At 34.0% G+C, this 144179-nt stretch overlaps 10 protein-coding genes, 1 long non-coding RNA gene and 1 pseudogene across 15 annotated transcripts; 8 read left to right on the top strand and 4 right to left on the bottom strand.

Annotated features, from left to right (window-relative positions):
- Positions 1-18165: 18165 nt before the first annotated feature.
- Positions 18166-20149, top strand: LOC132623194 (monolignol oxidoreductase AtBBE-like 13). Its single transcript, XM_060337921.1, has one exon. It carries the CDS (start codon positions 18225-18227, stop codon positions 19872-19874), a length of 1650 nt encoding a protein of 549 aa, XP_060193904.1. The 5' UTR covers positions 18166-18224; the 3' UTR covers positions 19875-20149.
- An 18289-nt stretch (positions 20150-38438) lies between these two features.
- Positions 38439-42248, top strand: LOC132624475 (berberine bridge enzyme-like 22; annotated as a pseudogene).
- Positions 42249-50635: 8387 nt separating this feature from the next.
- On the top strand, positions 50636-56128 carry LOC132621470 (dihydroceramide fatty acyl 2-hydroxylase FAH2-like). The gene is made up of 7 exons (XM_060335747.1): positions 50636-50791; positions 52579-52650; positions 53850-53942; positions 54139-54335; positions 54468-54573; positions 55147-55293; positions 55741-56128. Exons 2-7 carry the CDS (start codon positions 52600-52602, stop codon positions 55855-55857), a joined length of 711 nt encoding a protein of 236 aa, XP_060191730.1. The 5' UTR covers positions 50636-50791; positions 52579-52599; the 3' UTR covers positions 55858-56128.
- A 149-nt stretch (positions 56129-56277) lies between these two features.
- Positions 56278-58400, top strand: LOC132621469 (uncharacterized). The gene has a single exon (XM_060335746.1). The coding sequence runs from the start codon at positions 57066-57068 to the stop codon at positions 58182-58184; it is 1119 nt and encodes a 372-aa protein (XP_060191729.1). The 5' UTR covers positions 56278-57065; the 3' UTR covers positions 58185-58400.
- Positions 58401-62924: 4524 nt separating this feature from the next.
- LOC132621324 (small RNA 2'-O-methyltransferase-like) lies at positions 62925-71473 on the top strand. 2 transcript variants are annotated; one of them, XM_060335547.1, is made up of 10 exons: positions 62925-63078; positions 63805-64118; positions 64869-64958; positions 65096-65556; positions 66183-66425; positions 67010-67926; positions 68101-68252; positions 68330-68446; positions 69434-69571; positions 70895-71473. In XM_060335547.1, the coding sequence occupies exons 2-10, from the start codon at positions 63846-63848 to the stop codon at positions 71324-71326; spliced, it is 2823 nt and encodes a 940-aa protein (XP_060191530.1). In that variant the 5' UTR covers positions 62925-63078; positions 63805-63845; the 3' UTR covers positions 71327-71473. The 2 variants fall into 2 exon arrangements, with proteins under 2 accessions (XP_060191530.1, XP_060191531.1); XM_060335548.1 differs by lacking the exon at positions 62925-63078 and adding an exon at positions 63302-63447.
- A 91-nt stretch (positions 71474-71564) lies between these two features.
- Positions 71565-76278, bottom strand: LOC132624474 (protein NRT1/ PTR FAMILY 4.5-like). The gene is made up of 6 exons (XM_060339250.1): positions 76143-76278; positions 75150-75237; positions 74504-74721; positions 73171-73596; positions 72565-72695; positions 71565-72483 (listed from the first exon to the last, which is right to left on the bottom strand). The coding sequence occupies exons 1-6, from the start codon at positions 76143-76145 to the stop codon at positions 71565-71567; spliced, it is 1785 nt and encodes a 594-aa protein (XP_060195233.1). The 5' UTR covers positions 76146-76278.
- Positions 76279-80478: 4200 nt separating this feature from the next.
- Positions 80479-82252, top strand: LOC132625183 (UDP-glycosyltransferase 91C1). Its single transcript, XM_060340001.1, has one exon. The coding sequence runs from the start codon at positions 80734-80736 to the stop codon at positions 82153-82155; it is 1422 nt and encodes a 473-aa protein (XP_060195984.1). The 5' UTR covers positions 80479-80733; the 3' UTR covers positions 82156-82252.
- Positions 82253-82781: 529 nt separating this feature from the next.
- On the top strand, positions 82782-85083 carry LOC132625181 (pentatricopeptide repeat-containing protein At2g01860). The gene has a single exon (XM_060340000.1). It carries the CDS (start codon positions 83357-83359, stop codon positions 84893-84895), a length of 1539 nt encoding a protein of 512 aa, XP_060195983.1. The 5' UTR covers positions 82782-83356; the 3' UTR covers positions 84896-85083.
- A 317-nt stretch (positions 85084-85400) lies between these two features.
- Positions 85401-90596, bottom strand: LOC132625180 (LRR receptor-like serine/threonine-protein kinase GHR1). The gene is made up of 3 exons (XM_060339999.1): positions 88645-90596; positions 86956-88491; positions 85401-86193 (listed from the first exon to the last, which is right to left on the bottom strand). The coding sequence occupies exons 1-3, from the start codon at positions 89705-89707 to the stop codon at positions 85610-85612; spliced, it is 3183 nt and encodes a 1060-aa protein (XP_060195982.1). The 5' UTR covers positions 89708-90596; the 3' UTR covers positions 85401-85609.
- Positions 90597-99427: 8831 nt separating this feature from the next.
- Positions 99428-113244, bottom strand: LOC132623244 (uncharacterized). Its single transcript, XR_009576171.1, has 3 exons — positions 112732-113244; positions 100744-100836; positions 99428-100333 (listed from the first exon to the last, which is right to left on the bottom strand). It is a non-coding gene; the product is annotated as an uncharacterized LOC132623244 (long non-coding RNA).
- A 6448-nt stretch (positions 113245-119692) lies between these two features.
- On the top strand, positions 119693-130242 carry LOC132621684 (uncharacterized). Of its 4 annotated transcripts, none has more exons than XM_060336034.1 (7): positions 119696-119936; positions 122023-123294; positions 126039-126099; positions 126191-126309; positions 126840-126934; positions 127873-127920; positions 128952-129042. In XM_060336034.1, coding segments are annotated over exons 2-6 (1419 nt in total). In that variant the 5' UTR covers positions 119696-119936; positions 122023-122152; the 3' UTR covers positions 127875-127920; positions 128952-129042. The 4 variants fall into 4 exon arrangements, with proteins under 4 accessions (XP_060192016.1, XP_060192017.1, XP_060192015.1 ...); XM_060336032.1 differs by having other exon boundaries at positions 119701-119936; positions 122075-123294; positions 126840-126930; positions 128952-129391; XM_060336031.1 differs by having other exon boundaries at positions 119702-119936; positions 126840-126930; positions 128952-129391.
- A 1273-nt stretch (positions 130243-131515) lies between these two features.
- Positions 131516-135276, bottom strand: LOC132621067 (probable receptor-like protein kinase At1g30570). Its single transcript, XM_060335199.1, has 2 exons — positions 135004-135276; positions 131516-134833 (listed from the first exon to the last, which is right to left on the bottom strand). Exon 2 carries the CDS (start codon positions 134495-134497, stop codon positions 131900-131902), a length of 2598 nt encoding a protein of 865 aa, XP_060191182.1. The 5' UTR covers positions 134498-134833; positions 135004-135276; the 3' UTR covers positions 131516-131899.
- Positions 135277-144179: the final 8903 nt, after the last annotated feature.

Genomic DNA, 144179 nt, shown 5'->3' with positions numbered 1-144179 from the left:
TGTAAATATGGTTTCATGAAATAACTTGTATTTAGTATGTATGTATCTTGTATCATAGCATGAAAGTAATTATATAATATAGTTGCATGAAAACTTGTAGACATGTAGGGTATTCATGAAACAATCATTCTTAGTCAAAAACATGCATGCAAGAACCCATGGAATACAAGATATGAGTTTTCATGGATTACGGACGGATTCTCAATAATCATAAAGAAATATTAAGAACTCAATGATGAAATTATAACAATTCGTACATAATATAATCATGGACATGGACCTAGGATTATCATGAGCATGGTATAGAAACCCTAGTTTTAGTAGAGAATCATAATTTATGGATTATGAGGCGTGGGGAAGAGCAATGATGTTCCCACACGTCGATAGTAACTCTACATACCTTAGTCGCTCCAAAACTTGAATTAAAGACTTGAGCTTTGAAGAAGATTTCCAAAATCTTGAATTCTTGAACCTTGAGATGGGTTTTCTTGAAAACCCTAGTTTTAGAATGATAATTTCTTGTTTAGATTACAAGGATAGGTATTAGAATTGAGTTGGAATAATTAGAGTAGGCTTACCTTGGTGTTCTTGATGATGGAAGAGGGTAGGAAGTCGTTCTAGGGCTTGAAGGAATGAAAAATAATGATTTGAACTGATATGGACGAATATATATTGTTCTGGAAAAATTAAATTTTTGGCCCAGTTAAATCCTGGCCATATTTCAAAATTCGGGCCGTATTTTGAAATACTGGTCGTATTTTGAAATACGGACAGCACTGCCTCTCTTCAGTAAAATGGTCATAACTCTTTGCACAGATGTCCGTTTGACCCCCATAATATACCGTTGGAAAGGTATTTCAAATATCTACAACTTTCCTGAAGGACGTTTTTCCAAATTCCGAATATGTTTTGAAATACGGGCCGTATTTTGAAATACGGTCCGTATTTAACCATTTGACATCAAATTGCCAAATTCCAGAATGCTCAGAAATCCTTGGTTTCAGTTTACGATTTGATTTACGGCCCGTATAGTGAAATACGATCACTGTTCATGGGCGTAAACTCCCATCCTACAACGGAACAGGGAAATTCCAATTCGCACATTCTTTATCTGATTTATAAGATTAGGATCATAGTTAAAGCTTAGGTTAAAGATACGAGGTGTTACATGTGAAGAGATTGAGTATTATGGACTATGGTGCTAGTGAGCATATTTGTGTTAACTAAATTAATTTTGTGTCGTACACCCAATTAGTTGAAGAAGAAGAATGATTTATTTAGCTTAGTGATTCAAGAACTACTTAGGTTTTTGCAAGTGGAAAAGTTCTTCTTAAACTCATATTTGAAAAATATATATATTTATGGAGTGAAGGTTATTTGAATATGATAATGTTGTGTAAACCAAAATAATATTTTTGTGAGCAATGAATATTGTAATTATAATTTATTTGTGCCTGCTATTTTTTAAAATAAATGACGAAAATATTAGTATAGATACTTACTTTTTTCATATTGCTTTCTTAAAATATTTGTTGGTGATGACATAGTCTGAGTAAATTTTACATAATTATTTGAGTGAAGTTATATTATTAGATTGTTATTTATAAGATGAAATGTTTTATGAGAAATTGGTTCTTATGAGTTATGAAAATATTATCCTCCTATCTTAAAATTTTTGAAATTGTGAGGGTCATGGTATATTATTAGAGTTATGTTGAAAGAATTGTTTTTAAAAAGTGATAATATTTTATGTGATCTTATTGTTCAAAATGCTTTTGAGAAATAATGATAAAGCTCTATTATATAACGATTTTGAATCTATAGAAGTACTAGTTCGTACAAAAGTTGTTAATTGTGGCTGAGTGATTATATGCCTTCTTTGTGGATAACATGCTTATATTTGGTTCTAGTTTTAGTGTGGTACATGAAACTAATTCTAACTTTGAGACGAAAGACATGGGAAAAGCTAATGTTATAATGATGACATGATTTTACCCCAGACATTTTGTCGAGAAAACTCTTATGAATTTTGAATATTTTGATGTGGTACGCCCACTAAAAATTATGTCTTCAACTTTTGTAGGGGTTGAAATAACATATAAATCAACCAAGCAAGGCATAATTACTATTGTGTATGGGTGTGTTCGGTATGGAAGAAAATGTTTTCCAAGGAAAATGTGACTTTGGAAAATAAGTGAATTTCTACTCATTTTTTCATGTTCGTTTGGGTAGTGAAAAATAAGTGAATTTCTAATTTATTTTCCTCGTGTTCGTTTAGTTGGTAGAAAACAGTTTTCGGAAAATACACACCCAAGCCCCACCAACTCCACCCCAACCCCACTACCCCACTACCCCATACCACACCAACACCCACACCCATCCCTCCCCCCCCCCCCCCCCTTAATTTTTTTATAGAATTTCTACACCACCGCATTCACCCCCCACCCCGCGCATGGACCCATACCACACCAACCTCCACCCCCTCCCACCCCTGCCCCCATATTTTATTTTTTGGATTTGCTACACCATTGTAACACCTCGTACCTTTAACGTAAGCTTTAACCATGATCCTAGACTTGGAAAATCAGATAAAGAATGTGGGAATTGGAATTTTCCTGTTCAGTTGTGAGATAGTGGTTTACGCCCATGAACAGTGGACGTATTTCAGTTTACGGGCCGTAAACCAAGTCGTAAACGGGTACCAAGGATTTCTGAGCATTCTGGAATTTGGCAGTTGAATGTCATATGGTTAAATACGGACCGTATTTCACTATACGGGCGTATTTCAAATCGTAAACTGAAACCAAGAATTTCTGAACATTCTGGAATTTGGCATTTTGATGTCACATGGTTAAATATGGACCGTATTTCGATTTACGGCCCGTATTTCAAAACGTATTTGGAATTTGGAAAAACTTCCTTGATGAAAGTTGTATAGCTTTGAAATACCTTTCCAACGGTATATTATGGGGGTCAAACGGACATCTGTGCAAAGAGTTATGGCCATTTTACTGAAGAGACGCAGTGCAGTCCGTATTGCAAAATACGGCCAACACTGTGCTGGACGTAAACTGCAATTTCCCAGGACAATATATATTCGTCCATACCAGTTCAACTCACTATTTTTCATTCCTTCAAGCCCTAGAACGACTTCCTACACCCTTCCATCATCAAGAACACCAAGGTAAGCCTACCCTAATTATTCCAACTCAATTCTAATACCTATCCTTGTAATCTAAACAAGAAATTATCATTCTAGAATTAGGGTTTTCAAGAAAACCCATCTCAAGGTTCAAGAATTCAAGATTTTGGAAATCTTCTTCAAAACTCAAGTCTTTAATTCAAGTTTTGAAGCGACTAAGGTATGTAGAGTTACTATCTACGTGTGGGAACATCATTGTTCTTCCCCACGCCTCATAATCCATAAAATTATGATTCTCTACTAAAACTAGGGTTTCAATACCATGCTCATGATAACCCTAGGTCCATGTCCATGATTATATTATGTATGTATTGTTATAATTCCATCATTGAGTTCTTAATATTTCTTTATGATTATTGAGAATCCATCCGTAATCTATGAAAACCCATATCTTGTATTCCATGGGTTCTTGCATGCATGTTTTTGACTAAGAATGATTGTTTCATGAATACCCTACATGTCTACAAGTTTTCATGCAACTGTATTATATAATTACTTTCAGGCTATGATACAAGATACATACATACTAAATACAAGTTATTTCATGAAACCATATTTGCAAGTTATTTCATGAAACCATGCTTACACGTTATTTCATGAAACCATGTTTACAAGTTATTTCATGAAATCATGATTACAAGTACAAGTTAATTCACGAAAATCATGGGCTTCTTAGCCAACTATATTATGTTCATGTTTCTGGGAGTTGTACGAATTACCGAGAAGGCTCAGATAGCCTGAAACTATGTAGCCACCATAGGACAAGGATCGCTCCGCCCAGTTAGGACGATACCTTAATTTTACACTGAATGGATCCATCAGGCACGATACTATCTTATACCCTGGCATGGTATGAGGGCTCTGCTGGTCGCGACGAGGACCAGACTCCACGTACCCACGTGGTGATATCACATGTCGATTTATGAAATGCTCTCCCTACTTATCATGTTTTACTTACATTATATATATATATATATATATATGTGTGTGTGTGTGTGTGTGTGTGTGTGTGTGTGTGTGTGTGTGTACTCATGCTCATGTTCATGTCCAGGTTTTCAGTTTCAGTTCTTATCATGTTATTCCATGTCCCATGTTGTTTCTTTCAGTTGCTTTACATACCAGTACATTCAATGTGCTGACGTCCCCTTTTATTGCCCGGGGGCCTGCATTTCACGATACAGGTACGGATTTACAGGACGACGCTTCTGCTCATTAGGATCTGCACGTACCAGCTTATTGGTGAGCCCCATCTCATTCGGGGTTTAGGCATTATCTTTCTTTTTCTAGTTTTGCATCTAACGGTATGCTGGGGGCCTTGTCCCAGCAAGTATGTTACGTGTTTTTTAGACTCATGTTAGAGGTTTCATAGACAAGACAGGTGTCATGTTAGACTTCCAAAGTTGGTTAGCCGGTTTGGCTCATTTATGATATTGTCCGCATTCATGACTTAATCAGGTATTTATGTTTAATATTATGACTTACTATGTTTTATAAAAGCTCATCATGCACTTCACGTTATATTTCCGCTCATGTATGCCTCATGATGGTTCAGCAAGCCATGTGGTTCGCTCGGTCACATGCAGTCAGGCATCGAGTGTCGTGTTATGCCCAGGCCATGGTTCGGGGCGTGACAACCATCACCCCCCCCCCCCCCCGACGTGGACCCATACCACACCAACCCCCACACCCACCCCCTACAAAAAAAAATTGAAGTTTTTAATTTTTTTTTCTGGATTTTCTACACCACTACATCCCTCCCTCCTACCCCCCCCCCCCCAAAAAAAAATTACACCACCCACCCCCAATGATCCCTACCCCCCCCCCCCCCCCCGCCCACCAACACCCCACCAGACCCTCTAAAATTTTTAATTTTTAACCATGCAAACTTTCAATTTTTATAATTTTTTTTATAAAGGTAAAATTAAATATGAAGTAGAAAATTCGGGAGGGGGTGGGTGTAGAGAATCAAAAAAGAAAACTTTTCAATTTAAAAAAAATGGGGGGGTGGGGGGTGGGGTTGGGGGTTGGGTGGGGCATGGGTTGTGGGAGTAGTTGGGGTTTGGTAGTTGGGGGGTTGGGTGGTTGGTGAAATGTCACTTGTGGACTTGTTTTCCCTACTTTGATTAGGAAAGTCATTTTTCCCATTTTTAAGAACTTGTTTTCCTAATGAAAATGTTTTCCAAAATTTTTGACCAAATGAACATGAGAAAATTTGAAAACATTTTCCGAAAAATGTTTTCCTCCATACCGAACACACCCTATATGGATAATGATAACTAAATTGAGGCCTTAGAGTTGGCTGGTTATAAGGCCGAGTGGTTAATAAACTACTTAGTGAGTATTTGAGTTAAAACAAAAGCAATATTTTATTTTTTTATGTTTCGAAATATTGTGATAAGAGCAATTGTTGTGAGATGTGATAATTTTTATATATAATTATGTGAAGTCTGAGGGGAATTTGGCCGATTCACAAGACTAAAAGAAACATCGAGGGGACTGAGACTTTTGTCAATTGAGAAGATCAACCATGATGGTAACCCAACCTATGTGATTGGAGATCCCATGAATTAGGTTCATATGGGTAATAACAAGTCATTAGTTGATCAAATGTGTTAAATTATGTCTCCTCCTATGGTGTGTGAATATAGTGCAATACTGCAAGGCAAAGTAAGTTTGAGTTAAACTCTTAATCCAATTCATATCCTTTATATATAAGTGATGTATTGCTTTGCATAGTACAATTGATGATTGGAACTATATGAGTGTGGACTGTGGAGTGGTGCCGCTCTTATGAAATTCTAACAGATTTCTAGAGCACTCATGAATACCAAGACACGTGCATGACCACTTAGCGTAAAATCGCGATAACGACAAAGATTGTGTGAGTATAATGTGATAAAATAAGACTCTAGGCTTACAAAAGAATTATTGATTCATAGAAAATTTAAACTTCACTAACTATTCTGTAAGTTTAATCTTATTTTGTCTACGTCTAGTTCATAGTCTACGAGACACCAGATTCGATGCATTTGTACTCATATGTGGAAACCCAGCAAAATGTTCTTTATTCTTTTTTTCCTTTGAGATATGTGAAAACTCATCGAAACTTCTTATTTCATTCTATTCTTTATTACTCTTTTGAGATATGTGGAAAATTGTTGAACAAATAATCATTTTAATATCTCAAAAAGAATTTTCTAATGTCCACATTTACAATTCCAATAGACAAACTTTGAATTGCGTTTATGCCATTCATTACGAGAATAATGTTGCCTAACGTTTTTTTCCTTGCAATTGAATATTGCTTGTTAATGAGCAATGTTATATTGCCACGCTTTAATGGTCTTTATTGCATTTACTTCTAGACCGTTTGAGTCCTTAAATTGGAAGAGATCTGATATATTTTCTTTCTTGTGCTTAGTTCTAATGACAATGAAATCCCATATATAGAAACTTCTTCACCATTTTGGTATTGCTGAGTTTTATTTAAGATAAATTTTTGTTAGTTTTTGGATCCTAGTTTTATACTAGAAGAGTTTATTGAATCTTGGGGGATACACCTATGTCGGGTGAAATATTCTTAAGGCCATCGTCTTCGGACATGCCTTAAGCTTTCAAGAATTCCGTACAGTGTTCGTGATCAAGTATTTTCCGTAAGATTTCCAACATCCTTTTATTAATATGAGGATCATATAATATAATCATTATCTTAATCACACTCCTTGAGTGCGGTCCTTTCCCGGACCCTGCTAATGCTGGATGCTTTGTGTATCGGGCTGCCCATAGCGTAAAAACTAGTATTAAATAGTTGAACACAGACAAACACCCCATTTGCACTCCACTAAACCCACTTTTGAGTGGAAATGGTCTGTTTTGATAGATTGTTGATGAAGAGGAATTACACTGCAAATGATTTGCTGCAACTGTCACAAGTGGGCAGTGATCTATCCCCCAAAAGTATAATCTGAAATTAAAAAAATAAATGCAGTAGCATGCTTTGGTTTAAATTTAAAAGTAGCATTTAATTACCTTAGTACTTATCCAGATTGCATCCACTATCAATAACGCATACTTTATTTGACAAACACAATATGATATCTCACTTTTTAAGCTAACATGCCTACCACAGCAATGATTAGCTGGGTTAACTTATCTCCCCAAAAATTCGCCTAAGAGATAAGTTAAACCACTCGCATTTCTGTGGTAGGCATGTTAGCTTCAAAATATCTACTATCTCAAAAATATTTATGTGTCATTCCCCATCGCATCTCGCCCCTATAATCTAGCAATACACTATAACGGTGGGATGGGGTGGGGAATGGGATTCGGGGGTGGCAGGAGGTGAGTTCGTCAGGCGTGCAGAGGAGACAATATATTTGAAATGTCACTTACGAAATTTATTTAGAGAATTAAGTAATTTTTCGCGTTTTTAAGAAACTTATTTTTTCAAAAAAAAAAAAAAATTTAACCAACCGAACATGAAAAAAATGAAAAATATTCACATCCAAAATTAAAGTCATAGCGGAAGTCACGCGTCTTAGAAAAAACTTAAGAAGATTAGGCATGACATACGGAGTTAGCTGAGTAGCCACTTGTGTTGGTCAAAAAGTTGGCGGTTTAGATTTTTTCCAAGTCCCCAAAAGTTACTTTGACAAGGTATACCAGTTCTTTTCTCGAACTTTGACAATTGAAATTGAAATATTTTAGAAATTAAATTAGAAAATAAAGATATTTTGCTACAAATTCGCGTTAAGAAATTCCAACGTTTAATAACTCGAGTTTTATCATTTTTACCAAAACAATGTTAACAAACATATGAGCAATTTACTTGGTGGACTTGGTGGGTTGAATCATCTTAATATTTGTAAACTTGATTTAAATATTCTACTCATAACATTTATCAGAGTTTAATAATATTTATCATCCAACGTGATTTAAGCTATGTGATTCAATCATCTTAATATTTGTAAACTTAATTTAATAATAAGATAAACACCTTTTTCTTCCATCCCCTCCCTTGTTATATTGAGAACTCATTCCTCTTATTAAGGCAAAATTCTCTTTGCAACTTCTTCATGTCCTACCACTTGATGAAAGCTAAGATTGAGTTTAGGTTAATTTCAGGAAAACGTTTTGATAATTCATTCAAACAATTAGAAGTTCAGGATGTAATAATGTAATCCACTACTCAAACATTAGCGAGTAAACAAGAAATTGTCCTTCGAAAGGGCAACAAACTATATATGAACTATTTCCTTTAATTTTATGGGAATTTCGTACCTTTAATTTTTTTTTCCTTAGATCAAATTAAATTCTACGTAATAACTGTGGTCTTTCACATTTTTCAAGATTTTGAAAGATGGATATAAGAAATTGGTTACTCCTAAATTCTCCTAAAAGTGGTCCATTGTCTCTTTCTACATAAGTTACTACCCCTAATCACGCATTAGGCGTTCTCAAACCCAACCTTATAAAAGTGTAAAAGGCTATTCTCTTTTTTCATGAAGTTAGTCAACCTGTAAAGCTGTTAAAATAAATTTTAATAATACTATAATGCTACAAAGGTATATTATAATGTACTTTCAAGTTAATGATGTCTCTTTGTACGATATTCAAGCTCCTCTTTTCTTTTCATTTTTTCTTTTTTTTTCAAAGCTAATATTGGACCGTTCAGGTATTTATTCTGAGTGATCCTTTTTTTTAATAATAAAAGAATTTCAAAAAGGATAAGCACAAGTAACGAGGTCTAGGTCTTATCTTACAAATCTTAATGAGGTCAATAAGAACTTGAAAGAACCAGATACTTTATGATCATCACAATGTTCAACTCTGTGATGATATTAAAAATGAGGAGAAAGAAAGTAAAGTGAATCCCCTTCTTCTTTGTATTACTTGTGACAAATCCTAAAATCATTAATCTTGTATCAATTTGGTTCTTCTCGTTGTCTCCTTCCTCCAACCTGTTCAAGAGTTCTTGAAAATACATTAATTCTTCTTAGATTTGTTGGATCTTGTTGATGTAGTTAAACCTTGTCTCCTTCTGTTTTGCCACTCTCATTCATAGTTGCCCTTTAATTTTTAACTTTTTTAATTTTTCACCAGGTGTCCGATATCCGCATTGAAGCCAGACTAAATTCTTGATTTCAAGATTACTTTTCTTGGAGTACTTCGTCAGGCCGGTCTAAGTCAGCCTAAAAAGATGTAGGAAATAAGATCTCTTGGCCTTCTACAATTTGAATAGAAGAAAATAATTTTTTCAAATCTCTTATGTTTTTTTTAGATCTCTTATGATGAAAAAAAAAAAGATCTCTTATAAAAAGGTCATATAACTATTTTTTTTTAAGGCCAAATAACTATTTCTCCCGAAAAGATAAGGCCTAAACTTAACAAAACTATTTTTCATTTCAGAATAGGTCTGAAGTAAAATAAAGCATTTGATGTTCATAAAATAGTATTTATAATTTCTTTATAGATTCCGTAGCCAAAAGTTATGTATAGTACAATTAATTTTAATTGCAGATACGAATCCATCCTTGAGATACTGCTCGTATAAAATAAATAACGATTAATGCAAGTTAAATCATCTAATCAATAATTAAGCTAAATAAAGAATTTTAATTTAATGAATTCATTTTTCTCTTTATAAATAGGTCCCCTTTCATGAAAAAATTGGCTCCAGCTTTTTATATTGTTTTTCTTTCCAAAATACTTTAATCTTGGTCAACGCCATTCCAATTCAAAGAATTACAAAATTCTTCTAATTCTCAATTCTCTACGACTTCTAGACAATTGAGTATTTCACGAACAAGCAAGTCAAAATGATCTTTGTTTGTATTTATTAAAGGAAAAAATTCACCTAGAATATCTTGAATCATAATAAATCTCTCAATGATCTCCCCAGTTCTCCATACAGAAAGTAGATTGTAGCTATCATCCCTATTTATAATAGTGCAACCTGCTAGAGATTGATTTTTTATTTTTTAACTACAAATCTTGTGTAGACATTAATTCAAGAAACTACCAAACACAAACAAATCCTAAACAATTTTAATTTTCTATTCCAGCTTTGAATTAGTCTTTCAACATCTATTCTTAAGTTTGTGGTTGTAGAATGATTTCATGTAATTTTTTTATTAGCATATATGTGTTTTCGATATGTATTATATTAATTTGGTATGTACTTGTACAAATCAATGGAATACCTATAGTTTGATACATAACAAAGTATCCATAATTGTTTGATAATTTTTTACATAATTTTGATCTTTGTGGTAAAATTATATCGCTAAATGCTGCGAGTTTGAAAAAAGACATGTACCAAGCCACTTTTTTACTTCAAAATAGACTTGAACAAACACATGAAAATATTTTTGACATTTTACTTAATGTAAATTTTTTAATTATTACTCCCTCCGTCTCAATCTATATAGGATTTGACCTATTCGGGGTGTCAAACAACTCTTTCTCCGACTGAATTTCAAACATAGATTTTTCGAGTATTTTTAATAAAAATTACATATTCCAAAACTACATAAAAAGTACTATAAATCTGCATAATTAATAATTCACAGTATATGAAAAGAGTTGGAGAAAATTATAGTCAAAGAAAGAGTTATTTGACTCCACAAATAGGTCAACCGTCATAAAAATTAGGACAGAAGGAGTAAGTGATAAGAGTTTAAAAAAATATTACTTTAATCTTAGTACTTTTTAAAAACATTTCATAAGTTTTTGTGAATGGTACACATCGTGTAAGATGGTTTGAATACCATAAATATAAACAAATTTGAATGAAAACATATATAAACTTTATTATTATATCGGAAAGGGCTCAAATATGCCATCAAACTATCGAAAATGGCTCATTTATGTCACTCGTCAATAGTTTGGTTCATTTATGCCATTGAACTATAGGAAATGGCTCATTTATACCATCGACCTATAAGAAATGGCTCATTTATGCCACTTATTAATAGTTTGACTCATTTATGTCATCGTCTGTTACCAAAATGACTCATCCATGTCATATTTCATTAAAGTTGGTTTTACAATACCATATATGACACGTGACTTCCAACTAGATTATGGTTGTGGGTGGGCAGGGTGTATGAGTCGGATTTTGTCTTAATTTGATATTTAAAATTGGGCTGGTTTAATTAAACGACGTAGACCTCTAATTGGAGGCCACGTGTCATATCTTGTATTATAAAAACGGTGTTAATGAAAAAATGGCTTGGATGAGTCATTTTGGTAACGAGTAATGGCATAAATGAGTTAAACTATTGATGAGTGGCATAAATGAGTCATTTCCTATAGTTCGATGGCATAAATAAGTCATTGTCTATAGTTCAATGGCACAAATGAGCCAAACTATTGACGAGTGGCATAAATGAGTCATTTTCAATAGTTTGATGACATATTTAAGCCTTTTCCGTTATTATATAAAGTCTGACATATTTTTAAAGTTTCACCTTATTAGCTTCATTCAGTCGCTTTCTTTCTCACATCAAAAATAGGGAATGAGATTTATTTTAATAACGGATTGCATGGTGTACTTGATCAGACATAATACATCATGATCCACAAAAGCTCTATTTCTTTTGATTAGCTATTTTCACTATTTTTATATGTATACTAGATAGATGCATGCACGGGCCCAATGAGTTGAATTTTGATGTAAAATGGATAAAACGGTCAATTTTTCAGAATGTTGATCGACATAATTCACATTTTAGAAAAAATCTTTGAGTTTCAACTACACATTTCGAGAGATGGTGGTTTGAACCTAAGATAATGCTACAACGTTTCATTTGTATATGGTCGAATTCCTGAAGTTTCACATTAATATGTATTACAACGGGTTAACTTCATGACTGGTAACTGAGAAAATAATTGTGCATAAAATGTAATTGAGAAAATAATGGGATACTTTCAGTTCGAAATGTACAAAATAAAACACTATAAGCTAGAAATTTCATGAGTAGTATTGGAAATAATGTGTAAAAAGGGCAGGATTGCCCTTCGCTGGGGTGGTCTTTAATTTTTGTCCCTCAAATTGGTGATCTTTAAGGCAAAATTCTGTCTTAAGGTTGCGATTTTTTTTTTTTACTGAGCTCCTTTGTGGGAGCTTTGTAAATTGTACGGTGCATTGTTGACACTATTACAACTGTTTTGGATATCTTTCTATTCCCTACTCCTTCCAATTCACAATAGGTGTTCACTTAGCCTTTTTATTTTGAGTCAAAATAAGTGTCTATTTACATAATCAAGAAAAAAATAATTATTTTCTTCCAAATTTACCCCTCTATAGATAAGTGAATTTTTATGTAATCAAGAAACTATATAATTAGGTCTTTAATTAAGAATAATTTAGTCAACATATCTTTTTTTTTTGAGTTAATATTTTTTAAGCGGTATGCGAAAGGCTCTTACTTTGAACCGGAGGAAGTATTAGATTACTCTTTTTTACTTGTCCATAATATTAAAAATAAAATTTTCTTTTCATTTGTTTATTTTGTCAAATAAGATAGATTTATTAACTTTTTTATCTTATAAAACACTAATTTCTCGATGCATCTTTACTTCATATTTTTCAGTAAAAAAAATCAAAACCTACTGATTGCACGATTTCGTATTTTATTCGTGTTGAATCAGTACGATTCTCACGTAGTTGGTTCTTTTGTCCTAAATTATTTATCTATACTGTATAAAAGATTTTGTGAATAATTTTATTCTAATTAACTGGTATCATATAGTGTTGAAAATGAAAGATAGTATTATCAGTCGAGATGAATTATTGTTTTTGAAAATATATTATTTGGTTAACTAAGAATGAATATTTTCAAGCATATAATATACATGAAGAATTAGATTGACTATTATCCAGGTTCAATTAAGAGTTTATTTTTCCTTAATTTTGTTTAAAATTAAGCTTATGTTTTCCAATTTACGATCTTCACAAAGCTATAATTATTTTTCATACTTTATATCATAAAGTAATATTGAATTTTGTATTCCTTTGTATTTACTAATTCTTCTTTCAAACTTTCTTCCTCATACATATTTTTTCTTTTGAATAATATTCAATTATGCTTAAGAAATTTTAATAATTATAAAGACTTATCGACAAGATATAATTAATGCATCATTATACTTAGTTAATTAAATTATTATTTTTCTATCGTGAGCCCAGGCCAAATGAACGTTAAAAATCAATTTAGTCTTCATATATAATTTATGCTTAGAAATATTAATTTATAGTACTTTTTGCAATGGACTCTGGTGAAATGACAATAATGCCCTTAGACGACGATCCTTGCTTTTAACCTACTCTTCTATATAGTAAAAAATACTAGAAAAATCATAAAAAGATGCTAATTAAAAAGAATAAATAATAATAGGAGTGAGAGGTCCAATGAAGATAAATATAATGACGTGCAGAGTGAATGCGGCGAGATGGAGCTCCTTAAGCTAGGACTCCCTTTCTTTTCCATATCCACCACACCACCCTTTCCTTTATTCACCATTAGGGCTGGGCATAAAATACCGAAAACCGAATTACCGAACCGAACCGGCTATTTCGGTATTTCGATATTCGGTATTCGGTAATTCGGTTCGGTATTCGGTACTGAAATATAAAATTTAGAATTTCGGTTTCGGTATTCGGTATTTATAATTATACCGTTCGGTAATTCGGTAAATACCGAATACCGAAATTAAATTACCAACAATACTGTACAGGAGTAAGGGGCTAAAGGGCAAAGGCCCATTGTAAAACATTTAACATTTCAAGTCTGGAAATCCAATAGCTAATACCCCAAATCTGGAAATCCAACAGCCAAATGGCCCAGATCCGTAAAAATCCCTAAGAGGCTAAGACCCTAAGTCCCTAACACAGTAACACTTCACCTTCAATCCTTCATCGTCGTCATTGATCAGTTCCTATTCATCCCTAAGTAATCAACATCGTCTCATCGTCTCATCATCGTCATCGATCACTTCACCTTCTGGAGGTAATTTTCTTCCTTGTCTTTAATGCTTTTATTTAGTTTTGTGTATTTTCGATTTAGCGGAGATTAGTTTTAATTTCGTTTAAACTAGATAAGTAGTTTTTGCTATGTAATTTAGCATTTCGTCTGCTTTTCAATCCTGTTTTGATTTCGATGTGGTCTTTAGTATTTTTCTTTTGTTTTAGTTTCCGTTCCTGTCCTCCATGTTTAATATCTGGTAGTTTTATTTTCTGCTTCGTTAGAACCTCTTCACAAGTAGTTGAAGTTAAATGTTTAAATTCCAGCATGATTTGTTAAACCTGTCTGTTCTCATATCCTTTCTTATATTGCTGTATTGTCTGGTTATTAGTATTAGGAAAACTTAATACATTGATCTGTGTGGTGATTTTCAGGTTCAAGAGGAGTTGAGTATTTTGGAAAGGAAAGCATCACTGATAGAGGAAATAACAAAAGAAAATATGAAAATGCAGGAGTTAGCCAGATATCCTTGAATGCTTATTGTTTGGGCTCCTTCTACTGAAAGTTAATTATTTATTAGATTAGCTCATTGGTGGAGGAGAAATGAATCTACTCACCCCCCCTATACTTCCTAAAGAACAAATGTAATGGAAGCTGTACAATGAAACGTGCTTTCACCACAAGGATAGTTGTATTTCTGTTCTTTCAGTTGTTTATGGCATTGCTAAAGAAGACAGTTAATGTACTTGCATCTGATATCCTAATGAAATTGTGTGTATATGAAGGCTTCAACCTAATCAATTTCTTGTTTGACACCTTAAACAGTGAAGTTCATGTGATGTAATACAGTGGACTTCGACTTCAATATGGTATTACCGAATACCGTACCGAACCGAAGTTTAATTTACCGATTACCGAATTACCGAACCGAATTTTGAAAGTTCGGTATTTGGTATCTATTTTCAATTACCGAATACCGAATACCGAATTACCGATCCCGAACTTCAAAAATACCGAACCAAATACCGAACGCCCACCCCTATTCACCATTGTACGCCGTTATTTGGGGTATAACATTCCGCCACCCATAAACTGGGGAACAAGAATAGTACCTGAGAGAAAGTTGAGCGCATCGGGATATATACGTAGTCACTGACTCCCGGATTTCACTTATTAATCTCTATCGTGGATAAGATCGCTTACGTGAATTCCCTCGAGAAAGAGATTGTATGTTTCTATACAATATACCATTACCAAGGACAATACCCGCACTGTGATTGATGTCATTATCTATTTCAAGATTGTGAATTCTATTTGCCCGAAAAGAAGAAATATATTGGATTGTGCTCCTCTCAATTTTCCTTCTCCAAGTTTTATCTTGGATTAGAGACACATGACATGAATTAGAATTAATGACTAAGATTTAATTGACTAAAACAAAGCCCTAACCATTAATTCTAATCCATGCCATGTTTTAGTCAATTAAATCTTAGTCATTAATTCTAATTCATGTCATGTGTCTCTAATGTAAGGTAGAACTTGGGGAAAATGGAGAGGAGCCCAGCCCAATCCAAATATATTAGCCAATATCTTCAAATTTTGTACGGAAAAAAAATACATTGTTAACAAATAGTCTATTACATCTGAATAAGATATAACAAGAATTATACAGTTGTAACTTCATTATTCTGTTTAAAAAAAGTATTTAACTAAAAATAAAGGGCTCTAACCAATTATTATTTTTATTATAGATTTGGGCGGGGAAAAAAACAAAGTTGAAATAAATAATCAATGTTTTTTCAGATCAAAACAAGAAATAAAAAATAAATATACAATTGCAACTCCATTATTTTGGTTAAATATTTTTTTATTTGACCATAAATAATGAAACTCTAAGTTCTCTTTAACTGATTTTGGCCTGAAAAGTGAATACACAGTTAAAATAAATATCCATAGCATCTAAAAAAGAAATAAGCAGTTGGTACTTCATTATTTTTACAACAAATTTTGTTTAGCTAAAAATGATGAAATTCAAGCCAAGTTTTTGTTTTTTCTTTTCAAGTTGGCCTTAAAAAAAAATACACAGCTAAAGTAATAATTGGAACAAGTCGTCATTCCATTTAAGGAACAATTTTTTTAAACACAAAGTTGGGATAAAATTTGCATTTTATATTAGGCTGAAACAAGAAGATATACACAATTGAAATAATTAAACCATTTTATATGATTGTGACGATTAAAGATTAAAAATTAGACTTCTTCGGAGCTGATTTTTCAAAAAAAAAATTCATACCACAGGGCCACAGGCCTAAAACAGAGTGTATCCACTCTTTGACACATCAACATTTAGAGGAGTAAAAGCTATCAAATAGTCAAATTGAAGGAGCTAATTAAGACTGCTGATAATTTAGGAGCTTCTGAATAAAACACATCAAATTTAGAATGATCGTTAGGTAATCTACCAAAAATATAATATACTATAGTTGGTGTTCATTTTGCCTCTAGAAAAATGGATTACAAACTATTATAAATTATGCCTCATTCTCACTTAGTAACATCCACCATATAATATTTTGGACTTAGAGGGTTTAGTTTAGGGTTTTAGGGAGAAAATTTATGAAATACAAGTGTTACATGACATTTGTGCAAACCTCTTTAGAATGAATTTTGTAAGATCATCACTCTGTTTAGGTTTTTTTTTTTTCTTCAAAGTAAATTTATATATTCTCTCCGGTTATTGATCTGTACTCTCTTTTGTATTACTTCCAAATAGTAAATTGTTTATTCCGTCTACGAATGTAGGTCTAATTGACCAAACCACATTAACCTTGTTGTATCACAAGACTGCAAAAATAGAAAGGAAAAGAAAAAATGAAAGGTACATCAAGATAAACCTTGTTCACATAATAATAGAATTCAGAAGTTACATTAGTGAATTGCGAACTTGGAAATATACAGTAGAAATTGATAATAAGCGATTAATGACAATCTCATTCTCAGTAACGTAAATTGTTCCACATCACAAATTCTGATATTCCAACAAAATTGCGAGTATAAAGTTAGTACCGTAAATCTAGGAAAATTTTAAAATGTGCCTCACACAATTGACATTAATTGTGTGAGACTTGTTTTTTTTTTTTGTGAGACAAAAAAGTGAACTCAAAATTTGTAGACCCAAAAGTGTAAGATGTGAGTCCACTTCTTTATCTCACAAAAAAGAGCATCAGTTGTGTGAGGCGCATAGTAAAAATTTTCGTAAATCTATAGCTAGACAACATTATTTGGAATCAACATACCTTTGCTTTATAAATTAAATCAACATCACTGTGATCTGAAAAGATGGAATCTCCATTTGAGTTTACCACTAGTTGCATTCACGGGGCAGCTTTGCTGTATCAGATTAAGGACTTCCACGCATGATATTGCAATTAGTAAGTGACTTCTTTTCATATATGTCACCAATATTGCTTCAGTCACATCACTATCACTAATAGCATGACATCCCAGTCATTACTTTGTAGGTGAACACTAGTTGAAATTGGAAGAATATCACTCTGTCTTTGTTCCAAAGGCTTCCCTTCAAAGAAGTTTACCAAGTATAAATGATTTTTTGTTAAGATTATATTTTTTAGAAAGTTAATAAGCTGCAGTTATCGATAGCTGAAAAAAAAAATTCAAGGAAAAAGTCGAGGGAAATCCTGAATTCAAGGTGAAAAGACTAATAGATGGTTCTTAAGTCAAGAAGGAGATTGACGAAATAAAGCATAAATTTTCTCACTCCAATTTTCTTGTTCTTTTTATTTGTCTCCTAAATGCTAAAGCTCTAATGACTTTACAACAAGCCAACAACCATAATTACTTTCTGAGTAATTATTCATTAGATATCTTTTACCAAATAATTGCACTTTCAAAACTAAGAAAACTGACATGCGCATTATGTCACATAGAGTCAGCATTAAACTTAGCATCATCACTATATAAACACCATCACCCCCTTAAGCTTTCCTCATCAATCCAAAGACTGAGTTAAGGGGAAAAAAAAAAGATCCTCAATCATGGCATCCTTCAACTCTATTAAGGTTTCATTTTTCATAATCTTATTATGGAGTTCTTGTTCTGCTCTTTCTAATTCAACCCCCCAAAAGTTCTACCAATGTGTTCGCAAGAACTCAGATTTCACTGACGCTTTCTCCACAGCTTTCGTTACCCCAAATGATGCTTCTTTTATCCCCGTTTTGAATTCCACAGCTCAAAATCTCAGGTGTTTGTTGCCATCAGTTCCTAAACCAGAACTTATTTTCACTCCAACGACTGAACCCCATGTCCAAGCTGCTGTAGTTTGTGCAAAACAGCTCAGTCTTGAGCTCAGAGTTAGGAGTGGAGGCCATGATTATGAAGGCCTCTCATACATTTCTGAAATGGGGTCTCCTTTTGTCCTCGTCGATCTCTCGAAGCTTCGAGGGATCAACGTGAACATAGAGGAGAATTCAGCTTGGGCTCAAGCTGGTGCAACTTTAGGTGAAGTGTACTATAGAATTTCAGAAAAAAGTAAGACTCTTGGATTTCCAGCTGGACTTTGTCCTAGTTTGGGGATTGGTGGCCATATCACTGGTGGTGCTTATGGTTCCATGATGAGAAAATTCGGGCTTGGGGTCGACAATGTTGTCGATGCACGTATTGTTAATGCCAATGGCACGATACTCGATAGGCAATCGATGGGGGAAGACTTGTTTTGGGCGATTCGCGGAGGTGGAGGAGCTAGTTTCGGGATCTTACTATCTTGGAAGTTAAAATTAGTCACTGTTCCAGAAGTTGTCACTGTTTTCACTGTCCCGAAAACATTGGAAGACGGGGCGACGAAGATTTTGTACAAGTGGCAACAAGTTGCTGACAAAATTGATGAAGGTCTTTTTATGAGAGTAGAAATAAGTGTTGAGGACAAAAAAGATGTAAAGGGGGAAAGGACTATTCAAACAGCTTATAACTCATTGTTTCTTGGAAATGCTGACAGGCTTTTACAAATAATGAATGAAAGTTTCCCTGAATTGGGATTGACACAAAAAGATTGTACACAAATGAGTTGGATTGAGTCCGTTTTGTACATTGGTGGCTTTCCTACAAAAACCCCACCAGAAGTACTCCTCCAGGGGAAACCAACATTCAGAAACTACTTCAAAGCCAAATCAGATTTTGTAAGAGAGCCAATTCCAGAAACTGGACTTGAAGGCCTATGGAAAAGGCTATTAGATGAAGACTCACCATTAATGATATGGACTCCATATGGTGGAATGGTGGCTAATATATCAGAATCAGAAACTCCTTTCCCACACAGAAAAGGGGTCATATTCATGATTCAGTATTTAACTCTGTGGAATGAACCTAATCAAGAATTAGCTACGAAACACTTTGATTGGATCAGGAGGTTATACAATTACATGACTCCTTATGCCTCTATGTTCCCAAGAGAAGCCTATGTGAATTATAGAGATCTTGATTTAGGGATGAACAAGAATAATGGGAATAGTAATTCCAGCTTTGTACAAGCCAGTGTATGGGGGAACAAATATTTCAAGAACAATTTTAACAGGTTGGTGCAAATAAAGACTAAGGTGGATCCTGAAAATTTCTTCAAACATGAACAAAGCATCCCAGTTCTTCCTCTTACTAGTACTAGGAGGAGAAGAGGAAAGAGAAGTCACCATTAAAGAGATGTTAAGCTACATATTTGACCAATAGTAACTAAGTATCACATAGTATGCTTTCAGCCTCCGTGTTATGCTTCAGCTCTAACTTGCTCGGACTCTCTAAAATAGCTACCACACCGGTGTCGGATCCTCTAAAAATGTACTACTTTTGGAGGATCCGACACGTATTCGTTGACATTTTTGAAGAGTCCAAGTAACATAGCTTCAGCTTAATGCGGTTTAATGTATGGTTTTGCCAAGAGCATATAATATAAGTAATTCCATCTGGTGTTTAAGGACTGTTGTAAATTTGAGTATCAAGTTTCTTTGTATTAATTAAATTAGTAGTAATTAATAGATAATATAAATTAAAACTGCTATGTACTAATATTTTATCAAAATAATATAGTAACTATTAATTTACAGTCTATTATTGGCTTATTAGACTTCAGAGTGATAACTTTGATATGAATAGAGGAACTTAAAGTCATTAGGGACAGATTCAGATAGTGAGGAACTATTAAGATAGAAAATAGTTGTGTAAATAAGAAAATTTGCCGTTTTTTAAAATATGTGTCAGTAGCATTAATTAAAAAGTACCCCTTCTGCTTATTTTTTAAGACTTTGAGTTTTGAAACTTAAATAAAAGGCTCAAAAGTCAGTTACACTCTATAGCATAATAAGGGGCACTTTTTTTCTTTCTTCTTCTTCTATTTTTTTAATTTTTCTTACATGCTCGCATTGACTTTTGATTACCAATATGCCTACATGCATACTAAGTCAATAAAACTTGCACAATTGTCCCGTCTACCTTGAATTTATAATTGACTTGCAAATTCTTATCCCATGTGCCTAAGAAACAATATCTGCCTAACTTAGCACAACCTGTCGGGGCAAAGTATGTTGCGTTTGAAGAATTAAGTATTCAAAGAGTCGCAATACCATTGCAATTGGACGTACGTGTAAGGGTAACGTTAGTGCTCGTTAGTGGATGCAAGCCCTCTCACCAACTAATTCATCCGAACTTACTATTTTCGATACAGAGCATATTATATATACGTGACAATCTGTTAAAACTTTTTAACAAATGAATATGAGCTCATACTTTTAAAGTATAGCGAATTTAATATTAAAAACCTTAAAAGTTGAACTCATCAAGTTCAAATTTTAGATATGCCTCTGTCAATGTTGGTGTTATTTAACAAGTGAGCCGCACAATGAATATTATATTCTCATTTCAAGATAGATTTCAAAGGCTAGAGGCAAGGTGGAAGATGGAAGTCGTATATATAAAATATCCACTTTCATGATAGATTTCAAAGGCTAGACAAGTTGGAAGATGGATCATGCATGGAAGTTGTATACAACTGAGAACAAAGGACCCAAAAAAGTATTGGTTTCATAAGCAAAAATGAGCTTTAAGATGTGGTATCAGCATCAAACACGGCTTTATAAACTATCACAGTAAATTTAAAATGGAAAAAAAGTTAATTTTGCCTCTTAAATATTCGAAATTAAAGGAGATAATTTTGCTGTCCGTTTCATTTTGGAACAAAATGCTCTAACCGTTATTTATGTAGCTCAAAGGCAATATCTTTGTAGCATCATCTTTTATATTTGTAGATTGGTATCCTATATGCAATCCAGGAAGGAAACAAACAGATTCATAAAGATTATGACTGAACTCCATGGAGAAAAAATATTTCGACCTCTAGTTTCTGTACAATCGTAGTCAATAACTTGTTGGAATACTTAGTTTTGATGGGAGTATTTAAATCAAGAATGAATTTTGGAGAAAGAATAAGCCGGTGTGCGGCAACGGCACATTAGGTGAAATTTTGTACATTTAGGTTATATACTATAGTAGTATACAATGAACACCCTTCGAACAATTGAGTGCTTCAGCTCAGTTGTCAAGGGTGTTCAAGATGAGTCTCCCACCCGGGCTCGATTCCGTGTTTAGGCAATTGTTTAGTTTTTTTTAATTGAAAATAAAGCTTGTTTGACAAGCACTGCATTCCTTGGAATAGATTTCCTTTTGCCAACTCAAAGGCACAATCCCTCTCATGCTTTCTATTGTTTTAAGTACTCTCTCTAAATTTTTGTCTTAACTAAAATATTAAATTTCACTCATGCTTGTTTAATTTTGTCTCTTATGAGAAAATCTGATAATGAAAATTGCAGTTCAATATTAACTTTATATCTAATAAAAATATTTTTATTTGTGATATCTGAAATGCTTGATTAAATTAACAAATGAGTATATTATTTTTTATTTTATTTGTTTTCCACATCACGTGAAGCCAAATAAGTTTACTTAGATATTTTAAAATAAAGTATGTTTAACTTGATTTTTAATTACTCAGGAAGTTTATTTAAAACCTCGTCGGACGCTGCCAAAGATAACTCCTGGCTTGCTCTTTTCTGGTTCTTTTTTATTCTTTTCTTTTTCCTTTTTTTTTAGCTTTCAACATTTTGTTTTTACTGGTGCCTGGTGATTTTGTTTACTGGACTCGCTTGAATGATTGTCTTTGCTCAACTAAAACTTTCACTAAAAATTCAAAAACACATTTCAAATTTTAGTGCTTGATATTGCTTAGAGGACAAATTACTTGGGAAATGTAAAGCTAAATATTATTTATTTTGTCGAAAAAATTTTATGCACCCACTGATTGGAAAAACAAAATTTACTTTACAAATTTGAACACACTTAGCTAAATTTCTAGCTCCGCCAATGCGCGTGATGTCCCACGCCACCGTTCGTTGTGGCGCCCAATTTGGGTGTTATGACGGATGTGACGCGATCGCTACAACATCCAAATTTCTGTAGGTACCTGTCGGGAAAGGTTGGGGTCGGTTTCCAACCGACTCCTAAAGGTATTATTACCGTATCTTGTACACCAAAACCAAAAACAATCTGAAATACAGAACTATTCTCTTTTTCTCTTACTGCTCACTGAAAATCACAATTCTGTTGTGTGGGAAATTCAAATTAATTGCTGAAAATTTTATTTTCATTGACTTTGTAAAATTCTGGAGGAATCCCGCCACTATCCCTACAACAGCAAAGTGGAGGTTTAAATTCCTTAAGAATGGAATTACTCTATCAAAGTTGGATTAACTTATTTCCTGCTTCTAAAACCTATGTTTCTAACATAACTTACCACAGTATCTGTTGCAATTCTCAGACATAACGAACAATTAAATCGAAGAACAGAAAAATAAAATGTTCAAAGCAAAGATGAAGCAAAATTAATAAGATATAGAGAGGGAAAAAAAATTGAGTCTTCATTCAACATGCTATAATATCCTGACTACCACACGACTGGAACACAAGTTACGAACACGTGAGATGCATATATTACTATATTATATAAGAGCAAATGTGAGGACTTTTGTAGTCCTCACAATAATTTCCCAATTTTTTTTAAAAAAATTAATTAATTACTTTTATGTCCTAATCTTATTTATTTAAGTCAATTTTTTTATTTTTTGTTTTTAAAGTCTACTTTTTAAAAGCTATCGAACCTCGGGACTTTTGTAGTCCTCACAATAATTTTCAAATTTTTTTAAAACTTTTTAATTAATTACTTTTAGGTCCTAATCTTATTTATTTAAGTCAATTTTTTTGTTTTTTGTTTTTAAAGTCTACTTTTCAAAAGCTATCGAACCTCCTACCTCATTTTTCACGTTCTTTGATTTTCTGATTGGTGCTCGATATCCGCATTTGAGCCCAATTAATCCAGATAATTCGCACTGTATCGCGCCTATTCGGGGGGAGCGCTTCCTCCAAAGATTTTTTTCCATATCCATGTTCGAACCCCTAATCCCTAATTAAGAGAGGAGCAGCTCCATCCCAAATTAAATTATGTATTTGTCTTAAAAGTTCATTAACTATGTACAGATTATTTATTTAGAACTAAATAACTTCAGAAAATTAGGATACATAAGTTATAATGTCAAATTCTGGCTCCAAATTTGATTCGAATTAAATAATTTCATCAAAATAGAAGTTAAAATATTAAAGGAGTGGAATGAAAATTTTGCTTTCATATAACTACCCACTTGTGGGACTACAATGGGTATATGGTTGTTGTTGTTGTTGTTGTACACTTGTACTAACACAAATTATATTTCTTTAGTTAAAATATCTACTTTTATATCTTGAGTTTGGGCCCGGGCTTGGCACGGGCCTCACATAACTAGTATATATATATACTAGCAAACTATGCCCGTGCGATGCACGGGGCCCAACATGATTAATTTGGTTACTCAATTTAGTTAGTCTTTATGGTTTGTATATTTTGCAAAAGATACTGCGATTCTCCTTAGTGAGTCACCATATTTTTTTCTTTTCCTCTTATTTTTCTCTTTAATTTCTCAATTGTTGTTAAAATTTGTCTTATTTTGGTTATGTCCGTCTCTTTTTATATTTAATAAGTTGACAATTCAAAGATCCTACATGTCAAGTTTATAATCACACGATTCAAATGATATTTTATTATATTATTAACATTTTTAATTTAGAACCACAAGATTCAAAAGTCTATCTTTATTTTTTAAATTCCGTATCTAGTCAAACGTCGACACTTAAAATTGAGACAGAGGGAGTAAATGCCAAATGAAGGAAATGAAAGGATAATTGAGACACTGCGGACACGTGGGAACTTAAAAAGTAAACACACAAGAGGTAGTATTAATGTTAAACTTCTGAAATGTACACATGCTAGTCCCGGCTTAGAGTACAATTTCAGTTGCTTTTTGTACAACTTATTGTTGCTATGTTCGTCCACCTTGGGCATTTGTTGTTAAATAAAAAAAATTGTCTTATTTTGGTTATGTCCGCCTCTTTTTATATTTAGTAAGTTGACAATTCAAATATCCTGCATGTCAAGTTTATAATCACAAGATTCAAAGGATATTTTATTATATTATACACATTTTTAATTTAGAACCATAAGATTTGAAAATCTATCTTTATTTCTTAAACTCCGTGTCTAGTCAAACGTAGACACTTAAATTGAGACAGAGGGAGTGTATGCCAAATGAAGGAAATGAAATGACAATTAAGATATTGCGGACCAGTGGGGACTTAAAAAGTAAATACACAAGAGATAGAATTAATGTTCAACTTCTGAAATGCACACATGTTAGTCCCTGCTTAGAGTACAACTTCAGTTGCTTTTTGTACAACTCATTGTTGTTGTGTTCGTCCACCTTGGGCGTTTATATATAATAAGAAAAATATAGAATAGAAAAATAGACATATATTTTTAGTAATATGGCCAAGTAATATGGGATGAAGGGAGTACTTCATTTATTAATTCTTAAAGAACGTGAAAAGTCAAGTATAGTAATGTGGCCAAGTAATATGGGACGAAGGGAGTACTTCATTTATTATTTCTTAAAGAACGTGAAAATTCAACTATAGTAATGTGGCCAAGTAATATGGGACGAAAGGAGTACTTCATTTATTAATTCCTAAAGAACGTGAAAAGTCAAAAGTGAACAAGTAAAAGTGCACGGAGAAAATAAATATGTGTCGGAGAATTAAAATTGAAGGCATACATGTATACAAGAGAAGAGAATAAATATTCAGCAAGAACGTGAAAAGTCAAAAGTGAACAGGTAAAAGTGCACGGGGGAAATAGATATGTGTCGGAGAATTAAAATTGAAGGCATACATGTATACAAGAGAAGAGAATAAATATTCAGCAAAAACGTGAAAAGTCAAAAGTGAACAGGTAAAAGTGCACGGGGGAAATAGATATGTGTCGGAGAATTAAAATTGAAGTGCAAACGTGTATACATGAGAAGAGAATAATTATTCAGTACTATGACATATGTCCACGTGGAATTTATTAATTCTTAAAGAACGTGAAAAGTCAAAAGTGAACAAGTAAAAGTTCACAGAGGAAAACAATTTATGTAAGAGAATTAAAATTAAACTGCATACGTCTATACATGAGAAGAAAATAAATATTCAGCAAAAATGTAAAAAGTAAAAAATGAATAAGTAAAATTACTTACCTTTTTCCTTATACAGTGTTTAAAAATAGAACACTGACAAGGACCATGTACAAGAAATACGTGTTGCCAAAAAGGAGGAAAAATTGAAGTATACGTGTTCATAAGAGAAGAGCAAGTAAATGCAACCACCAATGAGATGAGCCCAAGTGTGATGGGAAAGAAAAGATGGGCCAAGTGTACAGTACAATTTGTAATGCTTTTAGTGCAATTGTTCAAAGCAGTGTTTGTACTCCCTAGCCGCTTATATATATATATATATATATATATATATATATATATATATGTGTGTGTGTGTGTATGTATGTATGTATGTATACCCTCTGAGGGACTAACACATCAATGGATGCTTGTACCAAAAGCTATATAAATTGTACACTTTAATAAACTATTTTTTTATTCCACGTGGGCATATGTCATAGTACTAAATATTTATCCTCTTCTCATGTGTACACGTATGCACTTCAAGGCTTAATGCATATGCAACCCCCTAAACTTGTCTTTTTTTTTTTTTTCTATTTTGGCACCTCAACTAAGTGTTGTTCCTATTGACCCCCTAAACTTGGCCTCAAGTGTCTATCAAACACAATCCAACTTAAATAGTAACATATGTGGTGAGTTTCATTTTCTTTAGCCTTGCGTGTGAATGTCAATCGCATCCTACGTGGAAAATTCAACCAATTAAAATACCACACCCATTTTAATTATACACATCTTATAGGAAGAAGTGTGCTATTGTGTTATACAAGTGAAGAAGCACCGGTTAAACCAATCAAATAACAAAATTGGAAAATAAGAAATCAAAATTGGAAATTAAAACTGAAAAATAAGAAACCAAAACTAGAAAATAAGAAGTCAAAAATATTAAGCAACACCAGATCCTATTATGTTATTCCAGAATCGCAAAAAAACTTCAAAATCAATCTCAAAAGGCTGGTCTTCAATTCCTGGTTGGCTGAATTGCTTGGATCTTGAAAAAGGGTCGTTATACACATATTTTAATGATGCGTATAATTAAAATGCATGAAGGGTTTTAATTGATTGAATTTTTCACGTAGAATGCGATTGACGTTCACACTAAAAAAATGAAACTCACCATATATGTTATGTAAGTTGGATTGTGTTTAATTGACACACTTGAGGCCAAGTTCAGGGGTACAATGGGAACAACACTTAGTTGAGGTGCCAAAATGGAAAAAAAATGACACATTTAGGGGGCTGCATATGCATTAAGCCTTTCTATTATATATATATAAAGTGTCCAAGAGGGACTAACACATCAATGGATGCTTGTACCAAAAACTATATAAATTGTACACTTTAATCAAATACTTTTTATCTCACATGGACATATGTCATAGTACTGAATATTTATTCTCTTCTCATGTGTACACGTATGCACTTCACTTTTAATTCTTCGACACATTTATTTTCTCCGTACACTTTTACTTGTTCATTTTTTACTTTTCACGTTCTTTAAGAACTAATAAATGAAGTACTCCCTCCGTCCCTTATTACTTGGCCACATTACTAAAAATATATGTCGAAATTACTTTTTCATTTACAAAATCAAGATAAAATTAATTAAATCTTTCTCATCTTACCCTCTCTGTCCCATATTACCTGGTAACATTACTAAAAATATATATCAAAATTACTTGTTCATTTACAAAACCAAGATAAAATTAATTAGATCTTTTCCATCTTACCCTTAGTAATAAATGTTCTTGAAAATAGTTAATTTTGATTAGAATGTATTTATTGGAGAGAGATATGGGTAAGATAGTAAAATACATTTTTTATTTATGATTTCTTAAGGGGCGTGCAAAAGGGAAAGTGACAAGTAATATGGGTCGGAGGGAGTATATATTTTACCATAATATTCATATTTATTGGCGTAAGTTTCAATAGCCTTGGAAAATGATTTGAAAATGAGTAATTAATGTGAAGGGTAAAATTAATAATAAGAACAAAAATTTCTTTCTCTCAATATGTAACAAAAATTTCTTTCTCTCGATATGTTAACGGAGGGAGTGACTTTTACCCCCGTTTTCCTTCTTTGTCAGTACTTAATCGTGAAGAGAGGACGAACAATAGCAATGCAAATTTGTACCAAAAGTCATATACATTGTACACTTTAACTAGCTACTTTTTATCCCACTTGGACATATGTCATAGTACTAAGTATTTATTCTTTTCATGTATACAGCTATGCACTTCAATTTTAATTCTTCTACACATATTTATTCCCTCCGTGCACTTTTACTTGTCCACTTTTAACTTTTCATGTTCTTTAAGAATTAATAAACGAAGTATATATTTTATCATAATATCCATATTTATTGGTGTATAGTCTCAATAGCCTTAGAAAATGATTTGAAAATGAGTAATTAATATGAAGGGTAAAATAAGAAAAAGAAAAATTTCTTTCTCCTGATATATTAACGTGGACAAGTAAAAGTGAAGAGAGGGAGTAACGTTTATCCCCGTTTTCCTTCTTTATCAATACTTTACTTATTTTACTCTCCCGTGCATTCTTTGATTATTGTTTCTTTACATTTATAAAATATATTACTTTATATTTTCATTTCGGAATTAAAATTTGGTGATTTACGATATAACATGTATCTTTCTAATTTTGATTTCTTTGTAACAATTCTTTTTATCTATAATTGTTAATATAAAAAATTATAATATATTTGTTAATTAATTTAATAAAAATATTTTATTAGTTTTGCTTTTAAAAAATCCAATATATACAAAAATAGTTCTTATGTTTGGATCTGAACAATTAGTTAATTGAGATGGATATCAACCTGTCGGTATACATATAAGATATTAAAGAATTTAAAAGAAAAAAATCTAGATTCAAAATATTAATTTTCCCTCATATTCTTACTAATTTTCTTTTTCACATCGATGAACAACTTTCATTGTCATGACAATGAGAAAAAAGTTCGACTCTTTCCATCTCAAAGACTTAATTTCATCATATGTTTTTAATTTTTAAACTCTATTTTCTAATTATAACTAAAGCGATGGTATATAAAATACATTTTGTATATGTTGCTATATATTATAACAATTATAATGTTTTTAAAAGTTATTTTCAAAATACAAACCTTAAAGACTGGCTGATTTAAGTGAATAAACATGTTGGGCCCATGCATCGCACGAGCATATATTGCTAGTACAAATACAACACGATGTGAAAACTGGTCACTCACACTACAACACCATAGGAACACCGATTACTCCCACTGAACTCACCAATATGTTGACTTCTACTTAACCCATCTAAAATGGGGCGCAACAACTACAACATGATAGAAAGATCATAGGAGAAATTAAATACTTAGATGGATAATCATTAATTAATAAGTGACCTGATTAAAAAAACTCTATAATTATAGGTTAGACGACACTAATAGTTATGTCTGGGTAGAAAATACTGAAAATTGAATTACTGATCCAAATCGGAAATTTTGGTAATTTGATAATTTAGTCATGGAAACAGCCTCGTGCAGAAATTCAGATAACGCTACGTACAATAGACTCTTGTGGTTCGGTCCTTTTCCGGACTCCGTGCATAGAGGGTGCTTAGTGCACTAGGTTGCCTAGGTAATCCGTATGGTATTTGGGAGTAAAATATCAAAATTACAATATTCAATTTTGTACAAAACATTAATACAGTTCGGCATTCGATATATACCGTATACTGAATTATTTACTGAATAATAAGGCCAATTATGACCTATATATCAACATACTCATCAGTACAAGCCCAAAGAGAAAACAGGCCTCGTGATGCGAGACAAATGGGACATATTGTTTTTAGCTGTATGGGGCGGAGTGTTGGCCAGTCAAGAAATCTCATGTTCAAAAGATGAAAGTGGCGCAAATGAGAATGCTGCGATGGATGTGTGGGCACACTAGGAGCGATAGGATTAGTAATGAAGTCATCCGAGACAAGGTTGGAGCAGTCTCAGTGGAAGACAAGATGCGGGAAGCGAGGCTGAGATGGTTTGGGCATGTGATGCGGAGAGATGCAAATGCCCCAGTGCGGAGGTGCGAGAGGCTGGCTAGCGACGGTTTCAGAAGAGGTAGAGGTAGGCCGAAAAAGTATTGGGGAAAGGTGATTAGACAGGAGATGACGCATTTCCTGCTTACCGAGGACATGACCTTAGATAGGAGGGTATGGAGGACTCATATTAGGGTAGAAGGCTAGTAGGTAGTTGTGTTTATCCTTTTTTACGAGTAGCTATATTGCTCTATAGTTTCTTGTCTCTTGATTTTTGCGAGTATTTGTTGGTTTATAATGACTTATTTACTTTCATTGTTTTCATTTTCATAATTGCTTTGATTTGTTTGCCCGTATCTGACCTTTCATATGCCTTTTCTTGAGCCGATGGTCTTCCGGAAACAGCCTTCCTACCTAAGGTAGGGGTAAGGTCTACGTACACTCTACCTTCCCCAGACCCCACGTTGTGGGATTCACTGGGTATGTTGTTGTTGTTGTCATTGCCTTAGTTAAGAGATGACACTGTTGTAAAGGGGTCATTTGCACTTTTGTCCCTCTTTTGTGCTGGTCATTAGGGTCTGTTTGGAAAGCCACCTGGTAATCGGAATTGGTGTAATTACTAGGGTAGCAATTACACAGCTTAGTAATTACACAATAGTATAATTACAACGACATGTTTGTTTGTCATAACATAATTATAATTACAAGAGTGATGTTTGGTTGCACAAGTGTAATTACACAGTTAGTTTAATTTAAAAATAAAATTTAATTATAATAAATTTAAAATTAATATTTAAAAAATAATTTTCCTTTATAAATGATATTAAATTATTTATTTAATAACACATTGTTTCTTGAAAGTATATTAATTAATAATCATATATTTGTAACTAATATTGTAAAAAATAATTGATATATATTTTTCAAATTAATAATATTTAATTTTAATTAATTATAAAACTTAAAAGAGGATTTTTTTTGTGAGAATGTCATGGATTGAATGTTTGACAAAAAAATAATATTTATAAATATAATGCCATAACATTATTCAAATGTTTGACACAAAAAATCGATCAAATGTAAGGAAAAAATAAACAACATGCAATTGGAAAGCAAATAAGTTAAAACTGAAAATATAACCTAAATTCAAAGACCAAAAGAAAATGTTTAAGATAATACTCTTATGTCAAATTCCAGCATTACATAATTAAGTTCCAACGTAACTTAAGTAAATAATTCAAAAGAAAAGGAAAATATAAGTCTATAACCTCATTCATAATGAAATTCTACTTTAACAACATCACTCGTTATATGTCAAGTTTGTTAATGACTCATTCTTTCCAATATTAAGAAGTGTAGTTTCAAAATTAGAATAATAACACGGTTATGCTAAATGAATAAAAGAAAAAAAGAAAGAAAAATACGAGCAATTAGATGGAACCACAAGAAGTAAAGGTTGGGAATGAGAAAAAAGGAAATGAAAAATAAATAATATAAAAAAATACATTTTAAAAAATAAAAATAATTAAAAAGTAAAAGAAAAAGAAATAAAAATAATTAAAAAGTAAAAGAAAAAGAAATTAAAATAATAGAAATAAAAAATAAATTAAAATAATAGAAATAAAAAATTAAAATAAACAAACTAAAAAGTACTCCTGTAATTATAGGGTGTGATTACACCCAATTCTCAACACCCCCACACCCCCCTGAGAATTGGAGAGTGTAATTACACCAAATTCTCACCTAACTGTGTAATTACTTGGTCAAACAAACATGTTAAAGTGTGTAATTACATCCAATTCCAATTACCTGGGTGACTTTTCCAAACATGCCCTTAATTTTTGACTCTCAGAGGCAAATACTTTTTCTGTGAAGCATAAGTATATATTTTCGCATCATAATATTTTATAAGTTATGTTTCACGGCTTTAAAAGAGCATAATTTAGATTTTGAAGGACAAAAATCAAATACCAGCTCATTTGAAGGCCAAAAATTAAAGGCCAAACTTATATGAAAAGGATACGAGACCCTTTTATTTGAAGGACCAACTTTATCCCAGATACGAACTAATATCATAGAACTGTATCAACAGAAATTAAATATCTGTGGTATCAATATCCCTCAAGGAAAAAAGATTTGAATACTAACCAATAGAGTTTGCAGACCTTCAGCTTAACTAATTCAGCTTGCATCAATTCGGTATTACCGAATTACCGTATCGAGATTTATTGAACCAAAATTTGATTTACCGTATACGACCGAATTTTGAAAGTTCAGTATTGGTATCAATTTTCAATATTCGATTATCAAAACCGAACTTTGTAAATATCCAACCATTACCGCCTACCCTAATTAATAGTGTAAGCAAATTTTCACATTTTTCTATTTTTTTTTCTTTTCTATTTCTATTTCTTCTATTATTTATAAGAAACTAAGGTGCCGTTTGGCCATAAAAATTATTCACTTTTTTCCGGATTTTTTTTTCACTTTTTTCACTTTTGGGCGTTTGGTCATAAATATTTCGAATACAACTTGAAGTTGTATTCCGGAATACCAAAAACTCAAAAAATTTGTTTTTAAAAAAAAAATCACTTTTTTCACTTTCTTACAATTACATTTCACCAAAAACTACGATTTCAAAAACTATGGCCAAACACAACTTCAACTTTAAAAATTTCAAAAAAAGTGAATTTGTTTTTGGTATCTATGACCTGCTGATTAGCGTTCCTAAAGTAATATAGAGTGTACGGGATTGTTGGGCCTCTCCCTTTATTCATCACACTTGGCGCGTTTTGATCTTTTAAATTTGAGTGGGATATTTGGCTTCAGCTTAGCTTTTATTTCCATTTTCCTTGTGCTTCTTCACTGCATGATTATGAGACTCCCTTTGTTGTTTTTCTCTCCGTTTCTTCATTTGGGTGTCTCTTTATTTGTGTTTCTTCTGGTTTGTTTTATTTTATTTCTTGCATTCTCTGTGAAGAAGTAAAGTTAATTTTTTGGAGGTACACAAAATTCTAGATATTTAGTAAGGGATCTAGAATAGTCTAGTATAGGATCTTGGATAATTATCTTAAAGAAAAATCTAGATATTCTAGAGTAGTGTTAGAAGATAAGGCTAACTAGATATTTTGCAGATATATCTAGATAATTCTATCTAGAACCATCCCTAGACAAGTATAAATAGGGTGGCCTTGAACATTTGTAATCAACCCAAGTTAACCCATAAAAACACAATTGTAAGTCATTCAAGTCAATTCAAGAGAGTCTTCTTCCATTACAAAGTTGTCCTTTCCAAAGCTTCCTCTTCTTTAGTTGAATCTTTCGATCTTAATTAACGATCTTGAGCTAGCAGAAGGTCTCCCGATTTACTTTTCTTCTGCTATATTTCTCTACATTCTCAACTGAATTCATGTGTATTTTTGGTTTTATTTAACTATCGTATCTAGATATTTATTTCAATAGAACTCGCAAGAGTTATTTTGCTTGGCATTTGATAAAAAATATTCATCTTCATTAGATTTTGAATAGGAAATCAAGCTTCCCGTTCTGGGCACCATACAAGTCCAGCAAATCAGACCAGAATTTGCCATCATAGGCTAACTGGCTAAGTAATTTCACAGTTTCACGATTCGGGCAGCCAGTGTATATGAGGGATTCGATGTAGCAAACATAGTCAAGGTACATAAAGGTAAGGGTTTTCCAGTATTGATTCTCTATATTTACTCAATTTTTGAGAATGAAATTACACAGGGTGATTTCAGTGGCAGATCAAGGATTTTCACTCAGAGTTCGGAAAAAAAAAGCTAAATATAAAAAATAATGTTGTCTCTGAGAATGAACTTAGGATGCTAGAGACAATTTTAAACACCCTGAACCACTTGAGCTAACCATTTGCACTTGTTCAGGTTATTCAAAAATTGATAGAAAATCTACCCTATATATACACTATAATTTTTTGCTGGTGAACACCCTCGGCACCCTCTAAATCTGCCTCTAAATCCGCCACTGGTGATTTGTACAGAGATGGACTCTTACATTCATGGATATTGCCTTTTTATGTTCTTTTACCCTTTTCATATTTCTCTGCATGCTTATTCATGAAGAGCCTTTGCATAATTGCATTTCTCTCCTTTTTCACAATAAGTTTTAGTTAAAACTTAAAGTGCTTAACAACGATTCAGAAACTTGTGGAGTTTTGATTTCAATTTTCCTTTTTACTTGATTCTGATGGATGAAATTTATAGTGAAAATCTCTCTATTCCTTTTACACACTTTATTTATATACTCCAATAATGACATTATTCATATCTGATTCAACTATTTCATTGATTAAATGGTTTCCAAATTATGTAACAAGAAAGTAAAAACCACACAAGAGCTTAGTTCTCAGATGGTTTCCAATACGAGCATGCGCCCTTTAGTTTATAAGAGAACAACTAAAGTGACTCGATATCCTGGTTCCCTTTTCTGTTTTCTAGCAATAAAATAATTGTTGGGGCAGCTAATATATTTATATATCTTGACAGTGGTGGATCTAGGATTTTTACCAAGTGGGTTCAATAGATAAGAAATATATAAATAACACTGTACATACATATATATTTGTTAAAAACAAATTAAATATACATGTATATACAGTGTTATTTTTCAACGACTTGAAACCACATAGGACCGCCCCTGTATCTTGGTGTTGGAGGAATTTTGAATATGAATGAAGAATGTGCCTGTGAAAAACAAGTATGAACGAAGAGTGTTCTTAGTTCAAATTTAAATTCTGAATGGAGAAGTATATTAGTTCATTGGTTTCTGTATAAATTTGTTAAAAGATCAAAACCTAAATGTGCCAGGAGTTGATCATCACAAACTGTTGTGAGTAATTTTGTCCTTGTGCATTGCAATCAGAGATTTGGGAGATTTAGCTTGCTCCTAAGGTTCAGCTTTCCTCCATCAAGGTAATTGTTTAGTTCCAAAATTTATTTGTTTGATCTATTTTTTGTTGTTGAGTTGGTGATTGCGGTTGTATTGTTTGGGGTTCTGTAACTTTTGCGTAGTTTTCTAAGTTGAGGATGTTAGAATAGTGTAAATAAGAAAAGAAATTTTATAATCAGATTCAAATTGTGTAGTTTGCATGCGATAGGCACGGGGTTCGATTCCCTGCATCTCCATGAAAAGAAAAAAAAAAATCAAAATATAGAACTTGTAGTAGAAATGGATACAAGTTAATCTTGTGAATGCATGTATATAACTTCTCCAGGTGGTCAGAACGACAACGCTACTGATTAAATTGTACTTACATCGTAATTTCAAAATGGAGAGTATATATTCAAATGTACATTTTATAGATGCACGCTAGCGCTTGCACACACAATGCACATACTCATGGAGTAAAAATCAAAATATAAAAGTTGGTCAGGAGTTATCTGATGATTACTCTAGGATGGCATTTGTGTCACTGATGCCATTTCTTACTCCAATCTTTAGTGAGAGAGACTGAAGTAAAATTAAGCTCTATAAATGGCTCAACCCCTCCCAACAAGTGGCCCCCACCAAACCCAGAAAAAGAACGGCCCAGCTGGTTAATTGAGGAGTTAGGACCCAGCGTGATCGCATTTTTTATTCTTCTTAAAAGGCAAAACTCTTGGGCAGTGAACAATTTCTCCAGAGAAATGACCATGTCAAGGTAAAATAATTTTATGCTTAACAAAATTGCTATTTTTCGATTGTGTCACATTAGGTGGCTTCGGTCAACACAGAGGATACAGCTGCTGCAAATAATGGATCTGCATATTTAAATCGTAAGTGGTCCCTATTGACATTCCCCGTTGCATGTCCAGATGTCCTGTGGGGTCACAAGGGTTTAAAATCACAAAGATCGAATATCTTATTATGCTTCTTGGTGGTCCTTCCTATTTCTATTTTAAGTGAATGAATGAACATGTTCCATGTCCACCTGGTTTGTCTCTAACGATAAACATTTTCTTTCTTTGTTCTATTTTTTATCCACCAAATTCATTGATTTGTTCAACAAAATGCAGGTAATGAGACAACCTTGCAATGACAAGAAGCGAAAGATATCGTAGCTCTTGTATCTGGACATACTTTTGCATCAATATTTATTCGTTTTGTTGTATCTTTAGCAAGTGTGTTAATTCTGAATGTTTTCTCCTTAATAACTTTTATTTGAAATTATTAGTCCTGTCACCTAAATACACCTTTGAAAGTAGGGTATCTAATGCAACTTTTATTAACTGTTACTCTATTCACTCTATTATGGGATCTGCTGCATATCAACCGTTTTATATATATGGCATCGATCTGCCGGCGCCAATCCAATTAGCTTCATGTCTCTTTTATGAGTTATTTTTCTGTTTTTTGTTCTTTACAGATATCCCTTGTGACCAAATGACAATGAAAAGCATCCAATAATTGACCATCGCTGAAAATGTAAAATGTTTGGGCCAGGCCCATCCCATCTAGTTTATTATATATACAACTTAAATCCTCGTTAGATACACATCTTGAAGCCACGTATTCAAGGACGAGTCTATAGTCTCGACTCTCGCCTAGCATATTCCAAGAATTCTTCAACTACAAGTGACAATCGGCATTCAGCTGTGTTATTTATTTTCTTTAGTAACACATTCCCAATGTTGCATCCTACAGAAATTTCCAAATCGGTTAAAATTAAGTTAATATATAATTTAAACTGATTGAATTACAAGAAGACAAACTACAAGTCCCCAACTACTTCCAGATAACTCTCATTGTCCTTAACGAAGTTCCCTGCATTGAAAATTAATTGGATACTGTTAAAGAATTTAACTTATTTGGATACTATTAAATGATTTAACTTATTGTATGTACTTATAGCGTAAATAAATTACTAGTATATACTATTATTGGTGCAATTTAATCTACTGTAATACTACATACGATAAGCATAGCGTACAATACATAAAAATCCTCAAGAAATATTACGGGCAATTCGCAGTAATGCCCTTATTTTGGGGTGGTCTTTAATTTTCGCCCATCAAAATGAAAGTATTTAACTTTTGCCCTTCGCCTAAAACCTCAGGGTTCTGGGTTCGAATCCCTACCCAGGCAAAAATTTAAAAAAAAAAATCGCTAGGCAGAGGTTGCAGGAAAACTCTACCCAATCGGGCATATTTGCTTAGCAGAGGCTGCCTACAAAGTCTGCCCCATCGGACATAGTTTGCAGGCAAATTATGCTTGATGGGCAGAGTTTGCCTGCAAACTATGCCTTAAGGTAGAGTTTTGAAGGCAAACTATGCCTTAGCAAACTCTGTTTTGGGCAAAATTCTGCCTTACGAAATTCCTTATTTTTCTTACTGAGCTGGGGTTCGAACCCAGGACATCAGGGTATTAGGCAAATGGCAAAAATTAAAGACCACCAATTTGAGGGGCAAAAATTAAAGACCACCCCAAAAGAAGGAGAATCCGCGCAAAAAAAATGAAATATTACTCTTTTCAAACAAAATTAGTTGGTCATAATCTGAGTAAAGCTGTCAAAACGGGTTGGACCAACCCATCCAAGCTAGCCCACGCAGGCTTTGGAATTTGACGGGCCAGAGCGGGCTAGCCCATCATTTTGATGGGCTTTAAAACAGCAAGTCCAACCCATCACCACATGGGCTGCAGGCCTCGGGCCAGCCCACCTTTTTTTTTCATAATTCTTTAATTTAAATCTAATTTAAAATGCTAACATATATATTTACAAGATAATATTACATGGTGTTAGAGTACTTGCTAACCAAGTCTCAAATCCACAAATAATTAAATGATTCTAATAATGCTTATTAAGTTTGGCTTCAAGTAAAGATTTGATTGTATGGCTTCGATATGAAATCTCTACCATTCTATGTCAATATTTTGAGTATAACTCCACAAGAAAATTATCTTGTAAGACCAAAGCTTGTGTGAAACTGAATAAATTTTGACATTGTTAACACTTAAAATATTAATAATTGTAGTCACTCGAGCCAAATAGAGATATTAATAAGCAAACCAAACAATTAATGAGTAGCAATACAACTAGCTAAATAGGAATAATAACCTAGTTTTGTTCCAATAGATCTAAATAAGACACAAAAGAAAATGACGATATTCCATCCATTTAAAGTTAAAATAAACTCCTCAAAGAAACCTCCATGGCACTTATGGCGTATTCACCACCAACACATCATCTTCGTCAAGCACATATGAATCTGCTTGTGACAATGTTGTCTTAACATCTTCACTTTCTTTCTGATTTTTTATTACTTAATTAAAAAAATTATTTGGCCCACGGGCTGGCACAACCCACGCGCGCTCAAGCCCACAAGCAAGTGGGCTTAATCGGGCCGGACTAAAAAGCCTCGTTCTTAAATGGGGTCCAAAAATTTCAAGTCCAGCCCTATCAAATCATGGCTTGGGTGGGCCTTAGCCCATATTGATGGCTGATGTTTGAACTATAACAATTTAGAGTAACAAAAATCCAATCTATACTCAAAATGCTCTTTCTTTGATCATATCAAACCATGGTTTCCTCTGTACTAGTACTAGTTTTCTTTCTTCTTACAACAACAAGATATGGAAATCTTCAAGAATTTGCTACATGCATGGGTTTACACGCTACTTCAACCTCTTCAATTGTTGTTCACTCCCAAGAATCTCCTTTATATACATATCTTCTACAAGCATCTCAACAAAATCCCAGATGGTTAAATTCAGCATCACTTAAACCATCATTCATAGTGACACCAAAGACACAAAATGAAATCTAGGGGGCAATTCTTTGTAGCAAGAAGCATGGTTTACAAGTTAGAGTGATGAGTGGAGGTCATGATTATGAAGGCCTATCTTTTCTTTGCAAAACCCCTTCCATAATCCTTGATTTAGTTTATTATTGAATGTTAGCATAAATGAATTAAATCCTCCTTAGACAATTGTATATTCTGTATAAACATTTCGTATATCTGTATATTTTGTAAAGGTTGGACACTCTAGTTTTAGTTTAGGTATTGGGCCTCATCAATTGTAACAGACACGGCCCATTAGTGAGTTGCCCGGGTGTTTTATTAAGTAAAAACAAGCTGTACTCCTTACTTTACTTTTTCAGAAAATTGAAATGGAAAAGTCAGTTTTAATTTCGTTCTCTCTCTAGAACTTTCTGAGGTTTCTCCATTGAAATCCTTCAATTTCTTCGTTCAATATTTCATTTTATCATAGTATCAGAGCAAAACCTGGTAGAATACACAGTTCCGATCGTTTCTACCCATATAATTTTGGTTCGAGAAGCTTCTAATCGAAGTTTTCTTTGAAAAACTTTGTTCGTCGGAGTTACGTTTTTTTTTGGCAAAATTGTTATTTTCCGGTGAAGATCTGTGTTGACAGTGTTGATTTCATCAATTCTTTCAGTCAATTTCGGTTAAAGTTGGAAAATTGGTGGTTCGTTGTTATTTTTACTTCATACATCGATTCTAGGGTTTTCTCACCTCGATATCGGTGATATCCTTTCCTTATCTCTTTATTTTTGTTATATACATCTGTGTAGTAGTTATCAATTTGAACATAGTTCGATACGTCTGTGTAGTTGTTGTCAATTTGAACATAATTTACTAGTTACCCGAACTGGATTAGTTGTGTTATGGCTATCAACAACAATGAGAACCCTAGTTCTGGTACTTCTACTGCTACAAACTCGACCTCGACTATTGACTCGTTTCACCCACTGTACCTTCATCCCTCGGATACACCAGGGACTGTACTTGTTTCAGTTCCTCTTGCTGGGATAGGGTATGGGGAATGGAAAGAGGGAATGATCATTTCTCTTTCTGCAAAGAACAAACTTCAACTCATAAATGGTACCTTCACCACACCTCAGTCCACCTCTCCTCTATATCCATAATAGGAACGATGTAATTACATGGTGAAGGCCTGGATCATGAATGCCCTTACTAAGGATACTTCCAGAACTATCCTATACTATAAAACTGCTAAAGAAGCTTGGGAAAATTTAGAAGAGAGATATGGGGTTGCTAACACCTCACAATACTACAGTCTTCAAACGACTATAAGTGAAATCGCACAGGGTTCTTCTGACATAGCTAGTTATTTCACTAGGTTAAAAGGTTTTTGGGACGAACTTGGTACTTGCTTTATTGGTAGACCTTGCACCTGTGGTGCCATGCCTGAGTTTGTTGAGGGTCAACAACTCATTCAGTTTCTCTCTGGGTTGAATGATACATACTCCATTGTTAGAAGCAACATCTTAATGATGTCTCCCACTCCTTCGGTTGGAAAGGCTTATTCCATGTTGCTCTGATACCATGATAAAATGAAATATTGAATGATTTCAATGGAAAAACTTCAGAAAGTTCTAGAGAGAGAGCGAAATTAAAACTGACTTTTCCATTTCAATTTTCTGAAAAGTAAAGTAAGGAGTACAACTTGTCTTTACTTAATAAAACACTTAGGGCAACTCACTAATGGGTCGTGTCTGTTACAATTGATGAGGCCCAATACCTAAACTAAAACTAGAGTGTTCAACCTTTATAAAATATACAGATATACGAAATGTTTATATAGAATATACAATTGTCTAAGGAGGATTTAATTCATCTATGCTAACACCCCCCTCAAGCTGGAGGGTGAATGAACTCCCAGCTTGCTCATTAAAAATATATGCTGAACACCTGGCAAGGACTTTGTGAGGATGTCAGCCAATTGGGAAGCAATGTGGATGTAATGGAGAGATAGCAGACCATCACCAAGTTTCTCCCTGATAAAGTGACAATCAAGTTCAATATGTTTAGTCCGCTCATGTATGACAGGATTCTTAGCGATACTAAGAGCAGCTTGGTTGTCACAGTAAACAAGAACATGAAGAGGAGCAGAAATGCCAAAATCACCCAAAAGTCTGACAACCCAAGTTAACTCAACAACAGTTTTCCTCAAAGCCCTATATTCAGCTTCAACTGACGAAAGAGAAACAATGGGCTGATTCTTGGACTTCCAAGAGATGGGACTGCCACCCAAGGTAATATAATAGCCAGTCACATATTTTCTAGAAGAAGGGCAAGCAGCCCAATCTGAATCTGAGTATGCAGCCAGAGAGAAATCTAAGGAAAAGTTGAGTAGGATACCCCTGGCAGGATAAAAAACCAGATATCTGAGGACATGTAGTGCTAACATCGAGTTAAAAGAAGAAACTGCTTGGATCAAGCTGGTGCAACCCTTGGAGAAGTTTACTATGACATAGCCAAGAAAAGTGACATCCTTGGATTTCCAGCTGGCCTGTGCCTAAGTGTTGGTGGACACTTTAGTGGAGGTGGCATTGGCCCCATGATGAGAAAATATGGGCTGTCTGCTGATAATATTATAGATGCCAATTTGGTTGATACAAATGGTAGAATCCTAAACAGGGAAACAATGGGAGAAGATGTATTTGGGCAATTAGAGGAGGTGGAGGAGCTAGTTTTGGTGTAATATCAGCCTGGAAAGTTGAGCTCGTTCGCGTTCCGCCCCTTGTCACAGTTTTCCCAATTCACAAGAGTTTAGACCAAAAAGACGTCAAACTTGTACATAGATGGCAATACATAGCTAGTAAACTACCAGAGGGTCTTTTTATCTGAGTCCTTATTCAACAAATCCATGGACAGAAAGTTGAAGTCTTGTTTACTTCACTCTTCTTAGGACTGAAAGCTGACCTGATTTCTGTTATGAACACAAACTTCCCTGAATTAGGCTTGAAGACGGAAGATTGCACTGAGATGAGCTGGATAAAGTCCGTCCTCTACTTCACAGGATACTAAAAAGGGGAGCCGTTAGAAGTCCTGTTAGATAGAAAAACACAATATAAGAACAACTTCAAGGGAAAATCAGATTTCGTCATTGAGCCAGTACCTGAAAGTGTTTTCCAGGGGATTTCAGAAAGGTTTTTGAACCAGAAATTGGTGTTCATGATTATGGATCCTTTAGGAGGGAAAATGGATGAAATTTCTGAGATTGAAATGCCATTTCCTCATAGAAAAGGGAACCTTTACAACATACAATACATTGCAAAATGGGATGCAAATGATATGTGGACCTCCAAACAACATTTGTATTGGATGCAAAGTCTTTACAAGTACATGGAGCCATATGTGTCTAAGTCACCAAGAGCTACTTATATCAACTATAGGGATCTTGACTTAGGCATCAATCAGCAGGTAATTATCGACAAGCTCTGACTTGGGGTACCAAGTATTTTAAAGGTAACTTTCAGAGATTAGCAAGAGCAAAGCATCAGATTGATCCAAACAACTTTTTTCACAAATGAACAAAGTATTCCTCCTCTTTCTTATTAGTACAAGGAAACCTAAAATACTCCCTACAGTAGTTCACATCTTATCTTTCTTTTTATGGGATATGTAAGCTGCAACTGTCATGAATGCTGGACTAACAACTTTTTAAGAAATTTCTACATCATATGTTGCTTTAAACAAGATAACTGATAAGTGAAACAAATTGCATTGCGAATGCTGGCCACACAAATTTGGCCCAAATGTGGCAACACTTAGTGAAAAGACTACCATAACCCTTAATCTGATTTTGTAATATTTTCCTCCAAAACATACTAATAAATACAATGATTCATTCCTATTCCTAAAATACATTGAGCAACTAAATATGATCCATGTTTTCACACAAATGAAGATGAAAAGTCTTTACATGTCACCTATAAACTTTACTGCACGTTTATTCCAACATGAATTTAAACGAACACATCAACAACCGATCACATCAACAGCAAAAAAACATGAACCCAAACAAAGAAACCCTGAATGCAACCGAAGAAACTTTGGCGGTGCATGAAAAATTAATACAAACGAAGAAACTGTACTCATTGTAGATGATGTTGTGATTTCGAGAGTCGAACGAGTTATTTTTTTACCATAATTTTATCATATGCATTTTAGATATTTAACAATTATTATTTATTGTGACTTGTAATACGTTTTACGTAATTATCAAATACGTAAATTTATTTCAAAAAATTTAAAAATTCTATATTCAAACACATAGTCAAAATTTAAAATTTGAATTTCGAAAAAACAAAAAATGTTACATAAAAGAAAAAGTATAATCTATAAAACAGAAGCAAGAATTAAGGGAGAGCTCATAAGGAAAAAAACAATTAGCAGCAAATAAAGAAAAGGAAAGAAAAGAAGAAACAAAATATAAAACGAGAGAAGACATAAGGAAAAGTAAGAAAAAAAGACCAATATCCTGTAATTCTCAAATTAAATGTAGAAAACAAAGCAGTTATAAAAATGTGGCCCCCGTGAGATTCAATCTCAGGCATCGCAGGCGGAACATTGAGGCCTGCGCCAGTGGCACCAGACAAATACTTGTTCTACCGAGTGCCACTTTATATATTTATACTATTTTCCATATATTCACTAACAAAATATTTAAGAAAGTTAATACAATTTCAGTAAATTCATAACTAAATGTATAAAATTTTAAGTTCTAAGGCACACATTTTAAAACTACTTGAAAATTATTCAACATTGATGAAAGAAATTTATAATTGTAAATTGTTTCCTAGATTCCAATTTCTTAGTGGTGATACAACGCTTGAATTGATATTGGTAATCATAGATATTCTATTTTTATAAAGACAGTTAATTATTATATTACCAAAAAAGAAGATAGTTGTTATCGAGAGGGGGGGGGGGGGGGGGGTTGTAATTTTACAAAGAGCATACTTTTAACAAGACTATTGTTTGTTGTTGGTAAAATGTTGTTATAGATAAGTAGAGTAAAATATAACATAAAAAATCGGTTCTTAAAACACTTAACTATTATAGAGAAGTGTTGTTACATGATGATATTGTGATAGAGAGGTACTATATTTCCCCCCTCATATCCCTTGCAATGTGTATTTTACTCCTTTTCAATTCTCATACATGTAATACATTTCTATATTATGTATAATATTTTATTTTTGTATTTATGTGTTTCACCTATAATTTAATAATTTTATATCATCCCCTTGTAGATTTTAATTTGAATTCATTAACATCAATTTTATTTCTTATGATTGTTATTTTACTAAAAGAATTATGAAAAATATTTTTTTTTAAATGTGGGCTGGCCCAGCCAGGCTTGCAGCCCACGTAGTGACGAGTTGGGCTTGTTGTTTTAAGGCCCATTAAAATGGTGGACTAGCCCGATCTGGCCCGTCAAATTTCAAAGCCCACATGGGCTTAGCCTGAATGGGTGGGCCAGGCCATTTTAACAGCTCTAATTGTAAGAAGCTCGATTGAACTTAACTCATTTGGCTCAGCTCGATCCTAGGCCTGTGTGGAGGTAATGATACTCTAGCGGGCGACAATTTCAATAGATATATTTTTAAGTTTTATAATTGTGTACACATAAATTTTGTCATTTTGTTTGATATAATTTAAATTTTAAAAAATATACAGTCAAACCTCTTTATAAATTACATTACTTGTTCGGATACTTTTTCGCTGCTTTAGTGATCGAGGTAATTTTACGAAAAAGTTTACCACAATAGTATGTTATAAGTAAAATGCTGTTATAAAAGGAAGATTTAACATGAAACATTGATTCCAAGAAAAAATCAATTATAATAGTAACATATTTTTATAAAATATGATTTTTTTTATACATCAGTTTGACGGTAGATAACAACAAATTAAGCACATGATTTTTTTTATTTCATCATAATAGGTGTGTTGTGTTCAAAGTAATAATTTTGAGAATTAAAATTTTGTTACATCCATCTAATATAGAAAATTTATCAATTTTATTGTTGGAAAAACACTTAATTTTCTCAACATGGTATTTGGTTTTTTGATGGAAAAAAAAAAGAATTTCATCAAAAAGGAGGGAAAATACCAACATTAATTATTTTATGAGAAATCTTCATGTATTGGGAAAAAGTAAAATTGAATGATGAGAGAAAAACTTTTAAATTAAGATGAAATTTGGAGGGAAGAGTAGCAATATCATTAACATAGCATAAATGACCATGCTAACACAGTTTGAGTCATTGTGGCCATCTTAGTGTGGTAGAAATACCTTATTGATTGCATAAACTTATCAAACAGTACGCAATTAATAAATGACAAAAACCACAAAGTTGCAGCTCAGCGGACCATGCTACCCTTGGCACAACAATCATGACTCATAAGTAAGTTCCAGTAAAGTTCAGTCTCAATTCACTTAGATTTGACACTTCAACCCCTATCATAACGTTCAGTAGAGGTTGAATCCCAACAAGGATTAAATTTGAGTAAAAATAAATCCAAGCTTAAAGTTAGATTATGAAAATGTTCATTAAAAATTAAAGGACTTTTTTTACCCTTATCTAAAACTACCTTTATGATACTTTTGCACTACTAAATAGTAAATTACATTATAATAAATGAAACAATAAATGAGATACATTAGTGAGAAGATCATGAATCTGCCAAGCACTTACTACAAAATCATTAATCAGTATAATCTATTCATTTCTTGAAAGTGCTTTCATTTTTGTGTATTTACTAGCTAATTAATTGTTGAGAGCTGACATTTTGAGGGATATTTGTAACATAAGCGTAGACAATGTAATATTATAATTCTTTTCTCAGAAGGGTATTTTTAATATGCAATTAGTGTCAATTCATTGTCATTTAATTGTCAGTATTTTTATATTTTTACCACAAATGTTTGTTTGATTGCTTGTTTTTTTTAAAAGGATTTATCATATCTATCCATCATACTAATGTAAAGTCGGAAGCAGTGGCGGATCTAGAACTTTAAGCTCGTGGGTGCTCAATTTTTTAAATATAAAGTTACTACAAATCACATAGTATAAGTGCGCAATTATTTAAATACGATAGTTTAAAACATTAATGAGAAAACTGCAAAATATATTATCATCATAAAAAAAAGACTTTTCATTTTTTTGGGAAAAAAAACTAACTTGGAGAATTCCTTAGCCAAATTGTCAAATTTTTTCAAGAAAAACAAGAGAAGTTATTGGATGTTGATTTTTTTTTTTTTTTTTTTGAAAATAGATACATAAACGTAAAAGGACCTTAACAACTAAACATAAATTAAACAAGAAAGTAAAAAGAGAGAAGAAGGAAGACTCTATATTGGGAAAAAGGAAGGAAATGTCAACGAGAATAGCCATGAAAGAATCATTAAGTAGAAATCAAGTAAAAGGAAAAGTAAATAAATAAAGTATAAATAAAGTACTTATAAGAAAAGGAAAAAAGAATATATACCGGAGGAAAAAAGGACTCGAGTTACAGAATATTTGCGTCTAACAAGTGTCGAACCCTCACTCTTCTCCTAGCACAGAATAAGTGCAGCATGTGTCACTAGGTGCTACTAAGTTACCATATACCTTTTGAGTCATTTCTCTATAAATATACATAATTTACATTGGGGCTAATGGGTGCTCGAGCCCCCGGTATTCGTATGTGGGTCCGCCTCTGCTCATAACACCCAACTCTGACAGACTTTATGCGTGAATTACAACATGCTGATGTGTTTAATTGGGCCAATAATTTGGCTAACGTCATGTCTTAGGGGTAAAAAAAGGAATTAAACGCCAATTATATTTAAAAATAAATAAATAAAGAAGAAATAAGAAAAATCACTTTCCATGTTCTTCTAACCCCAGGCCCCAACCCGTTTACTGTTTTGCTGCAATCCCCTTCCCGTTGATTGTTTACGTGAAAATTACAGTCCAATTCTTTGGGTAATTTAGTTTATAAAATATGACCAAATGTATAGGTTATGTATATTTATACGTAAAATGCACTTGTAGTATACATATATATACATATAATATATATACTTATGCATATAATATACATAATTAGGTTTTGTATATTTCGATTGTATCGGTAAACAAGTTTGACCGGTACATATTGGTAAGTTCCTATTTGTTCCACCCTCCCCTTCCCAGAGTATAAGGATAAATATAACCCGAAAGTTGATGACAAGGCCAAATATATCAAAAAAGTATAAAAAAAAAAATATAACTTATTCGTTGGAGTACAAGCAAATATGACCCTTTTCCCTTTATTTTTTATTCTTAATCTTTAAAATATCGCCTCCCCCTTTGAGGTTCTTTTTCTTCCTCTCTTGCTCTGCACATTTTATTTTTCATTTACAAAATATGAAGAGGTTATCTAGTTTTTATGGGTCAAATATGTTATTTGGTCAAGTTTTTGGGAGGTAAAAAGTGTTTTTTTTAAAGTGCTTATTTTAAAAAAGTGTGGTTTTTGGTTAAGTTTTTTTTTGGAGAAAATAAGTGTTTCGGGGGAGCAGCAAAAACTATTTTTCAAAACCGAAAAAGTAGTTTTTCCTCAAAAATACTTTTTTCGAATAACAAGTTTAAGAAAATACACATGGAAGTACTTTTTAAAAGTTTGGTCAAACATTAATTGTTATTCAAAAATATTTTTTAAATTGATTAGCTAGAGACAAATGCTTCTCGTCAAAAATACTTTTTTGAAAAACACTTTTCATAATGATTTTAGAAACTTAGCCGACCAGTTTATTAGTTATGTTGGCAAAGTAGAGAATCAAATTTGGTTAAGTTTTTGTTTAGAATTCTTTTTGAGGTTGAAGAAGAGGTGGAAGGAAGATGGTGAAAATGTGGAGCTCATATAATTCTTAGAAAAAAACGAAATTTACAAGGTTCACACTTTTTTTTTTTACAAGGTTCATACATCAAGTTTGGGTAAAAGACATAAATTTTGCAATCAGCGTGAAGGATCCATGAGACGTGTGTCAAATAAACTTTCTAATCACTTAAGGGTCGTTTGAAGGATAAACATAAATAGTCCTGAGAGAAAAATTTAGCAATTCCTTATTCCTTGTTTGGTTAGTAATCATGGGATAAGTTATCCCAGGAGTAAAAATAGTGCTGGGATAACTTATACCTGCCATAGGGTGGAATAAGTTATCCCGGGATAAGGAAGAAACTTCTTCTTTTAGAAATTATCCAATGTATAATACTTTTAGTCCAACATACCAAATAGTTAATAAAAAATAACTTCAGAATAACTAATCTCAGCATAACTTATCTCAACATAATTTGTTTTGCACCAAACGACCCCTTAGTTGGTATGTCTATTCGGTGTTGTGGACAACTTAAAGGGCCATCTATGTATTCCGTCTTGTTATAATTTTTGTTTGTTTGTTGAATACATAAACGCCCTCTTGAAATTGTTATTATTATCATTTTGTCACTTTAACTGAGTTTGTTTCTATTAGACACTCCAATGTTAACAAATGTATTAAACAAAAAAATGTATTATTAGCATGAATAATTAAGAACAATGTTTTTTGGCATGATTATTGGCGGAGCTGGCTCAACTATAAGGCCAATAGAATAATTGCTTGGAGCTCCAACCTTTTTGAGGCCCATTTTTGTCTTAAAGATCAACAATGTCTCGAGATAAATTGAATGGATTATGTATATTATCAACTGAAAAAGAATTGTTAGAACAAATTGGTTATAAAATAGTAATTAATGACTTAATATATAAAAAAGCAAGAAAAGTAAACTTTAAATAAAAATATATATGCCGATCTTTGTATTAAAAAGGAATAGAGGTTTTGTCTGAAGTTTAATTTTAAGCCCCTAATATTGTTGAGACGGTATAAGTGACCAAATACAAATTGCTACTATTTGACGCAAATACAAACTGGTTTTCCCGTTTTTGACATGAGTTGTACCCATGACATAGAAGAAAAGTTGTACTCGTGAATGGCCAGACTGGCAACAGTTTGAATCCAGCCCTGAGAGAAGATGCTGACCGTCTTTTTACCCTATTACCCTTAAAACAACTGTTCCCGGCCAAGATCTTTCAAAAACCAAATTGAAGAAAAGTAAAAGTAAGCTTTTGGGAAAATACATATTCCCTACGTCCTACCGTGATATAGACCCTGTCTGAATGGGCTTATGCCTATAAGCTGTTTGTAGCTTATAAGTTAAAAAAAATAAGTTGAAGTAGTCTAACTTATTTTTTTTATTTATAAGTTATTTTCAGCTTATAAGCTGCTTTAGATAAGCTAAGTTAAATGGGCTCAATTATTTTTTTAAGCTTATTTTAAGCACAAAATGACTTTAAGCTGGCCAGCCAATCACTCAAAAAAACTGAAAACAGCTTATAAGTTACTTATAAGCAACTTATTAGCCAATCCAAACGGGCTCATAATATGACTTGTGCACAGAATTTAAAAAAGTAAGGTATCCTTGAAATTTATGATCTAAAACAAGTCGTAAATACTTGTAGGACTATAAATTATTTTATTAAGATTTTTTAAGTTAATTTTTTTTTTTTGCTATATTAGAAGCATGAGTTGGGGTGGTTTCGTCGTCCACCTCTAACTCATGTAAATTAAAAAAAAAAAAAAATAGACCCCACCACCTCCAAACTCATGTAAAAAAAAACGTGCACTCCATATTAAAAAATCAAATAATATTCATGTAATTCCCAAAGTATTCCCATTAAGTCAATAATGGTGGATTCATTGCCACATGCGTATCAACCTATTAGTGGAAGCAAATGATATTATTGTACAGCAAAAAACGTGAACTCCATATTATTGCTTTTCTTCAAAAGATTAAGTAGTCAAACCATACAATTTTCTTTCTTTTCTTATATTAGCCTGAGATCTAATCTAAATATTTAACTGTTGTATTTGCTATTCCGCCATGTCATTTATTTGTTATGTTTACTAAAATAAATATACTTAAAATATTTATATTTTAAAATAAGATAGAATTTAATTACTTTTTCATTTTTTTATTCTTACTCTAATAAATCACTGGGTTGTTGTTATTATATTCTTGCTCTAATAAATGTGAAAAGAGATTAATGTCGTAAAAGAAAAAATAATATTAAATGGAGATCAAATAATAAATAAGGTAAATTAGTCAAATTATAATTCTAATTGACGTTTCCTTAAAAAAACGTGCAAAATACAACATGACAAGTAAAATGAGCTAAACCAAGAATGTTCACCAAAAATTAAAAAATAGTAGTTCTTCGTTTAAATAGAAAATCAAATTTCTACTTTGTTTCATTTTAAACATGTAAAATTAATTTAATAATTTGAATTAGAATTATCCAAATCAAAATTTGATAAAAAATAATAAGTATTGTTTAGGTCCAATCTACATATATTAACAATAGAATATTTTACCCCTTTAAATTAATCGAATTAAAATTCAAAGTATCAACTGATGCTTAAATATTGATATTGTTTTGTGTCAAAGAGAGGAAAATAGTGTCCTTTTAAACAAGCCTCTTTAAAAAAGTATTAATAAATTTTACAAATTTTATATTCATAGCAAACACTAATATAATAAAGTTTTGGATACGGAGCACAAACTATAATGTTATATTAATCGCGTTTTGAACATAGTATATATATATGTGTGCATAAAAATAGTGCAAACTTATGTATATTTATTAGCAATATAAAATAGATATATTATCACTATCTAAACTCAACTACATATACATAAACACATTATAATCTAAAATATTGAGTCCGTGCGCAGCACGGCATATGCCATCTAGTTAGATATAGAAATGTTTCCTTTTTTTCGGATAGATTAAAAAAAAAAAAAGCTTATTATGAGATACTTATTTAAAAAAAATTAATTAAAAACAGAAAAAGGTACGGTAAAGAACTCTTAAAAATATCACATCATATTGCTGGCAGTGTAGTGTTTACTTGTAGGTTTTGTGGTCAGCACATAAAGAGAGAAAGAGAGTCCTTTCTTGCGTAAACACTGGGATCCTTTCAATTTCGAAAATATCTGTGCTGAAAATCACAAGCTTGACCTGCATTTTTCTTGGTAACTATTTTCTTGATTCTTTTTTTGTTTTGGTTGAGGTTTGGTCATTTATGAAATAGATCTCTGTTGTTAGATTATGTGGGGTTTCAAGATTTATGTCTTTTTGTGTGTAAATTAAGTGGTGGGTGAATGTGCATTGAGGATTTGGTTCATAGTTTGTGAAAAAAACTGATTCTTTAAATGTAAATTGGATTCTTGAAATTCATGTGTTTTTATGCTGGCCTAGTGGCCTGACTTTGTATATTTAGCTGAACTTAATTGACATAAAGCATACTTACAAGCTTACCAGTCTCCATAACCTATGCTTCTGATATAATTCATGATTTTTTACTTGTAGAAGTAAAGGCTTATAAATTTCATGATTGATCCAAGTATTTGGTTTTAAGCAAGTTGCTTTTGCACAATTTATGACTTGGGGGGTTCTAACACTACCAATTATACTGTGTGATTTAACAATTCAATTACATTTTCTTTTTTGTTATCCTTTTTGGGTCGAAAGAACATAAAAATGACAATTTGAAGGTAATTGGAGAATGCATGAATCTCCTTCGCCTGTGAAAAGTACTAACTAGCAGAAGTCAGCAAGTATATTTAGCTTCTTGATACATTCATCTTATTTTTTCCATAGGAGATTATTTCCAAGTATATCTTTTATTGCAATCTGATAATCATGCTAACACTGATATACTGGATTAGCGTTCTTAAATCTAACAGAAAATTTGATGCATTCTTCTATAAACTTGAATGTTTTGAAAATCTTTGTTGTGTGCTTGAGGGAATTTTTCTAGAGATTCCATTGTGCTTTTGATACCTTCTAAAATCTTCGTCTTTCTGGCTTGTTTATTTGCAATTTTTGGCTCTCTGATGTTCTTACCGTTGTTTCCTTTGAATGAGACCCCGACTTGATAAATAAGACCTGTTCACGTAAGCCATTTAAAAGATATTACTAGTAGTTAAGAACTGAAAAGAAACAAGTGGAGTTGCACCGTTTTTGCCATTGTTTGTCTATTTCTCGGTAACTAATAATTTCCTCATTTTCCCCTTTAAGTTTCTTGATTTTCCAATCTTATGTTTGTAAAACTTCAATCTAGTGGGAGCAATTTACTTTTACTTTTACTTGTGGAACGCATGTTTAGACATAATAAACTCTCCACTCTTACTCTTGACGCTTTCCTTGTCAAAATGTGACCTTTAAGTTAGGAGGTAGCTACTTGGGATAGGTCACATGCTAAACAATCATATGACTATATGAGACTTATCACTTGTTTTTTCTTGATTCTTACTATTACCTTTAGTATCGTTTTTTCTTGGTCTAATACACTTATCTCTTTAAAAAACATAGATATGCATGCTTGCAAGTTTGCCAGAATTTCCCTTGAAAACAAGTTGCAATGAAGTAGGCCAAGCCATGTTTTTTGAGTTAATAGTTCTCCCAGAGCATACTGAAGTAAATATGACATGAAATCTTGTTCACCGTTCATAGTCAATCAAGCAGCTACTTAGTTAGATTAACTTAAGCGCCCAAAGAAATAGAATTTCTCACCAAGTGCCGAGTTGTATTGCGAGTAAAATTTTTAAAATGTAATACTGTATTGATAAGAAGTAGATAGAATCGCCAAATGGCACCTTCTGGATGGCTATATGATCTGTCTTCTATTTTCTTTATTGGAACTATTCTCATCTCAATAGGTGCTCTTGAACTTTTACGAAATATCATGTAGAAGTAGAACCATATCTTTACAGCGTTCTGACTACTTTCTGTTTCCTTTGTTATATCTATCAATTAGCTGCTGAGCCTGAGTTCCAGGATGGTTGCACAGGGCTTCATTGTGGATTTAGATAAACCACTTGTATACCAGGTAAAGCTCTACCGTCTACACCTCAGATTTTTTCTTCCATCCCATTTTATGTGATACCATTACCATTTGGCAAGTCAACGGGTTTTTAATGCATTTTCTTCTTTTTTTTTTTTTAAAAATAATTATAAAAAGATTGTAATTTATAGCTACCAATAGTTGGGACTATGTTTTAGCCATATTAGTATGTTTACTCTAGGTCTTATGCTTTCTCGGTGTCTTTTAGTCCAATTTGAGATCTATATTCCACTATGAAATATAGAAACTTCTATTTATTATTATTGTATTTATCATTGTATAATATGGGTCTAGGATGAACTTTGTTAAAGCAGCATGGTTAATAAAGATTCATATAGCCGATTCCAAGTCCCCAACTTGCTTGGGATTGAGGTGTAGTAGTAGTTGTTGTTGTATAGTACTCCAGTCACTCCAAATTACATGACACTCTTTCCATTTGGGATGTTTCAAAGTGTTCGATGTCCTTCTACTAATGATATTATTCTATACATTATTTTTACAATTGTAAAAACTTCAAACTCATTAACTATTTAGCTTTTGAACTCTGGGATGCTTTCTCTATGATACTCACTTTTTAGTCATTACTCTAATACTTTCTTCCACTCTCATTAATTTAAGAATGTCTGCCGAAAAGTAGAACATGTGACCCTCGTACTCAAAACTTTGTTATTCTTTTTGAGATGGAGGATGTATCTTTTATTTAGATCTGCACACGTGTCTTTAAGGTTTATCTTTTCCCTTTATCTTCTTTGCTGCCAATCATCAGGGTTTTTCATCATGTTAATAGATTATCCCAGTATGAATTACCAGAGACATTTGCCTTATCATTTCGTTTTATTTCACTCTTTGTGATTATTGAGCTCCATATGGCATTTCTTTGTTCTACTTGTCCTAGTAGTCAGAAAATAAAAAAAGAATAGCAGAAAAGAGGTAGAAAGGGATAAAATGTGGTGATGTATTTCCTTCTCATGATCTTTCAGATGGGAAACTATTTATGGTTTAACTGTTGCAAGCTCTTTTTCTTCTTCCTCTTTTTTTTTTTTTTGTTCGATAAAGTTTTTGCAAGTCTTCTTTGTCATGTCTAACAGTTTCCTTGGCCCAACCCCCTCTATTCCTGACTGAAATTAGTAAATAAACTATCTTATTACCACTTGTATGTTTTGACTTCTCAAATGGGCTCTCAGGTTGGCCACCTTGGAGAAGCTTATCAAGAGTGGGTTCACCAGCCCATTGTCAGCAAGGAAGGTCCTCGATTTTTTGAAAGTGATTTTTGGGAGGTATTGTTACAGTTAGAATTTTCATTATCTTTATTAGCTTGAATTTTCCATTTGCCATACATGTCTTACAGACATGATTGATATAAAACTTGCTAGAGTGCATCCCACACAAATACCCCACCCCACGTAAGATAATTCATTTTCTCATAATCTCGCTATGTACACAAGGTATTGATACTTTTTATTTGTGAAACAGTTTCTGACTCGCACAGTTTGGTGGGCAATTCCAACCATATGGCTTCCAGTTGTGTGCTATAGCATCTCCATATCTATCCGTATGGGTAATACTGTTCCAGGGGTGGCACTGATGGTGGCTTTTGGCATTTTCATCTGGACATTGCTGGAATACACTCTTCACCGTTTTCTTTTCCACATCCATACAACAAGCTATTGGTGAGTGTTGTTACTGTTCTTTTCTTGGTAACCTGAGAAGGGAATGTATCATATCTGCACTTCTTGTGCTTGACGTTTCCCTCTGCTTCAGGTTCTTTATTTGTATGTGCTTAAACTCATGTTTTGTTACAGGGGAAACACCATTCATTATCTTCTTCATGGCTGTCATCATAAACATCCCATGGATGGTCTACGGCTTGTTTTTCCTCCTGCTGCAACGGCTATTCTCCTTGTACCGGTATGTTGGATTTCATATCTTTGCATCGTTTTGTATTACCTGAGAACCTTGGTTTTTATTTTATTTTATAATTTCAGACAAATCTAAAGATCCCAATTTCAAATGGTTAAAACCACTGTTCGTGAAATAAAACATAATTACTCTCTCTGGTCCTTGATTGTTGCTTCATTTGGTTTTCTGAGGTTAAACTACACTTTGGCCAAGCAATTTTTATCTGCCTAATAAATGAAGAAAAAACACTAAAAAAGAATTAGCACTTAGATGATATCCATCAAATATTTACATGAATCCACATGAAAACACATTTGAAAGAATCTAGTTTGATTTTGGAAACGTCAAAATGGCCAAAGCAACTAAAGGAATATAATATTATAGCCTACTTCAACAGCTAGTCAAAGTTGGTGGTTTATATACAAAATGTTGCAAGTTGAAAATCATATGTTCTTATTATTGGCTTTCCCCAAGTGTGAGATTGATCACGACTATACTTAATGCTGACTTGTGCGAATATGCTGTAGAACAATGACTATTTTCTTTTCCGACAACTTTTGATACCGTACTTTGTAATTGCAGTTCTGGAACTTGATTAAATTCCTGGCGACTCCCTCTACTGCTCCTGCCCTGTTTGGAGGCGGTTTATTGGGCTATGTTATGTATGATGTAACCCACTACTACTTGCATCACGGGCAACCAACAATTGAAGTGCCTAAAAGTCTTAAGGTTAGTGGATATGTTTGTTAACACCTGTCTAACGGCTTCATTGTGGTTATTCCATTACTTAGTTTTCATGATGTCTCCTGTCAGGTGCAATAACTATTCAGTTGGGAAGATGTTTTTTGACCCCCGCTGGTTTCTTTATTTAGCTCTCTCAACTACTAACCGGAGTTTTGTGATAGTGTTGCAAATTATGTTAAGTCATATGTGGTACTTGGGAGTTCAGACTGTTGTTTCATGTTATAGTTTGTGGTGCAATCCCTTACTTAGGGTACTAAATAGTTGCTCTGCCTGGCATTTTTTTTTGTGTGTGTGTGTGTGTGTGTGGGGGGGGGGGGGGGGGGGGGTATTTTGAATTGATAGTTCCATCTCAATTTTATGAATCTTGAAAATGTGCGGCGTTCTTAACTTGTTTTATGATCCTAACTGGCAATCTTTTGCCTTCTTTCACAGAAATATCACTTGAATCATCATTTTCGTATCCAGAACAAAGGTTTTGGCATCACCTCCTCTTTCTGGGACAAAGTGTTTGGAACGCTACCACAAACAAAATCAGCCAAGAACAGATGATTCCCTTTAGATAGGAGAATCGCAGCACTAAGCGCTATTTACTAGAAGGGTCAGAATTGTTTTCTTTGAGATCCAATCCCATTGTTTTCATTTGCCACTATTTTCACAACTTTTGTAAGGGTTAGATAACGTTGCTGCAAAACATTGTGTTCATCAGTCCATCTAGGTTGTATTTATCATTGTCATTGGGCTGTATGTTGGCCAATTATTGTATCTTGTACCAGTTTGGCATTTAGGAAAATCTGGTTAATGCATAGCAACAATTTTTTTTGCTGTGGAGTAACATGACTAACTTGATTTTCAGTCTACGACGTTGACTTATATTAACGGCAAGGCGTGTTATCATGCACGTAGGTTTCCTCTTGTAGTCTTGTATACTGGTACTGAGCTCTTCCCTTCCCATGATATTTGAAGACATAAACCAATCTTTTGGATTGGAACTTGAAAGAAAGGATTATTGATCGTCTTAAAAACAAAGTTTAATTGGACGAGTGTGACTATTTATAAGTGGGAGTGCTTTAATTTTAAATTTTCACATTCCAAATATAATGGAATTATTTGAGTGGAGTATCTTTTCTCATATTAGACTTGTGTATCATGAGGCCTAATGTTGCTTCTTACCTAACTTCTCACTCCTCTCCACAATCACAATCTTGCAATTGCGACATGAGAAAGAATACAAACAAAGACTATGAAAACAAAGTCATTTTATGGAGACTTAAAGTTGTTACCTGTAGGTACATTGAAAAGCAAGAAAAAAGAGAAAAAGGAAACGCACCATAGTAGGACCTTTGTCCACCTTTGTCCACCTCCAATCATAGTGCTTCCACTTTCTGCTTCACGACGCGTTCATCTAATGATATAGAGGTTACACATGCCTTATTGAAACATTTCTTTAGATTCCTTTAAATCCTCCCCTCCTTCTCTGCTTCTTCCCAACAACACCTATTCTTTATTTTTCAAATAGACACGCGTGACCAGACATACATCTTCATTCCCTATATATTATTGTCCAAGATAACGCCATGTCCCAACAGTCCAAAACTATAAATGTCTTGACCCTTGTAGTGTTCTTGCACCTTGTCTCAGCTCTTTTTGGATTTTGCTCTGGATTTTCCCTATTAAACTTCCTCAGATACTGAAAATTTTAGAAGTGAAAAAAGATTTTTGTTGAATTGAACTGTGTCTGAATTTGGATATTTTAGAGCATGTCTTTTCCATGGAAGAAGTTGAAGAAGTCAAGTATATCTCAATTGGTGAAGGACCATGTTCGTTCTCAAACTCCTCTTGTGGTGGAGACTGGTTTCCCCACTTCCCTTGTGGATCTTTTTGTCAAGAATCGTCAAAGGTTCATGAAAACTTCCAAGAAAAAGAGGCATCCTGCAGTGGTAGCTGAGCCCCCTTTGAGCTCTCTTTCTTCTAAGAGTTTGCCTTTGCCTTCTCCTCTGGCTCCCCCTTCGCCAGGCGGTTACACAATTAAGAGGTCTCAGTTAAAGGGTTGTCAGGAAGAAGGCGAAAGAATTGATCTTGATGAAGCTGTTGACAAAAATATGGTGTTAATAGCACTTCTGAAGATCTTTCTGGTGGTGCTTTTAGTTTTAGGAACAAAGAATCTTGCACTGGGAATAACCATGTCAGCTTTGTTGTTGTTTATCTTTGAATATTTGGGAGAACACGTCTATAGATTGCTCATGCCTTGTGCTCTAGTTGGAGCCAAAATGGTTGAGTTAGAAGAAGAAGATTGTGTTTTTAAGGCACCATTACAGCAAGATGAGTTAGGTTCCTGTGATTTTGCTAATCAAGTTCAAGAAATTCATATTAAGGAGAAAACTGATGAGTCCAGTAGTGGTAGCAAATTGAAATGTGAAGGAATGGACTCAGAGGGGGATCTAATGGAGAAAAAAAGGGAATTGAGAAGTGAACTGTCGGAATCCAAGAGAAAGAAATCTCACAAATCTGAGATGAAATCCAAGATGAAGAGATTTCTTGCAAAGTTCAGAAGGAAAGTAAATAAGGAATCAGAGAATGAGATGATACCAATAAGGGAAATTGATAATATCATTCAGGAGAATGATAAACTTGAAGGTTTCAATGATTGTCCGATGAGCTCTGAAAAAGTGCCTGAGGCAACCATTGTCAAAGTAGATAGTTTTGGCCGAAGAGAGCATAATATTTCATTTACTCTTCTTCTTTTGGTTGTTCTAGTTGGCCTTACTGGAGGCCGGACTTTTGCACTTGTGTTTACGCTAACATGGTGCATGATGTCGAAACAAGTTTTGCTCAAAATTGTAGTTAAAATTTTGCAACTTATTCCTAGCAAGATGTGAATTGTAGATCATTTAGATAGTTTAGTTTGCTTCTACTGAAGTGCTGCTTAAGCCTTGGTGGAAATGCTCAACATTTGGTTGACCACTTAGCTGGAGATTTGGTATTATGTCTCGTAAAGTTTTAGTTACAAAGATTGAATTTGTTATACAGAAATCATATGTTGCCTTGTCCTGCCAAATAACAAAGATTACGCCCTTAGGGTGGCTTGGTTAGAACCACTATATAAAGGTTTTCAATGAAATTTATAATGGTCCTAGACCACTCTTCTTAATTTCTTAAAGTTTCTGGTTGGATGTTCATAGTCTTTTGTATAGTTGGTAAGTCTGTTTCACAATTATTTCTCTATAGACTATACATATTCTATCGCTCTGATACGCTATAGCATTACTTTGATACTTTTGCTCCAAAATGGAACGCAATAGGGACACACTTAATGACTCTTGATGTCTTATAATCCTTTGTAAATGCAAAAATAGATCCTGTAGCATGCCTTGGGCACGATAATTTCCTCATTATTTTATCTCAACAACCCATTTTTTTAATTTTATTTCCGTCACTCATAGAAAAGACAAAGACAATTTAAAAACCAGACGTACAATTTTTCTTAATATTGATTTAATTCATAAGGAGACATTCATCGTTTTGTTCTCAAATTGCTTAAATTTGTGTTAAAATAAAGGAATATATGTATTTTAGAGAAAAAGAGATGCTAATTTTCATCCCGAAGGAGGTAAAAACGGGTTATTAAGGATGATTATACGTTGCTCAAGAATGCCAATTCAATTGAATTGTTTCATAAACCAGATTTTGTATATGCTTTTATTTTTTTAATCTATATATACTATAAAGCTAGGCATAGACAAGGTGATGTGACACCTCTCTATGACCATCATTCCTATTTATCTTTTTCTCAATTTTTTGGATTTTTTATACATAATCTACTAACTAAATGACTTAATAAAACCTCACCAAAAAAAAAAAAAAGACTAGAAACTGTTCGACATTCATTACTCCACTACAGAGCATGTATTCAGGAAAATTAATGATGAAATGCTCCAGTTTCAGTTTTTAAAACCTCTCATTTCCAATAGCTTTTCATTTTCAGCTACTAAATGAAGGCAATTAATTATGATCTTACAAACTATGTAAAAACACAGGTGAATATATCTTTTTCCTCCCATTTGTTTTGGCTTAGCATACTTTTTCTCGTAACCATGAAGTTCTTTGCTCAACTTAGCTACTTTGCCCATTTTTTCATCCTATGAAGAAGATAGCCTTGTGAGTGAGTCTACAATATGAGCTTATAATTGAATTGAACGCATCTTGACCAACATTCTCTTCTTTTAGATTTTAGTCTTTGGTCATTCACTGTGTCTATGGACTATTTTCTTCTACAATATTAATTTGTTTCTCTATTTTGGCCAAATGAATATCCTATATATGTCTCTTATTATTTGACACATTTTATTTAAAATGAGTCAATCTAATTACTTAATAAGCAAAATAAACTAAGAATCGGGCCCGTTTGGGCATGGAGAGTTTTCTCTTTTTTTCCAGAATATTATTTCGGAAAATTGTGTGAGCATAAAATTGTTACAATTTAATAGAATTCAACTTCAAGTTGAATTCCGAAATTTTTCGGAATTCCAAAAACTCCAAAAAGTTATTTTCACAAATTTCACACTAAATCACTAAAAACAATTAAAAAACAACTCCAATGTATATACATTCATGTCCAAACACAACTACAATTTTCAAACACCATTTTTAAATTGAAAACAGATACCACATTTTCCGAACTTTACAATTCTTATGTTCAAATGCCCACTTATTCTTATAGAATTCAGATCTTAGAAGTATTAAAAAAAAATTGTAAGATGAAGTTAAGCATGTGTATATATGAGTGTGGTATTTCAAATGTATAAATTCAGTTGCTTTTAACTGAAATTTAGTAAATATTGTTAAATATTTTATTCATAATTTTGTATCACTCTTATATTTTTATTTTGTAAATTTTTTATTTCACACAGTAAGAGTGTCATACTGAAGGTCTCATAAAAGAGTTAAATGTGTCAATAATCGTACGTCACTCAATCTCTCTCTCTTTTTTTTTTTTTTTTTTGTGAAGCAAGAAGTATAATTTGCTATTCCTTTTTATACCAAAACAGTGAAAGAATAGATTAGGTCCTCCAAATTTTCTCGCTTATCTCACTCCAAATCGAAATTGCTTGGGAGGAATATATCAGTAGGTTAAAAACAATAAGGTATTGCTCTGCCATAAAATTCTTTTTTGGGAACATATATAAAAGCCATTAGCTATTACAAATAAAATTAATGATAAGAATAAGTATAAATTATTTAAAATTATTTATAAAAATTAATATATGCTATATATATAACTATAAACATGAGTATGTAATTTATCGATTTGGTTCGATTTTTTCCTTCGAGTTTTCTTAATAATTAATAAAATAAAAATAAATCAAATATGTCAATTATTTAAAGATTTTAAACCAAATCAAACTAAAAGAATATCGTTTTTCACCCAACCGTGAACACCTGTCATTTATACTTCAAATTACTGTGGTTTATATTATTCTTATCTTAAGAGGAGTAACGTGACACCTTTCTTAGACGGCCAATTAATTTATTATCTCTTTGTTTTTGCTTTCTCTGCCCTCATCATTTTTTTTTCCTTCAAATTTTTGTCTTTTATTTCCTGCATTTCTTAATTCGCTTTTTTCCTATTGCATGGCCTTCATATGGAATCCGGAAAGGCTAAATAAATAGACTTAATTAATCTTAATGTTGTGTGGATTGTTTTGCTATTGCTAATCATTTCTTTCTATTCTCTAATTTAATTAACTAGACTAGATAAGTGATAGTACAAATGCCTGTCTTTTCATATCTTTTGTAAGTAATTATTTGCAAGTCTACGAACACTTTTTACATTATTGAAAAAAAAAGATCTAAAATAAGGCATGCGATTCTTCTATTTGAATTTGTTTTTTTTTGTTTTATTTTGTGTATGTTTGTGTTTAATATATATAAGGGATAAATTATGGCAATGATGAATTAATAAGGGAATTTTTAGATTAATAAGGGATTAATTGTATGAATTATTTTCCAATTTCCTTCCAATTTTTAGGTGTTACACACACACACACATATTTACTTCTGTGCATTTGGATAAGTTTTAGATTAATAAGGGATTAATTATATGAATTATTGGCCATTTCCTTCCAATTTTTAGGTGTTATGGTCCTGTCACTTAATTTACATTTTCACTATTTTTTTTTTTAAAAAAAGTTTTTACATGAATTTATTTATTTTTTCTTAATATTTGAAGAATATTATTTCGTAAATTTAATGAGATTTTTTAGGACTGCGCGAAGCGCGGACATATTCCCTAGTTACATATAGGGAAGGAAGGGAAGAGGGGAAGGAAATGTTAGGGGTCATTTGGTAGTTGATTTGGAGGTAAATCCTGTCTAAGTAATACTATGTTTGGTTAGCTAGTAAATGAGTTGGAGCATAAATTAATACAGTGTTTGGTTTGCAATTTAGAAACCCGCATAACTAATACATGTATAAGTTACGAGGGAATCTATTTATTATTTTATGCAGAATAAAAGGTGAAATAATTATTACATGAATAACTAAATCCTGCGTAAATTAATGTATAGATTCTCTCATAACTAATCCATGTACCTGCATAAGACTAACCAGTTACCAAACGACAGTATTGATGGAGTTTGAAACCCTCTACCTCAATTGTAGAAGACCTCTCAACCCTAGAATTTCAAATATGCTTGGAAAAGTTGGTACGTTAATTATTTTTTTATCGGTGTCTGAAGTTCATATTGGAGCTCCTACTAATTTAAATTTACACCGACTCGTAAGACACATTAAAGATGGAATCATTTGCTACTATATATTTTCTATATGTAGAGCTCAAACTCAAAATATCTAGTTAAAGATTAAACGAACTTATCCATCTCAATCCTCGTAACCTTATTATTAGTATTTAATTTTAATGAGACAAGTTTTAAGATTCTTAGCATTAAATTTACTGTCTTATGCGTTCAAATTTTATCTTCTATGATACTTTAACAAGTTTTTATGTATATAATAATCCGTATAATATAAGATTATATGGATTCAAATGAACCTTTATCCAAGAGGCTACATTCGTCCCGCCATATTTGATACACAAGTTTCTACAAGGGTAAATATTTATTCATACCTGATGTTTACGTCTACCTATTGACCTAAAAAATAAAAGAAGTATATATATTAATTAATTATGACTAAGGTGATATAAATTATATATGAAAGATAAATATCTTGCGTTCATTAATTGGATGTAAATAACTAATATGGATAAAATTTTACCTCCCGCAACTACAAATGCACGAGCAGTAAGGGTGACTAAGTTGGTTCAGCGAGTGATTTTCCACATGAGAAATTTGAAATTAATTTTCTCTCGCCAACAACCTTCTCAGTATGAGCTCGTTGCACGAGACTTACCTAATATGATTTTACTTCTCCCGCGTGATTTTCAGACTTAAAAAAACTACAAGGCACGAATTACCTGCAAGTGTTTGTTTGGGGAATAAAAAGATTTCTAATTTAATTTATGTTTGATACACACACACACAATCCATGAGTCCATCCCATAAACCCAAAACCCCATATAACCTTTTATTACAACCTTTTCAAGTTTCCAAAACCCCTTAACCTTCCTTCCCCACAACAATCTTTACTCTATTCGTACCCCTCTACCTACCCCCCCCCCCCCCGGCCTCCAAAACCCACCCCACCCCACCACTCAAAATTCACAATATATACATGTACACAATCACATCTGTATATCGCAATTGACAGTAACAGGTACTATTCTTCTTCAACCTTTCTTGATTCTCTGTTATTATTTGCTTATCTTGTAAAGTAAGTCTTGTGGCCTTTTTCTTTTTGAAGGGTATCTTTTAAAGGTAACATTCAACCCATAAGCATACTTTTTTGTTTGTTGGTTCTTTTTGCTGATTCTTGAACTCTTGTCATCTAAGTGAGTACCCAGAAACTATTTTTTTTTTATTGGAGTGAAAGAATGAGTCTTTAATGTGTTAAACATGTAATCAGCACTTTAGAACCAGAGTTTTGGTTGATCATATAACATTCCCGTTATAAATGAAGTATCTTTTGTACTGTCTGTTTGTATTCTATGGTTTTTGCTTGGTGTAGAATGGGACATGTTTATGAGTAAGTCTTTCTCTAATTTCTTCAAAGTAGGGACAGATTCTATTTTTTTTTTCCTGATAATGTTGTGTATGGTGAAATAAATTAAAAAACAAAATCAATTTTTGGACTATGAACATGATGCAGTCGAAAAGTGTAAACATGTAATGACTTCTCTAAAATCTGATTAGCTGTTGAAAGTTTTAACACGTGGATGGAAATTGCTTAGTTTTGCTGCTGATGGGTTGTTGGCAAAGAAATGAGTACTCAAATCAAAATTAGGGGATTGTTTGTATTTACTATTGTACTGTATTCTTGGTCTTAATAAGCTTTATATTTGACCATGATGGAAATTAGTACTGAAGTACCTTCTCAATATAGGTGTTGAATTGTTCTAAGTATTCAAGTCTCCTCGCAAAGCTATGGAAACTGGAAAAGGCCCAGCGAGTGGTCCAAAGAAAACACCTTTAACGCCTAAGGCTATCATATACCAGAGATTTGGTACTGAAGCTTGCTATAAGGTCGAGGAAGTTCAAGAGGTTGTACAAAATGGATGTCCTGGTTTAGCAATTCCTCAGAAAGGTCCTTGCCACTATCGCTGTTCTCTGCAACTTCCAGAGTTTTCGGTAGTCTCTGAAACCTTCAAGAGAAAGAAGGATGCTGAGCAATCTGCTGCTGAGAAGGCTATACAAAAGGTTTCGTCTTTGCCTCTGTCTTGAGCCTATTTAAATATTTGAAGGAGAGGAGTGAGGCTTTGCCGTAAGAGGTGTGTTTTGGCGTTGTGATGCCATGGGTAGTCGGAGAGTACTGCACATTCTGGTGCATTATCTGACATTTAAGGTGTCCCATATTTAATATGTTCTTTAAGTTACTTCTTGGAGTCCTTTTTTTGTCGACAGTGGTGATGTTGAAGCTGAGTGACACTCTTCTTATTACCTTTTGCATTCCATGGAATTAATTCTTGCAGTATCAAATAGCTTTAAATGCTGTACTTTTTAATAACTGCCACAAGGGCCTTACTGTTTGGGGCCCTAGAATAATGTAGTACAAAAGAAAAACTAAGACTCAGGTAAATTGGGTCTCAACTCAAGGAAACAACTTTTTACTTTCTCTTTTTGCTGTAGAATCCAACTCTTTATCATAATTTATTCATTTCACTTAGATTTTGTCTAAGCTAAGCATGCTCTTAGCCTCTTACAATGAGTGCTGCAAATGAAGTGGACAGTTGATGATTTTTCCTCTCTCAGCTTGTTGCATAATTATTCAAATGTCTATGAGAAGTTCATCATCAGCTCATGCTTGTTGTTTATCTGCATGCTCTTGTGATCAGTTTTAACATACGGAGTGGACAAGTTCTGATTCTTGTCTCAGCTTGGAGCTTAGATTTTCAAATGTCAATGACAGGCTAATGCATTGACCACTCATGGTTTGTTGTTTATCTGCAGCTAGGAATCCAGCCTAAGGAAGATAACCTCACTGTGGAGCAAGCATGGAATGAACTGACTGCTCGACTATCATATTTATTTTCAATTGAGGTATGTAACCCTATTGTTCTAAAATATGGTAATGCAATTACTTTTTGGAGTCATGAATACAACTTTTCTGCAGCTAATGAACTACTGACTTATGTTACTTATGGTTCACTTTTTTCATTTCCGGTTGTTGATGAAAGTTCCTGTCTGCAATTCATCCGCATCCGCTTAGCGGCCACTTCAGAGCAGCGTTGGCGACAGAAGGCCACCTCAATGGGTTTATTCCTGTTGCAGCTATTGCCACATTTGATGCAAAGACTAATAGCTTATGTAAACATATAAATTCTGAAGTGGAATCAAATCACTTGTTGGTGATGTCACTTATTATTGAAGCTGCAAAGAGATTAGCAGATACTCTCTTTTTCTCTGAAGAGAAGCTTTCATTGAAGAGGCTAACTCCACACCCTCCTGAGATTATACAGTCTTTACTAAATGAATCTAATTTACCAGAGAGCATTTCAATTGAAGCAGTACGTATTCCATCGTCAACAAAGCAGACCGTGGAATCTTTGATGCTTAATGCCTCTTTTGGCAATTATTACTTGGATGCTATTGCGAAGGAACTAGGGGTTGAGGATGCTTCTAAGATTATGATTTCTAGGTGAGAAAGAGTATACACAGAGCATTGGACTAGTACTTGTTTTTGGCTGGTAGAATTGTAATACAGTCTGCTTGATTTATAGCAATCAGAAGTCGATTTTAATGCAACATGGTAAGAAGTATATGAAGGAGCTTCTATCCAGTAGCCAGTGCAGCCTTTGTGCTGCAAGTTCAACCAAACCCAGTATTTTCAACAAAGTTTAAATATACATGTGCAAAATCATTTAATACTTCAACAAATACTAAATCTGAACACATAATTTCAAAAGTACAATCAATTCAGTCTAAAAATCGTGAAGGTTGAACCCATCAAATTTAAATCCTGGATTGGCTTATGCTTCTACCTAGCGTTCTGTAATAGATTGTATGCTTCCTTCTTCCATGCTGCTATGGTATATATAGATGCATCTTGGGGTTTATGTAGTTAAGCAAGACAAAATAATCTAGTATGACCAAATCTGAGAACATCTGTATGTGATTGGAATTTTGGTGATGGTTGGTTCAAATTGAACTGTAAGGTAGTTTTGCGGTTTATATAAGAGAAAGCTGGATTAAATATATAATTATTTCCATTTTACTCGAGCATTTCCTTAATCTTTCATGGCGATCACTTGTTTTCTGTTACAGGACTATTGGTAAAGCTTCCTCAGAAACGAGGTTGTACTTCTGTGCTCCAGAGTCCATAACGATTGGCCCATCATCGGAGTTATATATGAAACAAGCTAGTTCATTTAAAGTGTATTCCAATGCCGTCGCGACCTACCTATCTGGTCAAGAAATCTGTGGTGATGCAATTTTGGCATCTGTAGGATACACATGGAAATCTACTGATCTTTTTTATGAAGATTTATCTTTGTGTGCATATTACAGGTATGTCCCTATCATTTCTTTAAGTCAGCAAACTCTGCCTGAATCAATACTGAGTCTGGCTTAATCTAAATTGGATTGTCATATAGGATATGTCAGAATTGTGATAGCTGTTGTAATAAGTTTTTCCCCTTAGAACTGGGTGTGGTGGGCTAAAAAAATGGACACGGTGAATTTGCATGATGAGTTTAGGGTTTGCGACACACACCTGACGTCACAATGTTGTCCTTCAGGAATTCATTTTCTTGTTTTTTTCGGACTTCTTTATCATGCTTTCTATAGTATTTTTCCATGACTTTTTATACTGCTTTAAATGCTTGTCCTTATGCCGAGGGTCTACCGAAAATAGCCTCTCTACCTCCCAAGGTAGGGGTAAGGTCTGCGTGCACTCTACCCTCCCAGACCCCACTTTGTGAGATTTCATTGGGTATGTTGTTGTTGTCTTGTTTTGTTTTTGCCTTTTGGTATCCTTATTTAACCGTGATGCTCAGTTGCTATTGTCGATTTTGCATAATTATTTCTTTACCTTTTCTTTTTCACGCATAATAGCCGGTTTCATTTTCTTTTTCTCTCCTCTTCCTCTCAAGAATACTTGCCAACAAGATACCTAGAGGAATTTACAAGTTGTCGAGAGAAGCGATGCTTGCCGCAGAACTGCCCACAGCATTCACAACAAGGAGCAATTGGAGGGGTTCTTTTCCAAGAGATATTCTCTGTACATTTTGCCGCCATCATCGATTATCTGAACCTGTCTTTTCAAGCGATTCCATTGAACCTCTGCCAGATTTACCTGGACGTAAAAGATTGAGGGATGCAGCATCAGGTGGAAACGAAACTAATGAAGGGGGTCTTGCTGCTACTGCTGTAGCACAAGAAGGGTGTACTCTAGTTTACAGATGTACAGTGAAGATATACTCCAAGTGCCAGGACTTGATTCTGCTGTGTTCACCAAAGGAATCTTATAAGAAACAGAATGATGCAATTAATAATGCTGCTTTAAAAGTTCTCTTATGGTTGGATAGATTTCTCGATAAAGTTGATATGTCTGTGGAAGAGATGACATCATCTGCAAAGGGATTTGATATTCTTATTTATCCTCAACAGTTTGTTACGGAGTTCTCATTATGTCAAATTTTGCCCAAATATCGGTGGAGCAGTGCAAAAGTAGCAGGCAGCTTTTTGTGTCCTAGCTATTCTAATGTACAGAATAGCAATCTTGAAGATGAAGTATCATCTGGAATGACTCCGTCTAGTGGTTCTTTGGTGTGTGTGACTTACAACATATATTTAGCCACGGAAAAGGAATGCATTAAGGAACATCTTGAAGGGTCCGAAGAGTTTGAGTTTGAGATTGGCAGTGGAGCTGTATCACCTGTTCTTGAAGCAGTTGTAACACAGATGTCTGTTGATCAGTCTGCATGTTTTACTATGGAATTGCCTTCCAAAGAGATTGTTCTGGCAGTGGCTCATGATTCTGCAAATATCCTTTCATTATTGTCTTCAGGTAAGTTAGGCATTTGTTTCCTTTTATTCTGATTGGTTTTTGCTCTATTTATATTGGTTTCTGATATAGAACTTGCTTTTTGCTGAACATCTATCGTGTCCAAACCATATTAGAATTTCTGTTGTATTCCAATAATCTAAAGTTCCCTCTCCTCTCTGGATTTTCTGGAGGCAGGTACTTGCTTAATGAAGTGTGAAGTCACTTTGTTGCGGGTGACAGTACCCCTGGAGGATAGAATGGAACAAGCCTTATTCTCTCCCCCATTATCAAAACAACGCGTTGAATATGCATTGCAGCACATTAGAGAATCTAGTGCTTCCTCTCTGGTATAGGCCTTTTCAAATGACTTTACTGTTCTTTAGACGATAGAAATTACTTGATTCTGATAATTAGTCCACTGCAGGTTGATTTTGGATGTGGTTCTGGAAGTCTGCTGGAGTCTTTATTAGCTTATCAGACCTCTCTTGATAAAATAGTAGGCGTTGATATTTCACAGAGAGCTCTTGCTCGTGCTGCAAAGGTCTGATGCATTCATAGCCCTTTAACACCGCTTTTTAACTTTTCACAATCTCTTTCATTAATTGTCCTATAACTTACTCTTTTTTTTGCTGCATTTCTTTGTCTTGGTAACACAATAAGAGCTTGTGCATTTCCCAACTTAACCATGTACGTTGAAAACTGAACTGTGATTCGAGGAAGTGAAAAAATCAGGATCTGCAATGGTCATCTTCTGCCAATCCATTATTTAGATATTATCCCATGTCATGAACTAGATCAGTTTAGCCTATGATTTCAGTGCAACATTGTCCCATCTGATGTTGTTAAATGACATTATTTTTGGATTGCCAAAGCTAGAGAAATGTTTCCTAGGCCAAAATGTCAAGGTCCTTTTACCCACCATAAGTATCTATTCGACATATACACACACAGAGACATGTATCTATTTCCTTGTTATACCTATGTTCATGATATAGATTTTCTATTTCCATATTCTAGAGTTGGAAACTCCAAAGTTGATATGTTCAGTCTATGGTGGTATATGATTTTTGAGTCTGGGAATATGGTATCATGCAGTAATGAAATAACATTAAAGTGAAAAAGAGACCTTTTTTTCTCCTTTTACTTTTTGGATGGCAAGCAACTTCAAAGCTTCATACAACATCATTGGCTGTTTTTTAGCCTATCAGAACTGGTAAACTAACGTGGTAAAAAATGTTAACTCAAGATGCTAAGAAATTTATAATTAGCTTCATGAATCTTGCAAAGATCTTTAAAACTGTTCCAATTAACTTTTTTTTTTTTTGGTTGCACTGACAGAGCATAGTTCTAAACCTTTAATGTCTACCACGTGCAGAATGTATGTGATATAGATAGCTTTTTAGATTTCCTCAGTTATCTCTCAAATTGGGGGGAACTGAGTTTTTGTAAGGTTCCTGGATATGGATACTGATAGTCAGAACATCAATTTTTATTTACGCATTCACCTAAGATTCTTCATAATTTCCAGATACTTCATTCAAAACTCAATGGAAATACCGAAGCTGAACAACCGACCAACAGAATCAAGTCTGCAATACTATACAAGGGTTCAATTTTGACTTGCGATTCTCGGTTATGTGGATATGACATTGCAACCTGCTTGGAGGTAATTGGTTTCTCTTCCAATGATTCTTACACAAATTTTAGGATTTTACCCCTTTTTTAAAAAAATATAAAAAAAATTAAGCTTTAGGACACTTTGAGTTTTGTGAAGTATTTGTGTAAACATGCTGATGTACCTTATAACCATTCCCAAAATAAGGTCTGTGGCTGTTTATATGTACACAGTCTTTTTCATTGAAGTAGCTGAGTGGATCGGTGGACTCAGTGATGTGATCTGTCAACTTGATTGCAGTAGCTGTTTTAGTGCTTTAGATATTGTGTATTAGTTTTTTGAGGCCGGAAGGTAGATATTCTGGAGCAATAAACAAGATGTGATCAGAAGTGTTTATTCAGAGAAAGTTATCGAACCTAGTCATTATATGAGTTAGAGACTGGTGTAAGTGGCATCTTCGAAATTTCTATGTATTTGATTAGAAACAGACTTCAGACTGATTTTTGTGCTTCCTTGACATACGGAACTGAGATAGACACCAGAAGAGTATAGAGACAGTACTCATTACGAGAGAGAGCGGCAAGTATTAAGTTTAGAAACTGGGTTTTCATCATGGGTTGCTAGATCAGTGCTGGTAGATTTCTTCAATATTTCTAACCTTTTGTGATGAACTATATTGGAGTGGGTGTTCTTATGTTTATGAGTGGTTAAGTGTAGTCCATTTTAGCTTCACTGGAAATAATGATATGCTAATTATATTTTCAAGTGGTTGTTAGGGTCTATCCACTTGACGCATAATCTCTAAGTTTGCAGTTAGCCTTGCTAGGGTGGCGAGTGATACATCAATGATGCTTCCGCCATTCTTCTGACACTTATTGGCTCAATTAAGTATGAACTACTCGGCGCATTCTGCTCCATGTTATTACTTATTTCTCTTTATTTTTCGATATATTGACCAATCACCTCATGGTAAATAGACTTGGATATTATTTCTTGCTTTCAGCTTTCATGGAGTGGCTAATATTTTTATGGGCTTATATGGTTTACACAAGATTGTTTATTTTTTGTGAGTCCAATATCTAACATGTCTCTCTTTTCTTAATGGCGCTTATCTATGTTAGTTATGTGTATGATAGATAAGCTATTGAACAGAGGTTTCCACTTTAAGTAGTCTTTCCTTTCTATCGTGGTATATACTTCTACAGTGTTTTTATGATCTTAAGTTGAGACATTTCGTCAACTTAGTTGGTTATAAATGAAAGCTTGCTTTTCTGCAGTATATATTTTTGGTTCTGTCTTTTCTTTCTTCCATTGACTCTGTAAAGCATTAACTCATTTTTGACTGTGAAAGCTGGGTATTTTGATCAACTATAGGTGATTGAACACATGGAGGAACATGATGCATGTTCATTTGGGGATATTGTGCTCAGTTCATTTTGTCCACAGCTTCTTATAGTCTCCACTCCCAATTATGAATACAATGTGATTCTCCAGAAATCTACTCCCCAGTACCAGGAAGAGGACTCAGAAGAGAAGAGCCAGCAGCAATCTTGCAAATTCCGCAATCACGATCACAAGTTCGAGTGGACTAGACGGCAATTCTGCCAATGGGCATCTGAGCTAGCTTTAAGGCATAATTATGATGTTGAGTTCAGCGGCGTTGGAGGAGAGCTTAACAAAGAACCAGGATTTGCATCCCAAATTGCTGTTTTTAGAAGAAGAGATAGCAGTCCCGTGAATGCAGATTTTACTGAACACTATGATGTTATTTGGGAATGGAGTAGTAGCAATAATTCAAGATCTTAACTGTAGATGCTTTCTAACAAACTCATTTTTGCTGCATTTTGGTTAGTGATGGGGATTCCAGAAGCTATAGAAATCTGCTCCTCCATTAATAGAAAAGATTTGCTTCACCATTTCTTCTGCTTATACTAAGTGCCGACTGTTCCCTTACCTAAATGCGCTCGAAATATCTACTTGCTAAGTGCAAAATGATACTAATTGTTTAAAAAAATACAGCCTTTAACTCATGACTTGTAAGTTTTTATGCTTGAACTTTAGTTTTTTCGGTTTTCTGTTCACCTTCACTTGTAGAGATGGCCTGTTGCGAGGTCATACTCATGGTTACAGACAGAACTGGATGGAGAAGTTTTTGTTCATCGATAGGACCGTCCTTTTTGTACTTGTACCAATTGGCCCAGAAGACATAGTTCCCAAAGTTGAGCAAGCTGAGGATTGCTAGGAACCAGTAGAAAAGCTCAATATGGTTCTTGTTCATGTCTCTCCCTTGAACCCATCCTTGCTTGTTTGAAGTGAGCTTTGAAGTGATTGAGTTGATGAGCTCAACAAAAGCAGAGCTCAAGTAGTATCCAATGGAGAGCGACAGAAACGAGAAAGAAGTTGATAAAGATCTCATCCCAGCTGGAGCCTCGCTGTAGAAGAATTCCATTAGCCCAACAAGCGTGAACATGTCTGCTATCCCAAAGATTGCATAATGAAAGGAGAGCCAGAAGACGCTCGTGCGATGATTATGGTGGTTGAACTCATTCTTCCTCTTCACTTCCACGGCTCCTGCAATGGCCATGGAGATTGCTGAGAGGACGAGCCCTACACCGACCCTCTGGAGGTGCGTTATCCCAGTGGGATGGCCAGTGAACATCCTCATTACAGGAACAAAGAGGAATTCGTAGATGGGAATGAGGACGGACATGAATACTAGAGGAATGACCGGAATTGAAGCTGCAGGTACGTCAAACTTACCAAGGCTAGGGTCCATTAGAGTACCTTGTTGCACTGAGATTGTCTGTAGCTGTGCCAAACATGTGTTCATGATGATAGTGCTTAGAAGGATTGGCATCATCCTGGTAAGGATTTTCACTTCTTCCACTTGAGTGACAGTACAAAGCCTCCATTTTCCTTGCTTATCAGTGCCCTCCATTTGAACCGCGGCTTTGTCTAGTACTCTGTTCATGATTAACATGACAACGTAAGATCAACGTGAACATGAAATACTTGTGTTCGTGCATATAACATGAAAAGCTTGCCTGAATTGGTGGGTATGAGGGAGGCGGTGTCCTTGTATAAGAGAAACAGAGTTTGGGTCACGTATCTCATATAGTTGACGCTTATCAGTTGGTAGTTGCACAGACCAATTTCGAGCTGCTGCTATCAAAACCTGCAACAAATGCACAGCTTAAACCGTATTCTTTTCATTGAAGAAAAAAGATGATTGATTCTGACTTACAGCATGTTTGGCCAAGCTTCCAAAATTTCTTTATTTGGAAAAGTGTTTTTTGTTATGAGTGTTCTTTTGAAAAATATTTTTGGAGTAGCAGCAATTTGTGCATGGCTAAGATTCTAATCGTACTTCTGGAAAAAGTTAGTACTTTTTTCAGTTTCTGAAAAATAGCTTCTTCTATTACTTATGGCTAAACACTTCACAACTCTTTTAAATAAACACTTTTGAATTCGTAGAAACTTGATCAGATAGACAATTTAATATCACGAAAACGAATTGAAACGTTTGGTCAATTTGAAGGAACTACTTTTATGTCCATGAAAACGTCATGGAATGTTTAAACAATCACACGTCCCAAAAACCAATCTTTTTTTCTTCAACTCCGCTCGCTAGTAAAACTACATTTGCTCACCTGTAAAACACTAAGCAAGGGACTTTCACCAGGAACTCTCACTCTATAAAAGGGCTTTCCCATGGAAACAAAACAGAGGCCAGCAAAACAGCAAACCATAGAGATAATGAACCCTTTATCCCAGCCAACATTTGTACTGACCCAAACCACAACAGTAACTCCAACAGATGCTCCCATAGTTATGCTTAACAAGAACCAGTTGAAGAAGCTGGATATGTTCTTGCTGCTCTCTTTCGGATCGTTTTCGTCGAATTGATCAGCACCCAATGCCGGAATACAGCCCCTAATTCCACCTGCTCCCAATGCCGTTAAGTAAACTGAAGTGTATAGTAACAATGCCTTTCCACCATGCACGCACGTTGATTCTCCACAAGGTTGTGGTTGAAGTTTTGTGGAGTGGGATTGGATTATCAATAGTAAATACCCCTGTGAAATAATTATAAGGCAATTGTATAATTAATAATAATGTTTCGCTAATCTTTATGGTGATCCAAAAAATACAATGAAACTATTGAATTTAGTGATCAATTAGAAAACACTCTAAAAGTGTTTGACTGGACACATAATTTATGAAATGAAAAAGAGTATCAGACGTCTTTTTGTTTTCTCCATTCTTATAAAAGATATATCAAGTAGGTCCTAATAAGTCATGCCATTAAGGTAAAATGAAAATAATAAGATTAAATAGTTTTCAAAAAGAAAGACATATGTATCATTCATTTCAAAACAGAATAAAAAAGGAAAATGTGTTTCTAAAATAGTACAACCGCAATAACTGGTTATGGCCATTGAGGACAGTTCTACACATGAAGAAAAAACTCTGTTTAAACCTACACTAGCTGATTCTTGGTATCCATAAGTTCTGCTACGGTATAATTTGAATGTGAACTCCAGGGTTTATGTTACAAAAATCGGTTATCCTCGTATACAGGTCAATTGGCATAAATAATCTTCTCGAGTATCCAATAATCTGAAAAAGAAAAAAAAAAACTAGTAATATATCTAATTCATGTGTTCCAAACCTTCTATTTGTTTGGTCTCAATTAGGATACAATTTCTTTCTTTTTAAAATAACATTGACATAATTAGAAATTGTGGTCAAAGAAAAAATTATCGACCGTACAAAGAGTTAAGTTTTACTACTCTCTGGGCATTACATCATCATAGATTCGAGCAAAGGAAAATTGTTCCGTTGTTCTTCACTAGCTAAAATCCTTATGCACCTAACATGTATTGGATCACACCATTTTGTGACTGATATTCTAATAATACTGCAACTCAAAAACCGTAGTGAGCATAAATACTCATGAAATGAACATAGGGGGAAATTTACCAATAATTGTATAATGCCAAAGAGTAAGGTAGTGTTGAGACGAGTCATGTAGGCATCTGAAATGAAGCCTCCTATAATTGTGACCAAGAAAGCAGTACCCAAGAAGTTTGTTGTATTAGTTGCTGCACCAGCTAGGTCAAAATGCATCACTGATGCAAAATATACAACTAAACTCATCATATTTGCCACAAATCCTATGTTATCCAGGAACATTATTCCTGCAAATTTCCAACAAATAAAAAATCAAAAGAAAGAATGGTTAATCAAGTGTGTTTAGTACAACAGAAATTATTTTTCATGGAAGTACTTTTTTTTTTTGTCTGAAATACTTGTATTTTCTAGTGTTTGGTTGGTGAATGAAAAATATTTTTCGAAAGAAAATATTATTAGGGATCAATAGAAATATTAGCAAATCAAATAGTGTTGAAAATTTTAACTACTGAAAATTGAAAATAATGTCAAATGCTGGTTGGGCAAGCTAAGTGATCATATTAAACTAAGATACGTTTCATATGACAAGAAAGGAAAAGAGAGATGTACAGGTTCTCTACAAATTTTCCATGATTTCCAGGAAAACGTAGTAATAAAAAGTACTAAGACAACTAAAAACAAAGATAAAAATGGTGCATCCAATTTTTTCTGGTACCAAATATGAATAAAGTGGCTGTAAAGCCTCCTTGTCGAGGATTCTTCATGGATAAATAAGCAGTCTCTTTTACACTTCCACCCAATCCCTGCAAAAACCACATAATATAAGGGAAGATCATTTAAATATATAACTCCTCCTTGTTTTCAGAAAAGATTGATAAACTTTATTTTGCTCTCCTGTTGTCCCAAAAAGAAAAAGGAAACGACTTATTTAGTGCAATTAATTGACATCAGCTTGATCAACTTCTGAATCGTTTTTTTAACACAGTCGATCTTTAAATAATAAACATGAATGCTTATGTTAATGAGTAGTACTAAATTTTTCTTTGAGAAAAGTAGGTGTTTAAATGAGTCCTGCTTGATATTGTGGTGTTTGATCAGCATCTTTAATTCCCACCCTAACTTACAAATACCCCAAAGGTAAAGAAGAAAATGAGTACTAATATATAAACAACCCTTAAACTAATTTGACCGAGTTTCAACTATATATCTAAATTTTACAGGCGACATGTGATCCCTATATACTTGTTTGAAGTGTGTAGATAAAATTAAATTCGGCCAAAGTTCAAGGTGATTTTATGTAGTATTATATATCTTGTAAAAAAAAAAAAAGATCTTTTGTAAAATTTGCCACCCTAAAAATGTACAACACAGAAACACGCACACACTATACGCTGCTCCAAGAGTGCGGACTAATGATGTAAAATTTCTCTCTTTTAGTTTAAATTAACCTACAACAACAGGTAGCTCTTCATATCAAGCTTGATATGATAAATAAAAAAACAAATTAAAAATAAATTTTTATACTTGGTTAAATTACAGTAAGTATATAACTTAAAACTCAAAAGAGTATCAACTCACTCATTTGATTGCAGGATTCCAATTTGAACGTGAAGAGTGAGAAAGTACAGATGAACACTATGTTAAATTAAATGGAGTATGTCCTGTATATGTGTTGCACTGAAATTAAAGAACACGTAACAAGACTTACCATTGTGAAAACTCAGCACTCAGTCCGTCAATCAACAGAAGACGCAAGACGTACTAATATGGTGTAGTTTAGAGAGATCAAATGTCTATTATATAGAAGGAATGAAAGACATTAACTCCGTTCGTCTCAAAATAAGTGTCATTTTCTCTTTAAAAGAGTAAATTTGACTAATGTTCGAAATTAAATTGGATTTGATCAACTAAATATTTTAGATTTAAATTTTCAATATTCAAAAGCTATACTAAAAGTGATATAAATTGCAATTTTATCATCTCAATACGATGAAAAAACATATTTTAAAATATTGGTCAAAATTCATATAATTTTGAACTTCGAAAAGCAAAGACAGATAATTTGGGACAGAATAAGTAGCTAATAGACTAAAAACGAATCATATCGGATCTTCTGCCGTTTTCAGCTTTGCAACAAAGAAGAAGGGACAATTACAAATCTGTAATTACAAAAGTTACAAACCGGCCTTTGCACAGTACTTATACAGTTTAAGAATTTCAACAAGATAATTTCACCTTCATGATGGAACTTTGAACCAACTTTTTTGCTTAGTTTGTCACCAATTATACGTTATAAATATAATAAATTATTAAATTGATTCCATTCGTAATAAAATTAATCGAGAGCAGAGTAATAATATAAAAATATCAGTTTGTGCTTGATGCCTTCCTCAATTTCTTAAGAGTCTTCCAAGTAGAGTATGATACTGTAGAACAAAGGACTGATTCATTCTTTCATTGAATTATTTAATATCAAGTGTCTGGTGGTTGGAATTGCAAGTTTGTCCGTGATTTAAATCGAATGAGTGTCAAAAAAGATAAGAGGGATTTAATTTCAATTTGTAAAACGAAACTATAGAAAAATGCAGCAGCATGTTGGGACAAGAATGACTTGTAATATGCCTATAAAGTAGGTATGGGATAGAGTTAGATAACAAGTTAAAAGTAATAGGTAATATAGGAGTATCAAATTATAATAATGAATAATAACGGGAAAAAAGAAATAAGGTAATTATGTAATCATACCAAATGAGTTATTTTACTAACTATTTAGAAGCACGAGTTTTGGTCGTGCTTCGTCGTCAAGTCGTCAACAAAAAAAAAAAAACTATTTAGAAGCACGAGTTTTAGTCGTGCTTCGTCGTCAAGTCGTCAACAACCAAAAAAAAAAAAGTGTAGGCCCCCCTAAATATCAACCAATATTAAAAAAAAGTGTGGGCCCCAACTAAATCAAGCAATATTAAAAAAATGAATTCCATATTAAAAAAAATAAACAATGTAAAAAAAAAAGTGCATCTCATATTAAAAAATCAAACAATATTTATGTAATTTCCAAAGTATCTCATTAAATCAATAATGATGGATTCATTGCCACATGCGTATCAATCCATTAGTGAGAGCAAATAAAATTATTGTACAACAACATACTTAAAATACTTATATATTAAAATAAGATCGAATTTAATTACTTTTTCATTTTTATCCTCACTCTAATAAATGTGAAAAGAGATTAATATCAAATGGAGATCAAATAATGAATAAGGTAAATTAGTCAAATTATAATTCTAATTCACGTTTCCTTAAAAACCCATGCAAAACACAACATGACAAGTAAAATGAACTAAACCGAGATTATTTACCAAAAATTAAAAAATAGCATTTCTTCGTTTAAATAGAAAATCAATTTCTACTTTGTTTCGTTTCAAACATGTAAAATTAATTTAATAATTTGAATTAGAATTATGCAAATCAAAATTACAAAACATAATAAGTATCCTTTAAATTAATCGAATTAAAATTGAAAGTATCAATTGATGCTTAAATATTGCTATTGTTTTATCTCAAAGAGAGGAAAATAGTTTTCTTTTAAACAAGTCTTCTCTTTTAAAAAGTATTAATAAATTTTCGTAGCAAATACGAATGTAATAAAGTTTTAGATACGGAGCACAAAACCCATGCTTCGTGTGTGTATGTATGTATGTGTATATATATATATATATATATCACTATCCAAATACAACTACATTTATATAGATACACTATAATCTAAAGTGTTGGGCCCGTGCGCAGCACGGGCATAGACCACCCATGCTTTGGCGTCCGTTTCCACTGGAAAAAAAAAAGTGTGGGGCCCCACCTAAACATCAACCCATATTTAAAAAAAGTGTGGGCCACAAATAAATACCAACCAATATTGAAAAAAAAAAGAAGTGGAACCGCCATCTCCAAACTCACAGAAAAAAAAAAAGTGGACCACATATTAACAAAATCAAGCAATATTAAAAAAAATGAATCCCATATTAAAAAAACCAATGTAAAAAAAAAGTGCATCCAAAATCAAACAATATTTATGTAATTTCTAAAGTTTCTCATTAAATCAATAATGATGGATTAAAAAAGTGGACCCCATATTAATAAAATCAAGCAATATTAAAAAAATGAATCCCATATTAAAAAAACAAACAATTAATTTCTAAAGTATCTCATTAAATCAATAATGATGGATTAAAAAAGTGGACCCCATATTAACAAAATCAAGCAATATTAAAGTGCATCTCATATTAAAAAATCAAACAATATTTATGTAATTTCCAAAGTATCTCATTAAATCAATAATGATGGATTCATTGTCGCATGCATATCAATCCATTAGTGGGAGCAAATGAAATTATTGTACAGCAACATACTTAAAATACTTATATATTAAAATAAGATAGAATTAATTACTTTCATAAATGTGAAAAGAGATTAATGTCATAAAAGAAAAAATAATATTAAATAGAGATCAAATAATTAATAAGGTAAATTAGTGAAATTATAATTCTAATTAAAAAAGACTGATCCCATTGCTATTGTTTTATCTCAAAGAGAGGAAAATAGTTTTCTTTTAAACAAGTTTTCTCTTTTAAAAAGTATTAATAAATTTTCGTAGCAAACACGAATATAATAAAGTTTTAGATGCGGAGCACAAAACCCATGCTTCGTGTATATATATATATATATATATATATATATATATATATATATATATATATATATATATATATATATATATATATATATATATATATATATATATATATATATATTATCACTATCCAAATACAACTACATATACATAGATATACTATAATCTAAAATATTGAGCGCACGGGCATAGACCATCTAGTAACATATATAGAATGAACATTTCATCATTACGTAACAAAGAGTTTAACGATTCAATTCAATAAATTATAATTAACATGCTCAAAACAAACATTACATCTGAAATAACAATGCAATAGGATACAATGGATAACAACCATCCAAACAACCTGTGATATACTACTATTGTTATTTTGGATTATTTCTTATGCTACTATATGAAATATGAAAACCATAAAAATAAACAGAATAATGCAATAGAGAGAGTAAGATTCGGCATTAGATTAGTATATAAAGGATTTGCATTCTATATATTATCACAGCAGCCAAAAAATTAAGTGATTTCTACTTTCTCCTAACTTTGAAACTACCAATTAATACTATCATAGAAAAATATGAGGTGGTCCGAATGAGAGAATTGAATTTTTGGTCCTTTACAAACTTTATTTAGTTTTATGACTTTTTTATAAGAAATCTTTATTTTTTTACACATAAGAGATCTGAAAAAAAGACATAAGAGATTTGAAAAAGTCATTTTCTTCTGTTCAAATAATATGAGGGCAAGAGATCCTATTTTCACCTTTGAAAGTACCAATTAATACTCTCAAAGAAAAATATGAGGTGGTCCCAATAAATCAATGAGGTGAATTTTTCAAACACATAAATGAAAAAAATGAATTTTGAATAAAAGACTTCAATTTGTCATTTAGACAACAAAATATTATGATCCTCAAGAAGGCAAGCCCTTCTACCACTAACTCTCCCAGCACATCATCTAATTTTGTAACTACTAATTCTACTTGTTTGGATGCTATGAATTCGAATAATTCGATAAGCTCCACCGTATTGAATTTTCTCTAACTCCAGCTGCTCAATTGGGTGTATTTAACTTATTCTACACTTTTATTATTTTTCATGATAGGACATGAGTTGAGCTGAAACGGGAAATATGATTAGTGATGATTTATATAGCCGACGACAACTTGTTTGGAATTAAAACATAGTTGTCCTTGTTGTTAACTATAATCAGATGCAGAATTCCAAGATTGCTGTGCCGTGCGTTTGGACTAGAATATTAAAATAACTTTGTTTTGTTTTTGTGTTTGTCCATTTTATATTTCAAGTGGCTGATGACGAAGAGAGGTTGGATATTCCCATTTCTTTAATCAATCTGAAAGTTCCAGGAAGATGCTACCAAGAGTGGCACATCAAGATTTTTCTGTAAATAATTGCCTTTTATAGTATTAAAATACCTTAGCTTTTGGCAGAATAGTCTAATCTTCTCACTGAAATGGTCTGTGTATAGGAAGTCAAAGCACAGCAGTGCACCATTTTCTTTATATATGCAATGATAAGATCTGAACACTATGCTTTATTGCAATATTATAAAATAACAGGTTATTTGTTCTCTCAGTAGTGCTTTAATTCCTTCAATGGAGAATGAAAAAGAATCTCTTCATGTAGTGATGTTCCCATGGCTAGCCATGGGCCATATCATACCTTTTTTCCATCTATCCAGATGCTTAGCTCAAAGGGGTCACAAAGTCACCTTCATATCCACTCCAAGAAACATTGAAAGATTAGATAAAGTTCCCACTGAACTTGCTCCCCTTTTGCATATTGTAAGCTTTCCTTTGCCTAAAGTATCCAACTTGCCAGATGATGCAGAATCCTCAATGGACATACCTTACCAAAAAGCTCAGTTCTTGAAAATCGCTTTCGATTTGCTCGAAACCCCACTAACCACTTTTCTTGAAAATTCATCACCAGATTGGATTGTCTATGACTATGCTTCTCACTGGCTACCTAAACGTGCACACGATTTAGGCATCTCACGCGCGTTTTTTAGTCTCTTTACTGCTGTAACTATGGCCTTTTTTGGACCTCCTTGGGCTTTGTTGAATGATGAAAGGTCAATCCCCGAGGATTATACAGTTGTTCCGAAATGGATTCCTTTCGAGACGAAAGTCGTTTATCGACTACACGAGATTAAGAAGAACTTCGAAGCACCAGCAGATGAATCCGGTACCACTGATGGAGCCCGATTTGGTGCTTCAATTGATGGAAGTGATGTTGTATTGTTTAGAACTTGTGTTGAGTTCGAACCCGAATGGTTCAACTTGGTTTCTGAGCTTTTTCAGAAACCCGTATTATCCATCGGTGTCCTGCCTCCATCTGTAATACAAGATGAAAATTTAGACAGCAATGAAAATGATACAACATGGCTTAGTATCAAGAATTGGCTCGATAAGCAAAACCAAGACTCGGTGATATATGTTGCACTTGGAACTGAAGCAACAGTTAGTCAAAAAGAGATAAATGAGCTAGCCCTGGGGTTAGAGAAGTGTGGATTACCTTTCTTTTGGGTAATTAGGAATCAACCAAGACATAAACAAGAAGACACACAGATTCAACTTCCTGATGGTTATGAAGACACAGTAAAAAACAGAGGTATAATATACAGAGGATGGGTCCCACAGACAAATATACTAAGTCATTCGTGTATCAGGGGATTCTTGACTCACTGTGGATGGAACTCAGTCATAGAGGCGCTTTGTTTCGGACGGGTTTTGATTATGTTCCCAGTGATGAATGACCAAGGTTTGAATACTAGGTTGCTGCAAGAAAAAGGGGTTGGTGTAGAAATACCAAGAGATGAAAAAGATGGATCTTTTACTAGTGATTCAGTGGCTGAAACTGTGAAGTTTGCAGTGGTGAGTGAAGAGGGTGAGTCTTTGAGAGCTAATGCAAGACAGATGAGTGGCTTGTTTGGAGATAGGAATAGAAATGGACAGCTTATTGATGATTGTGTTAGTTATTTGATGGAAAATAAGATAGGCAAATCTTCTAGTTGAGTAATATTTGGCCAAAAACAAAAGAGAATAATCCGTTGAAGTGTCAACAATAATATGAGTTAGAGCCTGTTTGGATTGGCTTATAAGTTGCTTATAAGCTGTTTTCAGTTTTTTTGAGTGTTTGGCTGGCCAGCTTAAAGTTATTTTGTGCTTAAAATAAGCTCAAAAAAATAATTAGGCTCATTTGACTTAGCTTATCTAAAGCAGCTTATAAGCTGAAAACAGCTTATAAGCCAAAAAAAATAAGTTTGACTACCCCAACTTATTTTTTTTAGCTTATAAGTTATTTTCAGCTTATACGCATAAGCTCATCCAAACAGTAAAAAGGAAGTCCTTGTAATCTTGTTTTTATTTTATCTTTTTCATTTCAAATTGAATTACTGCTTCTTTTCAGGAAGTCCTCATATTTAGTTGTAGCAAATGAATACTCCTTTTAGTTGTAGTAACTTATATGACACTTCTTTTTATCTTTCAAAACGTTTGATATTGTTCGACTATAATATCTCCTTATATAAAAAATACTTCAAAATTTAATACATCAATGTACTTATCGCTCCTAGTCATGAGTGTTAAGGAAAATTTAAAATCGCAAAGCTAAGACAAATGTAAAACGGTGAAACGAATGTGAAAAGGGTCTGGTAAGAAAAACCAAATGAAAGAAATCACCAAGACACCAATCAGAAGACTAGGACATTTTGGATCCCAAGAAACTAGACTTGCACTTTCCTGAGCTGTGTTTAGTGAATTTGTCAATTATGCACAATATAATACAATCAAATTAAACCAAAAAAAAAAAACATTACTTTAATTATAGCAAATAAAGTATGTTTTATTTATAAAATATATTTTCAAAATAATTCAGTATAATACAATATTGCTTAAAACCATATTTTATAAAATGAGTATACTACAAGCAATTCAAACAAGTGTAATGTTTAATTAGGGGGGAAAAAAAATCCCCTCTTTGTTGTTTCCCTTATTAACAGAATTCAAAAAGACGACAAAATTCGTCATTCTTCCCAATCGTATTGTTTCTTCCTCATCCAATGCCTGCTCAGTCCTTAGCTTTGCTCGCCAAATCTGTCATTCAAACGGAATGGATTCTCCATTTTCGTCGTTACATGTAGCTCTGTTTCACTGAAGTCTCAATTGTAAGCATCAAGGGTTATACTAGTCTTGTGCCCACCAACTGTTCGACCAAATGCTCAGCAGAAGTTATTTCATGTTTTCGACCACCAATGAGTCCTTTCCTTGGTCTTCTTCATCCACATATCCCATCTCCCAGACTAGTAGTACCAGTACTGCTGCTTCTAGAACACATTCAAGTCTTGGAAGAAAAGGGAAAAGAGATGTAATCATGGCTGTATCTAGTAATAACAAAACTAACCACATAAAACTTCCAAAAAACCTTAGGAATCCTCGGCGACCAAAGCGACCACCAAACATGGACTATAACTTCAAAAGGGTCTTGTATGAAAATGATGAAGAAACGACCAATGACAACATACCCAGTGTAATCCCACAAGTGAGGTCTGGAATTGATGAAGTAGAAAAAGGAAGGATGTGTGATGATGAGGGAATTATATGGGAATCGGATGAGATGGACGCGATTTCATCTCTTTTTAAAGGGAGGATCCCTCAGAAGCCTGGAAAATTGGATAGAGAGAGGCCTTTACCTCTGCCAATTCCTTACAAGATTCGGCCTTTGGGACTTCCTACACCAAAAAGATTCGCGAATCATTCAAGGCAATCGATATCAAAGCAAGTGTACAAGAATCCCACTTTCTTGATTGGTTTGGCTAAAGAAATTCAGGGTCTTTCAGCTCAGGAAAATGTATCAAAAGTTCTTGGTAAATGGAGCCCGTTTCTTCGAAAAGGATCGTTGTCATTGACAATCCGAGAGTTGGGTTATTTGGGCCTTCCTGAGAGAGCTTTGGAAACATTCTGTTGGGTGAAGAAACAACCCCATTTATTCCCTGATGATTATATTCTTGCTTCTACCGTTGAAGTTCTTGCCGGGTCAAACGAGTTAAAAATGCCGTTTGATTTGGATAAGTTCACTGGCTTGGCTAGTCGGAGTGTGTATGAAGCGATGTTAAGGGGTTATATTAAAGGAGGAAGCTTGAAGCTTGCTTTGAAGCTTCTTTCAATGGCTAAGGAATCTAACAGAGTGCTTGATACTGGGGTGTATGCTAAGCTAATCTTACAGCTTGGTAAGGATCCTGATAAAAGCACACTTGTCTTGGTATTATTAGAGGAGCTTGCTGTGAGAGATGATCTGAATTTGACACCACAAGACTGTACAGCTATCATGAAGATTTGCATTAGGCTGGGAAGATTTGAAATTGTGGAGGGACTATATGATTGGTTCAGGAAATCTGGTGGTAATCCAGGTGTAGTTATGTATACTACTATGATTCACTGTCGTTATTCAGCGAACAAATATAGAGATGCATTAGCCATGCTATGGGAAATGGAAGCTTCAAATTGCCTTTTTGATCTACCAGCTTATCGTGTAGTGATTAAGCTCTTTGTTGCTTTGAACGATCTTTCAAGGGCTGTACGCTATTTCTCTAAACTTAAGGAAGCGGGTTTTAGTCCAACTTTTGATATATACTGCAGCTTGATCAGAATTTATATGGCTTCTGGAAGGCTGGCCAAGTGTAAGGATATCTGCAAGGAGGCAGAGATGGCTGGATTCAGGTTTGACGAACATACAATGTTAAAGTTGCATCAGTAAATTGTTGTATCTTGTGATGTATTTACATGTAATTTAGAGTTCCTGTTTTTTATATTCAGATCTTTATCCCACCCCTCTTCTCATTTGCATAGTTAAATGCATTGTAGTTGTTGGCATCCATAGGTTCTTGTAACTATTCCAGCTTTGGTGTCTGTATAATGATGCAATTTTGCAATTGAGTTTCTGGAGACCTTTACTGGGGCGCAAAGTTAATATCAGCAGAAAGTCTGCTTGAGCATCTGAAAATGATCTGTGTTACTGCTGCAGAAGAGGGATTTCCAGTATTGTATTCATGGCGCATCGGAAGGAGTTTCAAGAATATTTTCTCCTCCCACTTTTCATTTAGCGATATTCTATTGAAATTGTAGAAAACGGCCATCAATACTTACTCTCACCCTCCAATGATACTACATTTCATGCATATTTTGGTTATAATTAAGTAGGGTCAAACATGCTTGCCCCTTTTTCTTCAGAATTATCGGCCAAAGAGTATTTACTCCAAATAAACTGTCAAAACACTGGAAGCTCTTATAGGCCGAAAGGGGAGAAAAGTTTGTTTACACATTAAATATACAACAAACAATGGTCAATAAAACTAGCCTCGTTCACATACTAAGTGTTCTAATTCTACTACTCAAAAGGGAGGTCAATGAGCTATTTGATTCCCAAAGTAGAGCAAAACATATGGTTCACCAAAACCAAAATGAGTACAAACTATATAGATGAAAGATCCTCATATATAGTCTTGATACCAGGCCTCTCGGATATAGAACGAATGCATCGCACAGCTATCCCAAGAACCTCCTTCATTTGCTTCTCCATTGCTGGATTTCCCATCTCAGGTGACAACACATTATCAAAACAATCCGAACCACGACCTTCTGCCACCTTCAACCTTACCCAGTCAGTCAAGTCTACTCCACCATCTTCGCCAGAGACAACATCCCCTGCACACTTCCCACTTAGCAGCTCCAACAAAATAACTCCAAAAGCATATACATCTGATTTGAAGGAAGGCAGTGGTTTCTTTGATACAGCCAACTCGGGGGCACGATAACCCAACACTCCTGCATCAAGAATCTGCTCTATTGTGCCGGCTTGAGTCATAAGCCGATGAAGGCAGTAATCGGCAACCCTTGCATTAAGGTCAGGCCCATCCAACAAGATGTTGGTTGCTTTAAGGTTTCCGTGTGGAACCTCACGATCAAAATGGAGGTAGTTTAAGCCACGTGCAACATCAACTGATATTTTGAGTCTTTGAGGCCAGGTTAGTGGTGGACCTTTTCTACCAGGTCGATCTACAGATATGAAGCACATTAGAGAAGTATATTGAGAATGACCACACAAACAATTATCGATGGTCACATGAGCTGAAAGAAGTCATTTTGTAGAATTTTATACAAGAAAAATGTATCACGTTCTAGCTGATTTCTAGTAAAGTAAATTATGATAACAAAAGCTAAACATCACATATTTCAGATCCATTAAGAACTCAAACATCCAGAATTTTAGCTACTGGAAATAATAAGTACCATACTACAAATCCCTCACAGCTTGTGTAGTGACAATAGCATAGAGTATTGGTATAGTATGACTTGGTGTGAAAATTACGTAAGCAAAAGATAGATTTCCTCTTTTTTTTATATATGGTATATTACTACTTGCTGTGAACATTACATAAACAAAAGACAGATATGCATAATGTTTTTGATATATGGTATATTACTGCTTGGTATGAAAAGAGTGTAAAGCGCATATAGATATTTACTATATATTAGGCTCTAGATGTGCTAAAGTATTAGCACACCCCACAGGATCGCACAGCAATGTTAAAGTGCTCAACTGTAATGCCCATGGGAAAACTACGAACCATAAGAATTGTCATATATATATATATATATATATATATATATATATCACACATTCAGATTGCCTTGTATGAAATATGAAATGGGAACTAAAGAAAATTGACTAGATTAAAGAAGAGGGAGGCAAAACGTTTACTAAGGATTTACAGCAAAACATTACATGAGAATTTAGAGTTAGGACATGAAGCTTACCATAGAGGAAACTTGCAAGACTTCCAGGAGATATATAATCCGAAAGAATGAGCTTCTCATGTTGTGTGGGGCCCCAGTAGTAACCTCTCAATCCTACTACATTAGGATGCCTGATATTGGCAAACTTTTTAGCCTCCTTTGCGAAATCCTTTCTCTGCTTTGCCACTCCTTCTCTCAACCATTTCACAGTCAGAAGCAACCCATTCTCTAGTGTTGCCCTATAAGATGTACCATGGCTGCTTCTACCTAAGACTTCAGCTGGAGCCCTGGAAAGTTCCTCAGGTGTAAAAGAGATTGTATCATCCAGGAAGTACAGCTCCCCAGCCAGACGATCTGGAGACCTCACATCCAATCTTGCAAAATTTTCTGCAGTATATGAATCTCCAGATTCTGGTGACCAAGAGAAATGGCTACCTTTTGAAGGGGAGAAACCAGTTATAGCAGCCATTTTCTCATCTGGACTAATTATTTCTGATGATTCTTTTCGTGAAGTCCTAAGATCTTCAGCTGAAACGACTACACCACCAGTACCCTCTCTACTGCTAAAGCCAGAAGGATTTGATGGGGCTTGGCGATGAACATCTTTTTCAGTAACACAAGGATGAGGCTTCCTTGACGCTCGTATATAATAAATGAAAATGGCTAGCAAGACCAAAATAATAAGAGCAATTACACTGGAAACTATTATTACCACCTTGATGATAGTTTTAACTGATCTTTTCTGGTTTTCTGGTGAAGCTCGACCAGATCCTGGGGGAGGATTTGGAAATTGAAGTTCAGGGTTTCCCGGGTAGAAAGATGATAAAGGAAACTTCCTCAAATGTACAGGGACAACACCAGATAAGTCATTGAGTGATGCATTGAAGCTTTGGAGGCCATCAGGCAGGTTCTCTGGCAGTGGACCGGTAAAATGATTCTGTGAAATGTCTAGAGAAGTAAGCGAATTAACTTGCCCAATCGAAGTAGGCAGAGATCCAGATAAATTATTTCCAGCTATATCAAGTACTTGAAGCGTGGTCAATGAACCAAACTCATCAGGAAAAGAACCAGCAAGCTGATTATGAGAAAGATCAAGAACACGGAGGTTGGGTGTAGCAGAGGGGGGAAAGAAATCAATATTTCCAACAAGTGCATTGTTTTGTAGGTGAAGTTCTTCGATAGTGGGTAATGTTATCAGAGAAGTGAGAAGAGGCCCATCCAGCTGGTTGAAACTAAGATCAAGGACAGTGATCTTAGGAAACTGTGCAATAACTTTTGGCAGAGATCCAGTAAGAGCATTGTGAGAAAGGTTTAGGCTATTTAAGCGCAGAAACTGAGCTGTAACCTCAGGGATGTTTCCTGTCAGTTGGTTTTGGCTGAGGTCAAGAAATTCAACATTCCCCCAATGCTGCATTCTAGTTAGATTTCCCTCTAACTGGTTTTTTGAGAGATCAAGAACTGCAGTACTTCCTGTCACCAGTGGAAGTTCACCGGAAAGAGCATTGGAGGATAAGTTAAGAACACGCAAACTTGTTGATGTAATCATGCTTAATGACCCTGTAAAATGAAATGACTGCGTAAAGCACAGAAGCAAAATGATAGGAAATAAACTAGTACTTCGTTTGTTGTAACTTCAGTTCAACACAAGGATGACAATTAAACACTTTATTTGCAAAATGAATTTCAAAATGAGAGCAGTTTGGAATATACCTGTGAGGTTGTTTCCACTTAAATCCAATTCTGTGAGAACCGAAGCATCTCCTTTCCAAAGATCATTTGGGACGAACCCAGAGAATCTATTGTTGCTGAGTTTGAGGACCTCAAGATCATAAACAAAATTAAAGCCAGGTAATTCCCCAGACAGCTGATTGTAGCTCAAATCCAGAACCTTCAAGTTCCCGAATGCCTGAGCTCCACTGCCACTTACTAGTGACCCTGTAAGCTGATTATGGCTAAGACTCAAGTACTTGACCGACCCGGATATACCTGGTAGAAAATTCTGATGTTGAGAAGCGGAACTCACGAGTAAATTTCCACTTAAGTCAACATAAGTTGCAGTAGTAAGCAGTAAGAACTCTGGATCCAAAGTACCATCAAGCATATTTCCATGCAAGTCAAGAATTTCAAGGTTAGCCATTAGCTCAAATCCTTTTGGGATTGTCTTTGCAAATCCATTAAGAGATAGATTGAGGTATACCAAATTATTTAACTTGGTTAAAGATGAAGGAAGTGGCCCAGAAAGAGAATTATGGCTCAAATCCAAAGATTCAATTGACATGAGCTCAGCAATCGTATCCGGGATTGGGCCAGAGAAGTTGTTACCAGCTAATGTCAGATTCTTTAAGCTTCCTACTTTTCCAATCTGTGGTGGTAAAGAGGAGTTGAATAGATTGTTTGAAATATCCAAATACTCAAGGCTCTTGAAGTCACCAATTTTCTTTGGCACTACCCCAGCAATTGAATTGTTAGCCATAGAGAGTTTGACTAGCATTGTGAGGTTAGCAAACACACTCAAATCTGCATCGGCAGATAAACCCAAGTTGTCAAGGACGACAGCTGCAACATTACCACCATTGCACATGATACCATTCCAAGATGAAGGGCACCCATTGAAATCAATTGACTCCTCATTCCATGACTGCAGTACATAACCAGTTGGATCATGCTTGATACCCTTCCTAAACTCAAGCAAGGCCAAAATGTCCTGGGAAGGAAGCTGCCCCATCGCAGAACCAAAACAAAGCACAAGTATAAAAAACCTAAATAGCTTCATTATAACACCAGAAGAAGCTCTGCTAGACCAAGTGACAAACTCACTCCCAAAAATACAAGGCAAACTTTTACCTTCCAAGCTTAAAGAAATCCAAAAGGGGCAGCTGTAAGTATGAGGTTCACTTTAAGTAGAAGTTCAACATAAGAATAGCACCTCACACAAACATATATACATGCCACTAAACCTCAATGTCAACCATGACAGTTCAAAGCACTGAAACAAGAGGAAAAAAGTACACAACTTCAACCCAAAATCACCAAAGTCCTCCTTCAACCAACAATAAATGGACCAAAACCAGACACATCTAAATACAGAAATGCAACTTTTCTAGGTGCAGAAGCTGAAAGGAGGCAATGAGTGACAAAAACAAAGTGCAGACTACACTTTCAAAGACCCAATATAGGAAAACAAGTTCAGCATGTCTTACCAAACAGCACACATTTATTTCCAAGAAAGTTAGCTCAAATGAAGAGGGGGAAAAGGCAGTCTTTTTCAAAGATTTACTGAAAATGTTCAGCTTCTTGCAATGACTACAGCTTCAGTTATCTTGAAACCTCAGGTTTGCTCACATTCACCAACTTCCCCTCTTCTTTAATGCACTCAACTGTTGGCCTAAAAAATCAGCATTAAAGTACAAGAAAATGGAATAGCCCTTAAGAATTTTGATAAATGAAGTTCAAGAAAAGGACCAACAATTCTTTTCCTCAGGGTAAAACCCTAGTCTTGTTTTGAGATATATGAACGAAAGAGAAGCCTAACACCACCAAGAAATGGCAGTGACACTCAGCATTATTTGTCTTCTTGCTAGTTCAAAGACATATTTTCTCTCTCTTACAACTCTCACCTTCTCTCTCTAAAAAGGACATTTTTGTTGGGAGACTCAAAAAGACTCCTTTAATTATGTCTCTTTCTATTCATTGGAATTTTTTAATTGGCTTTTTGCCAAATTAACAAAATCTAGTAGTACTACTTGAATTATTATTCTTTTTTTTTTGGGGGGGGGAAATTTTTACTTAAAATTTGATATCAGAAATTCGGAACTACTATTAAACCTTTTTCATCAATTTGCTAGTAGTCATTTCAAGATTTTATACAATGTTTTGATATCCTCGTATTCTCTTTTTTTTATCTCAAAATGAATTTTGTATCGTGTTTCTGGACTATACTTTAAATATTTAAAGGTTTATTGTATCTCAGAAATAGTGTTTGTAAAAGTGAATTTGTTCAATTTGACTCAGGATGTGACTATTAAATTGTTTGAGTATGTTTTAGTTATTTCAAAATTTTAGTAATCAGATTTATGTTAAGAAATGCTATGAGAAGTAAAGGCTCCTGTTTTAAAATTTCAACACGGACAAGATTTGATTCTCGCATGTATTTTTTTTTTCTTGACCTTTTAAAAAGGTCAAAGATTAATAATAACAATTGGTATGTTGTTTCACTCACTGTATGGAATTTATGCTTAGAGTTTTCGGATGATTGTCCATCTTTTCATTCGTTTGAGATTAATAAATACTCCCTCCGTCTCATAATAAATATCACGTTAATAAAAAAAAAAATGTCCCATAATAAGTGTCATTTTAGGAAATTAAGATGTGAATTGACTAATTTTTTCTAACTCTACCCTTAGACAAAAAGTGACATGTTTATGTACTCAAGACAAAAAATTACATTGTAATTTGGTATTGTTGAATTTTCAATGTCAAAAGGAATACTTATGCATGCTCTAATCAAGAGGGAAAAGTAATTTATTTTTATTATATAAGAATAGTTTAGTAAGCTTCATATTATATTATTGAATTCTTAATATACGTATTTTTTTTATAAAGGTGACACTTGTTATGCAATGGAGAAAGTAATTTTTATTTGTTTAAAAGGTTCAATATTTTGGAAAAGGCTCACAATAGTTTGGCAGGAAAAAAGAGGGGGGGAAAGAGAAATAGCGGGAAATGAGGTTTTTTTTTTTTTTTTTTTTTGTCAGTAAATTGCGAGCCTTTTACCAGGGAAAGAAGCATTAAGGAATCTTTTGTGGACGTGAAAAGGATTTATTAATTCAGGTTATTTTAAGATTGTCTTAAAAGGCCTTTTATTGGGAAGTGTTGCTGTGTAGAAGAGCATGGGGGACTGTGGTCTACTGTAGACATCAATCTGGGTCCTACATGTGCCCTTTGACTAGGGTTTTTACATATTCTCTTTTTTCTTTTTCCCTTTTCCTCAAGCTTTAGATTTTCTTGCACCCAATCTAATTGAAATGTACTCCCTCCCGGTAAAAAAAAATGTTACTCAGCCTCTGTTTGGGCTTATTTAATTAGGAGTAGTTTAATCAATTTACATATTTTTTTCTTGAAGCTAATAATTTCTTAAAGAGTGTGTAAATGGCTAAGTGGACTCTTTCTTTTTATCCAAAGGGATTAGTATTTTTTTTAACACCTGATTTTGGTATCTGCTTTGGAGCCTGATAAAGGGGATTCTCCCATGGACTCGGAATGTATTACTCCTTTTATTTTAATTTGTATGAATTTATTTGATTGTACACAAAATTTTAAGAAGAGACAAAGACTTTTGAAAATTATGAAGTTAAACATATTATACTCTCTCCGATAAAAAATAGTGCCCACTTAGCCATTTACACACCCCTTGAGAAAATATTAACTCCTAGACAAAAAATAAGTAATTTGACTAAATTGTCCCTAAATCAATATGTATTAGATTTGATCACATAACACTTAATATGGGTAAATCTAAAAAAATAAGGTTACTTTTTTCTTGAGTTGATAAGTGAACATTCTTTTTTACTCTAAAAAAAAACAAAGTGAACACTTTTTTTATCCATAGGAAGTAATTAGGCCCAGTTTGGGCATGGTTTCAAATCATGTTTGGACATACAATTTGAATATTTAAGTTGTATTTTCTCTTATACACATAAAAACCCCACAAATTGTAAAAACTATCAAAACATTCTCAATTCTTATACAATCTTACCAAATGAGCAAATCATAGTTTGTAACAAAATTAGTACACTACTAGAAAGCTTTTCTAAAAAATGCAACATCAATTAATCAAACATTACTTCAATAAAATCAAAAATTTAACATGAATAGTAATGTAACTACTATTTAATATAATCTTCCACATAAACTAAACGTTGGTAGACATAAATAAAAATTGGTGGAAGTTAATGAGATTGGTAAATGATTGATGGGGGTAATTGTTAAAAATATTTACCAATGTTTTTTTTTTACAAAATATTAACTTATGGGTTAAATTTTATATTTAAAAAAGTTGAAACTATAATTTCATGCTTTTTTGAATGATTTGGGTTCAAACCATGCATGATTTCAAATCAAATTTCAAATCACGACTGAAAATTGATAGTTAAACATTGATTTAAAATTATGATTTCAAAATTAATGGCCGAACGCCTACTTAGTAAGCGAATGAAACTCAAGGGCCAGTGTCTCAAGAAATTGTCAGCATGGCATAGTCATAATTAAAATGTCACATAGGTGTCTTTTACAATAACAAATGTTTGATATAACCTTGTCATTATTTTGTAATCCACAGGAAGACAAGTGAAAGTGGAGTTAGATTGTGTTGTACCAACAACCATAGGACAAAGAGAAAGACATCGTTAAACCAATTCCTGCTACTGCATGCAATTTCGAATTAATGTGGATAATGATGGTTATTTTTTGCAAAGGTTTCTTAACGTGGAATCATTTGGTTTTGTGATTGGACATTTTATATAAATGACTACGCTTTGGGGTTTAAAATTTGTCATTGCTACAGTTTCAATATTTACATGGCATAGCTATTGTTTTTCCGCTGTATTCATAAAATGGCTCAATGTATTCATAAAACGACATGAATACAACGAGTAAAAATGTATTAAAAAATTCTTTTGTTGTATTCAAGTCATACGTATTCAACGCAGTTGTATATTGTATTCAACTTATCGTATATAAGAAATTTTAAGTGAATACAGCGAGTAATACATTAAAAAATTAAATACATAAAAATATAATTCAGATTTTGCTGTATTCAAGTCAGATTCGATATATTCAAGTCAGATGTATTCAACTAAATTGTATTCAATTCAAATGTATTCAACTCAACTGTATTCATTTGTATCTACTTTTACATTATATTCACTTAATTGTATGCTAAAAAATGAATTAATACACTCATAAAGAAACACGATTTTTCAGATCCGGCACCGAAATCTGACTGGAAAATCCATCGTCGGCCAGATTAGATAGATAAAAGTCACCGTCAGCCAGATCTGATCGGAAAATTCGAGAGAGAGAGACCGCGGCGACCAGATCTGACCGAAAAATCTCTCGTTGAGTTGTGTTTCTCGATGGCGGCGGCCAGATTTGACCGGAGAAGCCACCGTCGCCCAGATTTGACCGGAAAAGCACTCCGACGATGTTAGAGAGAGAGCGAGAGTGGAGGAGGGTGTTTTAGATGTTAGAGAGAGAAGGAGGAGGAGAGAGTTATGTATTTTATCTTAATAGTTAATAATTGTCATTAACATATCAATGTTATCTATCAGAAATAATTAAGGTAAACTATAACTACTAAATATAATTACCTAGTATAAGTTTGTCAAGCCATATATGTAGATATCCTTTGTAATTTGTCTCTTGAATGCCACGATTTTGATTTTGCACACTTGCAGCACAATTATGGATTGACTAGGTAGTTCTATATGGTCAACTGGTCAAGTCTCGTAAAAGAATTTTCGGTGCTTTCTTTATTATTTTTTTAGAGACAATAGCATAACAGCTTGAGATTTCAAGATCACAACTCATGAGGTAACAAAAGAATTATTTGAGGCAGTAAAACTTCTGTCACAATTTTTATCCTTATTATTCATGATTTTCCTATTGACGATACATACCGGCAATCCCCACCCCCACTCAAAAAGAAATAAAGGGAAAAGGAAAGGTCAAAAAACCATTAATCTCTCATTACTTTGTGGACGTTTATAAACTGTTCATGATTAGAAATAGATACGTATCATCAGAAAGTTAATCACCACTGCCATTTTTTTTTTAAAAGAAAATGTTAAGCTTATCCTTCATCCGTTGCTACTTAAATAGTAGTGCACTGTCCCACCATTTTACCTTTAAATGGAGAAGTTTTTAAAGTCGTATAGATGTTAATGTTTAAGCATATAAATTTCAAAAGTTATACAATCATATAAATGTTACTCTCTCCATATCAAAAAGAATGTTCACTTAATTATTTTTTTTAGGTAAAAAAAAAAGTCTTTATTTTTTATTTTTGGGTAAAAAAGAAAGTTCGCTTATCAAATTAAGAAAGAATTAACCTTATTTTTTCAGATTTGACCCTATTAAGTATTATGTGATCAAATCTCAATACATATTTAATTCATGGCAGTTTAGTCTAATTACCTATTTTTATCTAGGAGTTAGTATTTTCTTATGGTGTGTGCAAATGGCTAAGTAGACACTATTTTTTATCCGGAGGTAGTACTAATCTCTCTGTTTCAGGTAATCTGTTGTGGTTTCTAAAATAGTTATCTCAAATTATTTGTTATTTTTAAAGTTCAAAACAAAATTAAACATTTTTTTTCATTTCATCTTTAATAGTAATTGTTCTTGAAGACTACAAACAACTCAATTATTGGGTGATATTATGATTGTTCAAATTCCAATGAAAGGATAAAATAGCTAAATCCTCTTTTAATTAATACTCCCTCCGTTCATTTTTACATGTCCACTATTTCAAAAATAAATTTTCACTTTTACTTGTCACTTTTAGCATATCAAGAAAAGATAAATTTTTTTTCTGTTTTACCCATACTATTAATTACTCACTTCAAATCATTTTTCAAATTCAATAAAAATATGTATCAATTAATATGAATATATTAGTAAATTAAGCATGCCATTTATTATTTCTTAAATAACATAAAAACTTTAAAATGAATAAGTAAAAATTAACGGAGTAAGTACTACTTTTTAAGAAGTGTGTAAAACAAAATCACAATAATCTGAGACACACGGAGTAATAGTTTTTGCTAATGCTATGGCTGTCCAAGCTCACTTTAAACCTTTCCTTTTTACTTGCTGTAACTTTTGCCCTTTACCTGTTTCAGAGTACACTTTAAAAACAAAAAAAAAAAAAAAATCCTTTTGTCTTTTCGCTTAGGCGGAGAAAATATTGCTTTTTCTTTTTTTTTATAATCATAATGTCTGGACTAGTTGCGTGCGCCTCACTATTTTCAGGCGATATTTGCTATCTTTTTTTAGCATAGATATTTGATAACTTTATTTACAGGCTTTAATAAATGGAAAGAAATCGCTTACTCATTTCGTCCCAATTTAAGTATTTTAGTTTAACTGAATATAAAGTTTAAGAAATAAAAAGAGACTTTTGAATCCTGTGATTATTAAAGATATGTGTAATGTATTAAAATGTCCTTTAAATCTTATTTGTCATATAGAGTTTTTGAATTATCAACTTATTAAATATATAATAAGATACTCTTTTTGAAACATAAAAAAAGAAGTAAGATACTTTAATTGAAATGAAGAGAGTAATATTTGTGTCTTTGCTAAAATTTAACTTAGAAATCTCAGGATTCTCACTACATTAAGGAACCGTTTGGATATGATTTCATCTCATGAGATGAAATCACGAGATGAAATCATATTTGGACATGCAATTTGGATTTCTTAACTTGCAGTTTTTTTTATAAACATAAAAACCCCACAAGTTGTGAAAACCATCAATTTTTTTCCAATTCTCATACAATCTTGCCAAATGAGTAAATCATAGTTCATAATAAAATTAATACGCTACTAGAAGACCTTTCTAAAAAATACAACATCAATTGATCAAACTTTAGTTCAATAAAAAGGAAAATTTAGCATGAATAATAATGTAACTACTCTTTAATATAATCTCCCACACTGTAAACATGATTGATAAATATATTTTACCAACTTGCAGATTAATATTTAATACAAATGGTTGGTAAACATGATTGGTAAATATATCTACCAACTTATGAGTCTTTTTTTTACAAAATATAAACATATACGTCAAATTTTACATTTATATTTTTTGAAATTATGATTTCAAATCTCAAATCATGTCGTTTTGGATGATTTGAAATTTCATCTCATGAGATGAAATCAGATATGAAATCACATGTCTAAACGCTGAGTATCGGATATCCATACGCCTACTAAATGTAAGGCCCTTGGCTCATTTTAAGTTCTTCCCTTGGGGCCAACAGAAATGAGGGCGTGGACTTTTTATTATCTAGAGAAGACTTCAAGGAAAAATGTGGGCTCCCTTCCCGATAGTGCTTGAGTTCTAGGTAGGCAAGTAGGTTGTTTGGTTGACATAAGATGAGATATTTCAGCATTAATTTCTTATATTATGTTTGATACTCACTTTGTTTTAATTTATATGAAGTTATTTTTTTAGTACATATTAAAATAAATGATATTTTTCCTAATTTGAAAATAAATTTACTTTATGAATGATTTACAGCCACACAAATATTCAAAACTTATTTTGAATCACAAATTTCAAAATCTTTCCTATTTCTTAAATGTCGTGCACATCAAATGAGTTCACATAAATTGAAACAGAGGGAGTATAAGTTATAAATTTATCTCAGGATAATTTTATATCTTGCATCAAACAGAATATAAAATGAAGTCCAAAATTAATCCTGGAATATCCCACTTTATCCCATTATAGTTGGGATTATTTTATCCCATCTTTCAGATGGAATAAATTAGTCTCAGGACTATAATCTCAGGATTATAATACCGAAATAATTTAGTCCGCGTACCAAATGACCCCTACTTTGTTCACTTTTATTTATCTACTATGGACTTTGTACACCCTTTAAAAAAATGAAATGCAGATTTATCATGATATCCATATTAATTGGTATATATTTTTAATGAATTTGAAAAATGTTTTAAAAATGAGTAATTAATAGTACCAGTGTTTTAAAAGACGTTTTTGAGGCGAGGCGTACCAAAAACGCACCGAGGTGTACAGGCGTGGCGTAAGTATCTTGGGGCGTAAGCCCCAACCTTCGGGGCGTTCGCCTAGGCGTAAGCCCCGGGAACTTTTACAAATTTGCACCAAAATTGCTTAATATTTTTTTTAAAAAAATAAATATCCAATAGTTAACTCATAGTAAATTCTCAAACTAAATATCTCAAAAAGTCAAAAGTTTTTTTCTATCTATCCTAATTTCATAAGCTTTTCTCATTGTTGTTTACGGAGTAACATATACGCTTTACACCTTTGTATGCAAAGTAAACTACGAAACAAATAGTTTTGTCCTCCAATTCTTACTATCTTCCATGTTTGCATTTTCCTTCTTTATGCTTTATTTTCTTCAAGATTTTCTTAGCATTCTTCAATTTATCTTTTCCAAGATAGTTTTTAATTTTAGAATTTCTTTTGATATGACTCTAGTTTAGATAATGTTTTGAAGACTCCACTTGACTATTTGTATTATAATGAGTATTAATTTGTATCTAGTTTTAGGTTTTAAAATAATAACTTTATATTATTGTCAATTTTATCTTTGAATTATTAGGAGAGAGTATCATTTTGTCAACTCTAATTATGTTTTATCATAGTCATGTTATTGTGTAATGTATATTTACATTCACTTTTTCAAGATTTTTTTAATAGTTCATGCATATGTTAGCATGTTAATAATAAATATATACATTTTTATACTAATTCTTTTTGATTTATATAATTTTAATATATTTTTTACTTATATTTTTATTTTATAAATTTAGAAAATATTAAAAATTAAGTACCCATGGGGCTTATGCATAAAACGCCTCGCCTTACGCCCGCGCTTTTTAAAACACTGATTAATACTATGGCTAAAACAGAAAAAAAAATCGTCTTTTCTTGATATGCTAAAAGTAACAAATAAAGTTGAAAATTTATTTTTGAAATACCGCACAAGTAAAAGTGAACATAGGGAAGTACATTTTGAACTTGTTAGATAAATACTAGATAGAATCGAAATGGAGATGGGGATAACTAATCAAGTAATTTCATTCATTAAGTGATCCTTCCTCCTCTTAAGCTTGTTTCGTGTAAAATCGATTTGGACAACTTTCAAGTAGTTCAAACTTCAAAGGAAATTAAATGCATCACTGCACGTGATACCTTTACCTCACAAAAAAATTCACGTGATGCATTAAAACAACAATAAATTGATAGATAGTGCTTTTTAATTTCGACATGAGCCCCACAAAGAAAATAAACAGTACGACTGAAACAAAGTAAGAAACATACTAGTATGTGTCCAGCAATTATATATGTAGATGGACAAAGTACACAAATCGTATCATAGGTGTAGTTTTTATACAATCTCCCAGATAGAGATACGAATTCCTTTGCAAAAGTTAGGCCTTATATTATGAGGCAACTCTATATCGTCTTTCAACTCAATAAGTCAATATAGATTTTAAAGTTTTGTGCAGTAGCATGTCACACTTCTTCCCACCCCAAGAGATATTGAACTTGAAAAAGATGATATCTCCATCTTGGACCACATAGGTCTTGCCCTCCTGTTTATACTTTACTAGCAGCCTGTACAAAAGCAGATTTGTTTTAGAAAATTTGCAAGGCCATCCACAGGTGTACCCGAACTTTTGCATGATATTATGCCCGATGTTGGAACATAACTGTGATCTTATCAGTTGCAGCTTCTACCTTATAGTGTGCAACTATACATGATAATTATTACAATTAATTGAGACTATAAAAAATACAAAAATAAAAAGATGCACAATATTAAGCATTCTACAATTATAAAATGCAAAAATCTTAATCTTACTCGTTTCACCTTTAGCCTGTGAAGAACACATCAGAGTAACTGTGCTAATTCCCATTTGCTAGTCTTTTTTTTTTTTTTTTTTTCGAATTTTCACTAAGCGTGCTTGCGCAAAAACTTTTTTCATTTTTCTTTTTAGTAAGTGCTTGGGCAGAGAAACTCGAGCACCACTCTCTTCTTCTTCTTATTTTTCCAAATTGCAAAAGGTGAACAGTTACATAGTCTGTTAGACATTTTTATCAACAATATACTGGCATGTCTCTTATATATGAAGTAGAAGTAAATTAACAACAATAATAACATTACAAAGTTAAACGAGTAAACACGAGAAATAAGTCACGTATATAGAAACATCTCAGATATGAAATTTATACAGTACATGAAGTAATTTTGGAAGTCTCGACACTCATGCCTATGCCTAAAGGCGAGGAGTATATAAAGCTAAAATGGAGTATCTACAAGGTTTCCTTTAAATTTAAACGTAAAGATAAGTTGGAGGCACAATTATATTTGAAGAAAAAGAATGTATGCATATAACTTGTGCTCCCACTTGTACGTGAAATGAAGTTTAATCTTTCCCACTATATTTGCTATTGTGGAGAAATTTTGTTAAATATTTGGTTCACTGTTTTAACCTGTATAAAAGTTCCATTCATAAACTGGTGTAATGAATCATTATAATGTCACAGATGACTGAATAATAATTCCTTCACAGCTGCCCCATTACCCAGTTCCTTTAGATCTTCAAATTTCATCACCTGGTGCACACAAACATGCCCAAGTCAGCACCTTTACAAAATATAATTAATATCAACAAAGAACATAATGGGAGCTCAATGTCTGAAAAGGCTTAAACGACAAGGATATCATTTGTCCCTGAAATGAGAATCATGTAGTCAAATTTCAAACACAAGCAAAGAAATTTTCAGCTTTTGTTTCTGGTGCAAATGTTGGATACAGGCATGCAGTCTTGTTGCAAAGTAGTCTTAAACAATATTTTTGATAAAGGAAGTTAATTTGCTCATAAAACTTATTTCACTTTATAGGATCAATACCACCTCTTGCAGACCCATTCACCTGACAATAAACTGAGAGCTTCAGAGAGCTAAATTTCTAAATCCTTTAAAAGAGTATGATAATTAGAAGGACAACGAGAGCACAAAAAAACCTCACCACAGATAAACCCTATCTCAAGATCAGTGTTAATTGTTCCAGCACCTTGAAGAGCCGTTGTCTGCCTTTGGATTTGCCAGCATTTAACCTGTATTAAAAGAAGTCAATAGTTATGATGACCTTGCAACCACAAAGTAGGAGAAGTAAATTGGACAGCCAAGTAAGTTGCATATGTAAGGCGCTCCCCTTTGGAGATCTTTAAAAGTAAATAAAGAAAAAGGAGGGCAGGGAGGACTGGACTCCTAACACAACCAAACAAACAGTTCTTTTTATAAATAAGGTAAATAATTTTAACACAACTAAACAAACAGTATAATTTTTTATTTTTTTTTGGAAGCATCCCACACATTTAAACCAGCATAAACATGATTGTTGGCAGAAATGAGATTACTAATGCGACAAAGTTAATGTAAACAAGAAAAAGAAAAAGAGAGTGAAAAAGGGAATAGATTGGAAACTTTAATATACCTCATCTGGCCCTGCTGTGAAGAAATAAGTGAGATTAAAAGCTGAAATTCCAGTCTTTATGATTTTGCAGAGGGCACTGACAAAGGTAAATATATATTTTTTTTTTTGAGAAACTGGTACTCTACGACAAAGGTAAATAATTTAGCACAGCTAAACAAACAGTATACATTTTTTTGGAAGCATCCCACACGTTTAAACCAGCATAAACATGAGTTTTGGCAGAAATGAGATTTCTGATGTGACTAAGCTAATGTAAACAAGAAAAAGAAAAACAGAGTGAAAAAGGGAATAGATTGAAGACTTCAATATACCTCATCTGGCCCTGCTGTGAAGAAATAAGTGAGATTAAGAGCTGAAATTCCAGTCTTTATGATTTTGGAGAGGGCACTGAAACATGATAGATCAACGCTAACTATATGTAGTGGCAAATTGTTGTTTACATATTTAACAGAGGTGTATATCTATCAAAGCAAGTATAAAGTAGAAGTCAAACAGGTGATTTATCACCATCTATTTTTTTGAGAAAAATAACAGTATATTTATCATCCCAAAATTCTGTGCTGGGAGCCAGAAAGATCCATGAGTCTAAAATGTATCTACGTACAAAGACTCCAAAAACTCTAAAATTGACTCAGAAGTAATTGATATATGAAGTTATTGCAGAAAAATCATTCATACAATTCTTGGATCATCTAAAAATTAGACTACTTGATATTTAGTATGCTGCTTAACTGAAAAAAATTGAAGCCTTAAATGGCTGGTGTTCATTTGGCTTCCCTTCCGTGTTACACTCCATAATAATCCGTGCTACTGTATTAAAATGAGAAAGAATGAGTTAAGAAGGTTCAAGGAAAGTTAGTCGAGTTAGTAAGAATATCGTTATATATATGGTTTCCTTAAGTATCCCAAGGTGACATGGTAACCTAAAGGATTTGAAATCGTGTTATGAGTATGTATATGGGGTGATGTGAGTGACCTTTTAAAGTATTTGAGATTATTAGTAATGATATAGAAGATGGACAAAAGATAGGAATATACTTTTGCGATTGGAGTTTCGTTGAAGCTTTGTGAGTTCTCTAGTTATGTTTAAGATTATTGGGATTCTCCGGACCCTTCGAGACGTGTATATGGATTTTTATTGATGTATATAAGTGTGTATATATATGTGTATAAGAGGTTATATGAGGTTGGAAGAGGATTAGAAGTTAAACGAAATGAATCGGAACAATTTCAGTAAAATCTCGGACCCGAATTTTAGCCTATATTGTAGGAGGCATATCTCCTAGTATATGAGAAGTTTTAAGATGTTTCAAAAGCCTAAAATGAAGTTCATCGAGTCTAGTTTTCAATGCAACAAACCGCTCGTCAAAATGATGTCGGGATAAGGAGATATGGACGATGCAAGTTGGGCTGAGTATTAAGACTTAAATGTTCACAAATTTTTCACTAGTGGCCGTGTGGGCCCCACAAACACATGACAAAATCAACAAAAATCAGTCCCTTATTCTAAGCCATGTTTGGCCGTGCATTATAGTGAAATGGTCAAAGATTCTTGACCCAAAAATTTAAGTGGACACATGTCCAACTTGTGGACTGCATATATAAGAAAAAAAATGCTGATTCATGGTTCAACTAGTTAGCCATTTCACCTTCACAAAGTTGAGAGAAACCAAGAAATAGAAAGAGAAGCTCTTGGCCATGGCTGGCCGAGAATGAACTCCAAAATTTGCTCCAAAAAAATCAGTTTCTTCACCAATTTTACTCCTCATCCAGTGTACAGGAACGTGTAGTAGTTGTGGAAAAGAAACAAGGAGGTGTAGCATTTCACTAGGGGTGAAGATTCGGCTAAAGTGAAGAACAAGATTGTAAGGTAAGAATGCTTATTGTTCTTGTGTTGCATGATAATTTGAATGTATAGTTCATGCTGTTGACACCTAATTTTGGCTTGACGTGCTTAAAATTAACGTTTTGGGGGGCCCTGATTCGTTAAAGAGCACGAAATACATTTTTTTTTTTTACATATTTTTACATTTTTTATAATTTATTGATGATTGTCCTTATTTTGGGAATTTTATTAATTTATTGTCATTTTTTCAAGAGTCATTATTTTGCACAGGTATAGCGTAATATTACCATTTTCGTGAAATTAATAATTGTTTCTTAATTTTATAGCAATACATTTTCATATCTTGCACATTAATATTTATATTTTATACTTACGTTATTATTTATACATGTATTAATTAATTATATTTTAGTGCAGCCCGACAGTGCAGAGAAATCGGAGCAATTAATTTTTAAACGCAGAGCAAAATTCAATCAAATCAAGGTCTCATCATTTTTTTTTTTTAAAAAGTGAACATTTCGAGGTAATGTGTTAGGTTTTGATTAGTTAAAAGAAATAAGGGGACAAGGGGGTATGGCTCCACATTTATTTTTTGGACTTTATGTTATAAAATAAGGGGAGGGGTTTAATTTTATGGGCACACAAACACACACCTACACAGCAAAAAAAACAACACTCAGATTCCCCCCCCCCCCCCCTCTAAACCCTAAACATTTTTTTCCTCCCCTCATTTTCTCTCAAGCGCCGACCACCACCCTTACCGCCGCCGGCGGTGAACTTCACCTCCACCACCCGGCGATGCTCCGCCCACCTTTACCATAACACCCCAACAACACCAACGAACAACCCCACTTCCCCATTTCCCCCTTTCGACCATCACTGCAACATCACAGCCCTTCGGTCCCTCCATTCTCCTCCCCCAATGGCGGCATAACGGCGGAGCAGCACGAACCAACACAACAACAAATCCATGGCTTCTTCTTCTTCACTCTCCTTCACTTCTCAACTCATTAAATCTCCCATTTCCTACAAAAACCCGACTTACCAATCATACAAACAACCCCTCAACCCCCACACCTTCAACTATATTCCTACTACAGCCACCACCATTATATTCTTCGATTATATGAATCTTTATTCTAATTTTTGTAATTTGTGTTGTTTTTGTACTTTCTTGAAAGGTAAGGGATCTTAGTTGACATTCCTGATTTTTTTTTTTTTGTAAAATGGAGTCTTTAAGATTGTAAAACCACTTGCTATGGATCTGGAGACAGGGGTTAATCAGAATCGTGTTAGAAAGAATCTTGGAGGGCAATATTGACATTGGCATATCAAAGTTTGGGAGTTGTTTATGGAGATTTGAGTACATCACCTTTGTATGTGTATAAGAGTACTTTTGGTACTCCAAAACCGTGGACTGTTTTGGTACTAGAAGTTAATTTGTGTGTGCTGAATGTTGATTCTTGTTGCAAACGTTTAGTGAAAGTAAAGTGCAATGATTCAAGTTAAAACTGAAATGAATTGTGGACTGTTGTAAGAATGAAGATGATGCTAAAACAGTTCCAAGAACCATGAAAGTAATGTCATTAAACGTGTTGTTGTTGTTGCAAGTTAAAACTGGAAAATTGCTAAGCGAGAATGAAAACGTTATGTGTGTTGTTTAGCGTGTGTATGTGGCAGTTTTGAATGATGTATGGACTTCCCAAGTTCCCTAAGTAGTGTTTAAACAAGTTTGGATTGATACATGAAAGAGCGATTGGCAATGTTAGCTTGTAGCGCTAGTTGGTTTGAATGCGAACGAAACGTCGTTTAAATGTTAGAAAGGGATTGTGAGCGTCAAAATACGTATTGAATTCCCTTGTAGACTAATTGTAGCTCTTCATATCTTGATATAGGATAAGTGTTTTTGGGCAGCAAGTACAAGTTAGAATACAACTAAACGCTAAAGGTATGTAAAGCCTATTCTTTCTTTCTTTTGGCATGTCCTAGACGTAAGTATGAAACGATATGAACCTTGGGGTAAATTCTACTCTCTAGTTCCATGCATGACTTATGATTCTATATTTCCTTAATGCTATTGTCACAAGCCTACTATATGATTGACTAATGAATGATGTATAGAAGTTCCCACTCTTAAAGAATTGCACAAATAGAGGCATACTTGACTTTCAAAAGCTACACCATGTTAAGTTGGTACATGTACACGAAATCTGAAACGTTTCTTGTTATAGTTTGTTATGAGACTTAAAAAGAACTGAATATGAATATTATTTTGACACTTTAGAGCTGGTTAGTGCTTCTCCATTGAGTCTCAAAGAATTAATTGCATCTATGTGGTTGCTATTTATTCTGCTCGTGCTTACCGCTATATCCTTCACTGAGTCCCGGGCCAGGACACGTTCTCGTGCGCATAGTTACTATATTAATCACCGAGTCCCTCACTAGAGGGCCGGGACACGTTATATATATATATATATGATATGATGATGTGATGATATGATGACATGATGATATGGAGATGGTGGCCAGGAGGGCATATTCCCTATTACCGAGTCCCTTATTAAAGGGCCGAGACACGTCTATGTTTATGTTTATGATGCTATGATTTTAATTACCGAGTCCCTCATTAAAGAGCCGGGACACGTTATATATATGTTATATACAGAATGATTATGTAGCTTTGATTACAAAACACTATAATGATATTGATACGAGAATGATACAGATGAAATATGTCCAATGGCAAGTTTTATGAATTTCTGTTTGTTGCATTGGGTCCTACACACCTTGTCTCAGTATGAGTCTATCACTATATTTCATGCTTTACATACTCAGTACATAGTCCGTACTGACCCCCTTTCTTCGGGGGGCTGCGTTCATGGCCGCAGGTACAAACGCTCGTTTTGGAGATCCGCCAGCTTAGGATATCTATTCAGCTACTTTGGACTGCTCCTTTGTTCCGGAGCCTAGCCTGTGGTATAACTCCCTTTTATGGTATATATAAGTGTTTATTCGGGGTACGGCGGGGCACTGTCCCGTCATATGATATTGTCGTTACTCTTAGAGGTCTGTGGACATCTGTGTGGGTCTGTGTATAGTTGTTGTTGCGTTGTATGAACATGACTTATATTTGGGGCGTACCCATTCGTGATGGCAGCCTTGTCGGCTTGCATATGTATATATGTTTGGAATGTTGCGTGTAATGGCAGCCTTGTCGGCTTGCGTATATATATAAATATATGTTGTTGTTGAAAATGGTAACTCCTCAGGAGATAGGTGCTTATGACATACAGAATCGTGACAGCTTTAAAATAACACCCTACCTTTTTATACAAATAAGTTCATGACATGCTAGTTATAAATGATTACAGTTGACAGGCAACATGAGTGTCCAATTCGGGCACTAGTCACGGCCTACGGGGTTGGGTCGTGACAGAAGTGGTATCAGAGCGCGGTTCAATCCTCGGAGTGTCTACAGACCGTGTCTAGTAGAGTATTGTTTATCGGTGTGTTGTGCACCACATCTATAAACAGGAGGCTACAGGACATTTAGGGTGTTACCTTTCTTTGAATCTTAGATCGTGCGATAGAGCCCAATCCATAGGAAGTGAAATTCTTTATGCTAACCCTTGATTTCAGCTGAAGAACAACATCGACAGAAGAAAGTGATTGATGATATTGGAAGTTCCAAAGTACGCAGGTAAGCAAAGGTACGAAAGGTATATGTCGATTAAGGTATGAAAGTACGATTGAAATGTAAAGTTGAAAATTGAAAGAGAAACTAACAGGTGTAGTTTGAGTTGGGCATACGAGGTATGTTCATCATTTTCATATTGTTGTTGATATTGGGAGCCCTGTGTGGCTATGATACGATATGATATATGTACGTATAAATGTTGGCCCTGTGAGGCATTGCTGGTATTTTCTGCGTGCAGGTTTTGGGATAGTAAGAAGTACAGAGAAAACTCTGCCCAAATTTTCCCAGAAATTGAAAAAGAGAATTAGATATAGGTTTGTAATATGTTTTGAAAGGTTGTGTCAATAGTAAGGATAGGATTTGACTAAGTTGCCAATACGGCTGACCTCGAGAAATAAGCCGACTGCCGAATCGATGGAAATTGTAATTAGGAAGTCGATTTCGATATGGTAAAAAGAAGAATTTGGAAAGGGTTTATGATACTAAGAGATGATTTATAAAAGACCGGCAAATCTTGATAAAGTGTTATAGTAAGGTACCGACTGAATTGATAAGCAGGGATAAATTATGATGATTTTATAGTAAAAGAAGTAGTAGTATGATTAAGATGAGAGTACAGAGGAAAATGAATTGTGACGGATGCAAATGTATTGGTAAGACAAGCTGTGAGGTAGTGAAGCATAAGATTTACTAGGAAGGGTAAAAGGTTAAGTATGCTTATACAACACTAATGTAACATTCGAGGACGAATGTTCCTAAGGGGGGAAGAATTTTACACTCCATAATAATCCGTGCTACTGTATTAAAACAAGAAAGAATGAGTTAAGAAGGTTCAAGGAAAGTTAGTCGAGTTAGTAAGAATATCGTTATATATATGGTTTCCTTAAGTATCCCAAGGTGACATGGTAACCTAAAGGATTTGAAATCGTGTTATGAGTATGTATATGGGGTGATGTGAGTGACCTTTTAAAGTATTTGAGATTATTAGTAATGATATAGAAGATGGACAAAAGATAGGAATATACTTTTGCGATTGGAGTTTCGTTGAAGCTTTGTGAGTTCTCTAGTTATGTTTAAGGTTATTGGGATTCTCCGGACCCTTCGAGACGTGTATATGGATTTTTATTGATGTATATAAGTGTGTATATATATGTGTATAAGAGGTTATATGAGGTTGGAAGAGGATTAGAAGTTAAACGAAATGAATCGGAACAATTTCAGTAAAATCTCGGACCCGAATTTTAGCCTATATTGTAGGAGGCATATCTCCTAGTATATGAGGAGTTTTAAGATGTTTCAAAAGCCTAAAATGAAGTTCATCGAGTCTAGTTTTCAATGCAACAAACCGCTCGTCAAAATGATGTCGGGATAAGGAGATATGGACGATGCAAGTTGGGATGAGTATTAAGACTTAAATGTTCACAAATTTTTCACTAGTGGCCGTGTGGGCCCCACAAACACATGACAAAATCAGATTTTTGCCCATGCTTAGTTGGGGGAACGTGTAAGGCCTTCTTGGGCAGCAAAATGGGATTAAATTAACAATGGTTAAATTATTAAGTGGGATTGGGAACAAAAATCAGTCTCTTATTCTAAGCCATGTTTGGCCGTGCATTATAGTGAAATGGTCAAAGATTCTTGACCCAAAAATTTAAGTGGACACATGTCCAACTTGTGGACTGCATATATAAGAAAAAAAATGCTGATTCATGGTTCAACTAGTTAGCCATTTCACCTTCACAAAGTTGAGAGAAACCAAGAAATAGAAAGAGAAGCTCTTGGCCATGGCTGGCCGAGAATGAACTCCAAAATTTGCTCCAAAAAAATCAGTTTCTTCACCAATTTTACTCCTCATCTAGTGTACAAGAACGTGTAGTAGTTGTGGAAAAGAAACAAGGAGGTGTAGCATTTCACTAGGGGTGAAGATTCGGCTAAAGTGAAGAACAAGATTGTAAGGTCAGAATGCTTATTGTTCTTGTGTTGCATGATAATTTGAATGTATAGTTCATGCTGTTGACACCTAATTTTGGCTCGACGTTCTTAAAATTAACGTTTTGGGGGGCCCTGATTCGTTAAAGAGCACGAAATACATTTTTTACATATTTTTACTTTTTTTATAATTTATTGATGATTGTCCTTATTTTGGGAATTTTATTAATTTATTGTCATTTTTTCAAGAGTCATTATTTTGCACAGGTATAGCGTAATATTACCATTTTCGTGAAATTAATAATTGTTTCTTAATTTTATAGCAATACATTTTCATATCTTGCACATTAATATTTATATTTTATACTTACGTTATTATTTATAAATGTATTAATTAATTATATTTTAGTGCAGCCCGACAGTGCAGAGAAATCGGAGCAATTAATTTTTAAACGCAGAGCAAAATTCAATCAAATAAAGGTCTCATCATTTTTTTTTAAAAAAAGTGAACATTTCGAGGTAATGTGTTAGGTTTTGATTAGTTAAAAGAAATAAGGGGACAAGGGGGTATGACTCCACATTTATTTTTTGGACTTTATGTTATAAAATAAGGGGAGGGGTTTAATTTTATGGGCACACAAACACACACCTACACAGCAAAAAAACAACACTCAGATTCCCCCCCCCCCCCCCCCCTCTAAACCCTAAACATTTTTTTCCTCCCCTCATTTTCTCTCAAGCGCCGACCACCACCCTTACCGCCGCCGGCGGTGAGCTTCACCTCCACCACCCGGCGATGCTCCGCCCACCTTTACCATAACCCCCCAACAACACCAACGAACAACCCCACTTCCCCATTTCCCCCTTTCGACCATCACTGCAACATCACAGCCCTTCGGTCCCTCAATTCTCCTCCCCCAATGGCGGCATAACGGCGGAGCAGCACGAACCAACACAACAACAAATCCATGGCTTCTTCTTCTTCACTCTCCTTCACTTCTCAACTCATTAAATCTCCCATTTCCTACAAAAACCCGACTTACCAATCATACAAACAACCCCTCAACCCCCACACCTTCAACTATATTCCTACTACAGCCACCACCATTATATTCTTCGATTATATGAATCTTTATTCTAATTTTTGTAATTTGTGTTGTTTTTGTACTTTCTTGAAAGGTAAGGGATCTTAGTTGACATTCCTGATTTTTTTTTTTGTAAAATGGAGTCTTTAAGATTGTAAAACCACTTGCTATGGATCTGGAGACATGGGTTAATCAGAATCGTGTTAGAAAGAATCTTGGAGATCAATATTGACATTGGCATATCAAAGTTTGGGAGTTGTTTATGGAGATTTGAGTACATCACCTTTGTATGTGTATAAGAGTACTTTTGGTACTCCAAAACCGTGGACTCTTTTGGTACTAGAAGTTAATTTGTGTGTGTTGAATGTTGATTCTTGTTGCAAACGTTTAGTGAAAGTAAAGTGCAATGATTCAAGTTAAAACTGAAATGAATTGTGGAATGTTGTAAGAATGAAGATGATGCTAAAACAGTTCCAAGAACCATGAAAGTAATGTCATTAAACGTGTTGTTGTTGTTGCAAGTTAAAACTGGAAAATTGCTAAGCGAGAATGAAAACGTTATGTGTGTTGTTTAGCGTGTGTATGGGGCAGTTTTGAATGATGTATGGACTTCCCAAGTTCCCTAAGTAGTGTTTAAACAAGTTTGGATTGATACATGAAAGAGCGATTGGCAATGTTAGCTTGTAGTGCTAGTTGGTTTGAATGCGAACGAAACGTCGTTTAAATGTTAGAAAGGGATTGTGAGCGTCAAAATACGTATTGAATTCCCTTGTAGACTAATTGTAGCTCTTCATATCTTGATATAGGATAAGTGTTTTTGGGCAGCAAGTACAAGTTAAAATACAACTAAACGCTAAAGGTATGTAAAGCCTATTCTTTCTTTCTTTTGGCATGTCCTAGACGTAAGTATGAAACGATATGAACCTTGGGGTAAATTCTACTCTCTAGTTCCATGCATGACTTATGATTCTATATTTCCTTAATGCTATTGTCACAAGCCTACTATATGATTGACTAATGAATGATGTATAGAAGTTTCTACTCTTAAATAATTGCACAAATAGAGGCATACTTGACTTTCAAAAGCTACACCATGTTAAGTTGGTACATGTACACGAAATCTGAAACGTTTCTTGTTATAGTTTGTTATGAGACTTAAAAAGAACTGAATATGAATATTATTTTGACACTTTAGAGCTGGTTAGTGCTTCTCCATTGAGTCTCAAAGAATTAATTGCATATATGTGGTTGCTATTTATTCTGCTTGTGCTTACCGCTATATCCTTCACTGAGTCCCGGGCCAGGACACGTTCTCGTGCGCATAGTTACTATATTAATCACCAAGTCCCTCACTAGAGGGCCGGGACACGTTATATATATATATATATATATATATATATATATATATATATATATATATATATATATGATATGATGATGTGATGATGTGATGGTATGATGACATGATGATATGGAGATGGTGGCCAGGAGGGCATATTCCCTATTACCGAGTCCCTTATTAAAGGGCCGAGACACGTCTATGTTTATGTTTATGATGCTATGATTTTAATTACCGAGTCCCTCATTAAAGAGCCGGGACACGTTATATATATGTTATATACAGAATGATTATGCAGCTTTGATTACAAAACACTATAATGATATTGATACGAGAATGATACAGATGAAATATGTCCAATGGCAAGTTTTATGAATTTCTGTTTGTTGCATTGGGTCCTACACACCTTGTCTCAGTATGAGTCTATCACTATATTTCATGCTTTACATACTCAGTACATAGTCCGTACTGACCCCCTTTCTTCGGGGGGCTGCGTTCATGGCCGCAGGTACAAACGCTCGTTTTGGAGATCCGCCAGCTTAGGATATCTATTCAGCTACTTTGGACTGCTCCTTTGTTCCGGAGCCTAGCCTGTGGTATAACTCCCTTTTATGGTATATATAAGTGTTTATTCGGGGTACGGCGGGGCCCTGTCCCGTCATATGATATTGTCGTTACTCTTAGAGGTCTGTGGACATCTGTGTGGGTCTGTGTATAGTTGTTGTTGCGTTGTATGAACATGACTTATATTTGGGGCGTACCCATTCGTGATGGCAGCCTTGTCGGCTTGCATATGTATGTATGTTTGGAATGTTGCGTGTAATGGCAGCCTTGTCGGCTTGCGTATATATATAAATATATGTTGTTGTTGAAAATGGTAACTCCTCAGGAGATAGGTGCTTATGACATACAGAATCGTGACAGCTTTAAAATAACACCCTACCTTTTTATACAAATAAGTTCATGACATGCTAGTTATAAATGATTACAGTTGACAGGCAACATGAGTGTCCAATTGGGGCACTAGTCACGGCCTACGGGGTTGGGTCGTGACATTCCAATGGTTGTATCGCTCTGTCAAGACAACATGGAGAGAAGTGGCAAGTAATCATGGCCAGAAGGAAATTGCTTTAGTCATCCTAAATGACATAAAGTGCAGTAAATACGGGCCATTAGACTTGACAAAAGTTTGTGTCTAAACTACCTCTTTCCAAGTGTAAGAGAGGAATTTAGGACAACGCCTATGCTATAATGTCCGGGACAAAGGGTCGTGATCCCGCGAGGGTGAGCTAACATATAGAACAAGTAGCAGATAATGTAAACAAAGGAAATGAAAAAGCGGTGGCCTCATTGAGTAATCCACCTCATACTGATACTTGAGTAATACACCTCATACGCCTTTGCCCTCAGAAAATACTGGTCATTACTTCTCAAGTAAAAGTGAGAGTGAAACAAAGTAACAGGTCAGACAAACGGATGTACAGTGGATGCTAGAAAGTGAATGTACACAATGTGCTGCCCTCATCCTACTGACTTTTTCAGTGAGAGAAGCGATAGGAGTTGTCGAATTATAGCAGTTTATAGAATCATAATATTTAATTTCAGACACCTTTACTAACCTCTGTACCGTGTCTCTTCATAGTACTTTGTAGCTTCATCTGCCGGCATATCAGAAAGATTCCTCTCTAGAGAAGCACTAAAGGGAATAATTGTTTCACCGCCATGCTCACAAAGCATGAAATGTTGATAATTGAGCAATGTTTTGATAAAAGCGGAGAAAAATGAAGGATAAAAATGAGGCTAAATCTAGGACTGTATCAGAGAAGCCCAAAGATAAAATAAAGTACCACAAACGCTAGCAAAAAGAAAATGCCCTTGAAGTGAGCTGTAGTTTTGCATTAAACACTGGAATACACTAATGATCACAAGTGTAGGAACCTAGGTGACTGAAATTTGTTCACATAAGAACACTTATCCATGTATACTTGAGGAATCAAAGACTACTGTATGTATGCCACCTGATCTATAAAATCCAACGATCAAAATTGTTAAAGTTTCACAGGGATGCGTATGGATCACAATGTTGGAGGTACTGTTAGTCCATTGAATTTTCGATCAGGGCATTTCCAAAAACAAAATAAAGGATCCACCAAGAGGCGGGGGGGGGGGGGGGGGGGGGGAGGGGGAGATTTCCTCTTTAATTGAGAAAGCAAGACAATAAGAAATGAAAAACAAGAAGTAAGTTTCGTAAGAGTTCATAATGCTAGCACCATGTCTTAAAAATATCAAAGTTTGAGGTTAGCAAAAGTGTGATACAATCCTTTCTTCTTCACAAGTGGACATTCTTCTTTGAATCTAATCCATTATATTAGCCCTACATATGTTGTTGCTGCTTCACAAAGCGAGGTACCACTCTGAATTATTGACCTCTTTTGTTTTGGTCGAAATTATTGACCTCTTTTAATCTAGCCATCTAGGAGAAAGTTCACGTCTATGTAGACACTAGAAAAAATTTTGTTCCAAACTTTTTAAAGGGTAACTTCGAAGGTGACACTCTAAATAACAATGGGTAGCCTGAAAAGAACATCGATACAACCAACTTCACATGAGCACAAGGAAACACTAATCTGTTATTACAAACTAATATTTTGCTAGTAGTAGAAACAATCTCTTTGTTTCTTGAACAGAAAACGGTTCCCTCTGGCAATCAGTATACAATAGTTAAATCCTGTAGCGTAATAGAGCCTCTCCAACTGTTAGGTGAAAAGTTGTGTCTCCGAACGTCACCTATTAACACGAGAAGTAATAAACGCATGGTCTAATTGGGGAGGCCACTATCACGCTTCAGGATGTAACTATTTTCACCTCCATAAAATCTTGCATCGACTAATCTTTGCAGGAAACATCGTTGAATGGGACGATCATAAACTAAATTCCAAAAATTACCATCTGATCGTCTATATAGAATAGGCTTTTCCGTCCTTCGACTTATGATGGCTTTTTGTCTTGCCAGCAAGCTATGGTCTAATGGCCCAGGATGTAGTTGTGTCAACCTCTGATCCTACATGTGACTGAAGTACCTAAAAGTGGAAAAAATATAATCAATCACGTTAGGTCACTTTTCAAACATTACATTTAACAAATAAATAAAGTTATATTGATAAATCATGTCAACCAACGGAGCATCAGTCAATGACCAATAGACTTCTACAAAAACTTACCACTATCTACTCTATAAAGGGAACAATATGCTCATCTTTGTTCAAACTACCCATCCCCCTCATTCAAATCCGTTGAGTTTCTAATTAAAGTTAACCATGCCAAAAAAAAAACTTCTTTCAGTGCATGGTTTAGCAAAAAACAGAAGGGAGAATGTAGCTCAAGGAAATACGATTGAGCCTTATCTTGAACCTACATGCTTGGTTGCTATTTGGACATTTTCGGTGATAAATGGTACAGTAACCTTTGCCTTGTTCAAAACCAACCAATATCTTTCCATCCACCCCTCGGAATCACGGGTCATATTATAGAGGGTGAGGTACACTCTTGGAAAAATTAAAGGGGAACGTATATGGGGAGAAAAATTTGAAACAGTGGTATCACAAACGAAAAGCGCAAAAAAGCTCTAAGGCCAGCTGGGGCTTTAAGCGCAAAGCGTAAATAAAAGTGTGGGCTTGAATGACAAAAGGCGCAATGGCGCAAAAATGCAAATATATATATATGTTTAGTCCAAGACTAATAATAATAAGCATGAATAACACATATATGAACAAAGAAATTGTAAAAGCATTACGATAAAGTTGAATATCAATTATCTAGTGTCATCTCTTCAAGAGAGGCTCATTGGCAAGGAAAGATATGTCTTAGAGCCTTGATGATTACACTGAAGCGCACATAAAGCGAGGCGAAGCGCTCAACATGTTTTGGGCCTCACTTCAGGCGCAACTTTGACAACACCGATTTGAAATGGATCGAGTTATACTCTTAAGTGGTGCTGCCACGAAGTATTATGCCTATGACAATGTCATCCAGTTCCTCAAGCTATATCAGCCACATACCAAAAAATCGCTTTCGAGATGAAGAAGCGGTATTCGGCTTTTGTATCAAGAAATTCTTGAAATGGAAAAGTCATTTGTTGTGTTTCGTGCATAGGAAAACATGAAGTTCTGGTAAGGAAATGAAGAAGAGTATTTGGGTCTCCTGGAGAAGGAAATATTGCATTGCGACCCTTCTTGTCCATTGTATCCAACTATTCACGAGTCGCAAGGACAACCAAAGCATTTGCTAGAAACATTAGATTATTATCCAACTCTTGGTGAGCCATATGTTGTCGTAATAAAGCGATCAATTTTCTCAACAATAATCAAGAGAATTAGAGAGCTCGCAGAGAACCTTGGAACTTAATTATGATGATCATGGTTGGTGCCGAAATCCACCTAAAGGGGGGAAAAGGAGGAGGAAGATGACGACATCGAAGTGGCACCAGATAACGAAGAGGATGATTAGCATATCGTACTAGAATCAAGATTGATGCCTTAGAGCTATTATGTTGTTTCTTTAAACTTCCGTACTTGTTATGAATAAAATTTTTAGCCTTTGCAAATTATCATTCCAGGTTCTAAGAATGTTTTCAGAATATCAAAACAGCTACCAATTCTCCTAAAACCAACTACTTTAATTCATTTAACACATTATCATTATACTACTCTTAACATTGTGGACTTAACCAAACACGGATACGCTTCTTTTTTTTCAAGCAAAGATTGCCATTAACTACTTTAAAAATGCTAAGTTTAACCAAACATTAGTGTCATCTACTGGAAAAATGCTAATTATAACTATCTTACACAAGTAGTAATATTTTTGCAGTTTGTAGTAGAGTAAAATAAATGTAGAACATAAGATACCTTTCGTAGTGAAGTTGGAATACAAAATAGAACACTTATTAATCTCGGTTTTTAGTTTTATACACTAAAAAAGGGTGAAAATTATTTTCATTTTCTTAATCTATGTAACAAATTTAATCTATGTAACAAATTTTATGTAAAAAAATTATTATCTTCTGGGCGAAAAAGAAGTGAGAAATAAATTGAGTATATAAGTTAATGATTCTTTATAATGAAATAAATTAGCAAAATAATATTTTTTTTTTATTAATAATAGTTAAAACTCTAATATCTATTTTATACAAGTGAAAATAACATGTAATACTCCCTCGTCCCAGTTTATATGACACTCAATGACACCTTTTTATACTTAGTAGGCGTTTGGCCATCAATTTTGAAATCATGATTTCAAACCAGCGTTTGGACATGCGTTTTCAGTCATGGTTTGAAGCCATGGATTCAATTTTTTTTTAAATATATAATTTAATCCATAAGTTTATATTTTGTAAAAAAAAGACCATAAGTTGATAGATATTTTTAACAATTACCCCCATCAATCATTTACCAATCTCATTAACTTTCACCAAATTTTATTTATGTCTACCAACCTTTTAATTTATATATGTCTACCAATTTTATTTATTGAACTAAAATTTAATCAATTGATGTTGTATTTTTAGAAAAGTCTTCTAGTATTAATTTTGAGCCGGTTGTTATGAATTAGCGTATTAATTTTGTTATGAACTATGACTTGCTCATTTGGTGAGATTGTATAAGAATTGAGAGTGTTTTGATAGTTTTCATAACTTGTGACGTTTTTATGTCTATAAGAGAAAATACTCCTTAAAATATCCAAATTGCATGTCCAAACATGGTTTCAAACCATGTCCAAACGGGGCCTTAGTAACAATTTAACTTCAAATTTACCATTTTTACTTTTAATAAAATGATTTATAGTCATACAAATATCCATGACTCACTTTGGACCACAAATTTTAGAAGTCTTCCCTTCCTTCGTAAACTCCGTGCCCAATCAAAAACCTTCATACAAAATCGGACAGAGGGAATAATAACTTTATAAATATATTTCAATGCAGGTAATACAAAAAAATAACAAAAATAGTGAAAAATTTAAAATTTTATTTATTTATATTGTAAATGAATTTTAAATTATAATTTAAGAAATATTCCATTAGTAACAGACGAAACTTGTTTATTTATATGGACAATAGAGAACAAAAGAGAAGTGAAACTTAAATATACATACACATGCATGTACATACATGTATACATACTTAATGCATACAATATAGAAATAACAATCATAAAAATAGCATTAGATTTTGTGAAAATTTCATAAAAGTATTATTCTACTAATAATTTTAATGAACTCAAATGAGAATCTATAAATATTTAGGTTAAATAAATAAATAAATAATATAATATATAAATGTATTACATAAATGAAGGATTGAAAATAATAAGGGTGAAATAGACATTGCATAGGATACGTGTCGAGGGTGGGGGATGTCTATTGTTCAAAGTTGAGGGAGAGATTGACTTTAAAAGAAAAGTTGGGCGGTGAAAATCCACTCTTATTAATTAGTTTTAGCTAACCTTACTCTTATTTATGTCTAAGTTATAATCTCTCTATTAATTATTTACTCTATTTATGTGTCATCTTCTTTAACGGCAAAATTATACTACGGATAAAATGAGAAAAATAATTATTATGTCTTAATCTTCTAAAACGACAAATAATCTGCGACAACTATTTGTAATAACCACGACATATCATTTGGGACGGAAGGAGTGTCGTATTTTATGCATTCTTACTTTAAATACACATTTTTTGATGTTACTCCTTCATCTCAAATTACTTTAGATTTTATGTTCGTGTTTTGCACGGCCCAACACATAAAATGGTATGCTCGTGCTTTGCACGGATCCAGCACAATGGCTATAGCTTTATCTTTCAATGTTACTCACGGCATGTAACTATCAGATCTTGTCAAGAGTCGGTTACACTCTCATCAGAAAAACTATCATAAAATGACATAGTTGCAAGATGTTAATTAATCGGTGACATTAAATGAAAGTTTCCTAAAAAAGTTGTTGGTAATGGCGAATACTTTCTTTCCAAAGAAGCCAAATCGTTTTAGTGATCATGAGTGGTAATCTTATCTACAAAATCTTTGTGAGATTGCAATGAAAGTATGCTTCGCATTTTTCTGAAATATAAAAGAGTAAGCTGAATTTTGTAGAACACGTGCATAGCTACTATGTTCTTTAACTATAAGTTGGCAAATCTGAATGGCTCAATCTTATTTAGGAAGAACTATCAAACCTGTCAAGAGTCGGTTACACTCTCATCAGAAAAACTTTCCTAAAATGACATAGTTGCAAGATGTTAGTTAATCATGAATATTAAATGAAAGTTTTAAAAAAGAGTTGTTGGTAATAATGAAAATTCTCCTTCCAAAGAAGCTAGATCGTTATAGTGATCATGAGTGGTAATTTTATCTGTAAAATCTCTGAGATTGCAATAAAGGTATCCTTAATTACTTATGTCGTTATTAAACTATAAAAGAGTAAGTTGAATTTTGTGGAATACGTGCACACCGACTATGTTCTTTAACAATAAATTATCAAATTTGAATGGCTCAATCTTATCTAAATGGAACTATCAAATCTTGTCAAAAGTGGATTACACTCTCGTCGGAAAATATCATAAAATGATATAGTTGGAGATGTCAATTAACTACTAAGATTAAATGAAAGTTTCTTAAGAAAGTTGTTTGGTAATGACGAACATTATCATTCCAAAGAACTAGATTGTTATATTGATCATGAATGATAATTTTATCTATAAAATCTCTGTGAAATTGCAATGAAGGTATCCTTCATTATTCGCGTCATTTTTAAAATATAAAAGGCTAAACTGAATGTTGCAGAATATGTGCATACCGATTATGTTCTTCAACAATAATTTATGAAATTTGGATTGCTCGATCTTATTTAGATGGAACTATCAAATCTTGTTGAAAGTCAATTACACTCGCATCAGAAAAACTATCATAAATGACATAGTTGCAAGATGTTAGTTAACTGTTAATATTAATTAAAAGTTTCTTAAGAAAGTTGTTGGCAATGACTAACATTCTCCTTCCAAAGAAACTAGATCGTTATAAAAGAATGTTATCTATAAATTTTTTGTGAGATTCCAGAGAAAGTGTCCTTCATTATCCGCGCCATTTTTAAAGTATAAAAGACTAAGATAAATGATGTAGAATACATGCGTACCGATTCTGTTCTTTAACAATAAATTATCAAATTTCAACTGCAAAATCTTATTTAGAAGAAACTGTCATATCTTGTTAAGTATTAGTTACACTCTCATCAGAAAAACTACCATAAAATGAAACGACAAAGTTGCAAGATGTTAGTTAATCGTTAATATTAAATGAAAATTTCTTAAGAAAGTTGTTGGTAATGACGAACACTCTCCTTCCAAAAAAAGTAAATCGTCATAGTGTTCTTTAGTGGTAACTTTATCCGTAATTTTTTTTTGTGATGATTACAATGAAAGTGTCCGCGCCCTTTTTAAAATATAAACGACCAAATTGAATCTTGTAGAATACATGCTTACCGACTACGTTGTTACAATAAATTATCAAAGTTACATAAATTGCTCAATTTTATTGAGATAAAGCTATCAAATCTTGTCAAAAGTCTGTTACACTCTCATCGGAAAACTATCATAAAATGACATAGTTACCCTTGGTAATAAATAGAAGGACATTATAAGATGGTAGTATGTACTCCTATTAGTTATTTGTTCCAAGAGTTGTTTTGGTCCGAGGCCCTCTTGTGCCACTTCCTCCATCTCCGCCAGTGCCGCACTGGCTCTTCCCTGCCGCTCTTGGTTTCAACCAAAGGTCATTCTTCAATTCTTTTAAACTTTTTTTTTTCCTTTCAAAATTTTAATGTTTTTTCATTGTAGATAGTTAGATTTAAAGCATCTGTATTCAATGGTTTAATTGTCTGGTTATGGAATGGTTTCAGATATTAGTTACTTTGCAAATGTCTGTTGATAACATAGAAATAGTGCTAGTGGTGAATTATAATTTGTGGGTGATTCTTATGATCAATTTTGAGTTGGTTAAAAAGGGTTTGTTTGAATTTGTTGTTTGTAGATGTTTACCTTGGTTTCTTGATTCATGTGTTCACTGTTGGAAAATTGATATTCACCACTGGCTGTTTGTTTCCTGATTTTGTTTTGATTTGTGGATAGATATGTGTCTAGTTGCTAGCAGTTCCCTTTGGTGGGCAATCTATAAGCCAAAGACTTTATGGGTAACCTAAACATTTCTGGACCTAGAACACAATGGTGGATTATTTGATTGAATTGAAAGGGAAATTGCTAAAACCTTCACCATGAGAAAACGGCAGCCCGGTGCACAGAGCATCCCGTGTAGCTGTGTCCGGGGAAGGGCCACACCCCAAGGGATGTGATGTAGACTGCCTACCCTATTGCAAATATTAGTGGCTGCTTCCATGGCTCAAACCCGTGACCTATAGTTCACACAGAGAAAACTTCCACGGCTAAAACTCTCACCATGTTAAATTAAATCATCAATTTGGCTTTTTTTGCATCCAGATCTTATGGATAAGAATATAAATGGGTATGAGTAATTTGGGCCGATCCTTCATATCACACTGGAAACTTCCTAAAAGTTTAGTGTACCTGTACCTGATACATGCTCCATGCCAGACCCAATGGGACATAGCTCTTTCATATGTTCCCGCTAGATTTTAATGTTCCATTAGGAAAACGAGGACATGACAACTTTTGATAGCATAAAAGAGTTGTTGCCACTTGTCATGAACCAGACAACTGAATGGTATTGATGATGGGACATCTCCCTTATAATCGTGTAAACCAGATTCTGAATACATGGGACCTAGTTTCCCATAAGCCATGCGTTTATAACTCGAAGTTCTGTAGTCTCAATGGATCCCGTCCCTGAACCAAATGACTGCTATTGAAGGAGCACTATGTGTGTGACCATAAACTTTTATGTAATGGAAACAACCACAAATTAATATAGACACATACTAAGTGGAAAAAAAGGGAGAAGTATATGTTTTGAGAATAGAAGTAGTACAATTCAGATGATCAAGCTCACCTGTGTTAGGCTACTTTGTTTTTTGGTGTACAAATGCATGCCCTGAAGATACAGAGACAATCCTAGATGTTCTTGATTCATTTTAGGATTGCAGCTATGCTTCAGTGACTCTTGTTTAATTTTTTTTCTTTTCTCCTTTTTCTCTTGTAAAGGGGTTTTCAGTGCTTCCCCAGTACTGGTCTATAATACAAAATGTTACCTGTTTCAAAAAAAAAAAAAAAGGGAGAAGTATGACAAATTATCTACTAAAAAAATGTAATAGATACTACTCCCTTTGTCTCATTTTATGTAGCATCTACTAAGAAAATGTAATAGATACTACTCCGTTTGTCTCATTTTATGTAGCACTCTTTCATTTTTTAGTTTGTTCCAAAACAATAGGACCTTTCTATATGTGGAATCTCTTTAACTTTTAACATCCCATAATGAGATGCTCTTATAGCCTCATGGTATGATTAGGATCATTAGTCCTAAGGGTATTCTTAACTCCGTGCCTAGTTAAACATCACCAGTTCACCACATAAAATGAAACATAGGGAGTAATTGATTTTACAGGTTATCAGATAACTTCATTGTCCATTTTGAGTGGCACATGATTTTTTCCCCTCTCATATGGCTTTTAAGAGTTTGAATTTGGGATGGGTATCAGTTATGAATTCCTTCTTATGAATGTCTATTGTTATGTGTTCTTAGATGAGTTTTCAGAAATCCTACTTATCTTTCCTTTTTAAGGCTGCATTTATCCCATATCCTGCTGTTTGAGCATTAGCATTCAACTTTATATTGATTGATGTTTTGTTCTTTATCTCATTGCAAGTTTCTTCTTTATGACCAGGGACCACAACGAAGATAAAAAACTCTAATACTAAATTGGCATGAATGTGTAGGAGCATATCATTTTGGTGGATGTACTCATAAGCAAGAGAAAGATAATTCCTTCATATTTTGTGTGTGGCTCAATTGATATGCTGACACAAAATTATCTTCCTGGTTGCATAGAAGCTTCTTTTGCAACCTCTTTATCATCTGAGATCACGAAACAAGACTCGTGTGACTCGGCTTCTGGTGCTGAATTGTTGGAAATGAGTCCAGAAAATGATAAATGTCCTCTTGATGGCCGTAAAAAATCTAATTCAAAGGATGGTGACCCTTGTTCCTTAAACAGTCTAGATGGTCCACGACCTTCAACGTTCAGTGCCATGTCTGGATGTTCTAAGCCCGTAGTATATCAAAGGAAAAGGTTCAGAAGGAACCCTCTCCCAATTTTCTTCATTGAACCATCAGTTGAAGTTAGGCCTAGCAATGGATGTCCTTCTGAGCTTTGTTCTGAAGTCCATTCAGGAACTTTGAAGGAAGACATAGTTGCTGGAGTTGGTGCTGAAAAATTAACTACTGCAGCTCCTGTTCTTCCGCCTGCTGAGCATAATAGAGGGAACCTTCTATCTAAATCAAATTCTTGTGATGGTAGGCCTGAAGGGGAAGATCAGTGCTCTGAAGCAGCATCAAGAAGTGATATGCAAAGGACTTCAAACGTTTGCATAAATGATAGCTATTCGTCATCAATGTGTGGTTTGGACTTCGGTTCTTCTTCGTTGAAGACGGTTGTGGATGAAGCTGGTGAATGCTCCTCATCTGGTGCTTTATTTCCTGAAGAATTGGGTGATAATATGCCAGAAAAGGATTTATGTGCAGCAATTCTTAGAGCTTATGGGTTGCTTGAAAATGTTGTGGTCCGTGCGTCCACAGAAGGCTCTTATACCAGTTCTGACAACTGCTGTTTAATCTCATGCAAAGCCTGTGATTGTTCAGAAGCTACAGTGAAGATGCTAATCTGTGATAATTGTGATGATGCATATCATTTATCATGCTGCAACCCCCGTATAAGGAAAGTACCTCGGGATGAGTGGTTTTGTCGAACTTGTTTGATAAAGAAGCGGAGATTAATCGAGAAATCAACTTGTAATGAGAGTTCTAGCAACTCTTCGTCTGAAGGTGAATCGGGACCTATAGCTCTCTTGTTGAAGGATACCAATATATATAGAACATGTGTTCGTATTGGCAATAATTTTCAAGCCGAGGTTCCTGACTGGACAGGTCCAGTGATAGAGTATGTTCTACACATCTATTTATTATTGTTGTGGATCTTCCTATTGAATTTAGGGAAGTGAAAATGATAACTAGCTATAAATGGTTTTGTCGCGTAGGCAGATAACACATAATGAGGTATCTCTAATCCCGTCTCTACCTTCTGGAACAGTTTGTACTAATCATTTCAGTTGGTATATCTTATGATTTAATAATATTAGAGATATGATGGAGGAGCTCAACGTACAAGGAGTTACAACATAGGGAATTTACACTAAAGCATGTTGCTACAAGTACTCTCTTGTCAATGCTAACTGGGAAACTTCATTACACAACAACATTTTGACCAATCTTTGCTAGGGAATTTCCTAATACTTTAGACATCTTCTGTTTTTTTCTTTCCATGTAGGCACGAGCTTTGAAAGAGCTATTTCGTTTTGAGCTTCCATTTTAATAGAATCTCATTGATAGTTCTTGACATCACCATTTGATACCAAACGTACCATACATCTTAACCTATATGCAATAGTGCAATTGCGTAATCAAGTAGTTAACATCCTCTTCCACTTCTTTTATATTAGAAAGAATACATAGACAAACACCTAAACTTGTTCAAAAATTTCATATAGCTATTAAACTAAGCCTATAACCTACTGAACACTTGATATATGCCCAAATTGTACCTAGTAGACACATATCAAGGACATGGTACCTAACATGGGGATATATTGAGCGCTTGAACATGTTAGAAAATGAGTTGACATGGACATTCTTCCTTATTTAATTCTTTTCTCATTTCTCTCAGCAAAATAAGACTCGTCCCATCATTTGTCATGCTAGAGCTCCATACACATCGTCCAGCCCTTCTCTTTTGTGTGTGTGTGTGTGTGTGTGTCTCTCTCTCTCTCTCTCTCTCTCTCTATATATATATATATATATATATATATATATATATATATATATATTCAACCACCATAATACACATACCACCACGCCACTCACACACTACTCTCTCTATTTTTGTTGCATCTCCTCCGAATTCCATATTCCAAAAGCCACCACCTTCAGCCGCCCCTTCTGATGGGGGATGGCTCCCTTCATCGGATAAGAGAAACAAAAGTGAGACCTTAACAATTAAGGGAGGTATTTCTCCGCTTCTTCAGATCTTTCTCCACTCCAAGCTATTGGGGTGCCACCTCTTTCACCTACAATGACAGGGAAATATTGCCCAATTGTTAAGTTAGAGGGTGATAAAATTTCTCCGGGTGAAGTCCTCTGTAAAGTGTAAATGAATAAAGCAATAGTCGTAATAGAGTGCAAAGAAGATGGATATCTAGCTATGATTCTTCGTGGAGACCGAGAAAAGGTATCAAAGTTGGAGAGTTGATTGCCATTACAGTTTAAGTAAGACTGTACTGCAAAATTTAGTGATTACCAACATTCAAATCATATGCTATGTCTTCAAATTTGATTGGCCTTCTACCACGAAAAGGGAGTAAAAGATAGATGGAGAAGACAAGAGGAAGAAGAAGGGTGAATGTTTTTTGTTAGCTCTTGGGTGTCGGTGGGTCTGGTTTCAATGGTGTAAAGATAAGAGGAGGAATTGTCTTTAGCGAAGAAGAAGATAACATGGAGTTAAGTGGGTTGAGAATAATGAGGTCTCAGCTTGACATCCCTGCAGAGTCAAATCCACTAGGTGATTTCTTCCTTTGTCCAAGCCTTGATGGATAGAGTTACCTAGTCCTTATAGTGGTGGGAGGCAGCAAGTATCCCGTGGAATTAGTCGACTGTGTTTATTAAAGAAGAAAATATGAACGGGGAAGAGAGTTGGAAAAACGAGACCTTTTCCTAAGATTTTTTCTTTTCTTTTGTGGGATTTTTTGGGTTTAGGAGCCACATGTCTTTCTTCCATTGGCTTCTTTCCCACATGTCTGCGTGCTGCACACATTCTATTTTCTTGGTTGTTTCAGCGATGTGTCTATTGGGCACAATTTGAGCACAAGTAGTTTAGATGGCTAGATAAAAAGTGTGAACAAGTTTAGGTGTTGTCTATGTATTCAACCTTTACATTAAGCATCAATTGACATAAATCGTCCTCCTCAAATTCTTTGCTGTAATGATGGCGCCCCAAGAGACTCGATGTTAAAAAGGACTTTACCTTCGGCGTTTTCCGAGTACATCATTTGCAGTAGTTGTCATGCTTCGTTTATGTTTGAGTGACTCCTGGTTTTCTCATTGGATCTACCTAATGAAACTCTCTATGCAAAGAAAGAAATCTTTGGAGATAATTTTTTGATTTGACAAAAGGAACTTTGTAATGTCTCGAAAATGTTTAAAGCATGTGGTGGCATGTTTCATGCATCTACTACTCAATAACCTGTTGGTGCTTTTTTTTTCTTATCTCATAACGTATAATTCTATACTTGCTAGTGCTAGCACATCTTAACCCTTTTCTGAAACTTAAGTATGATTTCTTGAATGCTTGGTGGAATATTAATCCTTGAGATTTCTGCTCAAGAAAAATGATTTAGTGTTAGTGGGATTAATAGCATATTCATGCTTATGTGTCTCTTGATACTGTGGAAGCCTTATATGCTCACAGGTTTCATGCTTCATATGTCCTGTTAAGTTTTACTCTAATTTATGAAAATCATGCATATAGGAATGCTGTTAACATTTACTGTTTTAATATTTTTCTCTATTTGAGCTATTTGTATCTTTTGAGCATGGCTGCTGTATTGTTTTTGATGCTGAGATTTCATGCAGGGAGGTTGATCGTAGTGGTGAACCATTAGAAATCAGACCTTCAGAGATTTTCTGCTTGCGTGTAAGTTCTACTCCTGGAGTCTATCTTTTCCATAAGATGGCTGCTCAGTTCTAGGAAAATTATTTATGAATAGCCAAATTATATTTTTCAGGAACGATCTTCTAACAAGCATTCGACGATTAGTTCTATTGGCAATTGGATGCAGTGCCGACAGGCCGTCGAAGGTTTTGGGGAATGCATGGATGGAAGTATCTGTGGGAAGTGGCGAAGGTAATGAGCCTGTCCTTTGCACTTTTACTAGTGAATGTTTTTGCTCCAGCTTTAGGCGTTTCAAGTGGATGCTGTTAATTTGGGACTGTTTCATTGAAATAGCTTCAGCTCTCGGAAATGGACATCATTACATGTCTTGATCAGATTAATTTGTGTGTTCCCTTTATTGGTTTCCTCTATTAATGAGAAAAAACTCTAAAGAGGAAAAGGAAAACCCCCGCAACTTGACGGCCCTTGTGTGAATCTTAAAGTTTTCTCGACCTAAAATGTAAGACCCATGAGATAAAGCCATATCAGTAGCTTGATAACAAAAATACCGAGATCAGTGATAAGTGAAAGTGGTTGTAGGAAGGGAAGTTCACGTATCAAGGAATACAGGATAACTCCTATTTCGTTAATTCCTTTTGCACTTCACTGTGATCATGATTTTTTCCTTCTTTTGTTTGCATGATATCATGTTATTTTGTCTTGGTGTTTTAATTTTTATCTATTCAAGAGGCCCAATCTGCAACTTGATTTTATCATGACAGGGCCCCACTATTTGAAGTTCAAACAGATGATTGGGAGTGCTTCCGTGCTGTCCTTTGGGATCCAGCTCATGCCGATTGTGCTGTACCTCAAGTATGTGAGTTTTTAGTTCAGATATTGTGTTCAACATCCTATCTTCAACTAAACTTATTTACTTGCTTCATTCCTTCCCCATTACCATTCCTCACTCTATGTTTTCTTTTCTTCCCCATCCCCAAAACACTTAAAACACTAAGTCTTGCTTCTGTTCGAGATAGTTCTGTTTCATTTTATTTTTATTAGTTGGAGACTTGGAGAATTAGTTTCCTTTTAGGATTAAGACTTTTGATTCCAAAGTTGTTTGGGTCTTGCACAGAATCTAAGCTGGCATGTGTAAGTAAGAAAGATTCATATCGTTGAGTTTATGTCCGAAGAATCATTCAGGTGCTAATAGCTTCTGTGTTTTTCACCATCTCGGGAAGATGCTTGTCCATCCCTCATTTGGGCTTTACTATATTTGCAATGTTCGATTATCGTGCAAAACTCTTCTCGTTTCCCTAAAAGATGGAGGTTTATACTGAAACAGATAATATTAAATAAACTTTTGGCGTGGACTCTTATATGAATGGATGAGGAAACCCTTGGTAGTCTAAATGATTTTTTCTAGAAGTGGATGGAGTACATGGTCTTGGTCTTGGTCACTACCCAGTGTAATCCCACAATAGTGGGGTCTGGGGAGGGTAAGATGTACGCAGCCTTACCCCTACCTAGGTAGGGAGGCTGTTTCCGATTGACCCTCGGCAACCCTCCTCCTTTATCCGGGCTTGGGACCGGCAATGTGAGCGAGCTCACACAGGCGGAGTTAAGTGGATGGAGTACATGTGGATTGAAAATCCTACAAGTGCCATAACATTTATATAATTGCATTGCTGCTCGCTTTTACTGATCTTTGGGTTTTTCATTTGCCATATTTACTCGTTTCATTGAGATCCATCCTTTTTAATATCTTTTAATTTTTTTTCTGATCGCGGTTCTCTGTCTATCACTCTGGCTCAGGAACTAGAGACAGAGGAAGTTCTGAAGCAATTGAAGTATATAGAGATGGTATATCAGCAAACCTTATTACAACACTCTTTTCCTGTTTTGATAAAGAAATGAATTCACTTATATACTTTATTTGGTAAGAGGTGTAGGTAATAAATAATATAATACAAAAGATCGACCCCATCAGCCAAATTATATATACGACTAGAAAATTCCTTTGTCTCTGGTGTGTTACATTCTTCTAAAATAGAAAGATTCTTTTCAAGTGCAGTTATATTTCTCAACTATTTTTGGTTTGCATTATCTGTTTAGTAAATGAGCTAATGCAAAGTCACTGAACTTCTCTAAGTTTTTTTTTTTTTTTTTGGGAAACGATGGGGTTTCTGCAAGCTATTTTTTTTGTGGTCTGCTGTCCCTGCCTGCCTCTTGTACACCGAGGTTTTCCTTTTGTTATTAAAATAGTTTTCTAGTTGAAGGAGATATATCCAAGCTTTCTTTGGTGATTGTATTAATAGATACTATCCGTCTTTTCCTTTTTCTCTTCTAGTGGAGTAAGGTCTTATCCTCCAATGACTGCCTCTCTGTGCACAAATGGGACCCAGTAGTATACTGGCCTCTCTTCACTATTAGACAGCTCAAAGTTTGAGATGTGCTGTAGTAAACTAGTTGTGCAGAGTCTCCATTTATTATTGGACAAGACAAACAGCAAAGAGAAACTAGGATTTTCTTAGGTTTTGCATAATATGGTTTTCTTGGACAAGGAAAAATAAGTTGGATTTTGGTAACTGCTTCATGTTTCTCATTTGTTAATGCATGCCTAAGGATAGGAGATATGCATGTCTTCACTAAAAAGAGATTTGTACATTAACAACTTTTTAGTTTTAGTTTTGTTTTACTAATTTAATTCCTTTATGGACTTCTATCTGAATGGTCGGAAAAAGGGGGAGCCTATTTTTAGTAGTGAATTAATGGTGGCTACAAATGATCTGTCATTTTCCCTGATAATTGTTATTCAATGTACATTGTAATGCTTTCTAGACCAACCTATGAAGGTGTAGAATATTGAACCTAGTGTTGTTCCTTCTGTTTAGTTGAAACCCCGGCTGGCAGTTAAGAGGCGCAAATTGGATCAAACCTCAGGCGCTGGCTCACGGTTCTTGACAGAGAAATTGAGAAGATGATATAGGCTTCATGTACGGAAATGTTCATCTTGTACATTTAAGCATACAAATTTTGGACAAGTGGATTTGTACTACATGATATTCTCATCATAGTACACTGATGTAATTGCTTCAGAAACATAATTGTACAATCTGGAAGGTGCAATGAGTTAGCTGCAACTCAATTTGAGCTTTCCTGGCCTTCATCTCTTAGTCCTTCATCTCCTCTTTGAGTCGTTTACTTTTTGCCTTGTCAAGTCTGACAAATTAAAATTTCAGGTGTGTCGAAGTCACTTTCTTCGTCCTTATATCACATTTCTGTTATGTCTTGGATGAATTTGTGAGCAGAATAGAGAGCATGAGTTTGTACTCGTGATGACTGTGTTAGTGCATTTATGATTCTATTCTCTGGTATAGGTAGTTTATGAACAGAAAACCTAGTCTAGTGTATTTTGTTGAATAGCAGAATTTGTTTCCAGCTTTCAGCGGAGTAACCTTCCTCTCTCGAGAGTTTGTGGTAGCTGTTTCCCACATATTTGGTATCTCCGAGTCACTCCTTCAGGTTAGGAACTTTTGGTTCTGCCTGCAGCATGACAAAGGGTCCGGTCCAATTTTGACTCAAGTCGGCCTAATGATCTGTAGGTGCCGAGTGGAAGGTGCATCGTTCAACGGATAAAAGTTACTCTAGGTGATCTTGCTCAAGAGCTCACATTGATTGGTTGTTTGGTGATTCATCATCTATAACATCATCCATCTTGAGAAGGTTTGATGATTCATCATCTGTAATATTGCCCATCCCGCCAAGTCTAATCAAACGATTCATTAACTCTTGGGTAAGCTATTAAACTAACAAGAGCTTCTAGCTTAAGAATACAATGTGTTCACGAAAAGTAGACAAGAAATACAATGTTCTCACTAAGATTTTGGATAGCAGTCGGAAGAGCATGTTGTGTCCAAACTTTGCAAGGGGGGCTTTTTGCAGAATTCATAGAGCCGTTGCTTGTGGTTTATTAGCATTTGGTTCCTGAATGAGTAAAGATAGTGATCATATGTTTTGAAGGCCAATTTTAACCTGGGGAAAAAATGATCTTGTTTCACGACAACCAGAAAAATGGCAAAAAGGCAAGAAAGAGGAATGAATGTAGGATTGCATTGGCCTCCAGTATCTCGTTTGTAACTTGTACTGATGTAAATATATACAAAAACTGTGCCTCTTGTATCATCTGTAGTGAGTTGTTAGCCTATGCAGTTTCCCTTCTTCGAAACTATTTAATTTGATTAAATAACGTCACAGATGGCCCTTAGCATGTGGGGCGTATTGTTTCACCATTATCCAATTATTTGTGAAGTACTCCACATTTTTTTCTTCAAATTTTACTTATGCTTTTGTTGTATACTTATTATTCAGGTATATTTTCTAAAATAAAAGAAGGCATAGAAGTAAATCACAAAAAAAAAAAAAAAAAAAAAAAACCAAAACTAAGACAAGAGATGAATGACAGTGAAAGGTTGTTGACTGTTTAATATTCTTCGCTCACTTGTGGGGCAAATGAAAGGGAATTTCTTCAGAAGAGCTGTCCTTTGAAAGGACGGTCAAATTCAATTATCCCAACTCAAATTGGAAAAAGAAGCAAACACATTGAACTTGGCCATTTGTTCTAATAATGGTAGGCAACACGTCAACATTGTATTTGGCTAAGTCTAAGATAGAAATAGAATCATTTTAGTTTTGACGTATTGGATCTTTTGCATGCACAACCTTCAAACCAGAGACCTAAGCAGCAGGTTGTTTGACAAAACAAGAAGTACCATATGCAATTGCAGTAGAATCGTTTTCCATTCATAGGTTCAGGAATCCATAATTTTCAAGTCGCTTGGTTGATGGTCGGGAAGTGAATTATTCATGTATAATCAGCATAACTTAGTACCATGTTTGGGACACCACCGTTTCATAATAAGGGGTGTTTTTAGCTTCAGCACACATTAAGAAAATTACTCATTCTTAGAAAGTAAAAAGTCTTTTTGCTTACCCTTAATCAAATGTCTTGAAAAAAGAAGTAAACTTTAATGGTTTCTTGATTATGTAAAACTTGACTTATTAAATAAAGGTAAAATTGAAAGAAAGTAATTAATGCTTTCTTGATTTTGTGAATTGTGAAACACCACTTATTTGAAACAAAATGAAAAGGGAAAAACACCACTTGTTTTGAAACAGAAGGAGTAGCGTTTTAGTTGCTATGAATGAAATTTAACACACCAAGGTGTTTGGTTTTACAATCCCGCATACTCTTCTGCAGCTAAATATTCTTTGACACCATAAGTCATAATTCTAAGAGCAAGTGAAATTTTTAGAGCCCTTATAGAACTTACATAGAACCATAGAACTATGGAGCGACAGCTTTTTACTTTTTATCCATATCAATCATATCCACTTTCTTCAATTTAAGACTCAAAAGCAGCGAGGAAATTTGGACATATAACTGTTAGAGAGGAAATACGCCATCAAACAAGATAACATTTTTCCACTAACTGAAGTGAAATATATCTATTACATATCTAAATCCCAATCCATCAACTTAGTCGCATTCTCTCAAACACAAACATGAAGTACATACAATAATAAAAGAATCGTTTAGTCCTTGAGCAACAAGGATTCGGCAGGAAACAATTTGAAATCTAAACTGATGAAAAGAATACAACATGTAGGTATTACTAAAAGATCTTCACATTCTCCATTCTAAGCTCCTTCTGCTTAATGGGTAATGTCGAACCTGATCGAGGTTGTCAAGAAGTCCTCGTAGACGCATGTGATGAAAATGGAAAGAATTCGGGCCTATACCAGTCAAGATATTACAATCAACTCTCCACTGTTTTGGATCTCACCTTCCTTGTTGACTGACGAATTGCGAAAAATCATCTACTCCAGTAGCCATTGCATCTGTAGTACCACTGGTCCTTGTTGCAGATTCACCCTCTTCTTTGGTTTTTGATTCAACATGAGTCTGGTCTTCAGAATTTTCAGTTCCTCTCTCCTCAACAGTCTCTAGAACACGAATATCAGAAGCAGAGTCTTCCCCTGCATTCTTCCGCAGCCAAGCCTCATGAAATTGCAATACATATTCCAGGTGCCATAGGACTTCTCCCATTGTTGGTCTGCTTCTTCCCTCGTCTGCTAGACATTTCTCAGCAATTTCTCCAAATTTCATCAATGATTCTGGGGAATATTGTCCAGCGAGTTGTGGGTCAATGATGGTTTCAAGCGATCTTTGGCGTTGAAACCGCATTGCCCATTCTGCAAGATTGATCTGATCTCTTGGTAAGCTTGGATTTATAACAGGGCGTGCACATATAACTTCAAACAGCACAACCCCAAAGGAGTAAACATCAGATTTCTCAGTTAAATGCTGCAGCCTGAAATACTCGGGATCCAGATAACCGAAACTTCCTTTCACTGCTGTACTGACATGAGTATGCTCCAAAGAAGGGCCTGTTTTAGACAGCCCAAAATCCGCCATTTTCGCCACAAGATTCTCGTCTAACAATATGTTGGTTGTCTTGACATCCCTATGGATGATTCCAAGCTCTGACCCTGTATGAAGGTAATGCAGACCACGAGCCGAACCAATGCACACTTCTAGTCTTTGCTTCCAGCTAAGGGATGGTAGATCACTGCCAAAGAGATGACTCCTCAGTGTTCCATTGGCCATGTACTCATAGACCAAAATCATTTCATTCTGTTCATCACAGAAACCTATCATGGACACCAAGTGCCTATGCCTTAGCTTAGAAAGCATTTCAATTTCTGTTTCAAATTCTTTCAGACCTTGCTGAGATTGAGGATTGGCTCGCTTGATTGCGGCAAGGGTGCTGCCATCATCGAGCTCCGCTTTGAAAACCTTACCAAATCCTCCAACTCCAATCACTAAGCTTTCATCAAAGTTGTTTGTCGCTGCTTTAATCTCTGCTAGAGTAAACCGCCTTCCAGATCTTAGAGTTCCAAGACTTTGATATTGAATTGATCCCTTACCATTACCAGTGCTGGTCACAGCAGTTCCATGAAGGAATAACGGCCTCCATTTCTTCGTGTCATCTTTGCTACTCCGCCTTCTACATAGCCGTATAATCAGCATGATTAAACCTGCCAGAATGAAAATGGATCCTATACCTGCTCCAATTCCTACCCACAGGATTAAATTTTTCGAAGTTGATTTTTCTGGAACATCCTCATGTTTCCGTACATAGGCGAGATTACCATTCCGACTCAACTTAAAAACCTCCAAACCATTCAAAATAGCATCAGTACCTGCAGAACCAGTCGTCGTATCAGGACCAAGTTGAACCCAAAGACTGCTGCTTTTCGAGGGCATCGGATCAAAGTAATCCTCATGGTAGGCCTTGTTCATTCCCCCAGCTCGTGAGAAGATGTCGTAGTTGTCTGCTGCAGTTTTGTTATTTATATAGATTTTGAAGATCCTTTGATTTGGTTTATTATAGTCAAACTCGCAGAAATGTAAGCGGATTACATAATCAAAATCTGGATCCACGTCCAATTTCCATGACATGTTCAACAGCTTCTCCATGACATGTGTGTTGCTCATAATTCTTGCTGTTTCATACACAAGAAGTGGAGCAACAGAGGTGTCGTTCGGGGAAGCATAAGTAATGTTGGAATGATTTTTGACTTCCACTCCAGCATCTGCGATAATCATATAGCTTGAATCCGCCTCCCACTTCCTCCTGAACTTTGAATCTTGAGTGGATTTGATTGCTGAACCCCCAATATTCAACCTGTACATAGTTTGAATCCCCCGTTTACTCAAATTCAAAGAACTGTTACCACCATTGCCACCGACTTTACTGATAGAGTCGACAAATAGCTTATCTGTCACCGGGATGATCTCTATGGCATTAACGAATCCAAAAGAACCCTTGTTTGGAGTAAACTCGAGCACAAAGACATCGATATCGGAAGTCACAAAATACTCCTTCACCAATGAGAAAACACTGGAGTTGCCCCCGGAACCTTGCAGGAGCGAGTTCTTGAGCAAAATCTCACCAGCAACATTAAACTCCGAAACCAACCTCAAACCATTTGCAGAAACAGCAAAGTAGGATTCATTCGCATTGCGATTACTAAATGAGAAGGGATAAAAGTGAAGTCTGAGGAAATAACTACCAGGTTCTCCTTTGAAAGTATAGTTAAAACTTTCAGAAAAAAATCTGGCAGTTTTATAAAGTGGCTCATAAGATGAATCACCATTAAATGAGTCAGTGGATGCCTCAATACTTGGTGAACTCAAAGTGACATTGTTGCCGCTGGCAGAGTCACCTATCCATTTACTACCATCCACATTCACACTTGAATTTGTACCACAATTTACCAAAAAAGTCTTTGTTTGAGCTTCCCCAATTTCAACAAACACAACTAATATCAAAACAAGAAATATCCCAAACACCTCCCTTCCTTTGACTTTCATAACTCACTATCCCAATAAGCCCACAAGTTTCTTCCTTTTTGGTACTACCTATACACTTTTTCAAGCTCACCAGCAATTGTTTCAAAACTAGAAAAAATTTAAGTAAAAACCCTAACTTGCAATCACCACAACTACTTTCTAACCCCAAAACAAAACAATCTTAGTATCTGATGCTTTGACCTTGTAAAATTTCAACAAACTTGTACAGCACAAAATCAAAAGTGAATCATAAACATCAAAAAGTTACCTTTTTTAATCTCTCATAGGCAACTCAGAAGCTTCAACAACATGGAAAAATAACCAAACCCCACAAGAATATATCTTCAAAATTAACAGCTTCAGTACACACACACACAAAAAAAAACACCCAAATTAGCAAACGGATCTGAAATCAAGAAAATGGTCAAAAGCTTGATTCTTGGAGACAATGGTAACCAAAAAAAGAAAAGAAAAAAAAAACCCAATTTTCAAGAATGGAGATGAATGTAAGACTAAGGACAGATTACCTAAAAATGCTGAGTACAGGGAAAAGAGCTTAATTTTTTTGTTTGTTTGTTTTGCGATAAAAATGAGGAGAAAAGAACATGGGGTAGGCTGGAGTTGTTTGAAACAGACTGGAAATATTCATATATTACACTGTCCTTTTTCTTTTTTCTTTTTAGAAATGCCATCCACCATATCTGTTGTGTATCAGGTGTACTATTTTAGTACTCCTTGAGTATTTGTTGTAACTGCTGTAACAGCCATTTTTAGAAGACATAAACAAGAGATTTATTTATTTGGCATTATTTATTACACTCTCTTAGTTTAATTAATTTGTCTGTATTCTTTTGAAATAGCACACAATCTTTTTGGGCAGGTTTCTAATTTTTTAAAATAAAAAAATTAGAAACGAGAAATTCGAGAACCTTGACTGGACCATCTATTGTTTTAATTTGTTCACTTTCAGAACATTTTTTCTTCTACGCAGATGTGACAGTTCTTCAAAACAACTTGCATTTTAACACGGCAACATTTGGTTCTTTGTTTAAAAGAAGGGGGAAAGTTCTGTCCGTGTTCTCATATATTTATTACGTAGATATATTTATTACATAAAATATGTTAGGTCTTTTAATTATATGTATCAATCTTTATTGGAACAAGTTTGAGTTTTACGACTTATTAAAAGCTAATACATATGATTAAAGAGGATGACATATTTCAAGTGGTTAATATGTAATGAACGCTTGATAATAGGCATGGAAACTTTTTGAAATTTCAGTCGACAGTATTTAATATGAACACTTTATCATGTGTTCTGATGTTCGCACATGACATGCTATAATTTGAGTGTCTAAATGAAAATTGCTGATAAATTGAAGGGTTGTTGATGTATTCCATTAAAATTATAATTTTGTGAAGAGTTAAGGGCATAAACAATACATTTTTCTAACGATAAAAGTAAAGTTAGAGAAAAAAGTTAATAAGAAAAAAATTCAGTTTTAAATAACAAAAAAAGAAGGAGTTATGTTATAAAGATAGAATTTCAAAATTATCGAATTTTAAAATTTTTGCTGTATAATTTATTTTGTGTCGATGGCACTTGGCAGAAAATGGATCTCCCTGATCTTTTGGTTGGGTTTTCGGTGCACATGGCCATGTCTTCTTCTTCTGTAAATAAACAACAGTCCAAAAATAGTTCGTGTGTTTACAAAAATAGCCCTGTGTTTATGAAAATTAATTAAAATAGCACTAAATCCTAGTATGTCTTTTTGCTCCTCCGTACCTCAGAGTACAACTAATAGTTTGGTCAAGAATCAAGATGATGATAGCTGTAAAAAGAAGAACAAAATTAAAAGAAGCATTACTGTTGGGACCGACTTTCAATTTGATAAGACAAGGCCAAATTCACCGACAAATATCTGTGGACGCTTCTTTCACTTGAGCATTTAAAATGATCCTTGTTTCATTTAGATATTTTAAGTGAGCCATTCTTATTCCATTTAGACACTTTTTACATCATTATCGGAGTAAAACTAACACCAGTCGTCTCCTACGTGGATTAAGTGGCCAATTAAATTGTGTCAACTCAATTAATTGTGCCAACTCATTTTAATTGTAAATTCACTAATTTAAAAATTCGTAGAGTTTTGACCATTAAAAATTAGGACTTTTGGGCTGGTTAGATGTGCAATGAGGTGGCGCCCCCTTTGGTGTTGGTTTTGCTCCGATAACGGTGCAAAAAGTGTCTAAGTGAAATAGAAATGACCCACCTGAAGTGTTTAAATGGAACAAAAGTTACTTTAGGTGCTCAAGTGAAAGAAATGGATGACCACAAGTGTCTGTCGATGAGTTTGGCCAAAAAACAAAAACTAACTTGACACCCATATTTATTTTGAAATTTTCCATAAGAACTTCTGTTAAATGTATGTGTGTTATTTCTTTAAAATGTATACTCCTATTTGTTTTTGCATGAATGTTTCAACACTAACTTGTTTTGAATTTCAAAGACATCCTCGATTTCAAAAAGTAAAACTAAGTTGATTCCTAATCAATTTGTTTTGCTTTAATTTCTAGAGTGGAGCGCACAATTGAACATCAATAAATGAGATATTTGATCAGAGAATGTAACAGATCAATTGATTTTATCATTCTTTATAAACTTATTTTAATTGTATGTCTTTTCTATATGAAGATATTTATTTTTTCATATAAAATAATTAAAAATAATGCACTAGTTTTTATTTTTAAAATTATTTATTATTCAAATCGTAAAAGGTCATGTTGCACAAAAATACTGCATCCAGAAGATAGTAAAAAGACATAGGGAGGAGGGATGTTGTTCACTCTCACTCTTTTTTTTCTTTCCAAACTAGCAAACTATGCCCGTGCAATGCACGGGCCTCAATATGACTAATTTGGTTACTCACTTTACTTAGTCTTTATGGTTTGTATATTTTGCAAAGGATACTGTAATTCTCTTTAGTGAGTCTCCATATTTTGTTTATTTTCCTCTTAATTTCTCAATTGTCGCTAAAATTTGTCTTGTTTTGATTATGTCCGTCTTTTTTTATATTTAGTAAAGTGGACAGTTCAAATATCCTCTATATCAAGTTTATAATTACAAGATTCAAAAGATATTTTATTATATTAAATACATTTTTAATTTAGAACTATAAGATTTAAAAGTCTATCTTTATTTCTTAAACTTCATGTCTAGTCAAACTTAGACTTTCCGCATAAAAAAAATGTAAAACAAAAAAATTTCTTAATGAAAAACACTATTTATATATGAAAACAATACCTTTATTCTATTTTGGGTAGAAGAATCTTCATATATCACCTAATAATAATAAGTGCCTGTGGGATGCTTTTCTAACTTAGGAATGGTTCTTCTTATAGTAATTAATAAAGATATATTTAATTGATTAGCTTAAATTTAGGAATTTTATTATGTGAACTTCTAGATTGCTCTTTTTTTGTATACCATGTATACTTATTTTGTTGTATTAAATGTAATAATGAAATTAGTTGTAGATTATGGAATAATTTACTCATTTTTGCTTTCTCATTCGATGTGCACTATTTGTTTTGGTCTCAACTATTTTGTATTCATATTAGGAAGTCTCGCTATTAAGTTGATTAATAATCTTTTCATTATTGTATTTATTGTTGCATTTTTATTTGGTATACTAAATCTATCAAGTGCATAGAGTTTTGTTTATTGTTATAGTTTAAGTAAGAAGATCATTTTTCTGGTTATTAGATGAAATCATTTTAGGCCACCTTTTTTATTTCCAAATATGCAATTGCGGTAATAAAGCTTTACAAATTGTTTAATAAATATGTTTGAATCTAGTCCTCTTATCAAATTAACATCCTTTGTCATGTCATGTATTTAAAATTAATAATCCGAGCAAATAGAGAAATTATACATTTCCAAAAGTTTTGAGGTGGATTCGAATTAAAATTAAAAATTAACATTTATTTCTTCGTCTCAATGTATGTGATACTTTTCGTTTCTCGAGAATTAATGTAACTAATCTTCGATGCTAAATTGAATTATCATGGTAATATGAACCATACTGATAATAGTTTTGATAGACGATTTTTTTTTTTTTTTTTTGTGATATCCCCTTATAATAGTGAAATTACTATTCGTTCTATCATTTGAATTTTATCGAAATCATTGAATGGATATCTTCGTGAAAAATTATCAATTCCTAAAGTCAAATAAATCTTCAATTTTAATGTTCTAGTGACTTATTTCATTGTGTTCGTAAAAGATTTAATTGCAAGTTTATCAAAGTCATAAGAACGAATATTCTAATTATCTATGCGTAGGTGGTACTTTGCTTTTCTATAATAAGGAAAGTTGTAAATTTGTAATTTTTTTAAGTTCTTTAGTTATTTATTTTGAATTTTTATTTACTCAAGATGAATCTTGTAAGGCCAACTAATTGTTATATTTTCAAAATGGAGTTTCTTCTGTTAGGTAATACAATAACAACCCAGTGGTACATTATTGCAATTACTATTACATAAATGTTAATTATCTTAAGTACCCACCAAAAAAAATGAGAGTAGGACACCTAAAGAATAGAAATTAATCCTCCGTGGTAAGAAATAAAAAACGCATATTTATAAAACATGCATTATCATTTTAAAATATAAATTTTCATATATTTTCTTAAAACTTGTAAAGAGAACGTATGCTGTTGCTTACCTTTTGATATTTTATTAAAAAGTTTCTCACATAAATTCTATATTATTATAATATCAAAGAACTTTATTATACTTCTGGTGCTAATCTTTTTTGGATTAATTTTTTTTTTCAAATTTTTTGATCAATTCTATTTTTTACTATATTATAGAAGATAACTCGTGTTCAACTCAAACTCAGCAGTATATTAAAGATGTGAAGCTTTTGACACTCTATTCTCTAGCTAGGCTCTTTTATCTTGTAAGGATTTAAGTTTGCTTTTATATATATATATATATATATATATATTATAAAAAAACTAAATCTATGAAGTACATAGAGTTTTGTTTATTGTTATAGTTTAAGTAAGAAGATCATTTTTCTGGTTATTAGATGAAATCATTTTAGGCCACCTTTTTTATTTTCAAATAAGACTGCGGTAATAAAGCTTTACAAATTGTTTAATAAATATGTTGAATCTAGTTCTCTTACCAAATTAACATTGTTGAATCTAGTTCTCTTATCAAATTAACATTCTTTGTCATGTCATGTCATGTATTTAAAATTAATAATCCGAGCAAATAGAGAAATTATACATTTTCAAAAGTTTTGAGGTGGGTTCGATTTTAAATTAAAAATTAACATTTATTTTCTCGTCTCAATGTATGTGATACTTTTCGTTTCTCGATAATCAATGTAACTAATGTTCGATGCTAAATTGAATTATCATCGTAATTTGTTTTAAAAAAAATCAAAATATTGATCAAAGTTTACATAATTTAAAACTCAAAAAGCAAAAAATATATCATAAATTGAAACATGCGTACTAAAATTTTCATTTAGAATATACTTGAGAGTTGAGAGGGGTCCAAAATTACCCCTAATATGCAATAGATAAATAAAGTAAACCTAAAATTGATGGAATGTGGAGGTCAAAAATCCTATACGCGTTAGATGTTATACAAATATACAATGGTAGGACATGGGGCCAGCATTTAAGAGGACTGACACAACTTGAAAGTATAGAAGACAAAATTACTAAAATGCCCATGAATAACATTCAATAATCAATATACAGTGTCTGATGAAAAGGCATGAGGAGTGATACCGAATTTGTAGGATTACCCTTGAAAATTTTTAGAATTTTCATAATGCCCTTGTTCGTACCCTTGTTAGTACCCGAAACTCTCATTTCTATCTATAAAAATATAATATAATATAATATACTTTTCTGGCCTGAAGGGTCCAAAAGAGGTTGGGCTTTTGAGCCTCAGTTCTATATGTATCAAAAAAATTCTAGTCCAATCCTACTTAAATAAAGAGTTAGGTTGGGCCGGCCTCGCGGGCCAAGCCAATATTGACAGCTCTATATACAATGGTAGGACGTTGGGCCAGAGAGGACTGACACAACTTAAAAGTATAGAAGACAAAATTACCAAAATGCCCGTGAATAACATTCAATATACAGTGTCTAATGAAAAGACACGAGGAGTAGAGATGTCAATATGGGCTTGGCCCGCGAGACCGGCCCAACCCAACCCTCTATTTAAGTAGGGCCAGACTTGGATTTCTTTGGCCTATATAGAAGTGAGGCTCAAAAGCCTAGCCTCTATTAGCCCGCCGGCCTTAAAGGTTGGGCTGAGGCCTGCCCTTGAGGCCAGAAAAGAATAATAAATTAATTAATTTAAAAAAAAAATATAAGTAAATTAAACGAAAAGATAAAAAGTAATGAGAAAAAAAGAATGTACTTACTACTGGGTAGTAAATTAGAAACTAGAGTAATACTTTTTAGTCTTAGAATTTATATTATGTTTAATTTCTTTTGAACGTGGTCTGAATTAGTGATCAAAAATAATAATTTATATTTGTTCTCTTAAATTTTTTTCTTTTATGATATGAATTTGAGCAAGAATGAGTGGTAAGAAATTCTATTTCATATTGCAAAAGTTTCATGTTCAAATTGTACTAAAAATCACTTAGAAAATGTTATTTCGGAAGACGAAAAAACTTAAAGGCTGGTCCGTCCTGGCCCGCGGCCCACTTAGGGCTAGGTTGGGCTGTCATTTTGCAGGCTCTTCAATTAAAAGGGTCAGCCCGTCCTAGCCTAATTAATTCTTTGGCCCTTTAGGGCTGAGTTGGGTTGGGCTGGGCTGGGCCAGCCCATATTGACACCTCTGAGCAGTAATACCGAATTTGTAGGATTACCCTTGGAAAATTTTAGAATTTCCATAATGCCCTTGTTCGTACCCTTGTTAGTACCCCAAACTCTCATTTCTATATATACTAGATAGTGACGCCCGCGCTGAGCGCGAGCCCAACATTCTGGCTTAAATGTACTTTTATGTGAACAACATCACTTCACAATCCGATAATCTAGAAAGAGATAATTATGAAACTATAATAAGTTAAAAATATGATCCTATAAGAATAGGATGGCAACGAGCACAAAACAAAAGGAAGCTTAGTAAAATTAATCAACTGACACCACTTCAAGATGTGTTTAAATCGGAGCAGCATGAAAAAATATATTTTTCCATAAAGACTAACATAAGAAAATGGTGAAATTTTCTAATTCCCCTTGCCGCTTTTGCTTTAGTCGAAGAAAGATCAATACCTGTGCAAAGACCAAAAGGCACAATCAGCTCACAAGTATGTTTTAAGACATGCCCCTATCTATTTTAGTTTTCCCAAAAATGGAGAAAGAAGATGCAACATGTTACTTGGTTGGTAATTCCACATCTTTTTAGGCTAACGTTGCGATATCAGTTTGATCATAAGATACCATTTCAAATCTTTTGTCACCAACTCTACAGCTTGAACTTAGTCTAATTTCTTTTCATCATTAATCATTACAAGCAGCCAGTGCATTTTTACTAACTAATTTGTGCAAATGTACAGCTTAATATGTACATGCACTTAAATTTATATTAGCAATTCATTAAGTTGAAGCTGCCTTCTTTTTAGTTAACTTAACACATGCATTTCAACACATAAAACGTATAGCGCCCTGCAGGTAATACACTATTTCCGTAGTAGAAATCACTAAAGTGTGAGCTCGAAAAAAGAACAGCGGAATACCTCAACATCAACTAAACTCATTTCTGTGATAAAGTTCTCCCTTGTGCTATGAACCTGCCTTCCGCAGTCATTTCCTCAGGAATAATATTTATCCTGTGAAGCCAGAAATTAAGTACCCATCAACATCTTTTCATACATTAACTTTAATATCCCAATCAACGAAATATCATAACCATCTATAAGTAAAATTAATGTTACCACAAAAGCTTCTTATGAAGTATGAAGTTCATCCCATACCTCTCAAATAAAATATGAGCCGCCTACACATGTTATACATCAATTTAAAAGCACTAAGATAATGTGGAAATAAAATCAGCTTTCATATTTAGTATTATTTAAAAATGCATCACTTGCTGCAAATGTTTATGAAATAAACAAAAAGACAACAGCTGACACAAGTAGATAGCAAAAAAGCATACAGATTGAAGACCTGCAATTTAACTGGTTAAGAAACGGGCTGTTGATATATCTCTCAGGCTCCCTTGTTTCTAATTTTCTTTATTTTGCTCTGGCTGAAAGCTCTTGTGCAAAAATTTCACTATTGATGTGAAATGTTTTTAAAGTAAATTCTTTCGCACCAATTGATAATTGTAAGATCAATAAGACATTTTTGTATACGGTAAAAATCGGACATATGTCAGAACCGGTAAGACCAGAGATCGAAGGAAAAGAGGGAAGATCATCATCTGGTCCGATTTCTCCATAGCCGAATTGATCGTGGCCGTTAGTTCGGGAAATCGTGGCCGTTAGTCCGGCAGATCCTGGCCGTTAGTCCGTTTTGGTCATGGCCGTTGATCCGGGAGATCCGTTACGCGGTTGCCACGCGTCGATAGCGTCCTGCCATGCTCAACTGTCAATCGTACGGGTGTCAGACCGTACGACCAACCTAATCCAACTCAGAGCTTTTTCATCATTATTTTATTGTTCATGTTGTATGAAGCTCATAGGCACTACTATAAATAAGGGGCATTGTCCCCCTCTTAAGGGGTTGGCTTTATCATATCAAGAACACTTTGTAATAGAAAACTATATATAAGAATCTCTCTCATATCAGATTTCGGTCCATATTTGCTGTGCTTTATCTCTTATGTTTTCTAAATCAAATAACACTCATTTGCTAGTAGATACTCGAGTCTAGAGCAAACCACCGATTATCGTTGCTCTCTTCATATCATACCCATATATATATCTTTCTCTTATCAAGAAGATTGAGACTTAACCACATATCTTATACCCACTCACAAATTTAATTGATTATCCAAATTCGGGGTAAACAGTTTGGCGCCCACCGTGGGGATAGGATAATAGTGGTCTTTGATCTTGATCTCTATCTTACCCATCAAAATCAGAAACATCTACTGTTCGTCTCTGAAAAAACAGACCAAATGGCTAACAGTGGGCAATCTGGTCACGTCAACAACAACGAGATCGTGGCCGAAAATGAAGGCAGCGGGCCACGGGGATTGCCAAGCCCCACTGACCCTTTAAATACTAACAATTCAATTACTTTTTCCGGGACACAAGTCCGGAAAGAACCGGATACCCCGAATGAAAATATTGACTTGCGTTTAATTTTTGAAATGTTGCAGGAACAGAGAGTGGCGATTGCCGAACAGGGAATCGCAATAGCCCAGTTGCAAAACGGAAGAGATAAAACGACTTCGGAAAAGGCGAAGGGTGTTGCTCAACCCAGAAGAGATGAGGCACCGATGGTTGAAAGTAATGGCTCCGGAGCTGGTTCATCCACCGAGGTTCTGAGAATGCTCGAAACGTTGGCGAAGCGGGTGGACTCGACCGAAAAAAGGGTGGAGACATATAACTCTCGGGTGGATCAAATCCCGGGGGCTCCACCTATTTTAAAAGGGCCGGATTCAAAGAGGTACATCCAAAGGCCTTTTCCTCCGACTGCGGCTCCGAAATTGA

Source organism: Lycium barbarum, chromosome 12 (assembly GCF_019175385.1).
Source record: "Lycium barbarum isolate Lr01 chromosome 12, ASM1917538v2, whole genome shotgun sequence".
Lineage (NCBI taxonomy): Eukaryota > Viridiplantae > Streptophyta > Magnoliopsida > Solanales > Solanaceae > Lycium > Lycium barbarum.
This window is presented reverse-complemented; position numbering and strand designations above follow the sequence as displayed.

Coding starts and splice junctions, on each gene's coding strand:
- LOC132623194 (XM_060337921.1), top strand. CDS start 18,225: ATGGCATCCTTCAACTCTATTAAGGTTTCATTTTTCATAATCTTATTA.
- LOC132621470 (XM_060335747.1), top strand. CDS start 52,600: ATGGTTGCACAGGGCTTCATTGTGGATTTAGATAAACCACTTGTATAC. Junction 54,336..54,467: donor ATCCATACAACAAGCTATTG/GTGAGTGTTGTT, acceptor GTTTTGTTACAG/GGGAAACACCATTCATTATC. Junction 55,294..55,740: donor AAGTGCCTAAAAGTCTTAAG/GTTAGTGGATAT, acceptor CTTCTTTCACAG/AAATATCACTTGAATCATCA.
- LOC132621469 (XM_060335746.1), top strand. CDS start 57,066: ATGTCTTTTCCATGGAAGAAGTTGAAGAAGTCAAGTATATCTCAATTG.
- LOC132621324 (XM_060335547.1), top strand. CDS start 63,846: ATGGAAACTGGAAAAGGCCCAGCGAGTGGTCCAAAGAAAACACCTTTA. Junction 67,927..68,100: donor CCTTTCATTATTGTCTTCAG/GTAAGTTAGGCA, acceptor TTCTGGAGGCAG/GTACTTGCTTAATGAAGTGT. Junction 68,447..69,433: donor CTCTTGCTCGTGCTGCAAAG/GTCTGATGCATT, acceptor CATAATTTCCAG/ATACTTCATTCAAAACTCAA.
- LOC132624474 (XM_060339250.1), bottom strand. Junction 74,722..75,149: donor AGCCACTTTATTCATATTTG/GTACCAGAAAAA, acceptor GGAAATTTGCAG/GAATAATGTTCCTGGATAAC. Junction 73,597..74,503: donor TTGGCATTATACAATTATTG/GTAAATTTCCCC, acceptor ATTATTTCACAG/GGGTATTTACTATTGATAAT.
- LOC132625183 (XM_060340001.1), top strand. CDS start 80,734: ATGGAGAATGAAAAAGAATCTCTTCATGTAGTGATGTTCCCATGGCTA.
- LOC132625181 (XM_060340000.1), top strand. CDS start 83,357: ATGCTCAGCAGAAGTTATTTCATGTTTTCGACCACCAATGAGTCCTTT.
- LOC132625180 (XM_060339999.1), bottom strand. CDS start 89,707: ATGAAGCTATTTAGGTTTTTTATACTTGTGCTTTGTTTTGGTTCTGCG. Junction 88,492..88,644: donor AAGTGGAAACAACCTCACAG/GTATATTCCAAA, acceptor TTCATTTTACAG/GGTCATTAAGCATGATTACA. Junction 86,194..86,955: donor TCTTGCAAGTTTCCTCTATG/GTAAGCTTCATG, acceptor TCATATCTGTAG/ATCGACCTGGTAGAAAAGGT.
- LOC132621684 (XM_060336032.1), top strand. CDS start 122,153: ATGCTGACACAAAATTATCTTCCTGGTTGCATAGAAGCTTCTTTTGCA. Junction 126,310..126,839: donor ATCTGTGGGAAGTGGCGAAG/GTAATGAGCCTG, acceptor TTATCATGACAG/GGCCCCACTATTTGAAGTTC. Junction 127,921..128,951: donor AATTGAAGTATATAGAGATG/GTATATCAGCAA, acceptor CCTTCTGTTTAG/TTGAAACCCCGGCTGGCAGT.
- LOC132621067 (XM_060335199.1), bottom strand. CDS start 134,497: ATGAAAGTCAAAGGAAGGGAGGTGTTTGGGATATTTCTTGTTTTGATA.